Here is a 109,553-nt window from a genome sequence, read left to right on the forward strand (position 1 = left end):
TATGCATATATATATATAACACTGGTATCTCCTAACTTTTCATATGAATGAAATGAAAAAAAAATTAAATAATTTTTCTTCCTCTATATTATTTATGGTTTTATTACACCTGTGCGTGCGTAGTAACATTTTTTTCTTTTTTTATTAAATTATTTTACATAACAAAAACAAAAACAAAAATAAAAAATAAAAAATAAAAAATAATAAATAAATAAATAAATAAATAAATAAATAAATAAAATAAAATAAAATAAAATGAAATGAAATAAAATAAAAATAAATTTCTCTTTTTCGTAGGAATAAATTAATTCCAAGAGCATACATATTAAAAATTAAGAAGGTACAGTTTAGATAAAATGCCAGAAGAGAAAAAAAAATATTAACACTAGGTTTCCTCTTTCAAATATATGCTCTTCATTTATAGATATATAATAGTTTTACTAATAAAAGTGTCATAGGTATATATCTCCGGCATGTATATTACAAGCATGTATTTCAAGCATGTATATTACAAGCATGTATATTACAAGCATGTATATTACAAGCATGTATATTACAAGCATGTATATTACAAGCATGTATATTACAAGCATGTATTTCAAGCATGCATTACAAGCTTGTATTACACGTATTGCAACATGTGTTTACTCATAAGTAGGTATCTACTGATAGGCTATACGTACAATTAAAATATTTAATTAAAAGGAGATAGTATGACTTGTGAGCATTTAACGAGTTTATTATAAAATTAAAAAAAAAAAAAAATATGTTATGAAATTATTTATACAAAAAATTAGTTTTATATATTATTGCATACGTAAACGTATACACATACGTAACAAAACATATTTTCCGTTTCATGATATTTCATGATATTTCATGATAAATGCAAAAGTAAAAAAAAAAGAATAAATACGTTAAAAAAAGTTTAAAATAATTTGCAAATTCATAGTACAGCCGGTTGTTTACTCTTTGTTACGTTTACGTGTTGCATTGTCCGTGGCTTACGCATATATATACGTATACATGTATATATATGTATATGTGTTCACATACAACTAATAATAAGCACTTATTGGCGTGTACAATATTATCTTTCTATAAGCGATATTAAAGAAAAAATTTCGATTTAGAGGATCATGTCTTTAACTTTTTTGCCTTGTCTCTTCCCCCCCTACACATATTTACCCTGTTTTCAATAACATCTTTACATGTTTATATATAAACGCGCACACGTAAATATGTACGTACATACGTAATTCCATACGTAAATATGTACATATATTTGTATTTCCATTACGTAAATATGTGCGTACATATGTATTACCATACGTACATATTATACACACACACGCACGACATAGTCTTCTTCAGGTCCGCACCGTTAAGTAGTAAATAAGATTTCAACTAAGTTCATGTATTTTTCTAATTTTTGGAAAAATAGGAGCACATGTATAAATGTTCTACATATATATCTTTAAGAATGCTCTCCTTACATTTAGCACAAGTCAAACTGTATTGCCCTACTAACTTTATCCGTAAAATAGACCTTAAGTAATTATCATTTTTTGATAAACCTATACCTTTTGTACTTAGAAATTTCATTAATGATTCTTCAATATTCATTTTAGAGTAAGCTACAGGGGGGGGGTAAATTTTTTTTTTTTTTTTTTTTTTTATATATCTCAATATTGTGTTTTATCATATCGTGCACATACATGAACGAAATGAAGTGTGTATAACAAAAAAAAAAAAAAAAAAAAAGAATTGTTCTCTTGAAGTCTTTAATATATCATACGTTGTACTACTAAATATATAAAATTATTAACACGTGAACAACTTTTTAAAATTATTTATATATTGGGTAAACATATACCTATTAATTGTGGTTTAATACTTAAAAAGAAACATGTAGAGCATTTTTACGTATGAGCAGAACTTTTCAATTTGGAGCACATTTCCCTTAAGGGTACTTTTGCGCGTGCAGTTGTTCGTACATCATGGTGTATTTATGTATACATGTACATATATATGTATATATTTTTTTTTTTTTTTTTTTTTTTGTGCGTATGGACAAATGAAAATGCTAAAAATTGAACCTTTTATATGTGTACTTTTTTCTTACAAACATAAATAATTTTTATTTATTCGATGAAAAAACATGCTCAAAAAGGAAAAAAAGGGTCTTATTTCAACTGTTCAAAAATAAACCTTTTATTTTTGTGCATTTTCATGTGGCACAGGGTTAATATTTTTTTTATATGATCATCCGGGAAAAAAGAGAGCTAAAGAGTTCCCTACTGGCAAATAATTTATTTCACATACACACATATATGTTATTAAGCATATATAAATATATATGTACACAAACCTGCGTTTATTTTTGCCAATTGAAAGTAAGCAGGGATATCATGATTAAAGCATATTTATAAAAAGAAAAAAGAAAGAGAAGCAGTGTGGGAACATATCAACATAACAACATATTAATTTAACAAATTGCAGGTCTTTCCAATGGTTGAAGTACCATGTAATTTTTTCTTCAGTTTTGGTGAGTTATATTTTTTTTTTTTGCTCTCGCCTTTTTTAAAAGGAAACAAGGTGAATGAACAAAACATTGAGAAAAATTATAAGGAAAATATAACAAAAAAAAAAAAAAAAAATAATAAAATAAAAATAAATTAAAAATGTAAAAATAAATAAAATGAAATGAAACAGAGATAGGCAATTTAAAAAAAGTTACTCTGCAAAAAGGCAAGTCTTAAAAGAGTTTTATATTCACTTGTGTACATAAATATAAATATGTATATGTGTACATGTATATATGTATACAGATATACTTATTTGAGCTCGCACTTTCAGGATTAACTGAATATATCGTTTAACATAAAAAAATTTTCTTTCGATATTACATGATCGAACGATCGATAGTTAATTTGAGGTTTTCTTACTACGTCAAACTGTGCAACCATGTTCATTCCGTAATTCGTTCATATAAAATATTGAGAAAATGCTTAGAAAGTAGAATTATTTTTTGGTGCGCAAAAATGCTATCTTCTTATAATTCGATAAATATAAAGGAACAAGTGTAAAACTTTTTTTAGTGTTAAACAGTATTTCCCATCCTACTAGCTACTTCTGATATGTCAGCTATTTTGTGCTTGTGCCTATTTTTGTTTTTGCAGCATATTTTTTCACTTGTCAACCAGCTCACCTGCTAATCTCCCTATTTTCGCCTTTTTACAAAACATAAATATGTGCATATGCATTTAAGCATATTCGCAAATATCTTTGTATGTAACCTTTATTTTTTTATTAATGATTTTATGGGCAAAAAAGTCAAAATGGTAAATCAAAAAAGTGGGTATTAACCCATGGGATAAAAAAAGTAGTAGTTTTGTTGAGAAATAATAAATTTCCCATATCGTTGTTTTTATTCTATCACTTTATTTTTTTTTCTCTTTATCTTTTAAACCTTTTCATTTTTCAAATTAAATCACATAGTGTATTTCATGGCTTCGTTTTATCGCAATCATTAAATTGTGAAATGACTTTTACTATAATATATATATATATATATATATATATTTACAAAATTATAGTAATTTTCAAAATGGGACGAATTTTATGGAGTTTTACTCCTCAAGTGCAGTTCATTTTTTTCGGGACTCTTTTTATGATACATGTACATTAACACACATAAGCGCTTACATTCACACATTCCCATTGATGAGAAAAAAAAAAAAAAAATATATATATATGTATATATATGCATATATATACATACGTGTAACAGTTCATTTAAACAGCAGAACAGTTAAACATTTAAACGTCTTTCCGAAGACAGATTTAACTTGAAATTTAATATTAAAAGAAGAAATATTTTTCTCATCTAACCAATGCATTTCTCTCTTAGAACATATTTTGGGCATTAGTCCCCTTACATTGGTTAGTATATTACCTGTTATGCACATGCGTTTGTACACATTTACACATTAGAGAAAAAGGAAAGAAGAAAAAAAGGAAAGAAGAACAGAAGAAAAAACAAAAAAAAACACAAAAAAAATAGAAAATTTGTTAAGATTTTTCATTCGGCAAATTTGAAATTTCACCTTCCTGTTTTCTCCTTTTTATTATGATATTATAGACATTTTTTTGAACTAAATTTTGAGTTCCGCAAGCACATGCTTATTTTTTTATGCAGCGCTGATAATATGTCTTTAAGTTTTTTTTTCCATTTGATTTCTGCTCTTTATTCTTTTCTTTATTCTTTTTATTCTTCATTTTTTTTTTTCTTTTTCATCTCTTCTCTTCATCTTTTTTTTTTTTTTTTTTTTTTTCTGAACGGTTCATTTTGATATGTTTCTGTAAATACGAATATAAACGTTTAAATTTAGGGCTCGAAAAAAAAAAAAAAAAAAAAGGGCATGCATCGTTAATTTTTTTAATTAATTCTCAAAATGTACACAACTTTATAAATTAGGAATGTGCAGACTATTAGAAATAAGCAGTCCATAAGTTCCTTAATTTATTTCACATTTTGCGCTTGCTTTTCCATTGTGCATTTTTTGTATTCTTATTTATGTTCATATTTTATGTGCATATTGAATGTTTTCATCTTTTTCGTACGTTTTGTGCCTTTTTTTTTTTTTTTTTACTTCTTGTTTAGTGAAATATTTAATATATGATCGGGGAACTGATGACATGCCTTTCCTTTTCCACATTACATTTTATGAGTAAAGTTTGAGTCACATTTTTAGTCACCTTTCACGCCTCACGTACCATTACTTTCGTATTTTCGCCTGAACAGTTCATAATATTTAGTACTTCTCTTCAAAAAAGAAGAAACAAAACGTGCTTCAGGAATAAATTTTCTCCTTTTTGAATTTCCCCTATTAGGTCATCCGTATGTAGTGGAAGGAGCTTTATAATGAGTTATACATATATAAATATATATATCCCCCATAGTTATTTTGATATATTTTTTTAAGAAGTTATTAAGAAAAGCTTTATTGGGTGATGTTTGTGCGTAAATTTTTTTTTTTTTTTTTTAGTTTTTTTGGTTTTATTATATTTCTCCACATAGCTATATTACTTTATTTAACATTCTTTAATAATTTTCCTAGTGTACTTTAACATAAACTATAGTGCAAATATTTAGAAGTACACTATCATGAAATAAAATAAGGTGTGGTTTCGAAAGTATGCTCCATATTACATGTACATAAATGTGTAAACTCGTGTGCATATAAAAAGCATAAACGTAATACCTGTGTATATTTGTACATTCCCAAATATTCACTTTTAACAAATCACAATTAATTTCCTAATTTTTTGAGTAGTGTATAGTTGGAGACACTGAATGCATGCCAATATTCCTCTTTTTGAATAACACTTTTTTTTTTTTTTTTTTTTTTGCAGTACTTTTATCCATTTCATTTTTAACTACACGCATGTAAATACGTACACACATATGCGTACATATATATGTGTACACACATGTACGTATACTCATGTACGTATACATATGCGCATATACATATGAACGTACATATACGCGTGTGTGTATAGACAGTTTCCCCTCCCCCCACTTTACAGCTCACCAAATATATATTTTCGCCCAGCTTACCCCCCGCTTGCATCAAAATGGAGGGGCATGCTTCGAACGTTAAGTGCACAGGAAAGGAGTGGAAGAGGAGTAACGATGATGATGACTCGAAAAAGGACGACAAATTAAAGTTTTTAATTGAGGGGAAAATGGTAGAGACAAATGATGCAGTTGATTTTATAAAACCATTAAAAGATGATATAAAGGCATTAGACTTTTTATTATTTGATATGTTAAAAGATAATTTACCTAATAAATTATTTGAAATATTATGTACAATTCATGATTTATCAGAGAATTATAGTGTAAACCCAACAGATGAAAATTTCAATTTACTAAAAAACAGAATATATAGTTTAGAGGATGAATACTTAGGAACTATTGTAAATGCATTTGGTCATATGTGTATCTTGTCTAATTTTGCCGAGTGGGCTCATAGAGGTAGAAGAAGAAAAGCGTTTGAAAAATCTTTTACTCCAAATGATAAAATATATGGTTCAGTATATGAAACGTTAAAAGGAACATTTAATATTTTAATTAATAAAGGTTTTAATATTAATGATATATATGAACAGTTATGTAATCAGTGTATAGAATTTGTATTAACTACTCATCCCACACAAGCAATTAGGACTTCTCTTTTAAAAAATTATATACAGTTAGGAGAGTTATTATTAAAATTAGATAAAACAGATAAAGAACTATATAAAAAGAAACTACTGTATGATAATTTAAAAACCTATTTATTAGCATCATGGAAGACAGATGTGATAAGAAGAATAAAACCGACACCTATTGATGAAGCTATATCGTTAGTAGACATAGTAGAAAATTGTATTTTTTACCGTATACCAAATATTATAAGATATATTGACAATGTATTATTTGAATATAATATGCCACCACTTAAATTAACTGCAAAAATATGTTTATTTTCTTCATGGGCTGGTGGTGATAGGGATGGTAATCCATACGTATTACCAGAAACAACTAGATATGTATGTTATATGAACAAAATAAGGGGTTGTGAATTATTTATTCCTATGATTGAAAATTTGATTAGAGACTTAACATTACATCATTGTAGTCAGAAGTTTAGAAATTATGTAAAAAGTTTAGAACAAGATGTGTCTGATTACATATTTGATAAGGATAATAAATATTTGGCAAAAAAATTTCAATGGTTTTCTCCTTTTTCTAAATCCAATAAAAAAGAAATATATAGAAGAGCATTATTAGTAGTTTGGGCTAAATTAAAAAGTGTAATTCATGTATACAAAGCGTTAATAGCTCGACAAACAGTAGATGAGGATTTTGAAAAATTAATGTTTACCAATTCTGACGAATTTGAAGAAATATTACTGGAATGTTATAAAAGCTTAGTGGATTCTGGAAATACATTAATAGCAGAGGGGTACCTAAAGGATGTAATTAGAAATGTAAAAATTTTTGGTCTTCATTTAATGAAATTAGATATAAGACAGGAATCAGAAAAACATATAATCGCCATGAATTATATATGTGAAAAATTGAATATAAAGAAATATTCTCTCTTAGATGAAGAGGAAAGAATAAAATTTTTGACCGAAATATTGCAATCGAATAGGCCATTGATCCCGAGTAATATACAACAAGAAGAGGATGTACCAAACGACTTTCTTAACGTGATAAACACATTTGATGTGTGTTCACAAATAGAGGAGAGTGCATTAGGTGCATATATAGTATCTATGTGTAACCAAGCATCTGATATACTACTAGTAGAAACATTTCAAAAGGAAATGAAAAAAAGTAAACAGAGAAAAACACAGCGTGTTGTTCCATTATTAGAAACAATTCAGTCTTTACAAACTTCATCTATTATTTTAGAAAATTTGTTAAAAAACGATTGGTATCGGAATCATTTAAGTCTAAATTTTGAAAACAAACAAGAAATTATGATAGGCTATTCTGATTCTGGAAAAGATGGTGGTAGATTAACATCGGCATGGGAATTATTTAAAGCACAAGAGAAATTGGTGCATATAGGAAAAAAGTATTCAATAGAAATTCGTTTTTTCCACGGTCGAGGAGGAAGTGTAAGTAGAGGTGGAGGTCCACAACATCTAGCTATACTGTCACAACCAATTGATACGATAAAAAATTTTTTAAGAGTAACTATACAAGGTGAAGTCATCACTCAGGATTTCTGTTTAAAGGGGATGATGTTACGATCAATTGAAACATATATAAGTGCAATTTTAAAATGTTCTCTATTACAAAATACAGTGTTAATTAAAAATGAATGGAGAGAAATAATGGATGAAGTAAGTGAATTAACTAGAAAGGAATACAGAAAAGTAGTATATGAAAATAAAGATTTTGTAAAATATTTCAGATCAGCTACACCTCAAGTCGAAATAGGAAAATTAAATTTAGGTTCAAGGCCATCTAAAAGAAAAGAAGGAAATGTAGAATCGTTAAGAGCAATCCCTTGGGTCTTTTCATGGACACAAAATAGAATGCATTTATCTGTATGGTTAGGTATAGAAGAAGTATATGATTACCTTATGAAAAATAATAATAAATTAGGTATTATTCAAGATATGTATAAAAATTGGCCATTCTTTACTAGCTTTTTTAATTTAATTAGTATGGTTATGGCAAAGGCTAGTTTACAAATAGCAGAAGAATATGATATTCTTGTTCCAAAGGAGTTAAAATATATAGGAGTAATGTTAAGGGAGAAATTAAAAAAATCTATGGATCTAACTTTTCTTGTCACTAATGAAAAAACTTTTTGTGATAACGACCAGCTCACTAAGAGATCTATCGAAAGTAGAACCAAATGGGTGGCTGTTTGCAATTTGATACAAATACAAGCACTTAAAAGGTTGCGCGAGAGGGAACACAAAATGAATATTATGGTGGGCAGAAAACATGCGCAAAGCAGTGTATGCTGCAAAGATGGAAGTGGAAACACTGGAAGCGGTGGTAACACGGAGGAACACAACCCACACGTATCATTATCCCATTATGCATTGTTAAATAAAAAAAAAGAGGATGAACAGAATAGTGAACAGGAAAGCAAAAAAAAAGATAACCTAACAAGTAGCACTAAGGAAAATTCCAACTATAACCATAACTGTAACTGTAACTCCACGTGCCACTACAATTCGCTCGCGAATTCTAACTTTATCAGATTGTCCTCTATTAACACAATTGAAAAAATTAAATATCGTATGAGTCGACATAGCACTTCACGTATACATTCTTATTTAGTCAGAAAAAAAAGCAAGTTAATGAAAAATCCAAAATTCCACCCACTACTTGTATCCTACTCATCTACAAACCTACAGAGTGAACCAGAAAATGATATTCTTTATGATGAATTCAGAGGCATAGATTATAGGTATGAGAGAAATTCGTCTAAAGGCAATGATTATACTTACGATGAAGCGACAAAAAAGTTCATAGATTATACTTCTCTCAATGATGCTCTAATAGTTTCCATAAAGGCCATAGCTGCGGGCATGCAGAATACTGGCTGACCAAAGCGTGGTCCTCCCTTGGTTAGCGCGATACGCACTTACTCGGGAAAGCATACCGCTTCATCGAGTCGACTGCTTCTGTGTGAACTGCTATTACCAACACTGTTTACAGGAACACGGGCTTTTTATAATTAACATGTTAACAAGTCCCATATGCGTCTCTTCCCTTTTCTCCATAGACCCGTATTCACACCAAGCGCTTGTGCCTATATATATATATATATATATATATATATATATATATATATATATATATGCACATACATACATATGAACATATGCATGTGTGCTCGTATACTTACGCATGTACATATGATGTATCACTGTATCATTTGGGAGTTTCCGCAAGTATAAGTTATCATAAGCCAGTTTCGGTGAAAATAAAAAATGCCCATTTGGGAAAACCTCGAATTTAACGAACCAACAACTGCGACGGCTGCTTTAATGTTTTTACGCGGGCAGTAAATGGAAGGAAGAAATACGCAAATCTACGCAAAATTATGCAAAATTATTTCATATATTGACGTTTCGTTTTGTTATGCGCGCATGAGCACTCAAAAGTTAAAAAGAGAAGGAAACGTGCACTTGCATACATTTAATGCATAAATGTAAAGTGCACATGTAATACATATAGATGTATTACCTATCCTTACGTGCATTACACATAGTTACGTATGTTGCATATTCATACATGCATGCATATATGTAAAATGAAAATTTTGAAAAAATTGCCGTAACAGTAGGGGAAGAAAGCATACTAATCGTATTGTTATTCCTTGCACGATTGTTCATATTATTATTTCCTGATTCGCTTAATGAATGTATTTGTTTTATGTACTAATCGTTTATGCTTATCATATGTGCTAATCAGTTATGCTTCTCATATGTGCTAATCAGTTATGCTTATCATATGTTCTCATCGTTTATGCTAATCATATGTTCTCATCGTTTATGCTAATCATTTATGTTTATCGTATGTGCTAATCATTTGTTTTTGTCGTCCCACCTTCGCCGCCCCGCTGTGTGCTTTTTCCATACCTTTTAAAAATGATATACTTTAAATAATTGTACAAATTTCTTAGTGGTATAACGACAATGATTATATGATGACGCAAGTAATAACGTCAACAATGAATGTTGAGAAGGATAGAGCATTATTCATGAATAAGTTAAGAGAAGAGGTACAAAAGGTGAAGGGGTACTGTGTTATTGAAAATGTGTTATCATCATGGCTAATGAAAAGGCAAATTAAAATGAATATTAACATAAAAGAAAAAAAAAAAGAGGGAAGGATAAAGAGAAAGCAAGGGTATTTATTTTATTTAATTGAATCAAAATATTTAAACAAAATCCTGGGTAAAGTATTTTTTAATAAAAAATGTGTAAAAAATTTTTTAAATAGGAATAATAATAGTAATAATGATTCTTCGTATTGTTGTGTAAAGAAAATAATCCAAATAAAAAAAAAAAATAAGCATGTTGTTATTGCAAGTTTAAGCGATACATCTATTAAATCTTCGCTTCATTTTGTATATCGAGGAAAAAGTTTTTTTATTTTTGTTAATATTAGTCATTATGTAAATAAAGAGTTATTCAACCATACGAAGGAATGTTCAGATTCATCAATTGTAGTATTTGTTTATGAGTCCGATTGTACCCGCACACTGGGGGATGACAATGAAACGCGTAGTTATGACATAAGTGTAAGGAATATCCATCCTAAGAATTACAGAAGTATTTGTGATAATAACTACGCATGTGAAAAAGACTACTGGGAAGGGCGTAAGGCTGCTCTTTTTGGAGCCCATGAATATTTAAGGAAAAATGGCCTATGTGGTAGGGAAACGACCATAGAAGGGATTAGCGGTGGAATTAGAGTTGAAATTAGAGGCGAAACTAGAGGTAGAATTAGCGGTAGAGGTTGTATAAATATTGGTGGTCGTTCCCAGGGGGAAAAGGGCAGTTGCTCCTCGAACGAACACTGTAGCAGTTTTTCATCCCTCTACAAAAAGGAAAGAAAAAAGGAACAAATAGGCGAAAAAAAAGGAAAAAAAATAGATGAAAACATTGTGTGTACAAAAAAATATGTTGATCGTTATCTTCTACTAATTAACTACATAACACATGACACAATACTTCAGTTCTCGTTCATTAAATTATGCGATTATATTTTATATAAATACCTACAGCATGATGATGTTCATAAGAGTGCACTCGAGAGTGTAGCTAGTGCGCATAATGAAAAAGGTTTAGGTACTAGTTACATTTTTAGGGAAAATATACGGAGATGGTTCAACAGTGAAAGAGGTAGTATATATCGTGAAGCTACAAAAAGAGGAATGACAATAAACCGTTACATACTAAACCGAAGTTATACAAACATAAATTTGAAAAACGGTGTAACGTATCATTATGTAACTAACAAGGGAAATGATAAACTGGAGGGTGATAATGACGAAAAGCTTTTGGAGGAAACAAAACTTGAAATTACCGTTTATATTAAAAAAAAAAAAAAATTTAATAGTTGTAAGTCTTATTTTTCCCTTAACATGTTCAGAAAATCCAATGCGGATAAGAAAAAGACAAGTAGTTATGTTCAAATTAGTGGTATGGAAAATTTAAAAAAAATTTCTGACTTGTTAATACAAAAAAATAGTCATATATATATATATAGCAATAGACTGAAAAGGGAAAAAGAATTTTTTCTTTTTTTTAATAATATTAATAAATGTTTTTATATATTTATTTCTCCTTTATTAATTTATTTTAATAAGCAAAATTCGGAGTTGTTACATATAAATACAAATGAGCAGCAAAAAAAAGGGTCTACTAATTTCCATTTGATAATTGAATTTTTAATAGAGCTCCTTTACTTAATCCGTGAAATGTTTGTTAAAAAAAAAAAATTATCAAAGAAGCTTCAGAAGTATATTTCAAATAAAACATTGAAGGGGTATATAAATTATAGTTCTCTTAGTACTTATGTGGCAGTGAAAAAAAAGAGAAAAATGGGGAAAATAGAAGAAAATGGAATAAAGAAAAAGAAATATATGTGCACATACACATTTCATACGGTTACTGAAAATTATTTTTTAGCACAAGAGGAAGACTTTTCATTGAATAGGAAGTTATTTAAAAAAATAAAAAAAATTTTGCGGAAATGCTCCCACTTGAACAAAAATATTATTCTAAATTTTGTAGAAAAAAATTTAGAAAAAGTTTGCACACATGTCAAAGATTTGTTAACATGGTGCAGCCAATTCAGTGCAGCAAGTTTGTGCAGACGAGGATATAACATATATTTGTATTTCTGTAGAAAGGAATTGACGCCGCTTAGTAACGCAAAGGAACATTCAGAGATGAGTGATCATATTATAAGTAATAGAGGAAAATGCAGAGTTAAGTGCAGCGATAAGTACGTCGGAAAAAGTATCAATAAACCTAGCAGTAAATGCAGCAGTATACGCAGGGATAACTGGGGTGATGATACATCCTCGCACAGTGACAGTGGTAACAAAGACGAATTGAGAAATAGAGGCAAGGCAAGCACCCATTTAATATGTTCATTCAAAGTGGTATCAAGAATGGATAAAATAGTAAAAGTATTGAAACACATACTCATATGCTTATTATACATTTTTAGTAAACTCGAAAAAAACTTCTCTAATTTGGACACTATATATAAACTGAAATGTCTTCATTATCTCATTAACGCATTTCCATATCTCTACATTTGTTATCTAAAAAAAGAAAAATTGAAGAGCTTTTATTATAAAAAATATATTCGTCATAGTAGACTTCCCTTCTTTAAACACTCGATGAAGAATACATACAATAAGCATATGTTAAAGTGTGTAATGAGGGAAAAAAAAAAAAAAAAAAAAAGACTTCTGAAGTGTATTTTTTTTAAGCAGAAGGAATTTTTTTTCTTGTTAAAAGTGCAGAAATATATTTTATATTTTTACCTGTACTTGTTCAGAAAATTTTGCAAAAACAGGTTTGTATCAAACTGTAGCTTTAGCGACATTTCCTCCACAGAGCGAAAAAAAGGTATACGTTCAACAAAAAAAAAAAAAAAAAAAAAATATTGAGAGTAAACAACTATACAAGTGAATTATTACATAAGAGATTTTACACTTTTCTTAAAAAAATTAGAGAAGAAAAAAGAAAAAAGAAAATTTACTCCTACTTTCAAAAATGTATGAATGTTCTTCTTTTAAGTAATAGCAAAAATGGTTCATTTGAAAATGCAAAAGCGTGTAATTACGTGCACACAAGAGAAAAGAGAAAAAAGGAGGTGAAGGAACATAAAAAAAAAAATGGAAATAAACCAAAAAAAGAACAAAACAGTGGAAAAAAAAATGACATATATATATTGAGGCCCATAAGTATGGATAAACATTATTTAGAAAGAGAAAAAAAGAAAAAAGGGAAAAATAGCAAAAAGGGGAGTAGTAATTATTCCAGTAGTAGTCAGCTTACCACAAGTGATAATGTGGTATATGACTTCACACCTGATGATAAACAGACAGAGCAGACACTGGTGAAATATACATTTAATAAAAATAGGAGGAACGAAAACATATTTATAAAAGACAAAGAATATTGCAGATTTTTTATTTTGAAGAAAATGAAAAGGACTGTGTCTAAATGCGGCACTTTCTTAATCAATAAGGTGAAAGAACAAATTTATAAAAAAAAAAATTTATTTTTTCTAAATGTAAATATGCATAAAATAATTTTAATAAAGATGGTAAAGCATCTTCAATGTGAAGCTAAAAATGTTATAACTGATATTCTAAAAATGGGGGAAAGCAGTATGATGGGAATGAGGGGCTGTGGATATGCGGATGGTCAACATGGCGATGATCCGCACAGCGATAATGCCAAAAGAAATGACAAAGGGAAGGATACTAATACATCCTTTATTAACCACCATGAAGCAGAGAAACTACTATATCTTGTGTGTAAAAAAATTCGAATTAATAAAAACTTCTCTGTATTTAACATTATGAATGTACTTATAAAAAAAAAAAAAAATGTACATTATACAAAAATACCAAATATTGATGATCAAATAATTAGTAGCTTTTTTCATTATGAAAAATGTTCAATTAACCAAATCTTTGAAAAGAATAAATCTCGTCCGTACAAAATTACGCTGAACTATTTAGTCTTTTTTATAAATGGGCATATTACCTGTACTGTTCATAATTTTTTTACCAATAATTATGAAAAATTAACTAAATCACAGGACAAAATTTATTTTATAAATATACAAAAGAATGATTTTATTAAAAACATGTTTGTTGAAACAACCTTATATTTTTTGGAGTACCTCTTTTCATATATAAGTGGTACTATCAGCTTTATACGTAAAGGTGAAGGCACAACCCCAGCAAAAAAAATAGTAACAAATGCGGAAGCGGAAAAAGATGAAATAGAAAAAAAGGAGGAAGAAAAAAACAAAAGTCATTTTAATGTATGCAAAATATTTTGCTACGAAATAGAGCAAAACGTGTGTGAAATAAAAAAAATATATAAGGTAAAAAGGAAGGGAAAATTTTTTTTAAACGTTTTTATATTTTCAAAAAAAGATCTTCTCTTTGTTTATTCGTACAATAAAAAGAATAAAAGTGCCATATTCAACCCTTTTTTTGTCAAATTTTTAAATCAAAATGAATTATATGACGTTTATTTAGACAGATTAAACTTTAGGAACGCATGAGCCAGGGAGCATAATGAGAATAAGGAATAAGCTGGTCAAGCTACACATGAAGGGTGAGGTCTTGCTTATTCCAAAGTGCCGAAAGGATGGCATGATTTTTTTGAAAAAAAAAAAAAAAAGATACATGCACACATACATACACATACACATATATATATATATATATATATATATATATAAACGCTTCCCTTCCTTTTAGGGATATAATCCCCTTTTGCATAATTTGACCAGGTCAATAATTCCGCACGTCAAACTCTGTTGATGCAAAATCAAAATAGCTTACCATTCTGAACTATTAAGATATAGATCATAATTATGTAGGCAGGAAGAACGAAACATCCCAAAGAATAAAAAAAGAGAAGCGTTTATTATATAAATCTTTATGATTTTATTTTTGTTTTTATATTTTTTTACTTTTATATCTGCCGTAGCAGAACCTTAAGTACATGTTTTTTTCCCCCCTTTCTTTAAATGCCCTATATTATGACATATTAATTGAAATAACATATATTTTTTGTAATTTTTAAAAACAAATTTTGAAGTGGTCAATTTTTTTAGTAATGTATGTATAATATTAATTTGGTAAAAAAAAAAAAAAAAAAAAAAAAAAATTGAACTTGACCTTTTTTGTTTATTTCCTGACAATATGTTTGAGTATTCCCTTTACACATACATGATGGTCAATTTTTTTTTTTTTTATTACGTATTTTTTTCCTTCGTATTTTAATCCTTTGTATTTTATTCTTTAGTATTTTAATCCTTCGATTTTAAGCTTTCATATCTTATTCTTTCTGTTTTATCCTTTCGTATTTTTTCTTTTTTTTATATCTTTTATTTTGTTCATTTCTTTTCCTTTTTCTTTTCCTTTTCCTTTTCCTTTTCTTTTTCCTTTTCTTTTTCTTTTTTTTTTTTTTTTATTTGAGGTCCTAAAAAAAATAGAAAAATATTAATATAGAGAAAATTCCAAAAAAAGAAAAACATCTAGACAGAACGTTTAAAAAGAGGTACACAATATAAAAAAAAAAAAAAAATAAGAAAAAGGATATACAGTAGACTTGAGCGAACACAGTTTGTGCCTACACGGGTTATATCCAAACTCCTTTACAAACACATAATAATACAATACACCAAATGCACACCTGTGCAAAGAGGTAAGAAGCAATTTGGAATAAGAAAAAAGAATTTCAAGCTCTTGATAAATATATAGGCAAAATCATTGCGTAAAATAATGCACAACCGTAGAGCACGGGGTGGAAGTGAGGGTATGACAAATTTACTCTAGTCTGAAGCGGCACAGGAAAAGGTGGAAAATAGAAAATTAGAGAAGTAGAAATATAAAAAATTAAAAAAGTAGCAAAATAGAAATATAGCAAAACAGCAAAAAACTGCCATTTGTGCTGATCCTTTTTTTCCTTTTGTTTTTCACATTTCTATTTCGCCTATCTATATTTGCCCATCTTTCCCATCTACCTGTCCATTCTTTTTCACCAGGCATCTCCAGCAGCAAAAAAATGGACGATGCAAGTGGGGCGGCAAAGGGGGGCCAGGGCTTACAGCATGACAAAATAAAGTACGAATTTTCAAATGTAAAATACACAGTAGATCATGGAAAGCTAGAAATATTGCACGGAATTAAAGGTATGTTATTACCTAAAACGATAACAGTTATAATGGGTCCGAGTGGAAGTGGTAAAACAACCTTATTAAATATTTTATCATTGAAAGTAACAGATGGTGTTCAAGGGAAATTTCTAATTAATGGTATGAATAGAACAAAACATATAAAAAGCCATATGGGTTATGTGTTACAAGATGATTATTTTTTTTCAAGACTAACAGTATATGAAACCATCGAATTTACAGCTAAATTAAAATTAGATATAAGAGACAAAAATAAATTAACCCAGTTAGTTAACTCTGTTTTAGATATTATGAGTTTAAGTCATGTAAAGGATACTATTGTAGGAGATGCATTTATAAGAGGAATAAGTGGTGGTCAAAGAAAAAGGTTGTCTATTGCAAATGAAATATTATCAAATCCTCCTTTGCTACTAATGGATGAACCAACGAGTGGTTTAGATTCATCATCTGCTTTATCATTAGTAGAATGTATTCAAAGAATAGCTACCATGTCAAATACGACAATAATTTCTTCATTACATCAACCAAGTAGTCAAGTTTTTGCAAAGTTTGATAGACTAATTGCTATTACCAATGGATATATCATATATCATGGGAAAACAACAGAACTAAATAAATATTTAAAAAAAATTGGGTTTATTTGTCCTTATGGATGGAATGTAGCTGATTACTTAATGGATATATTATGTAATAACAAATTTGAAATCATATTATTAGAAAATTACAATAAATTCCTTCAGTTTGATAATGAAGAGGGGTATTTTATGAACATAAGTGCTATTAACAATACAGTGATTCATGATGATTACGATGCTTCTATGGAAAGGGAGTTAAGTGCAGCAGAGTTGAAGCAAAAGGCGGATAGTGGGTATTGCGGTAGTGGCAGTGCCGGTGGTAGCGCCAAGGTGCAGATCGTTTCAATGCAAGAAAGTAAGGCAAGGGAACAGGATCTAATGAAGCTCAAGTCAGTGGAGATATTAATTTCTTTGCAAACAAGAAAGACGCCATATTTAAGACAAAATTTTTTTTTATTAATAAGAGGATTAAAAAAAATTATAACGGATGAAATAACGATAGTTAAAGTAATCGATTTGGTAGTCATTTTAACTTTATTTGGTTTCTTATGGTTAAAAACATTTAAAGAAGATACAGAAGAAGGTATAATAGATACTATTGGTGCAATATTTTTTATCCTTTCTTATTGGACATTCTATCCAGCTTATTTGTCTTTATATTCTTTCCCATCAGAAAGAGAAGTAATAGCGAAAGAAAGAAATATGAAAACCTTTCAAGTTAGTAATTATTTTTTTTCAAAATTGTGTGCAGAATTTATTTATTTTTTTATTATAATAGCTTTTTGGATGCTTGTAACACATTTAGTTCTCTATGGCACTTTTAAGGTAGGTATATATATAAGTTATGCAATTGTTACTTTGTTAAATGCTCTTATTAGTTGTTCATTGGGATATTTTATATCAACATTATTTGATAATTTCAGTAAAGCTGTAAGCTTTTTATCGGTTGTTCTTTTAACTATGACTTTAACTAATGGATTTTATGTAGAAATTGCAAAATTACAAATCCCATTTAGATACTTACAATGGTTATCTTATCAAACATATTCTGCTTCTATACTAGCAAAGATCAAATATGACAATGCTCTTATTAAATGTTCTCCAGAAAATTTATCTCAACAATGTAAAAATCATGGCGTATTTCCTGGTAATGTAATTATAGATAAGCGATTTGCCAAATTACATATTTCCATTTCGGTCCTTATTTTAATTTCCTTCTATGTGATTATTAAAATATCCACTTACATTTCTTTGCGGTGGTCCCATGCCCTAAAAATGAAGTAAGTAGGGCACCCGCGACTCGCCTTGTGCGTATGTTTGACTCAGTACATATACCTGCATGCATGCATAAGTACATACATACATATATATATATATATATATATATATATACGTTTATACATGTGGTAATATATTATTTGAAAATAAGACCCTTTCTTAGCAAATGTATGTTATGCAGATTTGCACATACGAGAATTTGCCCATTTGTTCATATGAAATTTTTCCCGTTTGAACATACAAAATTTTACCCATTTGCGCATAAAAAGTTTTACCCATTTGCGCATAAAAAGTTTTACCCATTTGCGCATAAAAAGTTTTACCCATTTTCACGTTTGAGCATTTCCATACGAATGAGCCCAACATGCCAACTTGGAAAATCATTCAACACATGATTTTTATAAAAATATAAAAAACAGGATATTATTTTTTTCTGTTTTTTTAAAAAGAGCGAATTTTATTTACTTTTCTTTTTCTTTTTCTTTCTTTTTTTTTTTTTTTTTTTCTTTTCGTGCGTGCCTACAATCATATGATGTGTGCACACGTATGTATGCATAACTCTCTTTTAAAGAAGTAAAAGATTGTTTTTCTCCACTCAAACACCGAATTTAGAAAACTTGTAACTAAAGCAAAATTTCTCTTTAAAAAACAAAAGCTTTCATGTTTAGTCTTATTTCCAGTGATTATGCAAAAAGACTTGTGTCGTCCAGGTAGACACAAGAGATAAAATAGAATAAAAAAAAAAAAAAAAATTTTAATTACTTCGAAATGTACCTTCATTTTCCCTTCAAGTATTTTAAGAAGAAAATTTAAAGAGTGTTCAGAGAAACGCACTAATGTCTTTGCCTCTAATGATGCGTTAACGGATTGCATATAATGGTTCATGAAGAGGACCCTCAAGAAAAAAAAAAAAAAAATTCTACGTACATACGTACATACGTGCATACGTACATATATATGTATGCATATATTTATATATTATATGTATGTGTAAATATTCGGATGATACTAAAGGAATGTAAAAACTCCCCTGCAGATATGTCGACTGAATACATCCCTCCAAATTTTGATAAGACAATGTGAAATATCATAAAATAATTGTTAAATACTTCTCAAAACTGATGATTAATTTATTTTTACATTCATTTAATTTTCATTTATAACAATTTACTTTTCTATGTCACAAATAATTTATATGAACAAGGAAAAAACTAAGGGAAAGTACGTTTATCCAAATGGAAACGTATATATAGGAGATTTTAAAAATGAAAAGTTCCATGGGCAGGGTATAGACAAAGCCGAAGATGGGAAAAAAAGAGAAAAAAAAAAATTCGTGCTACTATTATTGCATGTTCATAAATATTAGGAAATTGTGCATAATATGCCTTACGTGTACATACATGTGTGCATATACATATACTTACACATATACAGACACATACACATACACTTACACATAGACATACACATACACTTACACATACACTTACACATAGATATACACATACACTTACACATAGACACACACATACACTTACACATATATATACATTTTTATTTTATTTATTTTTTTTTTGGTGCCAGGAACTTTAATTTTTAAGGAAAAAGGGAAATATAAGGGAACTTGGGAAAACGGGAAAGAGGTTACTGGTCAGTATTACTTTAGTGATGGGTTACAATATGCAGATAAATGGAAATATTTAATTGATAGTCCATATTTTCACAACGAACAAATTAACAGCAACGAAGTTATTTACATGGAGAAAAAAAGAAATGCCTACTTAGACAATATTTACGATATAGGTATGCATTTCACTTTTTTTTTTTTACTCTGCACCCATAATTAGATACATACTTGCATAATCCAAATATATGTAGTACCAATAACGGACTTATTTGTGAAGCGGTTTTTCCTTTTTTTTTTTTTTTTTTTTTTTCATGTTTACTTGTTTAAAGAATTTCTTAAATTTTTGGCTATTTGTTTATAAATTTTGTTTTTTTCGAATTTTGTACATACCCTTTTTTTTTTTTTTTGTCTATTTGTTCATATATTTTTTTTTATTTTTTCTGTTTGTTCATATATTTTTTTTTATTTTTTCTGTTTGTTCATATATTTTTTTTTATTTTTCTGTTTGTTCATATATTTTTTTTTATTTTTTCTGTTTGTTCATATATTTTTTTTTATTTTTGCTGTTTATTCATATATTTTTTTTTATTTTTGCTGTTTATTCATATATTTTTTTTTTATTTGCTGTTTATTCATATATTTTTTTTTTTTTTTACTTGTGCATAAATTTTTTTTTTTTTTTTTGGTGCATTTTCATTTTCTCTCCTTCCCCCGCTGTGCTAAAAATGTATGCCATGTTTATAACTTCTTTGAATGATGGTCTTTTTTTTTTGAAGGAGATGGTTACTGCAAAATGGATGACAATTTCGTCTACGCTTTCGTCGATAACAAAGAAATAAGAAAAGTAAATGAAAGAGAAAAAAACTGGATAAAGAACCACTGTGCCAAATATTAAAGAAAAAAACTTACATTAATATATATGTAGAGATATTTCCTTAAAAACCTTTTTTTTTTTTTCCCGCTGAAAAGTTTAGCTAATTAACGTGGGCATATTGCAAATGTAAGCGCATATATGCACACACACATGCAGCATAACGAACTGCACTTTCTCATAGCACATTTTGCATAGAATATGTTTTAGAGAGAATGCTGCAAAACTAAAAATGCATTTTTCGTAAAAATGGGAAATGGAACACATTTCTTTACTAGTTTCCCTATTTTTTTTTTAACGTTCCAAAGGTACATTATCTTCCAAGTTTTTTAAAACTTCCCTTCAGTCAAACTTATAGGACTACAGCCTTTTAATAAAAAAAAATTGTATTTCTCTTAATAAATTACAGTCATAATATGTTCATTCAGTTTGAAGGCTATTTAAAAAATTTCTTTTTTTTTCTTTTCTTCCATTTTGCAATTTTACCTTCATTGTTAAGGCGATGCACCTACACTCGTGCTACTGAGCCTATTTTCATTTAATTACTCGATTGAGAATTTATTTCCATTTTTGTACTCTGCGTTGGATTCTAAATTGCACCAAAGCTGCATGGGCTCATTTCGTTTAGTGTTCAAGGAATTCCTAAGGTAAAACTGGGCTTTGAGTAGTGGCAGTAGTAACAGCAGCAGCAGTATAGTACTGCACGCTCAGGAAAAATGATAGACTACTACTACTGCTACACGAAAAAGAAAAGCGATATTGGTAAAAAGTGCTGCTTCACCAAGTCTACAAGTCAAATAATAGGGCGAATAGAACCAAATGAAGAGTTAAAAAAAAAATATATGTATAAAGAGAATATATATTATAATGATGATAATATAAGAAAGTTTAGTGAGCAGTATGTTAATATAGAAAGTGTAAAATTAGAAAATAAGTTTTTTTATCATAATGAAGGTGGATGGACTAAAGACATAGATATCAGTGATAAACAAAATAAGATAAAATATATTAAAAGATTGGATAAAGATGTGAATCTAATAAATAGTTTAAAAATACTAATGAATGAAACAACGAAAATTTTACATAAAAATAATAGTATTAATATATATGAAGAATATTTTAAGGATGATTTGCAAAAGGAAGAAAATTTTAAAATTAAATCAATTATAATAATTAAGGATAAAATTCGAAAGTATAAAAGATTTATTACATCTATTAAATGGTCAACTGATAATACACACAAATTAGCTATCTCTTACTGTGTTAATGATTATCAAAAAATTTTAAACAGTTCCCCAAAAAACTGTTTATTATATAATTTGAATCAAGTTAATAGTCCATATCAAACATTATATTCAAAAACGTTTATTAGATGTCTACGTTTTAATCATAAAAATCCTGATTTGTTATTAGCGGGTTCTTATGACGGTACAGTTAATATATGGGATCTAAGAAAAAAAAATACCTTATGTGAATCATCTTCAATAAATGTTAGTCATAAAAACATTGTCCAAGATATCATATGGTTACAAACGAAAACAAATAATCATTGCTTATCTATTTCGAATGATGGTTTATGTTTAATATGGGATGTTCGCAATTTTTCGAACCATATAGAATCTTTTTATCTAAATAAAGATCCCAGAGAAGTGTGTGAATTGGTAGGAACCGCCAACTTAGATGCAGACAATTTGAAGCTTTCCGATGGGGGGGTGGTAAACACCGCAAATCTGGTTAGTACTTATACAGAACGTGTTTCAACACAGGGATTAACTAGCAGTACAGCACCAGGAGTAGCTACCAGTTCAGCTACAGGAACAACTACCAGTCTGACTCATCCAAATCAGGTAAGAGGAAACATTCCTATTGCGAATGATTTGAATAACGAGTTACCATCGGGGAGTTGCACAAACTTATGTTACAGTGCAAATTGTTTAGAGTGGAACCTCGAAGCAGGACCATCAAAAATACTAGTAGGATCAGATGAAGGGTATATTTTATCCTTATCAAAAAGACAAACTAAAAATCTTGAAATGCTACAAAAATATGGAGCATCAAATGAAAAACATTTATCTAGTATTACAAGTATAAAAAGAATACCTGTTAATCTCAAATATTTTTTATCAACAGATAAATGGGGTTTTAATATATGGTCAGAAGACATAAAATTTCCTATCATTTCGAATTATTATGATGAATGTGTAATTAATAAAGGATACTGGATTTATGATTCCTCTTTTTTCATGTTAATAAGAAAAGATGGTTACTTAGATTTTTGGAATTTACTTTACAATTTCAATGAACCCATTATCAAACATAAAATATGTAATTGCTCAATCACAGAAATAGATGCACATGTTAATAATAAATATATTTCTGTCGGAAATGAACAAGGCGATATTCATATATTAAAACTAGGGGATAGCTTTTGTAAAAATTCGAGTGAAGAAAAAAATGCCCTAGATGAACTATTTGAAAGAGAATCAAAAAGAGAAAAAAATTTAGAATATATTAGAAAACAGCTCAACTGTATTAAGAAAAAGAAAGAATATTTAAATGCTCAAGATGTTCAAATAATGGACGATGCTGTCAGGGAGACTGATAGGGAGTACGAGTCCGTAATTTGATGGTCAGTTTTCTTGCCATTGAGTGCGGGGGCAAAACATGGGAAAAAAAAAAACAAAATAAATAAATGCATATGTATATATATATATATATATATATATATATATATACTTAATAAGCGAAAATTTTCTACCACTGGGAACGTCTTCTTTTATCAAAATAAATCCCTCACTCTTTTTTTTTTTTTCTGTTAAGCTGTTACTATTATATACGTACATGTATCACATAGCCCGCATTTATATTATTATTATTTTATTTTTTTTTCTTTTTTATTATTTTTTTCTCCTACTCACCTATTACATATATATAATTTTTAAAAACCGTGTAACCTTACCATTTTAAAAGTAAGAGATCATGTAAAAACAATTTCTTTTTCTTGCTGTTCTTGTTCGAAATGTTCTTTTAACCATACCGAGAATTTTTAGTGCTCTACTTGATTTGGTTATACGTGCATGTATAAATAGGTATACAAACATACATACGTATATGTACATAGGTATATGAATATATGTATATATATTCATCCCTAGCATTGTCCTCTAGTCATTTATACGTGCTTTTTTTTTTTTTTATAAAAATGTATCCCTGTATCTATTTGGAAGAGTTTTTCCCCCTATAACGTCATGGGTATTGGCAGTATTTCTTCAATAAAAAATAAACGAACTTATGAACTAGCGAACAGACGAACAAAAAAAATAAAATGATGCGCAAAAATAAAAAGTTTTTCCCAGAATAACTGTTTTGTGTATAAAAAAAAAAAAAAAAAAAAAAAGAAAAAGCGCAGCGTGTATAATATATTTATGGCGTAACATTAATCAAGTTCAATATCTATGTAAATAAATAAAAAAAAAAAAATTATTGATGTAATTAATGGAGTGATTGATACAATTAAAGAAATAACCAACACAATCAGTGGAATGACTGAAACGATTAATGGAATGATTGATTCGATTAATGGAATGACTGATTCGATTAATGGAATGACTGATTCGATTAATGGAATGACTGATTCGATTAATGGAATGACTGATACAACTAATGGCATGAAATACCAACTGTTTTATGGAAAAAATAAAAAAATTTGTGTTTGTTTTATAAGTAGTTTTTTTGTTGTACAGTATTTCTTAAAAGAATAGCAAAAACAGATAAGCTTTTATTTTGCCCATGCAAAACGGCATATATTGTTACATATTTATGTAGGTTAAAAAAATTTTTGAAAAAGAAAAATTGTAATTCCAAATAAAAATACCTGCACATGTACAGGCAGTTTGTGGGAAGGAATAATTTTACGTGGAGCATACAGGTAAGAAGTTGAAATATATGTTTCATTGATAGAAAATAAAAATTGCATATTTCAGCAAAAGCTTAGCATAGCATTTACGTGTATCGCGTAATTTTGCCTGTAGAGGCCTTCTTTTTTTTCTTAATTTTTGTAAATTAATTAAATGAAAAATAAAGCGTAAATTCAGCGTAAATTCAGCGACAAATAAAGAGGCGTACAAAGCGATATATAAAGAGACGTATAAAGCGAAAAATTAAGAGGAGTATAAAACGGCATGCAGAGTGGAATACAGAGTTACATAGAAAACGGCTCGGAAGGGATGACGAACAAGTACAACAAAATCAATAAGAGCAACTACGAAACGAGAAAGGCTGTGTTTTACGACAAGGGAAATAATAAAAACAGCTTTGAAAAAGAGAATGGGGTTAAATATTTTAACGAACAGGACTTACAAAGTTTTTTCAATACATGGAAGCAGTGTTATAAAGAGAATATAATTGTTGAGGAAAGAGAAAATTTTATAGTGTGTGATAAAGAGAAGGATATGGAAAATGGTAATAATGAATATTTTAACTCTTATAATTATATACATATACATGAAGATATGATAAAAGATGAAATAAGAACAAGGTCATATTATGATGCTATTCGAAAGAACCAGCATTTAATTAAAGATAAAATAGTATTAGATGTTGGATGTGGAACAGGAATTCTTTCTTTTTTTGCTGCAAAGTATGGTGCAAAACATGTATATAGCATTGAAAAGAGTAATATAATATATACAGCATTGAAAATAAGGGATGAAAATAATTTAACAGATAGAATAACTCTTATTAAAGGACTAGCTGAAGAAATAGAGTTACCAGTTGATAATGTAGACATTATAATATCTGAATGGATGGGGTATTGTTTATTATATGAAAATATGCTTGACACAGTTTTATATTGTAGAGATAAATGGTTGAAAGAAGATGGACTTATTTTTCCTGATAAAGCTTACATGTATATAGCAGGAATTGAAGATAGCTTATATAGAGAAGAGAAATTTGATTTTTGGAAAAGTTGTTATGACTTAAATTTTTCATCAATTTTACCAATACTTAAAGAAGAAGTTGTTATAGATTATGTTGATAAAAATTTTATTGTTACTGATACTTGTTGCATATTAACATTAAATTTAAAAACATGTAGTAAAGACCATTTATCTTTTGTTTCTCCTTTTAAATTAAAAATGATTAAGAAAGATTATTTACATGCACTGGTTATATGGTTTGATGTTTCTTTTTCTGCTTGTCATACAGATATTAGTTTTACCACTGGACCATATGGTGGTCATACACATTGGAAGCAAATTGTCCTTTACACAGAGCATATTATTACAGCAGAAAAGAATGAAATATTGAACGGAATTTTTGCTCTCAAAAAAAATAATAAAAATAACAGACACATTGATATGAAATTGCATTACATATTTGATGGTGTGCACACAAAGGCGCAGTCAACGCAGTACTTTAATATCAGTTAAGTGTGGTTTGACTACGCGTTCGTTCACCGCGCAAGTACTAGAATATGGACATATTTGCTCACGTGAATGGAAGTACACACACGTATGCGCTTGCACACACAAGTGAAGTTGCACACCCGTATATGCTTGTTTGGACGTCCATGCTAATCCTGTGAAAAACTGCATCTAGTTTATTTAAATATTTACTCATACGTTTATTCATTCATTTATTTAATATATATATATATATATTTATTTATATATATTTATATATATATATATATTTTTTTTTTTTTTTTTTTTTTTTGATATTTATTTCATGGTAATACACTTGTACTTATTTACATGACTTGTTCATAATTTGCAGTTTAGGTTAAAAAAAATATTCTTACCAGTTCATAATATATATTCGGTGCATTATGACTAAGCAATAAATAAAGGTGAAAAAATATGCCTGTTTTTTTTTTTTTTTATTTCGATCTTTATTTCTGTTTTTATTTTTTTTTTTTTATGTTTCCCCTTTCTACATTTTTTAAATTAGACACCGATAAGTAACTCCGGTTGTTTTCTTTTTTTTAATTTCTTTCTGTTCGTTTCGATTTTGCAGTTTTTATCGCTCTTTCACCTTATCTGAAAACCCATTTCTACCCTTTATTTTAGCTTCTTTTTTCTTTACTCATTACTATTATTGTTATTACTAAAATTATCATCGTTATTATAGCTATCATCGTTATTATAGCTATTATCGTTATGCTAAATAACTTTTTTAACTTTTTTTTTTTTTTTTTTTTTTTTTCTTCCTAAATTGGCATCCATGTGGTGATGTGAATAAATTCCAGAAGGCAAACTTAACAAAATTTTACAATGTTTGAAGAGAAAAAACACTGATAAAATAAAAATACTTATATAAGTTTGTATATGTAAATACATGCACGTATACAAACGCGTACGTATACCCACATGCTCACCCCTCCCCAACATACACGAACACATCTTCTAACTCATTTAATAGATAGATATACGCTAAGACGATGTATATGCTGAACATATAGTATGTATGCAAAGAGGGGGTAATAACATACATATGTATTCATATGTAAAGATAGTTTAATTTTTTGTATAACATAAAATGAATTGGTATGCATATATATATTTTTTATTCCTTTCTTTACTTCTTTTGCCAAAGCAACAAATATAAAATATTTCATATTCCTTGCACATTCATATCTTTTTTGAAAACGTATGAACATTAAATTATGAGAAATTTTTTCCTAACATGAGAGCAAAACAAAATTAATTTAGTAGTGTACAACTTATGATATTACTAACGTACTTAAAAAGGAAAACATTTTCATTATTTTTTCATTATTTTCTCGCATATACCATTTTTGCATTATATTTTTATTTTACACATAATATCGAAGTCTTTACTTTTTAGTTTTTACTTTATAGTTTTTACTTTTTAGTTTTTACTTTATAGTTTTTACTTTATAGTTTTTACTTTTTAGTTTTTACTTTATAGTTTTTACTTTATAGTTTTTACTTTTTAGTTTTTACTTTTTAGTTTTTTTTTTTTTTTTTTTTTTCACTAAAAAAGGGGCTTATTAAGGAAAAAAAATAAAAATAAAAATATCATCTAGCATGATAGAATGTACTAAAGGGGTATGTGTTATTAATATTATATTTTTGTAACTTCAGCATAGCATAATTATATATTGTAATAATACAATACTGTTAACTATGAGTCATCCTTATTATATATATTTATACTCTTGTTCAAGGTACATAACGGAAATATTGTTCTACGTAATATCACCATGGTAGCTTCCAAAAAAAAAAAAAAAAATGCTATTTATTATACTTTATAAACGTATACAGTCGTGATCCTTATTATTATGTTTTGTTATAAATGAAAAAATAAAAGCATATAGTCTGCACATATGTATATATATATATTATGTAGTATTTATTCATAATTGCTTATAAGGTAATACTAATTTTGTTTCACACTCTATATTTTAATCAATTCATTGTTTACCTTACTGTATATGACGATACTGCGTAATATAAGTGCGAACGATTGCTTTTTGAAAAGAATCCTTTTTTTTTTTTTTTTGTTCATTATATTTTTCACATGTTTCTTCATTTTGTTCTTTTAAATCATTTTCATTATTTAAATCATTTTCATTATTTAAATCATTTTCATTATTTAAATCATTTTCATCATTTAAATCATTTTCATCATTTAAATCATTTTCATCATTTAAATCATTTTCATCATTTAAATCATTTTCATCATTTAAATCATTTTCATTATTTTCATTATTTTTATTTTTTTCATCATTTTCATGGTTTTCATGGTTTTCTTTTTTTTTTTTTTATCTCTCTTTTTTAAAATTTTAAAGGAACATCACTTACACTTCAAAAATTTTTTTTTTTTTTCATAATTTTCCTACTTAACTTGCAATAAATGTTTAGAACATGTACATTTAAATGTAGCAACGTATTAACGAACACTAATAAATTTTAGTAAAAGTTTTTTATCTTTTTTTTTAATTACACAGTAAAAGTGTCAAGTTAGTATATGAAATAAAAATTATACTGTATTGTGTTATATTAAATTATATATTGTTATTTTGAATTGTACATGTTATAATATATTATTGCATTTCATTTCGTTTCATTTCGTTTCCTTTTTTACGCCGCTTTTCGCGTTTTACCTGTATCGGTCCCTTCACTGCCCCCTTTTATTGTCCATAATTTAGTTCTTCTCAACCTTCTTGTGTGCAAAATGGAAAATGTATCACCTGAAATATTAGCAGCAAGAGCTAGGCTGAAGGAAAAGATGGGAGGTAATCTAAGACAAATAGGAGGAAAGGGGAGTGCTAGGAGAAAGATAAAAAAGGTTCATAAGACATCCATATCAAATGAGAAGAAAATTAATTTGATATTAAAAAAAATTGGTGCTTCCTATTTTGGGGATGTGGATGAAATATGTGTGTACAAAGCTGGTGATACGTACTTAGAATTTAAAAGGCCGAAATTGTCAGCTTCTTTGCAGTCAAATACATATGTTGTTACTGGAAAATATACTGAACAGAAAATTGATTTAAACAAAATATTCGAAGGACTAAAAGGAAATAAAAATGTGGATAAGAACTTACTGGAAAAATTAAAAAATGATCCAAATATAAAAAATTTATTAAATAAAGAAAATGAAGCGAAAAAGAGGGAAGAACAGGAGCAGGCTGCTGAAATACCCGATTTGGTTGAGAATTTTGAGGAGGTCTCAAAAGAGGAAGAGAAATGAATTTAAATGGTCTTTCAGATAACTCTTTTTTTTTTTTTTTTTTTTTTTTTTTTTTCCCATTGTAGCAAATGCATGTGTGCATTGTTTGTATATATTACGCGTATTTATTACGTGTGTACATTATGTGCATATAGGTATACCTATACATATATGTATTTTTATATTTTATATATATTTTTTTTTTATTACCCCATTTTACTAATCAAGCTGTATGTCTAACTGGCGAAACGTAGCGACCACAGTTGTACGTGTGTACTTAGCACGTCCATGTGCATATCTGTTGTGAACAAAATTCATTTTTAAATAATCTATATAATATATGTATCCTTATCATATGGGGTAATATTATTTTTAAAAATATAATTTAACTGAGTTTGATTAAATGAGTAAAAAGGGAGAAGAAAAAAAAAAAAAAAAAAAAATACAAACAAATTGGAAAAATGATAAATTACCAAATTGCCAAATCGAATATCATATTTTTACAAATATTTAATAAAATGGGTCTCCGTGTAACGCTTATGCTAGTAAAACGGTACTGCGTTACCTTATGTGCGAACACGTGGAAGAAGAATAATTTATTGAAATAAAAAAGAAAGAAGCAAAAATTATGTAATGCTATGATTAAACATATTTCTTTGTGTATTGTAAATATATGTAAGCATTACACGCATCATTATGTTACGTCTTTAATTGAGTGTTTTCCGTTTAACTCGTGCTTATATCGAGTATGGAATGGTATCACGTTTAACCTTTAGATGGTGCCAGGGAAAGGCGTGCAGGTTGTAATCCCCCATATATGCATACATATATATATATATATATGCATAAATACATATGTATATATGTATGATATGTACGAGTAAACCCATTTTGCACGTTTTGCTCTTAGTGTGCTATTTTTACAAAAATTAGGGATCCCACATATTTTCCATTTTAAAAGGCTCATGTTTTCTTTGATTTATTCGTTCAATAATTGCATTTAACGCGCAAGCATGTTACTACGCGTGTACATACACATTCGAATTCGTATATATATATATATATACATATGCGCATATGTGTATGGGTACACATACATAAGATTCCCCATTGTAGTAACACAAAAGGCCAAACGTACTCTTTATGTAAAGAAGCGAAAAGAATGCAAAAACGTTTTTCCTCTTCACATATTTGTGCGAAGGTAAAGGAAAACAAGTACATAATTTTTAATTTAAGCTAAAAATTATAACAACGCTCTTTTCACAAATGAGATAAAAAAAAGAAAAAAAAAAAAAAAAAGAGAAAATATTTTTCTATTACTTATGTAAGAACCATTTTTAAAATGAAAGTTAAACATAATTAATTCCGCCTAAAATTACTACAACTTATCACAAAATAAAACGAATTTATTTTTTAATACATTTGGATATTTTTGTAGGTAAGCGCAAATATAAATGTATGCGTGTATTTGTAGTACATGTACATGTACATGTATATATATATATATATATATAAGTGTATAAGTATTATGCACTGTGTATGCGACGAAACATTGTTCTGTGTAATGCATAAGTCCATTTCATTTATTTCCTTTTTCAGTTCTCTACATATACTTTCCACTAATATTGCAATTTTTTCAACGCGACAATAACTTATGCAGGTTATGCTGCTTACGTAGGGAGGGACAAAGGTAAATATTATTCATTCCATATAAATTTAAAACTAATACATTAATACATAAGTACATACATACACATGTTCACATATATTTTTATAAAGGCAGTTAAGGCAGTTTTTCCCTTATTTTTAAATATGTTTTATATTTATTTTAAAATTCTGGGTTAACATTTTGGCAGTTTTGGCATTATACGTTTGCCGTTACCATCCTACCATCCATTCATTCTTTTATGTTTTATTCGTTTAAAAATTTATGAACAGAAAAGAAATTTCTAATAATAAATTTTTTACAATGACTGCAATAACAGAAATTTTTTTATACATCCATGGTGCATTTGTAGTTTTTGAATGTATGTAAACGTAAATTTATGTGGTAGTATTATTGGTACGACATTTTGCAGTATTTAAGCGTACACAAGCCCAAACAGGGATGGATTTAAATGTATTCAAACGTGTATAAATGTATGTACGTATGTATGTATGTACGTATGTATGTATGTACATATAACATGTACGTGTTCAGCTAAATATGTACTGTATATAGCTAGCACGAAGGCGTCAAATGTGATAACCCCCTTTTATGCCCTTTTCAAGTTGATGCATTTTATATATAAAATACCCATATGAATAAGGAAAAATTTCTTAAAGTGTTTTAAGCGGGGGTTGACAGTATTTTCGTTCAAGTATGAACATATATGAATACACGTGAAAACACATGAACAAATGTGAAAACACATGAACAAATGTGAAAACAAATGTGAAAACAAATGTGAAAACACATGAACGAATGTGAAAACACATGAACGAATGTGAAAACACATGAACGAATGTGAAAACACATGAACGAATGTGAAAACACAAGAAAACATATGAACACATGAATTATTGTATATATTTAAAAAAAAAAAAAATAATTAATTTTCAAGTATAATAAAATTACGAATATTGTGCCTTACATATGATATATTGTATGTATACCATAATGTGAGCCCACAAAATAATATGCTTCACTTGTGCTTATATCATATGTGTACGTGTATGAATTTATACATATATTGACATACATTACATGTACATGTACATACAAAAGTATTTATTAACTACACGCGTGTATCAAGATACGTATAAATACGCATAATCATAATTGTTATCTTGTGAGGATATAATTAAATTTTAATTATTTATTTTTTTTTTTTTGAGAATATTTTAATTTGTTTTCCTTTTAATTTTTTTTAATTTAATTTTTATTTATTTTAATTTTTTTTAATTTAATTTTTACTTATTTTAATTTTTTTTAATTTAATTTTTATTTATTTTTTGCGCAAGTTAAAAGTACAATAATTAAACTGTTAAGTTACAAAGAATTCTTTTTATCACAGCAAATAAAGAAAAAAAGAAAACACTCCTTTTTTTTTGCCAAATTTATGTATGAATAATATCGAACGTGTACCGTATAATCGTTGACATTATATGTATACGTACGTACATGTACCTATATGTATGTATATAAACTTATATGTATGTATATAAACTTATATGTATGTGTACTTTTTCGCGCATAGGTGAATAATCCCCTTCTGGAATACGTGAAACTGTATGAGTGAAAAAGCAAAATGGGAGGCAAATCAAAAGGATTACGATCAGGTACAAGATACAAATTTTCGAAAAAATTTCGTAAACATGGAGAATGTACAGCAAACAAATATTTAGAAAAATTAAATTATGGAGATTATGTGGATATAGTATGTGATTCAACACAACAAAAAGGTATGCCATTTAATTATTATCATGGAAAAACTGGAAAAATATTTCATATTACGAAAAGAGGTGTAGGTGTTTTAGTAAATAAAAGAGTTAAGCATCGAATTATACAAAAGAAAGTTTGTGTGAGAATAGAACATGTGAGAAAGTCGAGATGTAATGAAGATTTCATATTGAGAAAAAAAAAAAAAGATGAAATAATTAAAGAAGCAAAATTAAAAAATGAAAAAGTGTCGATTAAAAGAAAACCAGAAGGACCTAAGCCGGCGGCCATGATAAAAGTACCCCCCTCGAAAGTCATAACTATTGAGCCCTTACCTTTTTATGAAGAATATTAAAAAGGAGTGCAAAAGAGGTGAAACATTAAAAAAGGAAAAGAAAAAATGAAATAAGTGAATGGATAAGTGGAAGGATAAATGGATGAATATATGAATAAATGGATGAATATATGAGTAAATGGATGAATATATGAGTAAATGGATGAATATATGAGTAAATGGATGAATATATGAGTAAATGTATGTATGTATGTATATATGTGTGTATGTATGTATGAACGAATGAACAGGGTAGCGAGCTAAATGGGGATAAAGGAATAAGGCGAAATGTGCAGCGAGAAGAGGAAAAACGAAGAATATAAAATTTTCAAATTGAATAAGTGAAGAGGCACGTTTAATTTTGAATATTTTTTTTAAAAAAAATCGACATTACATGTTTCATGTATACGCATATAAGGCGCACAGTGCACATACAAATATATATACATATACATATATACATATACATATATACATATACATATATACATATACATATATACATATATATATATATATATTAAAACACCGTTTATGCATATATACATATTTATTTTTCCTATGTGTTGTGATGAAATATGGAAGAATGAATACAGAGTAAAACATAGTGCAAGCACAAAGCAGTATTTAATTTATTGAGTAGGAAAACTTTTTTTTTATGGAAGCAGAATTTACTATATTTGTATGTTTGATGTAGCGTGAAGTGTAATATATAAAACTGTGGTACAGAGTGTCTGCAATTTTCGACATGAGGGTGATGGATGTTTTCATTGTTTATTTCATTTTTAAATAAACAGGAAAACATAGCACATTTTGTCTTTATTATTATTTTCATTCATAATTGTTTAAAAGGAATTTTGATGCATTGTTGTACTATTTTATGTTCTGTTTTTTTTATTTTCTAGTATGGGTTTTATTTATCTAAATATTTATATATATGTTTATTCTTATATTTATTTATTCGTGTGTTTATTTATTCGTATATACATATATTTATATATATATATATATATATATATATATATATTTTTTTTTTTTTTTTTTTTTACCTTACCATGCAAGGTAAATATTTCCAATTTTTTTTTTATTTTTATAATTATACAAACTTTTTAAAAATGGTGAAAGCAGTACGTGCGCGTAAAAAATTGTTAATTTCTTAAATTACGTATTCTATGAAATAGAAAAATAGAAGTTCCTCTTTTTTTTTTTTTTTTTTTTTTTACTTATGCTAGTAAAGGTGTGCTTAGTGCACGCAAATTTTTGTACTTCCGTTTGTCGAAGCTTAGATGTCCAAAAAAGTAAATATATACATGTGTGTATATTTTTATATATAGTCCCACCTACGTTTTGAGTACAACATATGTATATACATACATATATACATACATATATACATACATATATATATATATATATATTTATAAATGTACGTATATGTACGTATATGTACGTATAATAATGCATAATAGCAACTACCCCGTTTCAAGTTTCTATATAAGGGTAAAGAAAAAAAAAAAAAAAAAGATATAATAAAAGGGGGTATATTTTAACAAGCAATTTTAAAGGTGCATTTTTATTTTATGCTAGTGTTTGTCCTATAATTTTGTTATTCTTGTTTTTGTTTCTGCTACTATTACTGTTACTACCATTATTATAACTATAATTATTATTAGTAGTATAGTTTTTTTTTTTTTTTTTTTTTTTTTTTTTTTTTTTTTTTTTTTTTTTTTTTTTTTTTTTTTTTTTTTTTTTTTTGGTGTTATTTATATTTAAGGGCTTTTTCTCCTTGCCTAAACATATTTTTTTTTTTTTTTTTTTGTGAAATTTTTTTTTTTGTTTTATTTTCTTTAAATTAATTCTACATAAGAAGCACCTGTATATGATTCAACTTTGGAAAAAAAAGAAATGCTTTCACCTTTCTGAGGAGAGAGAGAAAAAAAATTTACAAATAAAATGTATAAAGTTTATTTTTACAGATACATGTGAACCTTTTTTTTTTTATCTTTCTTGTCGCGTTCTTTTGTTGCCTGTCAAAGCAGGATATTTATCGTGCAGCTATACATACATATATAAATGAACATATAAAACTATGTACATATAAATATAGAGTTATGCGCATATAAATTTACGTTTATATTCACATGTGCATCTATACAGTTTTTCGTTTCGGCAAAGTTTAGCGCATCCTAGGGTAAATTCTCTACCACTTTCTTTTTTTTCTTTTTACTTTTCCTTCTCTTTTCCTTCTCTTTTTCTTTTTCTTTTTCTATTTCTTTTTCTATTTCTTTTACAATTTCTTTTACTATTTCTTTTTCTATTTCTTTTTCTATTTCTATTTCTATTACTATTTCTATTACTATTTATATTTATATTTCTATTTCTATTACTATTTCTATTCCCTTTTTTTTCTCCTTTTTGTTGATGAAAAACGCGTAAGCACAATGCAAAATCAAAATGTTGATCAAAGATCAGGAGAAGAAGGAAATAATAATGAGATCAATGAGCAAGTTTTTGAGGAGTTATTTACTTTTGCCAGTAGCGATAACGAAGTTGTAAAAAAGGAAAGTTTAAAAATTATTTTAAGCTTGTTAGAGGAAAACGAAATAATAGATTACATTATAAAAAATAAGAAAAAATGTTTTAAGGTTTTTATTACATCCTTAAGCACGCGATGTAAGATGTTGGCTCTCGAGTGTTTGCTGAATTTGTCAGCCCACTCCCCGAAGGGTAAGATAAAAAAGAAAAAAGGAAAAAAGAAGATATTCCAGTGTACATCATTGCACGTATGTACCTCTTTGTTCATGTGTATCTCTTTGCACGTATGTACCTCTTTGTTCATGTGTACCTCTTTGCTCATGTGTACCTCTTTGCTCATGTGTACCTCTTTGCTCATGTGTACCTCTTTGCTCATGTGTACCTCTTTGCTCATGTGTATCTCTTTGCACGTATGTACCTCTTTGTTCATGTGTACCTCTTTGCTCATGTGTACCTCTTTGCATGTACTGATGACTAATCGTATTTCTCTCAACCTTTTGCAGAACTGATCGAGAAGAACGTAATTGAAATACTATTTGATATGACCAAAGAGGAGGAGAAGGATGAAGATAACTATGTAGACATGTACATAATGATTCTTTCGAACTTGAGCAGATGCAAAGAAGGTATTTACAAGATACTAGATATAAGAGAAGGTAATAATAATAATACTTTAAAGGAAGAGAACTTTTTGGCTAGCTATTATTTAAACAAATTATTTTATTTCTATTTCTTACCGATAAAGCCATCTATAAATAAACACATGAATGACAAATATATATATGTTTCACATATACTAATAAATATAAGTGCCTTAAAAGAGGGTATACCATATTTTAAAAATATTGCTCTTTTAAATAAAATTAGCGATCAGGTATTATACATAGACAGATTTAGAGCAATATTACCATGCATTATAAACTTATGTTTAAATGAATCTTTGCATGAGTATTTGTTTCACGAGAACTGCGTTTTGTTTCCGTACATGTTTTCGTACATTTACACAAAAGGTAATAAAGCCCCTGAGAAGACGAAAGAGAATGGTACGCATAAAGTGAATGGCGTAGACAAATCGAATGATATGGATAAAATGAATGGTACAGATAATGCAGATGGTACGGATAAGGTAGATGGTACGGATAAGGCGAATGGTATGGATAAGGCGGATGGTATGGATAAGGCGAATGGTACGGATATGGCGGATGATACGGATAAGGTAGATGGTACGGATAAGGCGAATGGTATGGATAAGGCAGATGGTACGGATAAGGTGGATGATACGGATAAGGTGGATGATACGGATAAGGCGGATGGTACGGATAAGGCAGATAATATGGAAAAAGCGAATGATGGCATAAGTGGAGAAGCTCGTGGTGATGGAAATATCGATGATAACGATGCTATAAATGGCAGTGAGAAAAACAATATATATGAAAGTGTAAACGGGCATGTAGATGGCAGTTCAAACGGTAATGTAGATGGAAGGGCGAATGATACCGTTAAGGGTAGTTCGAATGATAATGTTAAGGGTAATTCGAATAATGTTCTCACTAAAGGAAAGTTATATGAAAGTAAGAACGTGCACTACCTTGTTTTGGAAAAGGCATCACTGCTGGTGGAATGCTCAGCAATTAAAAGTAGAATCATTATAATTCTATTGTTTTTATGCAAAAAGGAGAGTTCAAGGTATTCCTTATTCTTACATCCCCACCTTCTTGAATGCACATACTTTTAGCGGTCTTCTTGGGTGTTCATATTGTGCCACCTATGTACCTTTTCTTTTAATTATACCCCATAAAACATTTATTTCGTTTCAGTTCGTTTCATATTATTTTATTTCACTTTATTTCGTTGTACAGGAATAGACTACGTAAATACGGCATTATTGATATTTTGAAAAACTGGAGGGAACGCGAGAAAAATATAGAGATAATGTAAGTTTATTAGGGGATAGTGAGTTTGAATAAGGCCACAAATGCGAACACATAAAACTCCTGAAGTTCGGTGTGCATATATATATGTGCACAGGGAAATACTTGTTGTTTTGCTCCCAATTGCTGTCTTAATTTGACATCTTCATTTGCCTTTTTTTTTTTTTTTTTTTTTTTTTTAGATCTGATATAAATGGCATGATCAATAAGTTTACGGAAGGAGCACCCGTCAAGCTTTTGGTTGAAGATTAGCTTGTATCTTTCATCATTTTGCAGAAAAAAAAAAAAAAAAAAGAATTTTATACTTTTTCCATAAATCGGGTCTTAAAAATATGGTATATTTTTATATATACACGTACACAGGTGCATACGCAGGTGAACATATTCATGTATTAATCTTTTCCATTGGTTGGAAGTTCAACCAAGCATACAAAATTTTATAATTTTTTTTAGCAGTTTTTAGCAGTTTTTAGCATTTCATTAGCAGTATTTTTTATATCGTATAATTTCTAATCATACAAATTTTAAAAGTATTATTTTTAATCATACAATATTTAAGCGCATATTTTTTAAGCGCATACTTTTTAAGCGTACATTTTTTAAGCGTACATTTTTTATGCTTATATTTTCATTTATTTTTTATTGCGGAAAACGCAAAGCGAAAAGAATTAATATATAAACGAAGTGTTAAAAAAAAAAAAAAAAAAAAGGGTATATAAAAGCAGAAAATTGGGCGAAAAATGAGATGTTAAGTGAGGTGGTGTGTTGACAAATGGGCAATTTTCATAATAATGCTTAAAAATAAAATCTGCAATACAAAAAAAAAAAAAAAAAAATTTTACTCAATACTAAATAAAAAGAGTATCACGAAAAAATATTTGCCACTAGACAGTTCAGGTGCTTAATTTGATTATCATAAATATATTGCATATAATTATCTATTTTGTGTGAGAAATTTTCTACGTTTATATCATCATCGTGTAGAACAACATTCTTATCAAGTGCTTCTAAATTATTGCTACATATAAAATCCGTCAGTTCGTTTAGGTAATCGTTGTACTCTAAATAATCCCAAATGTTTTTATTACTATCATCATCTTTTACCTTTTCAATTAAATTTTTCATTTTATATTTTTCAAGCTCTTTACAAATGCACATAATATTTTTTGGCGTTTCTTTTGCATCTCTCATTGTGTTATATACTTCCTTGATAACGCTAGCACTCGCAGCGGCACTGGTAGGATCACTCATTACATTTTCATCCGTACATGCGGCACTATCACTATGTATCATTCCTTTATCCACCTGCCCTTCCGTCAATTGTACAAATTTATCTTTTTCACTTACGCAATCTGAGACTTGTGCGGCTTGCTCATATGACGGTGCATTTTGGTTGTTTCGATTGTTTTGACTGTTTTGATTGTTCTCACTACTTTCGTCCTTTTGAGATTCCTTTATGCTTCTAAGGGGTTCCTTCACTTTGCATTTTTCGTCAATGCCTTCATTGAAGTCCATCTCAACGTGTCCTCCGTTTTCTACTCTGTTATCTACTCTGTTATCTACTCTGTTATCTACTCCGTTCTCTACTCCGTTATCTACTCTGTTATCTACTCCGTTTTCTACTCTGTTATCTACTCTGTTATCTACTCCGTTATCTACTCCGTTCTCTACTCCGTTTTCTACTCTGTTCTCTACTCTGTTCTCTACTCCGTTCTCTACTCCGTTTTCTACTTCATCTTGTTTAAGCCTTTTCTGTTCACTCCTTGAGGCATCGAGGAAGCTTTTTCGAAATCTGGATAATGAGGTGGACAGGGAAAAAAGGTTATTATCATTATCATTACAATCATCATCTTGTCCTCGGGAAGAATAGCCATCGTAATTATATGGGATGCCCTCTTCGTCCTTCTCTTCTAAATGGAGTGGGTCCAAGTGAGAATGTGTATCATCTCCAGATAACATAAATTCGTCAGACACAAAACTGTTGACGTTTATCAGGTTACTGCTGGTAACGGTAAGGATCGGATTGGCTGTGGGGGTATTCTTTTTTTTATATTTTTTTTTCGCATTTTTCTTTTCTCCCTTTTCGAATCCGTCAGCAGTACCACACAAAATACTCTTCTTATCTTTTAGCGTTTCGTCTCTCGAGTAATTTAAGCTATCTAGAAATAATGGTTCGTCTTCTCTTCTGTTTGTAGGTTCTGTGCCTGTTCGCTCTTCCTTAAAATGTGTAACCATCGAACTTTTCTTAATGTATTCGTGGTCACTCAGATGTTCAGTCTGTTTTTCCTTACGATGATTGCCATTATGTGTTCCCTTATCTGTATCCTCCTTCTCTTGCACCTCCTCTTTTGAGTAGAAACCTAGTCTCATCTTTATATTCTTAATAATTTCCTTGACATTGTTTTCAACCACCTTCTTCTGTAATATATTCGTCTCTACGAATGATTTATTATTTTTACCTTTATTTAAATTATTATTTACGTTCATATGTTCGTTTTTACCTTTATTTAAATTATTATTTACGTTCATATGTTCGTTTTTACCTTTATTTAAATTATTATTTACGTTCATATGTTCGTTTTTACCTTTATTTAAATTATTATTTATGCTCATATGATCATTTTTATCACTAATTTTGCTTTTACTTTCTCTTTCCTTTCCGTTTTTCCCCCTCCTCTTTGCATTGCTATTCCCTCTGTCAGTATCTGCATAAATATTATTATACAAACTTTTATTCAAAATTTTATTGTAGTCTATAAGTTTTATATTCTTATGATTCTTCATGTTATATAGATCCCTGAAATGGCTGAAATGGCTGAAATGGTTATCGTGGTTGTAATCGCTGCAATCCTTGAAGGAGTCAAATAGGCACGATTCTCTTTCACTACATGTTTGACTATTTTCTTTGTCCCCCCTCTTATATGTACATGTATAACGAATAGAACTCTCATCTTCACTCTGTTTACATCTTTTTAAAAGTCCATTTGTTTTCTTATACATCCTTTTTTCCTCTTTATTGTGCATAGTACTCGTGTTAGAAGTGCTTAACTCATCGCATATATTTGAAATAAAAGAAAGACTTAGTCCTTCTTTGCTTTCTTTTATGTTGTACTTAACGATACCACGTCCTTTTCCTCCTTTATTAGGAGATACACTGTTTCGTAAAGGGGCCCTGATGTTGTTTCCCCCTTGTCTTATCAACTCATTGGCTGTAGCGTTAGTTGTGCAGTATACTTGTTCGTCAATTAGACCATTCGCTAGTACGTTAATCGGATCGCCTTCTAATCCACTGAAAGTATTCTCTTCTTCTGCTTTGACCAGATGCTTCCAATCCTTATCATGGAGCTCGCTATAATTGAAGTTAAAGGACGAAAACAATGATTCTCCCAAAATGCTATTCTCCTCATCCCTTTCACTTGTATTCGAAAAATGTATGTTATCGGCATTGTAAGCATCAACCTTTTTAGTTAAAGAAGAAAAATACTTAAAATTTAGTGCTTCAGTGCAATAGTCCATTTGTTCATTCTTTAGTTTATCTATTCCTGGTACAGTAGTTTCTTTTCTTCTTATTCTTCCACTACCGAAACGGTGCTTTATATATTTGTAGTGAGTATTGTTTGTATGTTCTGCTTCCTTTATATCTTCTTCTGATCCCTTTACATTTACCTCCACCCACCACTCTCCTACTGATTCTCCCATTTGTTCGATTCCACCTATGCAATTCTCATCTTTTATACTTGTCTCCTTTTCATTGGGTTTTCTTTTTATACATGATGACAAGTCCTTCCTTCTGTTTAAGTTAAAGATATTATTGTTTCTTTTTTCTACCTCCAAACACTTTTCCTTAAACGATGTGCAGTTTCTGTTCGTACAATAACAAGGGATGCCACTCGAATTTTGCTTCATCTCGTTCTTCATCTCGTTCTTCATCTCGTTCTTCACCTCGTTCTTCATCTCGTTCTTCACCTCGTTCTTCACATAGTCTACTTTGCAGCTATCCAAATAAGCACTTAATTGTTCGCTAATTCGTTTGGAGTTCTTCACACCCCCATTATTGATCTCCTTTTCTTCCGTGCTCTTCATTTTGAAAATTTTGTTTACATCTTCTATCTCTTTATCACTGTCCTTATTTCTCTGAGTTCTTTTTTTCCGATAATTTCCATAATTAATAATTTCGATGTTACTAAATGAGAAGGGCAAATTGTTTATTAAGTCATTTTTAATATCGCTATTCGTATTCATGTTTTTACACAAAGGCATGAAGGAGGGAGAGAATAAAACAAAAAATAAAAAAAATAAAATAAAATAAAAATAAAAAAAATAAAATAAATAAAATAAAATAAAATAAATAAAATAAAAAAAATAAAATAAAAAAAATAAAAAATACTAATCTACGCTATGCGAAAGAGAAAAATAATAAATTCAAATAAACTAATTTGCTCTATGTAAAAGAAAAAAAAAAAAAAAAAAAAAAAAAAAATCTTTTTACTATTTTTGCACAAATGTATTAAGGAGTCTTCTTTCCCTAACGTGAGCGTCAACATGTGCACTTGATTATATGTACACATATGCTCACTTGTCAATCTTTTGTATGTTTTTCATTTTACGTAATTGTGTTATGAGGCGAAGGAAATAATACGCCCAAGGCAAACATAAAGCAAATCAAAGAGAACCATAAACGAAGCATAAACGAAGCATAAACGAAGCATAAACGAAGCATAAACGAAGCATAACCAAGCGGAACAATGCAAATCTTAACGAATTAGAGCAAAGTAAGAACATATGTATATCATAACATACCTTCTGACTGTACCTTATTTTTTCTTTTTCAAAAAAAAAAAAAAAAAAAAAATTAATCTTATGCTTGTATATTATAATTTCGAAAACGTGGGCAATGTGTAATTTCATTCCATATGCAGGAAACAAAAAAAAAAAAAAAAAAGAAAAAAAAAAAAAAAAAAAGCCTAGCGATATTAATAAAATAATTTCACCGATATGGAAAAATTATTTTTCTTTTGAAGTTAATTTAAAAAAATATATGTAATACATTATTATGTATGCTGTTCAATTTTAAGTAGCATATTCAGACAAGGTTTTGTTTTCTGTGAATACTGTTCATTTTTTAAAAAGCAAAAAAAAAAAAAGAATAATACTGTTATATGCACAAGTGTATTATATGTATATATGTTCATATACAACTTTGTATGTATATCTGTATGCAGATTTGAAATGGCAAAAAAATCCATATTTCTTTTACTGTTTAAAAATGAGCATTTTAAATTAAATATTTTACAATATTTAACTAAACAGTGAAACGCATAAAAAATATAAAAAAACATAAAACGCGGCAGAGAGGAAATGGGGATGGTAGAACGAAAATAATATAAGACGCTGAATGGAACAGAAGTACGGTTAGACAAAAAAAATAAAAAATCAAAAATCAAAAATGAAAATAATATAAAATAAAGTATAATGTATACATTTACCGAAACATCGGAAAACAACAAAGAAGGGGAAGGGGGAAAAAAAAATATAAAAAAATATAAAAAAAAATATAAAAAAATATAAAAAAAATATAATAAAAAAATATAATAAAAAAAATATAAAAAAAATATAAAAAAATATAAAAAAATATAAAAAAAATATAAAAAAATATAAAAAATATAAAAAAAATATAAAAAAATATAAAAAAATATAAAAAAATATAAAAAAATATAAAAAAAAAAAATATAAAAAAAATATAAAAAAAATATAAAAAAAATATAATAAAAAATATAATAAAAAAATATAATAAAAAAATATAATAAAAAAATATAAAAAAAAAATATAAAAAATATAATAATATATAATAAACGCAAAAACTATTGCACAATTCAAAGAAAAAATATATTAACAAAAGGTCAAGCAAATGGCGGGTCGAAAGGGAGGCACAACGGCTTAAAAAAGGATATGTAGAATTAAACTGTCCTTTCATGAGTGCCTCTGTATATACATATATACACATATCCATACAAGCATGTGAATATATATACACATGTAAACATATATCCATAAGTATAAAATAAAAAGTTACTTTTAAGTTTACGTTTCTGCTTTCTTCCTCTGTTTGAGTGTTGACTGTTTATTTGTTTCCTTCATTTCCTCTATCTTTCCTTGATCATATGTCTCTTTTTTAAAATACATAACCTTTTCATATAATCCATAATTGCTGTTCATACTTTTTTGGCTTCTGCTTTTATTTTCAACCTTCTCGTTTATTATTATAAAAATGATGACTTCAAGTATTAAGGTAATATAAGAAAAGATTATGCCACATATCAACCGCTGGAAGGCAAAAAAGAAAAAATATAAAAAAAATAAAACAATGCACACGCATGAGGAAATTACAAGGAAAAAAGAGCAGCCCATGTACAAACTCGAGTAAATAACATAGAAAAAGAAGCAGCCCATGTACAAGCACAGCAAAACAATGCAAAATGATGTTCATTATTTTTTTACCGTAGTAAATTTGGTAAAACCTAATATGAGGCTTCCATAATACCCGCTCAGAAACGTTAGGAAAATACCTATTATTAAATTTAAGCCATAGCTAAAAAAAAATAAAAAATAATAATAAATATGTAGAAAAGGGCAATAATAAATAAAAAAGGATAAATTAAAAGAAAAAAATAAGTACAAAATGGTAACAAAAAGGAAAAAAATAAGTACAAAATGGTAACAAAAAGGAAAAAAATAAGTACAAAATGGTAACAAAAAGGAAAAAAATAAGTACAAAATGGTAACAAAAAGGAAAAAAATAAGTACAAAATGGTAACAAAAAGGAAAAAAATAAGTACAAAATGGTAACAAAAAGGAAAAAAATAAGTACAAAATGGTAACAAAAAGGAAAAAAATAAGTACAAAATGATAAAAAAAAATAAAAAAAAGGCATAAAAAACTAAAATAAGGCATAAAAAACTAAAATACGGCATAAAAAACTAAAACATAGCACGAAACACAGAATGCATTATATTTGAAAAGTGCAAACATGCTTTGCTGCAGTAAATCTTAAGTATATTACGGATATGTTTTTTTGTAATTCGAGAAAAAATCATTTATGTTGTTTGTATTGCCCATCAATCTTTTATATGCTTTTTCTTCGTTTAGCAAATCCTTAAAAGATTTGCTATTTCTGTCGATATTTTCATATATGCCCCTGTCTAAAAAATAAAAAAAAAAAAAGCCGAAAAAGAACAAAAATACACATATATTATATGTAAATACTGTGCACGAAATTATTATTTTTTATTACAATCCCACTCGTTCATTTTGTTTTGCCATGTTTTACTTTGCTACATCGTATACTGCTACGTAATGTAGTGCTACGTTATTCTATTCTATTTTATTTTTTTTTATTACAAGTTATGCATGAACTGTTCATAATATTATGAGCATTAATTTTTTCCTTATTATTGTGGGTACAATATAAGTTATAAAAATACATGAGTACACTTAAGATATCGATATTGATACTTTTCTCATTCAAAAATCTGTCTATATTTTTTGATTCATTAAAGATAATGTTTGACGTTTTTTCGTTTATTTTGTTGGAATAAAGAGCATTATTTTTTGAACACCAGCTCAAAATATCTTCTCTATTTTTTACAAACATATCAATGAACTCTTTTATTTCTTTTGTTATTTCGACATTTATTATTCTTTTGACGAAGACGTCATCTTTTCGCTGCTCCGGTTGCTCCTTGCGTTGTTCCGACTGCTGTTCCGACTGTTGTTCCGACTGTTGTTCCGACTGTTGTTCCGACTGTTGTTCCGACTGTTGTTCCGACTGTTGTTCCGACTGTTGTTCCGACTGTTGTTCCGGCTGTTGTTCCGACTGCTGTTCCGACTGTTGTTCCGGCTGTTGTTCCGGCTGTTGTTCCGGCTGTTGTTCCGACTGCTGTTCCGGCTGATGTTTCTTCCATTTCCCTTTTGTGTGCACCTCCATGTGTTCCTTTGTTTCCCCCCCTGTATCATTTTCACTCTGGTCGCTATTTACCCCCACTGAGTTTTCCTCACTTAATATAGTACTTTTTTCAACACTTAATGAGTATAGCACTTTTTTATTTTTCTCTTCCTCTGTTGACTTAGTAAGTTTGTTAGAGTTATGTCCTTGTGTTATCGTATTTTTTTCTTCATCTTTTAGACGTTCATTAGTAGTATAAGAATTTTGCTTCTCATATTTACTCTTCATCATTTTGTATTCTTATTAAATGAAATTTAAAATGTTATTTAACAAAAAAAAAAAAAAAAAAAAAAAAAAAAAGATTTACATGATTATTTCATGTATTTTTTAATCTTTTTTTTTTTTTTTTTTTTTTTTTTTTTTTTTTCCTTTTAGCATTATACCATCATTTACTTAAAATTTTTGTTTATGTAACGTTTATTTTGAAAATCTTTATTCAGTATTTTTTCATTTATTGTTTAAAATTTTTCTGATTTTTTTTTTTTTTTTTTTTTTTTTTAAATGTGTAAACTAGTGTATATTATTATTATTGCTATAATGTGTACATTTTTGTAATTTATTTTTTCTTGTTCGTTTAGTTTTATTTGTTTTTGTTTTTGTTTATGTTTTTGTTTATGTTTTTGTTTATGTTTTTGTTTATGTTTTTGTTCTTTTTTTTTTTTTTTTTTTCATTAAATTTTTATAAGCTTTTTGTCAATTTTTCTTTTTTCCTAAAGGAGCTCCATTTCTTCTCCTTTTTTAGTAAATTTATATAAAGAAATGTTTTCAGCAAAAAAAATACGTTTTTATTAAAAAGGAAAAACTTAGTACGATGATGAAAAGGATGAAAAAGGTGAAGGAGGAAAATAGAACACCTCTTCTATGTTAAAATATTTGTATTTTGTCATTTTTTATTCTTGAATATTAAGAGGAACGAAAAGGTGTGGTGTGCTCGTTTTTCGTTTATCTTCAACTAGGAAATTATAAAAGAAACGGAAAAAATGTAAAGAAGTATACTGTGTTTATTAATTACCACAGTAATCTCCTTATTACTTTTTCCTTTTTTCTTTTTAATTTTTTCCTTTTTCTTTTTTTTATTTTTTTTTTTTTGTGTAAGTAAAAAAAAAAGGGAAAAATGTGAAGATCCTTTTTAGCTGTAGAAGAAAAACTTAAATTTGCACACCTTCATTTTTAATACTAAATGTAATTATTATCATTACTGCTGCTACTACTGCTGCTACTACTGCTGCTACTTCTGCAGCTACTTCTGCAGCTACTACTGCTGCTACTTCTGCTGCTACTTCTGCAGCTACTTCTGCTGCTACTACTGCAGCCACTACTGCTGCTACTACTGCAGATACTATTGCTGCTATTCTTGTTAATTTTTTAAAATGAAATATAAGTTGAAGTTTAAGATGAAGTCAAAATTGAAGTTAGAAGGTGACTGGTTAAAATAGTTCCATATAGCATATTTTTTTTTTTTTTTTTTTTCATTCATTACATTTTCTAGTTAACCCGCATTTCCCACTTTTGAATATAGTGTACATAAAATTCCATATACCATTTTTGCCCTTTATATGTGCTTATATATATATATATATATATATATATATATATATATATATATATATATATACATATATGTATATATTACCTTTGGGCTTCTCTCAAATAAATCGTTGTAACAAATATACATGCTCAGAGCGAAGTTTAGCCCGTCATTTAATATGCAAAAAATGGGGTGAAGAAAAAGGTTAAGCTATGTATATGTATAAATATAAATACGCACCGTAAAGCCATTTTCTTTAGGATACGCAAAAAGGCTGCATTATTGACTCAATTTTAAGAAATGTAAAATATTACTCACCATTTTATTTTACATAGAAAAAAAAATAATAAAAAAATTTTAATTACGTTTATTTAAAAAACAATAAAATATTTTCAAAAATTGAAAAAATAAAAGAAAAATATACATGTAATATTATATTAGTTTGGGACTTGTATGTAAGAACATTTAAATGCTTAAAAAGTAGGGTGCACATTTTTTTTTTTTTTATGAACAGTTCATGCAAAATTATGTAGTCGTACATATATGTTTACAACCACTTATACACACATATATATAAATTGATGTACAAATATAAAAATAACATCATATTATTCGGTAAGCCTAACTTTTGTAAAAAGAACAAGACACATATGAATCTGCAAGAAGAAAAAAAAAAAAAAAAAAAAAAACATCGATTTTTGAAAGGGAAAATGGTATAAAAATCAGTACAATTTTTAAATATATTAACATGCAATAAATTTTTTCTTAAGAATAAAACCTGTATATTGATATTTTCACCCTTTTTTTTTTTTTTTTTTTTTTAAATTATGAACAGCCAAAATTTTGGGGTGTGAACAAGTGAGCTCACAAGTTACTAAAATGAAATACAGGAAAAAAAATGAAAAAAAAAAAAATATATATATACATGTACATATATATATATATGTATATGTATATATACGTCTATATTCGTTGTATACCTTATTTACGCGCACACAGATATATACTCTACAATATTTATTATAATTTTGTATGTTTGACATCTTACAGTAAGAAGGTAACAAAACATTTTGTGAAAAAGAAAAAATTAAAATAGTTTCTAAACTGTGTAGAAGTTAAAGAAGTAATTATTCCGCTTGTCTGTGTAAAGTATTAGTTTTTTTTTTCGCATTTTAAGAGTTATTAAGTCTTACCAAAAAAGAAAAAAAATGTGCTAAGTTATATATTCTTATAATATTGCCTCATATTATTAACAGCAAATAAAAAAAAAAAAAAAAAAAAAAAAAAAAAGGCTACCGTGGTAATTACCTGCATAATAATACATATATACATTTATATTTTCGTAAGACATATTTAATTTACAGTGTGTAAGAAGGATAAGATGGCATACTATTCTTAAGGTGTGTGAAATATATAGGGATGATAATGTTTGTAATTCTTAGTAATCATATATATATATATATATATATATATATATATATATATACATATACATAAAAGCACGAAGAATAATGGGTATTGTTTTGTCCCATTTATGAAACATATATAGTGTATTTGTATTTCTTTCTATTTTGTAAACATGTATATATACTTATACATGTTTATTCGTTTTATCATGTTTGCCGTTCTTTTTTATTTAAGTACTTAAATGTATGTTAACTTACATATTGAGGTGTTTTCACTTAATATTTTTTTTTTTTTTTTTTTTTTATTCCGAGCATTTAGACATATCTTATATTGTAACGTATTTAACTAGCAAGTAAGATGGTGAATACGAAATGAAGGGACAAGATGAAGTATTTATTTTGTTTCATTTGTTTTATTTTATTTTACTTCATTTTGACGTTGATTTTTAAATAAATTTCTATAATATATATTTCTTAAACGTACATATGTATAACTAACATGTAATAATCTGCCGTGCCTGACTATTCACGTATATGTTGAACTATGTGTAAAACAAAGCATGTACTTTATTAGAGAACTTTCTTTTATCATATTTTCTGTAAATTTTTAAAGTAATTCCTTTTATATCAGTTTTTAATTCACGTGGGCGTACATATAAGCGTACATATAAGCGTACACACGTGCATACATATGTACCTACTTACGTACCTACTTACGTACACATGTATGTACGTGCGTGTTAACTTTTTAAGTTGAGCTAGATAGACACAGGAACATTTGAAAAATTATGAACAATATACTTTCCTTTTTGGAGCTGTATATATATATATGGAAATATGCTTTATTTTTGTTTTTTGAATTTCTTAAATAATTATTTTTTTTTTATGAATTTGTTAGCATTTATCAATTCGCTAATTTTACTCTACCAACAAATACATATATTTGAGACCATATTACATTTTTAATAATATGCATCGTCCTTATGTATTTGATTTTTTTTACGAGCGCTTAAAAAATTCATATGCATAACGTAATATTTTTAAGAAACGAAAAATTTGGAATATTTATCATAAACATATATTCGTTATTAAATTTTTTGCGTTTTCGCAGTGTCATATTTGCATATATGTATTTACATATACATGCATATATACATGCATATATATACATGCATATATATACATGCATATATACATGCACATACACATGCATACATATACATGCATATATATACATGCATATGCATACATATTTATACACATTTATACACGTTTATGCTTATATACACTTAAGTAGAATAAAATATGTTTTATTTAATAAAAGATACACACATAATTTTTGATGCCTAGTGCATTTGCCTGTACATATGCAGGTAGAGTTTTAAAATTATAATTTTTCAATCATTTTGACAAAAAATTTTTTGATGTTCTTTTATTTCGTTTTCCTTTATTTGGCGTTATTCTAACGCTACTATGTTACTGCTACATTGCTACTACATTTGATGTTTTTTTATGTAAGTTGTTTCATTTGGACTGCATATTTTCTATATTATTATTTTTCCTTTTAGAGGAAATAACATCGTTTGAGCATTTATTTATTAAATTTTTATTCTTTCACATATTATGTATCAATTTTTTTTTTTTTTTTTTTTTTTTACTATTTAATGTGTTAAATTTATATCTTTTAAATTTTATTAATTAGTGATCAATTAATTTGATATACTGGAATTGTGAATGTATATCCTTATTTTATTTGACTCAACACATTATTGAAATGTTGCATAATACGATGTTGTGGTATTTCGATGTTGCAATATTATGACATGGCAATAGTTTACATTTAACTTTGCAATAAAATAACATTGTAGTATTATAAAGTTATGACATGTTAATAAAAAAAAAAAAAAAAAAAAACACACAAAATATGAGTGCCACTGGAATATATATATATATATATATATATATATATTTACATATCTATATATACACCATTATGTTATATATGCACAAGGATGTTAAAAAGATTATATTATAAATTTTTATTATATTTTATAAAAACATGCAAAAATGATTATAAATTTTTGTTAATTTTATTGATTTTTAAATGGGTTTTATTAAGCATTTATGTTCATGTCTGTGCTTATTTTTACTACATAATTATCATAGGTACAATAAAATCAAAAAAAAAAAAAAAAAAAAAAAAAGAATTATGAACACATAACATGTGATACTATTTTCAATGTTATATGGAACAAGTTTTGGACTATTTCTTTTTTTTTTTTTTTAAATATATATATTATATATATGTATACGTATATGTACCTGTATATGTATATGTACCTGTATATGTATATGTACCTGTATACGTATATGTACCTGTATACGTATATGTACATGTATACATATATGCAAATGTAGAAATTAATTTTTTATTAATACTTTTTTATGAACATACTTATATTTTTTTAATTCTTTACTCAATTGGTACATAAATATGTATGTATACATATGCCCTGGTTTATATATATATATATATAAATATATGTGTACATATGCTCATACGTATATGTGTATTTTTATATGGGCATACAATAGCTTAAATCTTACAGGATGCACATAAATATATATACATAAACATCCATCTATACATCCACCCATGCATGAATACAATGTGTACATAATACATACTCACAAACATTTAGGTATTTTTTAAAAAATAAAAAAACTATAAAAGCCCATTTGCATATTTTATAAATTTTATTATTGATAATAAAACAGATCAGGAGAAGTAAAATTAATTTAAAAAAAAAAAATAAATAAAATAATAATAATAATAATAAGTAATGAATAATGAATAATGAATAATGAATAATGAATAATGAATAATGAATAATGAATAGTGAATAGTGAATAGTGAATAGTGAATAGTGAATAGTGAATAGTGAATAGTGAATAGTAAATAGTGCATAGTGAATGATAAAAAATTATAGGAAATACATTACAAGGAGAATGCGCATTTATGTATAAGCACTAATTTTTTTTTTTTAAAGGTTTTACGTAAAAGATAGAAAAAAGAACAAACAAATATAATTAATATTTAATGCAATATTCTATGTATATTTCCAAAAAAAAAAAAAAACATAAAAACTATGTACGTGATTTAATTTTATGAGATACATATTTTTATTTTATGCAATTGTATGTTAAACATGTTATGAATCAATTTGACACAGATTAATTTTTGCAACATCAATTTTAAATGTCGCATTTGTTAAGTGTACATATTATTTTTACACATATTGCATACATATCGTATTTATATAAATACAAACATACGTACATATTATGTACATATATGTATATATATGTACATGTTACACATAGTTATACAATGGGTAAATGTGCACACGTGAGAACACACACGTCTATATATATATATATATGTATACATATTTATTTATATTTATATATACTTACATATTTTATATACGGCTGCCCCTTTTGCATTATCTGAGTTTTTTTTTTTTTTCATTTTATATGAGAATATTCTTACTTTATTGTACATAATTACAAAAAGAAAAAAAAAATGGTCTAGCCAAAAAGCGACAGAAAAGTAGTCATATATATTCCAGTTTTTACTCCTTTTTAACGTTTATTATTGTTTTGATTGTATTTCAAAAGAAATTTATTAATTCGTAAATTTATTAATTTTTCTATCTTTTTTTTCTTTTTTTGCTTTTTTTTTTTTATTTAAACATTTTTTAATCAATAGTTTACATAATGTTTATTTATCCTAATTTTTTTTTCATGTTTTATTGACGCACATCCTTGTGTTCATAGAGTTAGGGGTACAATATACAACACTAAAATACGTACGTGTAATATGTTTGCATGCACTCATGTACGCGTACGCATCTATACAGTTACGCACAGCATTCCTTATTCCCCAGCATTATTAAGTAGATCTTCTTAATATAAAATTCGCATTTTTTTTTTTTTTATCTTTTTTTTTTTTTTTTTTTTTTTTTTATTCTTCACTGTATAGTACTACTTTTAAATAACGTTTTCGAGCTTTCTACATTTTTCTAATTTGTGATATTAGCTCAATTTGGTAGATTAATTCTGATTTTTCTTTTTTTTTTTTCTTTCATCCTTTATACTATCCCATTACTGCTGTTATATTTTCTTTTTTTTTTTGCCGTTAAAAAATTAGTTTTTTAATTTTTAAAGCTTCACCTTATTTTTACAAAAATATATCGCTTCAATTTGGTCCAATTTTGCTTTAACTTTTGACAGCCATCTGTGAATGTGAGTGTATGCATATGCTTGTCTGTACATATACATTTGCGCACACAAGCATGGGTATATAATAAAAAAAAAAAAATATATATATATATATATATATATTAATACACATATGCACACATGTAAATACATATGCATACATCCATATATACATACGTACACATATACATTACTACAAAACGAATTTTCAAAAAAAAGTATAAAATAGATGCTTTCACAAAATTTAGAAATACCACTAAATTATTGCACCAAGTTAAAAAATGAACGAAGAATATATAAACGCAATATTAAAATTTAGGAGGAGTTACGATGAGGAGGTGGTACATAGTAACAGTGTGAAAGGGAAAGACGCTATAAACATTAATATTTACAAAAATGGAGAAAATAATTTTATAAACGTAAACAACAAGGAGGCAAGTGAGGAAATAGATGGGAGGATAAACGAAGGAACGGACGGGGGGATAAATGAAGAAACGGATGGGGGGATAAATGAAGAAACGGATGGGGGGATAAATGAAGAAACGGATGGGGGGATAAACATAGGAACAGACGGGGAGATAAACATAGGAGCAGACGGGGAGATAAACATAGGAGTAGATAGGGGGATAAATAAGGGTGATATTAGGAAGTGGTATATACGCGAATTAACATGTTTAGAGGTGGAAAAGAGGGATGCCACCATTGAAATCAATAACAATGGTAAAAATTACGACAAATACAGTAGCAGCAATGCAAATGCAAATGGAAATGATACTAATAATAATGAAAACAGCAAAAATAATAGTAGTTCCAATACTGGTTATAACCCTAGTTATAACCCTAGTTATAACCCTAGTTATAATCCTAGTTATAATCCTAGTTATAATCCTAGTTATAATCCCAGTTATAATCCTAGTTATAATCCCAGTTATAATCCCAGTTATAATCCTAGTTATAATCCTGACTTCAATACTGGCTGCCGTGATGGCCGGAATAACGAGCTCAGTACATGCGAAGGGCAGAACACAAAAGAGATTGATCATTTCCTCAACGAAGGAGAATTAAAAAATTATTTTTTCCATAATAGTTTAAGGAAAAACACTAAAAGATTGGATAACGTCAATTTATATTCAACATTCTGTACGAATAGAAAAAATGAACTTAGAAAAACATCAATTTGTAAATATTGGTTAAAGGGTATATGTGCAAATATAGTATGTAATTTTGCTCATGGGGAACATGAACTAAAATATACATATGGTGTTTACAAGACTACTATATGCAAACATTGGAAGAGGAACGGAGTATGCTCGAGTGGAGTTCACTGTAGACATGCACATGGGGAAAATGAACTTCAACCCAAAAATTTACCTGTACATTTATTAAAAAAAAAAATTAATTTAAAAAATAAATATAATATGGAAAATGTGTTTCTTAACTACAACGATGTTCACAAAGTGGGGTTTGATATAAACAATTTGAGCAGTGATGGGGATGGGAGTAGTCTAATCAGAGGTGGAAGTGGGAGCAGCCTAGTCGGGGATGGTACTAGGGGAAGCCTAATCGGAGGTGGAAGTGGGAACAGCCTAGTCGGAGGTGGAAGTGGGAACAGCCTAATCGGAGGTGGAAGTGGGAACAGCCTAATCGGAGGTGGAAGTGGGAACAGCCTAATCGGAGGTGGAAGTGGGAACAGCCTAATCGGAGGTGGAAGTGGGAACAGCCTAGTCGAAGATGGCACGAGAAGTAACCTATGTTCCATTATCAGACATGATAATCCCGCTGATACTAACAGTACATGCAGTATAGAAAATAAAAGAGTAAGTATTCCCACAAATAAGGAAATTACAAAGGTGCCTTTAAATTTAAGTTTATATAAAAACGGGGAGGATCATACCATTAGTTCTAATTTATCAAAAAAAAAAATTTGGAATTCTAAAATTTTTAAAGAAAAACAAGACGATAACTACCAAGTTGAACACAAATTATCAAAATTGTTCTTAACCAATGCTAGCCAAAATATTAGTTATATCATAAATAAGATACAGAATATTCGTACCACAGAAAATGGCAATAGTACCAATGATAATAGTAGTGGTAATAATAGGAACGGGGTAATTGGCACCCTGGAGATAGGAGCACCGCCTGGTTACGGCGGTCCGATGGACAGCACAAATGAAATTAGCGGAATGAACGAAATTAGCGGAATGAACGAAATTAGCGAAATGAACGAAATTAGCGAAATGAACGAAATTAGCGGAATAAATAAAATTAACGCAATGGAAGCCAAGTTAACGAAGAAAGGATTTGAAATTAACAAGACTGATTTCCGTAATAGCAACGGGAACTGCCAAGTAACATGTACAGATAAATTTATAAATGCAGAACGAAGTAGTAGTACCGTTGACGATGGTAGCGCACCGGACGGTAGTGGGAACACCATCATGAATTCCAACGTGAATTGCAGTGCTAAGGTTCTTGTCAGTGTGAATGTCAATGATAATGTACTTTCCAGTTTGGATGCCAGCGTGAATACAAGTGCGAATGCTATTGCGAATGCTAATGCGAATGCTAATGCGAATGCTATTGCGAATGCTAATGCGAATGCTATTGCGAATGCTAATGCGAATGCTAATGCGAATGCTATTGTGAATGCTATTGCGAATGCTAATGCGAATGCTAATGCGAATGCTAATGCGAATGCTAGTACGAATGCCAGTGATAATAGCCCTGACGGAGGTGTGCTTAGTAGTAGAGACAGGCACTACCAGAACGAAAATAATTATAACAGACATATATTCAATAATAGCATTAATAGTATTAATATTGATAAAAGCAATAACATCAGCAAAAGCAGTAAAAGCAGTAGTAACATAATTGGAATTGCCCATAACAGCAGCTTTAGCGCAGTTGATGGGAAAAATAGAGGTAGAGCCATCCCTAGTGCAAGTAACCACAACACACACTATGTAAATTACAATGACGATATTGTATATGATCAGAATAAAAATCTTTTCATTAGCACTCTTGACAACTCAAAGGATTTAACTAAAAATGAAATATATAATAAGAAATTATATTCAATGTACATGCATACATTACATAAATTATCAGAAAATGTAAAATATACAAATAATGAAGAAAGCTTTTCTAACATGTCTAAAAATATTAACATGAACAGCATGAACAAATTAAAAGAAAGCATTATAAATGTGGACAATGAAAAGAATAAAATTATGGTTCTCAGTGATGACCACATAAGACTTAACACACATATGGGTATTGATACTACTCGTAATAATTATGATATATCTAAAAAATACGATGATAATATGAACACAGATGAATATATCTTGAAGCAGTATGAATTAGAACCAAAACAGATGGAGTTAAAGTTGATGTTAAAAAATATGGATTCCATGTTGTTTAGTGAAGAATGTAATAGCAGTGAAGCAAATGTATGCAACAGTAACACAACGGAAAAGGACTTCCCCAGTAACTATGCCGCGAGGGCTGGAGATGGTGGTGCTTCTACTACAAACACTGCTAACATCGCGTCTAACACCGCTTCTAATACCGCGTCTAACACCGCTTCTAATACCGCTTCTAATACCGCTTCTAATACCGCTTCTAATACCGCTTCTAATACCGCTTCTAATACCGCTTCTAATACCGCTTCTAATACCGCTTCTAATACCGCTTCTAATACCTATTCTAATACCTATTATAATACCCATTCTAATACCCATTCTAATACCCATTCTAATACCTATTCTAATACCTATTATAATACCCATTCTAATACCCATTCTAATACCCATTCTAATACCCATTCTAATACCCATTCTAATATCCATTCTAATATCCATTCTAACACCAATTCGAATATTGCTGCAAATTACACACATTTGAACGCCGACGATGCTGGGGGCACTGATGAACAAAATAGTGGTTTGCACAGCAGAGATAACACAAATGATGCTGAAAATAAAAGTAGAACGAAATACCTTAACGCGTTTATAAATTTTAACTGTAAGTCGAACCAGTGCAAATGTGAAAGCCTCAGTAATGAAAGAAACATTACATACATAAACAAAAATAATAGTAGCTGTAGTAGTGAGAGCAATAACGATAATCATAGGGATAGTAATAATAATAATATGGCTTATGAAACGTATAGCAATATTAAAAACATGCACATGGTCAGCACAACGAACAACAACGTGGGTAAAGATTATTCACTGGATTGTTTACGGAGTAGTATTGCGAACAGTTATGCAAAGAATGGTACACATATTTATAGAAATAGTTTAACGTCTCAAAAGTTCAAGAAAAATACAATTGAAGAAGAAGAAGAAGAACAAGAAGAACAAGAAGAGAACGTAGTTTATTATGACAATAGTGGCACATACAGTAAACAAGGAAGTAATTTAATATTTGGAAATGACGGCTCAAATAATTACATGAACAGTTCAGATTTCTTAAGAAGCCAAAGTAGTAGTCCATATTTAAGGGGATGTAATAATAGGCACAATAATATATACAATAATAGGTATCATAATAGATACAATAATAGATACACTAATATACATAATAATATATACAATAATATATACAATAATATATACAATAATATATATAATAACAGATATAATAATAGATATAATAATAGATATAATAATGTAAAATTGATGCATAACTTGACAGTGAATGATTGCATAGTACACCCTCTTCGAGTAAGGGAACATGTGTGGAATGGCATTGACGGGCGGGAGGAATCAAACTATAAGAACGAAGAAGGTGGTCAGGAAGCAAGATATAAATATGTAGGAGATGGTAATGAATCAAACTGTAATAACATATACGATGCTGACAAATCAAGCTATAAGAATGCAAACGATGCTGATATTCCAGAAGATGATAAGAATTATTTTTTCCCGAATTGTAGAAAAGTCTTTAAATGTTTACATGAGAAAGATGTAAATTATATGAACAATGGTAAGGAAACAGATATTATAAATACAAGCAAAGATGAGCACAACATTCCTTTTAACGAAATGAGGCTACAAAAGGATGTTTTAAAAAAAGAGGATAAGTTTTACCTGTACAAGTCAGAAGAAAACGAAGGGAATATTGTACCTAAAAAAGGAGAGAGAAATAATGTGTTGTATCACCCAAGTGACAAAGGTAACATAAATAAAATAAATGTCAGAAATGATAGTAGGAAGATATTGGATAACTACAATTGGGTCAAATTGGCAAGGGAAGAGGAGTTATGTAGTAGCAAGAATTGCATATCAGACGATAGTAATAAAACAGGAATGAATTGTTTCCATGATGGGATGGCTAGCTATGGTAGTTATAACAAGCATGACAACTGCAGTTATAGTTATATGTTGAACAGTATTACAAATATAAACAGCAAAAAGAAGAAGGACAATGAGAAAGAGAACGAGTTTCCAAGTAATATAGAACAAAGTAATTCTTTGGAAAATTTGCTAGGTGATAAAAGGGAGGTAATAAATTACCTGAACAAGAATTATAAAAACTTTGTTAACATAAAAAACAAAAGCTACGAATTGTATGAACAGAATAATTTAGATAAAGAAAAAGATTTAAGAAATTACGAAATAGGTGAAGAGTCCAAGACACATTTTATACATAACTGGAAACACACAGATAAAGAAAGAAAGGAAATATATAATATGAAAAGGAAAAAAGAAAATCAAAATGAGCATATGGTACACATGCAAATATTTCCAATTAGTAGTTTTTTCCCTGTTCGTAAAGGGAATGAGTCGCTTAACACAGGACAAATCAGTAATCACAGTACCCCCCCAACGAATAGCAGTAGTAATGGTAGTAATAATAGTTTCAGTGGTAGATTTAGTAATGATTATATTTTAAACGATATGCGGTTAGAAGGAAGTGGGGGAAAAGACAAATTGTTATCCCATGGTCATAATGATGTTTTTAAAATGAACAGCCAAAATTTTATTCCATCGTTAGAAAGAAATAAAAAAAATAATATATACGATGAACTGTTCATCCCTTATGAGAAGAAGGTAATTAATAAACTCATTAACAGTGCTATGGGACGTAGTGGAGATAACTGCACAGATATCTGTCATGGTAGAATGAACATCGCAAAAGATGCCAACAATGGCAGCAGTGCTAGTATTGCCTACGATACCAGTATTCCAAGTAATTCCATACACAGTAGTATAAGACTGCCTGAGCACAATGCAGTAACAAGTAATAATGACAATGACTGCACTACTTGTTACGGAGGATGCACTAGCTGCAGAAGTGACAACAGCTGTAGAGGCAATCATCTTAGTTGCCTTAACTGTACATGTAATAATGATGAAAATGATATCATAAAATATTTCCATTTTAAAAATTATAAAAATAATATATGCACAACATGTAATGTTAGTAATAAAGAGGATGCAGTAACATACACAGATGAAGTTATTGATATCACTAGTAAGAAAACAAATTTTCCTTTTGAAGAATCAATTAGAAGTAGTTTTTTCACTAACGACTACATATATGACTTACTTCAAAGCTCCACTAGTAATCTAGGGACTGATAAAAGTAAATGTTGTGTGTGTGGGGATAACAATGAGCAAGTTACCAGGGAAACCTTAAATGTAATAAGCCCTTACCTGAACAGTGCAGTGCCTCCGGGGGAAGAGGTGGATGAAATGGAAGATGTGGAAACAAAAGATGAGGAAACAAAAGATGAGGAAGCAAAAGATGAGGAAGCAAAAGATGAGGAAGCAAAAGATGAGGAAGCAAAAGATGAGGAAGCAAAAGATGAGGAAGCAAAAGATGAGGAAGCAGATTACTTAGCAGTATATAGCACAAAATGCGCGCATACGGGAGGTAAAGAGTCAAAAAAATCATCAACCAAGTTGATTAATCTAAATAATTTACTAGGTAAGAATACAAATGAGCAAAAATGGGAGCATCAGCAAAAACAAAATGAAGCAGAGGAGAAAAGAGGACAAAAAAATGAAAGAGTTGAGGACAAGGAAAATATAAAAAAAGATGATAAGGATAAAAATACAAATCGTATGCTTCTCCTCTTAAATTGTGTGGAGGTGCCACACAGAAGGGACAACATTAACAATGAGAACAGTGGAAACAGTGGAAACAGTGGAAACAGTGGAAACAGTGGAAACAGTGGAAACAGTGGAAACAGTGGAAACAGTGGAAACAGTGGAAACAGTGAGAACAATGAGAACAGTGGGAACAATGAGAACAGTGAGAATAGTGGGAACAATGAGAACAGTGAGAATAGTGGGAACAATGAGAACAATGAGAACGATAACGATGCTCGAGAAAAGGGGAGTTTTAATATGCTAGCTAATAACTCAACAAAACTAATTCAGCTCGAACAGGAAACGGAGGGGACTTATTATGACTGTAACAATACCGAGGAGGTAGAGATGGGTGAAGAGGGCAGTAAAGGTAGCACAAGTGGTAGGGGAAGTAGAAATGGTAATACCCGAAACGCTGGTGGCATAATGGAGAAAAATAAATTTCAAAAAATGGGCATGTATGAAACACAGAATAACCAAATAATTAATGATAATGATTATAGTAACATGTACATTTCAAGTGCTAAAAGTAAGATGCCCTTTTGAATTGTTCTCTATGTTTTTAACTATTATTATGTAAAACAAAGTTCGGCAGTTATTGAAATATATATGTATTTTAAATTATTTACCCACGTGCAGGTTTGCATGGGGGTATATGTGTATGTGTGGGTGTATATATGTGGGCATGCTTATACACATATATATATATATATATGTATATGTACAAGAGCCCACCCACGAAAAAAATTCCTATTTGATATAATTAGTGACGACTTATAAATTTTGTGAAATATATGATTCCGTAACTACAAGAAATTATGCATACATAATATATTGACTTAAATGTAGTAATAAGAAGGAAAGAAAAAAAAAAAAAAAAAAAAAAAAAAAAAGCGGAAGTTTGTATGATGTTTTATCTTGTGACATTCTGCGTGCAGCATTCTACGAGCAAAGTAAAAACTTTTTGTAGCTCAACGCTTTTTCGTTTGATGTTTTATATCTTATCGTTTTAAATACCTTTTAAGTGTGTAAATTTTTTTTTTTTTTTTTTTTTCTATCATTATTTATTTCATTATTCTTATATTTGCAAGTGTTTATTCAAAGAAAATTTTAATTTCTGTATTATGGAAAAACTTAATATAGTATTGATAAATTAAAAAAAAATATAAAGTAAATTGTGCATGTTACATGCTTGATACAGAATATATACAAATATTTATGTTCGAAATAAATCTTCAACTTTTTAGCATATAATTTGTATGAATTAACCTCTCCCCCACTTCCCTCAAAAAAAAAAAAAAAAAAAAAAAAAAAAGGACCTGATCAGGCAAGGGAGTAATCAAATGAATACACGTGGAAATGCGCAAAAATTAGTAGTTTAATTTCACTAGGAAAAAGGGGCACATATTATTACATTCATATATAGGTATATGGATATGCTTATACATATATACGTACGTAAACGAATACATACAATGACGTCCTACGTGCGCACATATACATATATACATATATATATATATATCGCGTCGTACGAAAAAAACTTAGGACTTGGTTAACATACTTTTTAATTTCTGCAAAATGCTTTGTTTCAAGTTAGGCTGCGTAAAATAGTTAGCGGCATATTCATAGACATCGTCTGGTTTCTCTTTCAATATATCACACAAGAAGATATGTATGATGTATTTTAAAACTTTATTTTTTTTTAAATACATTTCATTTTGCATTATTTTGCGTATTTTAAAATTTTCTACTTGCACTTTTTGCTCCTCGGACAAATCAAATAAAAAGACTTTTTTTTTTTCAAATTTATTCTTATCATGTTCTCTCTCAAATATGATATGTTCACCTTTATCTGTAACAGAATTTTTCATTTCCGTTATTATTATTTTCCAAGTAGATGCATGTTAGATACAAAAATGTTGTAACATGCGCAACGTGAAACAAAAGAATGGGACATGCTTAAGACGTCCGATGGATTTACACATATGCCAATGCATATATGTATATATACACACATATATATATATATATATATATATGTACACCCGTACACACTGATACTGCTACGTTTAACGTGCGTTTTACGAGCTAAAGCTTAAATTTTTTTTTTATCTTTTTTGTCACTTTCGCACGGTTTACTACTAAAGGAGCGCAATTCTTACCATCAGTTGACGAGTTATTCAGATTATTCGTCAAGAAATAGCTAGGTTCAATTTTTTGAAAATCGAGTGAAGAAAATGCTAGATTTCCATTTAAAGAAGTAGGTAAATTAAGAAACTTATCATCCGTCTCATTTTTTAATTTTTCTTCAAAATATATTATAGAATTATTTTCTGACGTATTAAAATTATTCATTTGAAATAAGTTTTTTTTTTTTTTTTTTAAATATTTTTCTTTTTTTTTAAATATTTTTCTTTTTTATGATATTATAAGGTGAAAATTTTAACATGTACATGTGTTCAGGAAAAAAAAAAAAAAAAAATGGTAAAAAGCTTGATGATAATATAAATTAAACAAGGACTTTTTATATATATACACATTTTTTTGTGCTTTCTAATTTGTACAGTTATGATGATCATATTTGTAGTTTTCTAAATGACAATGAAATATGATAAAAATTGGCAGGATCAAAAACACATAACCGTGCTAAAATAACGGCATATAAAAATTCGAGCGTAGATATTCCTGATTTGCACATTTATTTACCGACATACATACATGCGGTCTTGCATATCCCCCCACACATACATGCACGTCCTCATGAGAATCTATATTGTGAGCACGACAGAGATTCGCACTTGTGTGCGGTACAGCCAAATATGCAAAATGGATTAAAAAAAAAAAAAAAAAAAAAATATTATGAACGTTCATAAATAATTATTCGAACTTATTCTTGCATGTTCATAAAATTTTAATAAAATTATTCCACCATTGTATGCATCGATTTTATCATATCACTTCTTAATATTTTTACTCAATTGAAAATTAAGCTTGTCCACTTAGAAGTTATTCGGTGTTCTTAGGACTATATAAATTGATTTAAATACACATTTCGAAAGCTCTTTTTTCTTATGGTTACAAATGGTATAAGGAAATTTTTTAAACATTAATGCCGTTAAATTATTCGAATAAATTAATCTGATAAGTTACTCCCGACAGGTGTAAACTGTTTATTTATGGAATATTAATAAAAATTTAAAACGGAACAAAAGGGAAAAAGCTATAAGTAATCTGCGCGCACGCATACGAATAAATAAACATGTATATACGTACATACATACACACACACATATGTATGTACATGTATATATATAAAAGTATTCATGTTATTAGGAAACGGAAAGGATAAAAAAGGCGCCCATTCCGAGGGACAGGAACAAAAACTTAAATGGAGATGGCATAATTTAAAATATTTTTAAAACAAACAATCAATGCGGGTAATTCAAAATGTTCCCACAAAAGGGGGAAAAACGGGGAAAGTAGGTGAGACAAAAAAGATAAGAGACGAGATAAAAGACAAATGACAAAACAAAAAAGGAACAAAGGATAAGAGATAAAAGACAAAAGTGGGAAGTACAGTGTTGCACCATAATTAAGGTGCAGTACATCCTTTAACGAATTTAAGAAATATATAACATAATGAATAAATAGCAAAAGAAATAAATTAAGTGTAAATGCAGCCATTCGTAAATGAGGTCATGCGCGCATGGATATTTTTCAGTAGTGCCGCCTCCGCTATTACAGCCCGACCTGCTCACCCTTTTTCAATAAATAAAAATTGTGCAAACTTATGGCTACATTCGTATGTACCTCCTCTGATTGCTCGCTTCAGTGTTCCTGTTCCTCTTCCTCTTCCTCATTTTCATTTTCATTTTCATTTTCATGTTCATTTGCATGCTCTTTTATTTTTATTTTATTTTTTTTTTTTTTTCGTTGATTTTTCCCCAAATGATGATCGTAATTTAAATTGCTGCCTTGGAAAGAAAGACGATGTCTATTTGTTAAGGGCATTTCACCAGTTTTAAAATAGCAAATAAATTTTTTTAATAAACTTGCCAATATCCACTGATCGAGCTGATCAAAGAAAGAAATCAAAATGTGGATATAAATATAGGTATGGTGTAAAATAGTCTGTAATACTTCTTCAGTTATTTTAAATGTTGAACATATTAAGGATATATTGTTTCCTTTCAAATACAGAAATAACAATATAGACAAATATAATTTATTGTATTTTTTCTGAACAAGGTCATCAGTGAAAAATATATTTTTTTTTCTGTTAAAGGACATATTTTGATTTTTTAAATTTAACATATTTATTATATCGCTATCAAATTTTAAAATTTGAAAAATGATATGTTTGGTATAATTATCTACAAATATTATGGAAAGCAAATTTTTTAAAAATGGTAAATAATAAGTAAATGATGCAATATTCAAATTGTAAGATGAACAAATATAACATAAATGAAAACTATTATTATAAAGATAAATTTTGTCATAATATTTTATTTCATTTAATAATTCTACTCCAAAAGATATTGTGAAATTACTTATACATAAAGACTTACAAAAATTCGTAACTCGAATTTTCTTATTTTCTATTTCTATACACTTATATTTTATTAACTTGTTAACCACATAATGAATATCTTTTTTCTTTCGCTCATAAAATATTAATTCATTTTCTGTGAATTGTTCTAAATTGATATCCCCAAATTCGTCATTAAAAGTTCTTTCATCTTTCTCCTCTTTGAGTTGAACAGACGAACGAATACTACCCTTCGATGCACTCTTTTTATCCACCCCTACATAATTAGAGCAATTAGCTGCACTGTTAGCGGCACTAGTAATGGCAACATTGATCACTCCGTTTCTACCCGTGATACCCCCCTCTCCTTGTTCTGGCTCCCCACTTTTGACTATCTCGATAAAATATAAAGAAAACGAAAACACAGATACAATATCATGAAAAGACATTGGATCATTCAACAAGCAGATAAACTCAATTATGTACTTTTCCAACTGATCGAATGAACTACTACCATTCATGGTGCTTTTTATATGAATAAAATTTTTTTTAAACATATCTAATATATTTTTCTCTTGCTTCTTTTCAACAAAAAGAAAAGAATCTCCCTTATTTAATCTGGCTGCTCGACCTATCATTTGTTTATACTGAGTGACTGTTAAAAAGTTATCAGCAATAAAAGGAGAAGAAATTAAAACTCTGTCTACTCGTAAATTTAGTCCAACAGATAAAGTAGATGTACATGTTAATAAAAACAATGTTTTTTCTTTATATGCTAATTCGAGTAGCTTTTTTATAGAATTACTAATATCGCTATAGTAATAACATATACCATTATGTATATAATAGTTCATTTTATCATATGTGTACTTATCAATGTGATATATCTTATCGTTTAGTTCTCTTCTTTTTATTTTAATCTCTTCTGGGATATTAATGTCATGGTAGGGAAAGCAGCTTAAAAAAAAATTATTTATGATATTAATGTAATACTCGCAATTTTTTTTAGTTGAACAGAATATTAATGTGTTTAGCTTATCTATGCGGCTGTATAGGGCAAAGCAAAGCAGGGAACGAACCAAGTTGTTGTTTGTGGACAGACTTCTTCCTTTCAAAAAATTCGAAATGCTATTTTGTATGTTCGTACTACGTTCACAGCTGCTACCACTTCCAGAGATATCCCCATTCCTTCTGTTACCACCATCCTCGTCGTCTACTTTCCCAAAATCGTATACACTGCACGAGTAGGAAAAGGAACCAACCTCTTTTTCCTTTTTGTAAACATCCCCATTGCATATGTAATGCTCCTTTATTTCTTGTGGTCGATAAGACGAAACGTATATTCTGGCGTTCATCCATTCCCTTAATTTGGACAAATTATCTAATGTACCACTCATAGAAATAATTTTTATTGTGGGTCTTTTTTTATTTAAGTATAAAATTTTAGAAATAATGTTCTCTATATATATACCTCTCCCTCTTTCACTTATAAGATGAAATTCGTCAATTATTACAATGAAACTATGACAACAGTTCTTATCTTTGTGCACGTTTTTATTCACTGTACTAGAGTATTCTTCCCTTATGTTGTCATTACACCTTGTACATACTAATTTTTTCTTATTTAAATAACTATTTAATTTCTCATATGTACATAAAATTATATCTGTATTAGTGAATTCGGTACCTATCTTAATATCTGTACCAATACATATTTTTTTAAAATATGCTATTTTTTCATTTATTAAAGAATTTAAAGGAAACAAAAAAAAAATTTTTTCCGTTTTTTCAATTTGTTCAAAAGCGAAAATTTCTGCTACTAAAGTTTTTCCACCTGAGGTCGGCGCGACGAATAGAAAGTTTTCCCCTTTTTCCCATTGTACTTCTTTTAACTTAATTAAGCATTCATGCTGCCAGGGGTAGAGCTCATTTATGTTTTCCTTTTTGTAGTTGTCCAAAATTTGTTTTTTTAAATAATATTTGTTTAAACTGTAGTCTGCTGTGGGGTTTGTGTAATTTATGGGAGTATTAGCATGCCTTATGGGAGTGTTCGCTGCACTTGTTGGCGGCTTCAAGTCATCTTTTGAAGAATTTCTTTTTGGGTCCAATAAATGCTCAAGTTGTGTTATCCAGTTTACGTTCATTTAGGGTATCCCTGTAAATACGTTTATACCCCTACACACACGTGCTTACACTTGTGCCCATGCGCTCGTACATGTACTTGTACGCACGCGTGTAGCATACGTACGAATATAGCATACGTACGAATATATGCACACATACACATATACGCATAAATGATCGTGTACATATGGGCACATACTAGCTCTTTTTCTTATGCGCATGTGCATACTGCGATATATCCTTCCGCTCAATGCGTGTGTGACAAAACTCGGTTTAAGTTACACTGACAATGCAAAAACTCACATGAGGATAAAAAAGGAGTTCGTTTATGCACAATGGATGTGTATAATATTAATTAGCTGCTCGTAAAAGATTTTTCATTCTTCTATTTTTTTTTCATTAAAGTTATTTTTAAGTTCTCGAGGCGCGGACGAGAAGGGTCAATATATATATTTTTTTTATTACCTTATTACGTTATTGCATTATTGCATTATTCATTATTACAGTTTTGCATATTCATTATTACAGTTTTGCATATTCATTATTACAGTTTTGCATATTCATTATTACATTTTTGCATATTCATTATTACAGTTTTGCATATTCATTATTACATTTTTGCATATTCATTATTACAGTTTTGCATATTCATTATTACATTTTTGCATATTCATTATTACAGTTTTGCATATTCATTATTACAGTTTTCATTATTTTATTATTTCATCCCTTTTTTACTCTTTTTTATTGCTTTGTTATTTTATTTTTTTTTTTTTTGGTTTTTCCTTTTTCGGGTGTACTTCGTTATTGCTCCTTTTCCACTTCACATCAGTTGAATACTGCAAAAATATTGCAGGTATGTATGTGTGCATTTTATGCTTCGACAAATTAGAAACGGTAAGTACCAAGATGCAAACAAGAAGGAGCAAATCAATAAGTTTAAGTGCAAAACAAAAAAAAAAAAAAAAAAAAAATTTCACAACTTTCAAAATCAGTCATAATGTTCCTGAACAAGACATAATTTTTTTTCTTTTTTTGCCTGACAAGTAATAATTTTTTTTTTAGCTAACCATTTTATTATTATTTTTTTTAAATAGAAAAAAATAAAATGAAGTGTCATTATGTAACCATGGAAGGAGAACAAAACGAAAATGCGAGCGACAAAGGTTATACTTGAAAGAAAAAGAAAGAAAAAAAGAAATACACATCTTAAGTACTAATTGCAGTTTTTCTTCTTATTCGCCGCTATACACGTACATAAATGTATATAAATGTATACAAATGTACATAAAGATACATATATATACATATATATATACCCATATGTATATATGTGTATTTGGGTACGTTTTCTTCCGTTTTCTTTCCTTTTCCTCCGCATGTTGCTTCATCCGCTCTGTTTCTTATTAACGAAGCTTACCAGAGCTTGACCTAATAGTGGGAGCCTTCCTTTTGTTAAAAGCACCCCTTGCCGTTCAAAATGCAAAGCATAAGTTTTGAATTACAAAGGGGAGGGAGAAAGAATTAAGAAAATACCACGAAATAGTTATGAAAGTAGAACATAAAAAGGACGAAAAAACTACATAAAAATTATGAAAAAATTACTAAAAAAGAGCAAAGAACAGGAAATTAAAAAAAAATAATAATAAGCCTGGATGTGCACAGTACTACTGTGTTATATGTCAGGGTGCGGGCAGCATATGTACGTGTGTATCTGCATTTGCTTATGCACCTCCCTCTGCTCCCTGTATCCCCTACACCACTTAAACAGCATATATATATATATATATATATTTATATTAACAAATGCATGTTCGACAAGTAGTTATAAACAGTTTTCTTTTCCTTTTCATCCCCTGCGGCTTGTACAAACAAACATTTGTTACAGAAATGCAAAGCTTCTTTGATGAAATAGAAAATATAGCTAACGAAGATATTGTGAATGATGATTTTACAAATATAGAAACCAAGTTGAACAAAAAATGCGCTCAGATAATTGAAAAGAAGAAAAATAGTACGACCTTACCGATACAATCAAAAATTATTCTTTTCCTAGAAGAAATAGATTTCATTAATCATACATTAAATGTGTATGAAGAGGAGAAAGAAAGAGAAAAAGAAAGAGAACTTAGGAGAAGAGTAGAAAGAGAAGAAGATCATGAAGATGAAGACAAGGAAAAAATAAACAAAAAAAAGAGGAGGGGAAAAAACGAATCTAACGAACAGTTAGGGAAGGAGGTTTCCAAAGACTTGGATGATATTTTAAAAGACGTAATTTATTTGGAGTTGGGTCTTAAGGAGTCTGAAAATACGAACAATGTAATGGATGAAAAATAGAAGAGGCTTGAGAAGAGTACTAAATGTACTATGTAATACATGTTTGCTTATATGTATGTAATATAAGCATACCACTATGAATGCAACATTGTACTTGTGTGCTTATTCCCGTACTGAGTGTATTATGTTTGTTCTTCTGCACTGGCACGATCGTACGATGCTGATGGATACGACTTATCACTTTTTATACACCTTTTCAGACAAAAAAAATATTGCTCGAAATTAGTGAAATATTAGATAAAATAGAGAGCAAGGATTTTGTGCTAACAACCAAGAAGTCCTTAGACATAAGAATAGTAAATTTAAAAAAAAAAAAAAAAAAAAAAAATGAATGAACGAATGAGCCCAAGTGCATTATTTTAACTATTTCTATTCGTACATATGCGTTCACAACTTATTGATGCAGTGAAAATATTCTTTAATATTGTCAAAGTGGTATGTAGGCATCTAATATGCATTTTGCTTACATTTTCGCATACATTTGTGTTGCATTTTTTCCCATTCTTTTTACCCCTTTTTTCATAGTTTTTACCTTTTTTTTTTGTATTTTTTTTCTCATCTTTCCCCTGTATAGGATGATTTTCGGAAAAACGAAATAAGTGAAACCTACTTTTCAAAAAAAATAAACGAAATATACCAGGATACACTGGTAAGAAGTATGCACACGCCATTCTGTTCATTCGATGTTTGGAATGTGACGATTATAACGCGTACAATGTAGTACAAAACCAATGTAGGCTGTCTTCAAGCAATTTTTTTATTCACTATATATTTATTATTAATTTATTATTTGTTCGTTATTTGTTTATTATTTGTTCGTTATTTGTTCGTTATTTGTATATTATTTGTATATTATTTGTTTATTATTTGTTCGTTATTTGTATATTATTTGTTCGTTATTTGTTCGTTATTTGTTCGTTATTTGTTTATTATTTGTTTATTATTTGTTCGTTATTTGTTTATTATTTGTTTATTATTTTTTTTTTTTTCTAGGCGCAGTTAAATTCTGAGCAAGAGGACGGAGCAAAGAGGGCAAATGAGAGTATCAGCGAAGAAACAAAAAATAATTTTGTTGATGAAATTCCACATAGCAATTTAATTGTGTCTTCATCGGTAAATGATGATACTAATGAAGGCTCTAAGGGTAGTGGACCTTACCCCACATATGGATATAACGGAGCAGGAGAAGGGCGAGCAATAAGTACGCGCAGACGTTCCCATATATACATAACACGCATGTGTGTTACGCTCATACGTGCATACATACATATACAAACATATGCATACATATATTTACATATATACAAGTACCTACGTACTTACGTACTTACGAATTTATGGGTGCACCCTTGGTCGGGGTTCATCTGCATGGACACACGCAAAAAAGTTATAAATGAAAAAATGTACATTATATATTCTTGCTTTGTTCCTGTTATGTGCAGGCAATAAAAATACAGGAAAAAAAGCGAACACGAGAAAAAATAAGAATCAGCAAAAAATAGAATCGTCAAATTTTTTTCATAAAAAAAAGGTACATAAATGGAATTCGCATAAATGGATTGTGCAAAGTATTTAGTGTAGTTCGTGTGAAGTTATTGGACGTTCTGCATTTACATGTTCATGTGAATTTGTATATGTGCACGCGTATGTACGTGCGTATGTACGTGCGTATGTACGTGCGTGTATGTATAATACATATTCACAAATGTACGTGTGTGTGGTTCCCCTTCTTGTGTACAGCTGAAGTTAGTAGAGAGGTGGCAGAAAGTAGCGGAAGAAACGAAGCTAAGGAGTGATTACGATTCAAGTAGCTAAATTAATATATCAGTTAAAATAAAATATAATTTGGATGTTTTTATAATATGGTTTAGTTCCAAGTTTGTGATGCATGCGCATTGTTTTTTAAGCCCTCTGTGTTTTTATTTCTCATTCCACGCGAGTATGTTTGCATGGGTATACATGTGTACGTGTATATACGTGTGTGTGTGTACATGTAAGCCTTTTAAAAACAAGAGAGCCCTGTATATGCACATTTCACTCCAAGTGATAAGCATACATATATGTTTGCATGTTCCTTCACTACGAGGAAAAAAAGAACGAAAAAGTATGAGGTAATTGTTGCTGAAATATATGGTGTGCATTTTTACGAGTTCATTTTTTTTTTTTTTTTATAATATCTATTTGTTCTTATTTATGTAGACTTTTTCACCTTTTTGTTTTAAGTTATTTAAATTTTATTTTATATATATTTTATTTTATATATATTTTATATTATATATTATATATATTTTATTTTATTTAGATATTTTTATATTTATCATTATTCTTATTTTTTTTTTTCTCCCCCCCCGTTTTTCCCATGTGTTCCCTAAATTTTGCTATTTAAAAATATTTTAACTTATTGTGTAGCGTTGTGATTGATATTACATCGTCTATACTTTTCATTTTTCATAATATTTTATCTGATAGTAATACTCCTTATGATATTACTTATAACTGTATTTTATCCTTTAATGTACTTTTTATTATACGTCGTTTTATTATACGTCGTTTTATTATACGTCGTTTTATTATACGTCGTTTTATTATACGTCGTTTTATTACACTTCCTTTTATTGTACTTCCTTTTATTATACTTCCTTTTATTGTACTTCCTTTTATTATACTTCTTTTTTTTTTATTTCTCTTTATTATTCTTTCTTTTTTTCTTTTTTTTTTCTTTACTGTTGATTAATTACGAAGCATATACCTTTATCTTCGTTTACTGTACAACGAAGGATGCCGCGTTAATATTATTTTTTTTATTTTTTTTTTTTTTAAAGAATTTAAAAAAAAATTATATTGCCATTTTAAGCAATCAATTATTGTTGTAATTATTTCTCTTAAGAGGGAAATAATATATTTTCAATATTTGGGACTGGTTGAACAACGCCTTCTCTCTTTATGTGCATTTTACTTGCCTTCTAATTTTTTCATCATACATTTACATTTGTACTCACTAATTATATATGGATAAAAGAAGTTCTCTAAGATGATCTGGCGAAGAAACTTTTTTCTGAACATGTCAGGTAATAAAAGAATGCATAGTTGTGATATAGGGGGTAAACTGAGATATTTTTATAATAATTTGAAGAGATACAAAGGCATTTCGAGCGAAGCGGGGTTTCATAGTACTAGGATTGACGGGAAAGTTGAAGGGGGGAAGAACTCACAGCGTATGTACTTTAGAAATCATAATTTTATTGATTTCTTTCGAGATGAAACTAGAAATATAGGTATAATAACGTTTAAAGATATAAACGATAAGAAAAATATTTTTCACTCTTTTTTAGAGGAGCTGAAAAATGTTATTGAACATATTAATAATGTAATAACAAATGAAGAGAATAACACATTTTACATTAACACCTTTAAAAAGAAAGAAGATGGTCTTAATAATTATAACGACAATGATAATTGTAATGGTAGTGAGGATAACTATTTGATGAGAAATATAAGGAATAGAATTCCTTACTATGATAACAAGTTGAAGGTCTTAATTTTTAACAGCACTACCTGTGACGCATTTAGGGAAACAGAGAGAAGCCCCACTTTTTTAAGCTCGTTAGGATATAATTCCTACCTAAAGGGGGATGAAGAAAACAATATAAATATAGCAAACTCCTTTAGGTACCTATGTAATGCTATTCAACATTTACCATTAATAACTGTGAGTAATATTAATGGACAGTGCCATAATTGCGGAATGGATATCATCCTTTCTACAGATTTTCGTATATCTAATAATACCAGCAGTTTTGGATTTGATAAAACTTATGCCGGGTTATACCCATATGGGGGTAGCGTGCAAAAATTGCTCCGACATATTCCTTTGAATTATTCAAAATATTTATTATTAACAAGTCAGGTAATTAATGCATATGATGCATTAAAAATTAATTTAATTGATATATGTATAAATAAAAATGAAGATTTCTTCATAAACAATTCAAATATTTTTTTTGAAGAGAAATTAAATAATACACAAAAATTTGCCATCATCAAGGATAACATATTAAAACATTTCAACAATATATTTAATTATGATTTATTTCAAACGAAAAAAAATGATGATAGTTTTGTATTTACCCTTTTTTTTGCTTTCCAATTTTTATTTATACCAACGCATATTTTACAAAACATCAAGTTAAGTATTAATGAAGGGATTCAACTAAATGATATCAACTCTTATTTGGATTGTGATAAAAACATTTTTGAAAAAAACATAAATTCGTCACAGCGCCTGGACATTTTAAATTATATAAAGAGGAAAAGCAAATGAACTGTACATAAGTGTGTACAATGAACGAAGCATGGTACAATATGGTAAAAAAAAAGGAAAGAAAAAAAAAAAAAAAAATTGAAAAAAATAAAATTGTTACTCCTTATCCATACCACACATCTCAATGCATATATATACACCACTGCATCACTAAACGACAAGTAAACATTTAGCACTTCCCCTTTTTTTTTTTTTTTTTTATTTCTCATTTCGGTAAATGTATTAAAAAAAAAAAATATATATTGTAAAAAGTTAATTATATATAATTACAATTTTTTTTTTTTTTTTTAAATTTTTTTCACCTAGACTGATTATGATGTTTTTCATTTTTATTTTGAAAAAATCTTGCCCGCTAGGAGTTAACATACATCAATAAATTATAAAAAAATTTTATTTTATAATATATTTTTTTTTTTTTCTTTTTATAACTCTTCTTTGTATGTATAAAATATTGGGGAAGCACTTATGGTATATATGTGCTACGTTAATTTTTTAACTTGTCCAAAAACGTTTCTCCATTTCGACAAGCGAAATGAGTGGTCTCTCTCCCCTACCCTTGCACGTCGTTGCTACTGTTGTTATTACATTGCTTTATTCTTACTACTTCTTCATTTTTACTTTATTCTATTTACATATGTATAAAATATCATGGATGATTATATAAAGGTAAATAATTTTACGCTACGTTTGCATTTCATAACTCGCATATATAAACTCAACCACAGTCGTTCTCATGTATGCAGGTGTACAGAGTTAACGAAAAAAAAAAAAAAAAATCAATAAAAAAAAAAAAAAGAACCACAAAAACAGTAATGTATACTACTACTTGTGCTTAATTTGTTATTATTTTACTTCGTATATAATATACAAATACATTTCTCTCAGATACGTGTTTTATTTATATGTACTGTAGATCGAATATATATCATCAAACGAAATGCAGTACTTTTTTTTTCTTTTTTTTTTTCTTCTGTGTCTATATCGCATGAAACACATATATATTATTTCAAATTTTATTTACAAAAAACTTATAAATAAAAAAAAAAAATATATATACATGAGATTTAAAATATAATTTTTATTTACCCTCATTTATTAAAAAGCAGAATGGAAAAGACTTATTCTTACATACACGTGCAGGCAATATACCTGCACTTTCATGTGTTGTAACACCTCTCCTTTCTGTAGCTTTGCAAGGGATGAAATAGTGCGGCACAAGTTGATAATTACATGTACACGTTCATTTTTTTTTTTTTTTTTTTTTTTTTATGTGTGTGTGTAAATTTAAAAATTATTTTAAAAATGGGTAAAACAATCTCAAAGGAGAAGGATCAAATAGACGCGCATAAATATACATACATACGTATGGGCATCCATTCGTTCCGCTCGGTTTCACTACACGCATAAATGCACAATTCTCATATTCTTCGTTTTATTTTTTTTCAGCTAAAAATATTTTTTCATCTCAATGTTATTTCAGTAACACAGACCAAGTTTTTCATGTCATCATTAAAAAAATAAAAGGAGGAATTAAAACCGTTTGTGCTGTTTCTGTTGTTTGCGCACTTTTTGAACAGTTTTGTTTTATTTCCGTTCAAAATGAAATATGTTCATGTATGAATAAAACGAACGTACGTATGTACACGTATGCACATATATACGAATGCATGCGCATATAAACCTATGCATATCTGTTTGTCTGATACGAACACGAGAAGTTTGAGTTAAAAGTTATCAAAATTCCAGCTGGAAAATCAGGTAAAATTTTTTATTGCAAGAAATTATTTCCACAGTATATTTGATAAAAAAGGAATATTGTAGAACTCAAAAATCTTGCATAACGTTTTGTTTTTAAATATCTTGTTTTCATAATTTCGCAATATGTACACGTGAATTTAAGCATACACATATATATATATATATATGCTGCAAGTGAACTCTAAGAATCAAATACAACGGTACAAAAGCTCTTTTAAATAATATACTTTTCATGAGTATACTTCCTCAAAAATGCAGTTTTTCACAATTCGTATATGCGTACACAAAATATGAATATATATATATATATGTACATTCATTATATATATGCATATATCCACATGTACATGCTTTCTTTGCTCTTTTGCAAAAAAAAAAAAAAAAAATCAGATTTTTTCTTCATCATTTTCTTATCTTCAGACCCGAAAGGCTTTGATAAACGAAATATAGTTTCATCAGCTTTTTTTTTTTTTTTAGGAAAACATACAAATATAAAATAATATCAGTATATATATACATATATATATATATGTGTACATATATATGTATATGTGCATATTTCATTTTACTTTTTGTAAAAATAAATTATGAATAGTAAATATGTAACACTAATATTTCATATAAAATTTATTACCAATGCAGGTAAAAATGATTGCTCCCCTTTTTTTACTAAAAATTACACGAAATTAACTGAGTAATAATACAGGTAACTTTTCAAAAATGTAAATAAAATAACATGTAAAAAGAATTACGAACATATGGGGATAAAACAACTATTATGTTTTCTAAATTAAATAAAAAATTGACGAAAAACTGGTGAAAAATAAACGAACAGTGAATATAATTAACAATATATAACAAAATAAATTATGAACAAAACAAATTATAAACAAAATAAATTATAAACAAAATAAATTATAAACAAAATAAATTATAAACAAAATAAATTATAAACAAAATAAATTATAAACAAAATAAATTATAAACAAAATAAATTATAAACAAAATAAATTATGATCAAAATAAATTATGATCAAAATAAATTATGAACAAAATAAAATATGAACAAAATAAATTATTAACAAAACAAATTATGAACAAAACAAATTATGAACAAAATAAATTATGAACAAAATATATTATAAACAAAATAAATAATAAAAGAAAAAAATACAAAGCGTAAGTACATAAATTTAAAAAAATACATATGCCAATTGAACTGCATTTGCATTGGCAAGCCTTTTTAATGAAATGGCTGTTTTAAACGTTTGCGCATGCCAATAATAATATTCATATATATATAATATGTATGTACCTATCGTATACATATATCGGTTCTTTTAAAATAAAAAAGCATCAAATCATTGTGGGTGGCTAATTAGCACTCATATTGTATTCCTCTTGACTTACCAATTTTAATTCACTGCTTTATTTCGTAAATTTATCAAATACATACTACTTGAAGCGAATCGTTAAGGTAGCCAACGGAACGGGTACAGATTAACTTCTTTCGTACTATAATTATATATACATGTTATATTTATTTATACATGTACAGTATGGAATACTTACGAACTCGTGTTTATGAGCTATAAGTGCGTATTAAATTTTCAAACTTTTTTCATGCATATAAAAAAATTTATTAATTTGTATATATATATATTATAAAGACATCCACTGTATAAGGCTTATTTTAAAAAAGATTAAATAATATATTTATATTCATATATAAGGATCAAACATGGAAGTTCTTTTTTTCTAAAAAAAAAATATATTTTCTTTTTTGCTGAATGAGCATAAGAGCATAGTGCACATTGCACAGTTTCCAACAAAATAAGCAAAGTTTAAAAGGAATCGCTATAAATATATACGCATGTACGTGTATATATTTCCATACATATATATATATATATATATGTACATTTGAATACATACGTATATGCATGCGAAAAGCTAGCTTTCCCCCGTACAACTGACTTTAAAACACTCCTTTTACGATAAAGGGAAGGAGAACAAAGTAAAAAAAAAAAAAAAATGGCCAAACGAAAGAGATCAAATTAAGCGCTTTACTTCGCTTAAATGAACAACCTGAATATAGCTTGACTTTTTTTTTTTTTTTTTTCTTTTTAATGATAATATTAATATATCTGAAAATTAATAGCTCAGAAGGAATTATATACGACTTAGAAGATAACGTATTTTCGTCCTTTTGCACGAAATAATCATTTATAAATTTTTATTTTCTTTTTTTGAACGCAAAAATTTATTGTTGCTTTGTTTTAGTTGAAAAATAAAAAAGCATAATAAAAAGCTTAAACATAAATAAAAGGGTAAATGCTCGTCAATGCCTTTTCGTCGTATATACATGCACATGTACATTACATGTACTTCACAATACGTAGTAAAAAGAAAAAAGAAAAAAAGGATAAATATAGGGTACAAGTAAAAGTAAAAATTTATTTCAATAAAATAATCAGCTTTGTCTCCTTTTCTCATATTCATATATAACAAAATGTTTCGATCGATTGTTCGAGTGTGCGTTTTTTGTGCTGTGTCTTTCACCTAACATCAAAATTAAAGGCAAGAAAAAAGTAGTATATATATTATGTACATTTCCAAAGAATATCCTAAACGTGCACATTGTGTACATACATACAAGCACATACATATATATTTACAAACTCTCGAAAAAACTGGTCAAACGCATTCCACAAAAATGCATTGAAAATAATTATGTTCAGAAGGTTTCATTATCGTCAACATGAAAACTCGGACGGCACTTCCTGAATAGTTTCATCATTATAATTATTAACAATGTACATTCTTCTTTTTGCTTCATTAATATGTGCGAATATGAATTGATCATCCGGGCACATGCTCACGTAATATATGAACACGTTAGCATATGCATATTCACTCATATACGCTGCACGAATGGCACAAATATGCAAAATGACAAACAAAACGCCAAGTGTTTTCATAAATACGGCCCACTAAAAAAAATTGATAATTCTTTCAATGGTTCCTAAAATTATGAAATTGTTTTAGCTGATTTCTAGCAGTTAACAAAGAAGTAAAAAAGCCAAATGTTACTGTGGCTAAATCAGCAGTTCAGTATATAAACAAACAAGTTGGTACATGTTCATGTTCATATATATATATATATATGTACAAACACACAAATAGACATAGATATACACACGGATGAGACAGATATATACATAGCTCCCTCTCACATGCACGCAGACAAATATGCACTCATCTTGTACCTTACAATTTTGAGGATATTTCCTTCTTTTTGGCTTCTTCAATTTTCTTGGCCTTGTCCTTAAGCTTTTTCAACATCATTGACTTGGCACTCATTTTTTGTCCACCCCATTTCCTTCTTATATCAACATTATCATTGAAGTGTTCTCTACACAATTTCGAAAAGTAATCTAGTTTTTCCTGATCGTCTTTTAAAACATTCTGAACACATACAGCTGTTGCTGTCTTTTTATGCACAAGTGTTCCTAACAGAGCTTTATTCTTAACAATACAATAAGGAATATCTTTTAGTCTACACAATGTAGGTAAAAATAAAACTAACTCGATAGGGCATACATCATTCGCTATAACAACAAGACTTGCTTTTTTATTCTCAACTAATTTTGTTATATGGTTTATTCCGTATTTAAGAAAAATTGGCTTTTTCTCTTTTGTTACTATTTTCTTCAATGCATTCTTAGCCTTAGTTAATAATCTTTTTTTCTTTTCATCCTTTGATTCTGGTTTGTACCCTCTCAGGAAGTTAATCAAATCTTGCGCCTGCGAAGGGGTGGATCAGTTGTCAAGAAGTTATCACATAGTCGTTACGTAGCTGCTAAGTAGCTGATAAGCGATCATACAAATGTGTAAATACACACACACGTACACACAATCGTCCATACTATGTATATGCATTGTGTAAAGTTTGCGTACCCATCCGTTAAGGTTACAGAAGGTTTGTATGTATGCACGTATGTATGTATGCACGTTTGTATGTATGCACGTTTGTATGTATGCACGTTTGTATGTATGCACGTTTGTATGTATGCACGTTTGTATGTATGCACGTTTGTATGTATGCACGTTTGTATGTATGCACGTATGTATGTATGCATGTACATATTTATATACATGTACGCGCGGGGCTAACCTGATTCTTTGGAAGTGTGTGGTTGAACTGGTTAATCGATGGGGGAACTTTTAATCTTTGTAACAGTATTTTTTTTTTTCTTTGAATTCTTATATACTTTGGCCATTTGACATATTTTGATAAATCCTTTTTTGGTCGTACACCCACACCGATAACGTTACTTTTCTTTTTTTTTTCAAAAATTAAAGGGTTCTCTCTAATACCTTTTTTCTTTTCCTTTTTTATTTCTTTCTTTACTGTTTTTTTGTTACTCAAGGGGCATGGGGCTGGCGTCCTCTTCGACGGCTTCTTTTGTTGTTTCTTATCTTTCTTCTACAGAGAATAAAAATAAATAAATAAATAAATAAATAAAATAAAAAAAAAAAATAAATAAATAAATAAATAAAATAAATAAAATAAAAAAAATAAATAAATAAATAAAATAAAAAAAATAAAATATAACAAAGCATAATACAGTTCAGCTTAACATCGCGCAAATTAACACAGCACAGCAAAAAACAATTTAGTGCAGCATGCTATATAGTGTAATACAGTGTTGCATAATATAATACAACATAATATGATAAAGCACATGTTAAATCACTGTCAAGTAAAATCTTTTTATCATGTGATTTCAACATGTTCAAAGGTATAACATGTATGTACTATAATAACGCAGTTGTGCCATAAAAAGGAAATAATTAAAAATAAAAAAAAAAATAGAACAACACTATAATGTAAAATTGTAATTATATTTCGTACATTTTCTGTTAATATATTTTTTATTTTATTTTATTTTTATATAAAACTCTTACCATTCTGAAGGATTGAAAAAACTGTTATATGCTTAAAAACGTACTCTCTTAACAAAATTGTTTCTGTGTATAAAATATATGTAAATTACATACAATGTATATTTAAACGTATACATAATATATATATAAATTTATATATGTACATAAATACATACTATGTATTTGAATACATTGTATATGAGTTTATTTTATTATTTTTTTTTTTTTTTTTTTGAGGTGAGATTTTTGTATTAATACATTAGCGGCTCGCTCACTAATCAGTCCTTCCTTTCCCTTTTACAAAGATTACGAAAAGAAAAAATTGTAAACGTAAAAAAAAAAAAAAAAAAAAAAAAAGTCAGCTATAAAAAATTCAATAGAAAATTTTGACAAATGGAATAAAAAAAAAATATACTTTCAGAGGGTCGTAAAGCGAATACGTATAATACGTACAAGTCTGATAAGCATAAATATATATACATATATTATATATATATATATATATACACGATAAGTATATGTACATATATATATATATATTATATATATGCATGTTGATATATATATTGTGCGCATGCACAAATGATAACTCTATTTGAAAAAGCTTTGCACAAACATTCCTTCTTATGTAAGTGATTGAAGCGGTGCTAAGCAATACCCCCGTAGTCCACAATTCTTCAACACACTAACTATATAATAAGCTATATTATATCTCCTAGTCACTATGTATATAACCTTATACATATGTATAAATGTTTATATTGTAATATACTGCTCATATAAGTGCATATGTTCTAAGTGTATATGTATTTTTTATATTTTTGCTTGTATACTACATTTTTGTTAACATTCGTTAAGTTCATAAAAATTGACAATGGGTTATATAATTATATAAAGTAATAAAGAACTTGAGTACTTGGAAAAAAAGAGGAAAAGTTCAAATTGGGTATATAACAATACAATTTGTCCGCCCTATGACAAGTTGAATTTATTTTCAATCTCTATTAATTTTTAACTTCAATTTTTTCCTTGTTTTTTTACATGTACGTTTATATACATATATATATATATATGCAAATGCATCATTTCACTGCTCTTTAAAACTTTATCAAATTTATAAAAATATAAACACTCGAAGTTTACGGAAAGATATATTTAATGAAAGTTGTGAGCCTTCACAATTTTTTCCGTTCACGAGAGGAGCAGGAAGAAACCGTTCTACATATTAGCATATGCACATATATATATATATTTATATATATATATATATATGAACATATATATATATATTATTTATACGAAATACCTGTGTTCATAATTTTTTACCAATTTTTGTGGCCAAGGCGTGATAGACGAAAGTAATGAAAGTGCATACAGCAAAAACCTCAGTATAAATGACCCGAAAGAGGGGGTATATATACACATACATGTACATAAATATTTTATTAATACAGAATATAATTATGTATGTATAATATATATATATATATTCCGATACTGTTATACATTTATACAAATTCTCGTGGCAAAGAATACGTAACATGCGTATGCATATATGTACATATATATTATATGCATACGATTTATCCCTATTTGCTGAGTTTTTTTTTTTTTTTTTTTACCTATTAAGTTTAAAAATATATACATGCATATGTATATATATACATATATAATTATATATATACATATATAATTATATATATACATATATAATTATATATATATATATATATATATATATATATATATATTCGTACGTTCGCGTTTGTTTACGCTTACAGCTTACCACTTTACATAATTTATGCATCGCTTTAATGTGCCAAAATTTGAAACGGATGTTGACTTGAACGAAGCTATATATAAAAAAATAGATACGATATGTTTCAAATTAATTTTTAATTAGCTTGATTAGGTTAAAATTTGTTTGTTTTTTTTTTTTTTTACTTTTCATTATTTGCTAACGCTTTACTTCATTACGAGAAGGAATTTATTTTTTTAAAAAATAAAATCGCTTTTCTTGTACATATTGAAGAATAAATTTTTTTTTTTTTTTCTTTCTTTTTTTTCTTTTTTTTTTTTAAATATTATTAAAAAAATTAAGGCAAAGTTAAAAAAAACGAAATAGATTAAAAAAGAAAAGAAAAGAATGGCATATGTGAAGGTTGTTAAAAATAAGGCGTACTTCAAAAGATACCAGGTGAAATACAGAAGAAGAAGGGGTAAGAACATTTTTTGTTAATCATCTTCATAACTATGTTTTCACGCGCATGTTTGTATACAAGTATATACATACGTATTACATACATATGTAAAACATACATGCATAATGAGCACGTACGTACGTTTGTACATGATTTACCACATTGCTTGTGCGTGCCTGTGTAAATGAATTACTACGCGTTATATGTATGCCTTAAATAAATTTAACATGTTCATGATTTCGCATGTTATGAGAGATCTTTTATTCGAGGCTAAAAAAATGTTGATCAGTGATTAAACAAGTTAAGCATTTTTGCAAGTTGCCGACTTACCTGACACTGAGACAACGGAAACGCATAATTTTTTCTATTTGCTCATTTTGTTCATAATTTTTTCGATTTGCTCATTTTGTTCATAATTTTTTCGATTTGCTCATTTTGTTCATAATTTTTTCGATTTGCTCATTTTGTTCATAATTTTTTCGATTTGCTCATTTTGTTCATAATTTTTTCGATTTGCTCATTTTGTTCATAATTTTCCTGTTTTACCCATTTTGTTCATAATTTTCCCGATTTGCTCATTTTGTTCATAATTTTCCCGTTTTGCGCATCCTTTATATAGAGGGAAAAACGGACTATAGAGCTAGAAAAGCGCTAATTTTGCAAGACAAGAACAAATATAATGCGCAAAAGTTGAGATTCGTTGTTCGTAAAACAAACAATCAGATAATTTGCCAAATAGCTAGTGCTCATATTGAAGGGGATAAAATTTTAGCTGAAGCAAAATCAAAAGAGTTAATAAGATATGGAATACCAGTAGGACTAAAGAATTATGCTGCTGCATATGCAACTGGCTTATTATGTGCAAGAAGATTTTTAAAATCTTTAAATCTGGACACAGTATTTATAGGTGTTGAAAAAGTCACAGCAGATATGAATGAAAATGAAGATAAGGATGATGATGAAGAAAGAAAACCAATAAAAGCTTTTTTAGATGTTGGTATAACAAGAACAACAACAGGTAATCGTGTTTTTGCTGCTATGAAAGGAGCATGTGATGGAGGATTAAATATTCCTCATGGAAATAACAGATTTCCTGGATCAAAAAATGAATTTAATCCTGAACAGTTAAGGAAAAATATTTTAGGTTTACATGTAGCCGAATATATGAAATTATTACAAGAAGAAGATATGGATAAATATAAAGCACATTTTAATGATTATATTAAACATAAAATTAATGCAAATAATATTGAACAAATGTATATAACTGCACATGAACAAATTAGAAAAAACCCAGAAAAAGTAGTAAAGAAAAAGGACAAAGTTAAAAAGTTTATGGCCAAATATGAAAAGCCCAAAAAGCTTAATGCGAAAATTAGAAAGAGAAGAGTTAAAGAAAAGGTAAAGAGAAAAGAAAAAGAAATGGAAAAGTGTAGTATATCATGCTTATGCATATATACATACAGGATGTGTAAATATGCTTAAATGTGTACATACATATAAATATATATATATATATATATATATATATGTACTCACGCATATGCATACATTACTTTCATACGGTACATACGTGCATATGTTTGGGTCCAAAGCGAACACTCAACTGATTTGAGAACAAACTTATGCACTGTGCAAATTTGTATAAAAGGTTTTTCATGATGAGAAATACAGACCTGATTTGAAAAAAAATTTGAGAAAATTTTTTCTATTTCTGAAAAAATCTTTTATATATATTATGTATATATGTACATACGTACATACATACATATATACATACATACATATATACATACATACATACATATATACATACATATATACATACATATATACATACATATATACATACATATATACATACATATATACATACATATATACATACAGACATAAGATAACCAAATTAGCAAAACAAAATAGTTATGTCCACGTAAATATGAAGCAAGTGTACATTTACTGTTCGTTTTGCGTATTATATAAATATTTTACGTTCCTGTTTTATTATTTTATTAATTTATTATTTTATTATTTTTTTATTTTATTATTTTTTTATTTTATCAATTTACTGTTTTATTATTATTGTATTAATTTATTATTTTTTTATGTTTTTAATTTTTAGTTGGCTAAATATGTGGAAAAGTTGCAGTAAGTAAAAAGGAAGTAGTGAAACGAAGCGTGCAGGATTATATGTACAGGTCAGGTTTTTTTTTTTTTTTTTTTTTATTTTTACAATCCCTATATATATATATATATGTGTATGTATATATGTAGGCTTCCCATCTGATTTACCATTTTAGGAAAGGAAAAAAAACAGTTGCGTATATGTGTATATGTGTGTATGTTTGTATGTTTGTATATACGCAAGTATGCATTCCCACATATGTATCTGCATGTACACACATTTTATGATTAAAATATAAAGCCATGGATAATACAAATCCTCAGGCATATTATTATTAACAAAACTTCATACAATACGTACAAAAATAGCATATTAATATATATTTTTTTTTTTTAACACAAAAAGAAGAAAGTAAAGAAAGAAAAGTTGTTATGTGTGAAGGTAAAAGAAAAATGCATATTTTTGGTGCATATATAATGTGGTAAAGGCAATTCGCTTAATCTCTTTTTTTTTTTTTTTTTTTTTTTTTTTTTTTTTTTTTTTAATGATGATGTGTCAAAATTGGGTAATTTACGTCTGAAAATTACTGATGATAACTGCTATCTGAAAAAAAAAAAAAATAAAATAAAATAAAACGAAATAACTGAATAAAAAAAAAAATGCTTAATTTTTGAGGGGAAAAAAAGCAAGGGTGTTATAGGTGTGTATGCCAGAATTCTTTCCGGTGTTCATAAAATTTACATATGTGAGTGTAGTGTTGCATAAAAACGAAAAAATAGAATATAATAAGAGAAAATATAATACAATATAATTAGAATGCATTATAATGCAGTGGAAACTAACGGAATGCATGAACAATTGCTGTACCTCTTCTCTTTGTAAGTGATGAGGAAAACATATCATTAACTTTCGTTCTTCTGCATCGTACGAAATGAAGATGCTTTTTTGTAGCTGATACAAAGGAAAGAAGATATCGATAAATGGTAAAGGGAATACTAGTAAAAACTGCAAAAATAATACAATAGTTTTATAGTTAAATGTTGTAGTGTTCCATATAAATGTACATATAGAAATAAGTAACATTACATGTTCATGTGAGGTTACACAAACAATTAAACTTAGAAAAAAAGAAATGAATGAGATTTTTTTTTTTTTTTTTGTACATGATGAGCAAAACAAATTTATTAACTTTCGTTCTTCTGCATCTGAGGAAGTGAAGATAATTTAATGGCTGATGCAAAAAAAAAAAAAAAAAAGGGAAAAAATAAAAAAATGGAAAAAAAAAAGAACATAGTTTTAAATTGTAAAAACCGTCTGGTTAAACGAGATAAAAAAATTTTATTTTATATTTAAAAACATATTCGAAATATACATATACATATATATATATATATATATATATATATATATATATATATATATCACACCCTCATGAGTTATTCATCATAAAATTTTACAAATTTTTGAGATAACAAATGTCTTTTTTAAAAATATAAATAAAAAAGGTAAACATGAAATGAACAAGGGTTGACTGAAAAAAGAACTTAAGCATGACAAGTGAGATACGCGTGCGGTGTTAGAATAAATCTCTACAAAAAAGATACGTACGCGTAATGTTGTTTGTAGATATGTATTATACAAATGTTTACATACATGAATTAATCAGCGCTAAAATGAAAAGGTCTTAAAAGCGAAAAGCACAAATTAGGATGAGTCCCTTAAAGAAAAATGTTAAAAGTGAAGCGGCCAAAATAGGAGTGCGCCAAATTGTATCAACGACAATGTATAAATAAAAGAACAGTCCACTGTTAATGATTCCAAATTATGACTAGCATCGTTCACTTGTAAATTTCTTCGTCATACTTGTCTATGCAATGAACGTGCGTTATGACCTCCTCCGAAAAATAAGCAAAGCTTTTCTCGACCACCTGGCCGTTGCACACTTTGCAAATGCTGCAAATTTAAACAGGAAAAATGGTAATGAGGTAATGTGGAATTATATCGGTATATCGGTAAAGCAGTAATAATAGGCTAAAAAAAAAGAAGACCATTATACGCTGAATGGTAAAAATGTAAGAGAGTAATACCTTAGGAGATGGGAATAAACCTACTTTGATTTATTCTTTTTTCCCTATCCCCTCCTTCTGTACAACCATAAATATATATAAAAATACTCATGCACATACACGTCTACATATACACTTACAGCCTGTCCTGGACGAGAATGCTCCTCTCCTTTTGCTCGATCAAATCGTAGGAAACGTTCAAGTAATGGCTCTTAACTAAGTTGTGATATATCAGTAAATTCATATTCGTATTTAGCTTTTTTTGCAAACCCAAGTTAACGAAGCTTAATATTTCTGAAATTTTCCATTCCTCTGGTATGAGTTCATATATGTATATATTGTCAAAATCATTGTGATTAGCATATTTATTTAAAATGTACAGTATGTATTTTTTATATTTTTCTTTTTCCTTTTCATCTAAATTTGACTCAATATATTTGTTCATGCACACCTTAACAAGTAAGAAAAAAAGTCCGCATGATCTGTTCTTACAACTCTCATATACTTTGAAATAATCGAACAAATCTATGTCTCTGTTTCGGTGTTTATTTCCCAAGAAGGTATGGTAGGAATCTCGATTTTTTATATTTTTCTTCTTACCCTTTTTGACATATTTTTGTGCTTCGTTCTGTGCGGCTTTTTCCCTTTGCATCTTTTTCCTTTTTCCTTTTTTTTCCCCTGATCTTCGTTTTATTTTCCTTCTCCTTGCATCTTCACCGCTGCTCGACATGGTTCCTACACTTAAGCTAGATGATCCATCATCGTCGTCATCATCCTTGGACATGAGCGAGTTGCTACTACTAACGTCTGATAGTGAACAGGAAGAAACGCTAAATTCTGTTTCTTTTGAAGAACGATCAGAGTGCATTTCGTAAAAATTTGTAATATCATCATCACTCGAGTTGCTTTCATCTTGTTGCCCAACTAAATGAAGCATATAGTCGAATTCTTTTTTTTTCTTTTCTCTTTCCTTCTCTTCTTCATCTATTTTTTCATGATTCTTTTTATTTTGTTCTTTCTTTTTCATTTTTGATAACACATCCTTGCTCATAGTAATGTAACTGTATTTATGGTATTCCCTCATTATATCAGTAATAAATGCGTCATATATTTTTTTCCTTTTCTCTTTTTTTAAATGTGTATTTATTAATTCCATTCTCCCTTCGTCGTATTCTTTAAATAAATGCTCATGTATTGTTTTGTCGTCTTTATATATACCATTCAAAAGTCTTTCATGGTCCTCTTGGCTCATTCGTTTTGCTCTTCCTTTTAATATGAAGTTGTAATACAAGCAATACTTTTCACACATGCTGATGTTTTCGCTAGACAGAATTACTAGACTTTCACTGTTAAGGGTGATAAAAAAAAGAAAAAAGAAAAAAAAAGATAGAGTGAATGAGCATGTGGATGGAAGCATTAACACGTATATGGAAACATTAACACGTAAACGGCGATATTAACACGTAAACGGCGATATTAACACGTAAACGGCGATATTAACACGTAAATTGTTTTATTAGTATTCATGTAGACGAGTGGACATAACCAAATTGAATAAAAATGGGGAGGGGCATTGTAAAAAAAAAAAAAAGAAAAAAAATTAAACACATAAGCGATATGAGATACGACTAGAGAACACAATCATTTCAAGTAAATGAATGCTCCAACCTAAGGCGTATACTTACTAATGCTTGTGAATCTTGCCATAAAGCAAAGCCTTGACCAAGTTAAACTTCTCGTCTTTAATTATTCTAATTAAATAATCAATTTCAATGGGGTAATTTGTGTGCAAAAAGTGGAGTATTTTTTTTTGCCTAACTTGTACAGGTTTTTCCAAATCGTTCATATATAATTCAACCAAAGCAGTATTAATATTCGTATTATATTTATCATATTTTAAATAGTTGACAATATATTTTTGTACATAATGTTTTACTTTTATATTGTATTTTCTTTTCTGTAATTTTGTAAAAATCTGTAAAATTTCATCAGGGCGTAATAAAAAATTTTTATTTATTAAAAAGTCGAAAAACAAATTTTCATTATATTTTATAAAAAAGGGAAAGGAATATTCAAACAATAATTTTATTCGTTTTTGTTCTACATTAATTAAATGAACATTATCATTTAGGATTATTAAAATATTGTAAATTTCTTTTAAAATTAAATGAAAAGAATTCATTTTGTCGATGTTACTTTTGAAGTCTTGTTTTTCTAAAATTTCAAGCCAAAATGATTTTTTTTTTTTTTTTTTCCCCTTTTCTTTTTCCTCATGTGTAGAATTTGGTCCCTTATCGCTTATATTTTGCCCCCTCTTTTCTTGAAATAAACCATTTGTGCTATCATTTTGAAAAACATGGGCATTCTCTATGTCCTCCTCTACTTCATCAAGTATTTTTGCAGCTCCGTTCTTTCCCATATCCACTTTCTCTTTCACTTCTTCCTCTTCTTCTACTTCAACTTCTACATCTATGTCCACTTCTCCTTCTTCGCCCTCCACCTCCCCCCATTTCACGCTGTAGTAACGCAGAAAGAGTAAGCACATTTCAATGGCCTCACCAAACTGCTTATAACGTATGTATATTAAAATAATCTCCACAAATTTACAATTTTCCTTCAAAAACTCTACGCACTCGTTAACATTTAGACTTAAATTTTCTGTTTCCATAATGAATTTTGAATAGTTAACATACTTGTTCTTTATCATAAGCTTTACCAACACATTGTCCAGTATCTCATCAATTTGTAGAAGGCATCCTGTTACTGGAGGGGAGTCCACTGCCTGGTTATTATTATGCATAGGATTCGTTACACCATTAGCAGCACTCGCACTCACCTGCGCATAGTCCTCCCCCCCACCGAGAACCACCTTTATGCTATCCCGGTGGTGCATGAGGTAGTCCCTCTTTGACAGAAGATATTTAATCATACAATTATTTGCAATATATAGAATTTCTTTTTTTTTTTTTTTTTTTGCATCCTCTTCTTTAGATGCAGAGGAGGAATAATCTTCTTTTCTCTCTTCCCCCAGATGTTGTAAATACCTATCATCGTTGTGATAGTAGTTATAGTTTTTCCTTATCAATTCTTCTATACTACACAATGGGGGGAAACATCCCTTAAAATGCTTATTTATCATGCTCTCTTCTTCAGCTAGCTTTTTTAAAGTCTTTGCTTGTTCTTCCATTTCCTTCTCATTACTGTTTTTTTGTTTTATTTTTTTTTGTAATATAAGTTTATCCGTTTGAGGAAATAAATTGAACCAAAAGGATAAAAGAACAAATATGTTTATGTTTACCTTTTCAAAATGTAAAAATGCTAAAGGGAAATTCAAATTGCTAAAATAGTAGTATGCACATGCTTTATTATATTCTTTTAGAATATTTTCTTTATCTATATCATTTTCAAAGTTATAATTCTGAATTAACAAAAAACCTTTTTCTATTTTTTTCTGCTCTATACATTTGGGTAAGTATTCATATAATTCTAAACATCTAATAATCTTTAAACAATGATTATTTAAAAAATAAATATTATTCTTTGCATAGTTGTATGTCCCTGACTGGGTCGTACTCTTTAATATTTCCTCTATTTTTTTTTCTTCTGTGAATGGATCGTTATGTGGAATGTATCTCTCCACTTGCGTATTCCTCCTTGTTTCTGTTACCTCCTCGTCGAGGATTAGTGCCTGATGGTTGTCCTCCCCCGTTGTGTCCTTCTTATCGCACTGTCCTTCTTGCTGCTCTTCCTGAGCCTGATCATGAATTCTATTCTCCTTCCAATCCTGCTGATCATTTCGACTATTTCGACCATTTTGACCATTTTGCCTTTCTTCCTGCCCTTTTGCTCCCCCCATTTTCCCCTCATTATCCCTTTGAAAAAAATTGAATAGCGAAATTAAGGCAGTATTACTATTATTATTCACATTGCTGTAGTTTGTAACTACGTGGAGGTGGTCGTTCAGATAAATAGACTGCACGTGTTGCTGATTGTTTACATTGTAAAAGTTTAATACCCCATTTGAATTCATACAACACAAAAAGAAACGAAAGGATATTACATGTTTTACACTCTCCGACAAAGTAATAGTATTCTTTCTTGATGGCATGGATGTATCTACATCATAAAATACACCAATATTCAAATCACATACAATAAATATTTCGTTCATATTAATTAGTGTTATATATTTATAGGTTTGCTCATATTCATGACTATATAATAATATTTTATCATTATTCCTTAAACTTTGTAAGTAGTAATTTTTGCCTACTGTTAAAAATAAAGATTTGTTTACCCACAAGAGAGATGATACAATATCTGTATGTTGTATTTCTTTAAATATTTTATAATTTGAATGATCATATTTATAAAAACATAATTTTTTTTTTTTCGTATATATTAAGAGTTCTAATTTATTATTTTCATTAATAGTAAAATTTTCTACATTTTTACTTATTACCATTAAATTTTCAAATTTGTCATTTTTTACAAAATATAGTATATCATCGATTAAGATAATTATTATCAACTCAACTTCTACTATCACTACCTTACTTATCTCTTTATTCTTTTTAATAACATAACTACCCATATGCTTCAAATCTATATTTGCATCTTCTCTGTTTCGTTTAATATCGTATTTATGTATAACTCCATCTTTCCCACAAATGTATAAACAATCATTCAGTAAACACGTAACACTTATTTCTAAGTTTATCTTAACATCCACACTGTCGGCCTTAAACAGCTCCATTCGGTTCTAACCCCTGGAGCTTCTTCTGCCTTCGCCTGTTTGTAAGCGCGCAGTTATGCATATATCAAATGTGTACATGTAAACTTGTACATGCGCAAGCAAGTACATACATGAATCTATGTACGTATGTATGTATATCCAATTTGAGTATACACGATATTGCCTACTCGAAATGAAGCCCCTTGCAAGAGCAAAAATATATCAACTATCAATCATATCTACTCCTTAATTAAAATATAAATTAATTCGAACAAAAAATAAAATTAAAATGGTAACAAAAATGTAACAAAAAAAAAAAAAAAAAAAAAAAAAAAAAGATCTTTAAGGTAACAAGTAATGAAATAACAAAGGAATAAGCAAAACCATGTGTAAGCAGTTAATCTTTCAAAATATTATCAAAAAAAAAAAAAAAAAGATCGGTTAATAGATAGCTGAATTAACGTTACAATTTATATATAAATATTTTTTATAGAAAAGGAAACGTTTTAATACGTTCAAAAAATTGCAAAAAAATTTTTTTTTTTTTTTTTTATTGCTCTCGAAAAAACAGTTCAGTGGAAACGTTTAAGAATATATCATCCTACCTGTATATTATACCTACATATATGTACAACAATTATATATATGTTGAGGACGCGAGTCAAAAAGGTAATGACAAATTATTATTTTGCTCGGTGGAAAACAAGAATTTATAACAGCTACTCACGTGCCAATATGTATGTTTGTAGCAGACTTTTCATTTTTATTTTTTAAGCAAAATGGGGATCAAAATGGTATTTTCTTGTTTGCAGCAAAAAAAAAAAAAAAAAAAAAAAAATATATATATATATATATATACATATATATATATATATATATTCAATAAAACAGGTACTAAGGCGCATATTCATTTCATTTCCAATTAGTTACATATTACATGTTCATTTTTTTTTTCTATTCTATATTCTTATATTCCTACACCTGATGATATATATGTATACGTGTACATACATACATACATACATATAATTACTGTGCAAACAAATTGCGGAAACTAATGTTTGCATAAAATTTCGTGCAAGTTATACTTGAACGTAGTTCTGCGGTTGATGAGAAGGAGAGCATGAAGGGGAAATGGGTAAACAGAGGTGACAAAATATATGTATATGTTCTTATGCATACGTTCGTATATGCAACATGTTCAGAGAGCAATTCTTTATATGAGTGTTAATGATCGGTGGGAATGAGCTCATTATTAAGGCATATGAGGAGAGCAATAGATTGTGAAGTTTGGAAAGAGAGTTTGACCAACCTGTTGTATTTGTTGTATATATAATAAACATGTGCACAAATCTTCTTTTGTTTCTGCCCTTTTTTTAAAAAGGATGATCGTTTGCAACATACCTACACATATATTTTTCCCATTTTAAATAAAAAAAGCTCGAAAAAAAAAAAATAATAAAAAAAAAAAAAAAAAAAAAAGCTCGAAAAAAAAAAAAAAAAGAAGAAAATTCCTCATACGAATTTTATTTTATATTAGCAATCCTTTAATACCTTCGCGCGGGGGCTAACAAAATCGTAAGGCTTCCCTTTGCCCCCATAAACAAAAATAAATAATAACACAGTATTATATAATATTCTTTTATGTAATGTTTTACAGATTTATAAATAATTGTTTTATCGTCTTTTCATTAACGATGCCACTACTAGAAATTTTGTATTATACGTGAATTAGCATTTTCTTTTGTATCCCACCTTTTATTTCCCCCTTTATTTCCCCTTTTATTTCCCCCTTTATTTCCCCTTTTATTTCCCCTTTTATTTCCCCTTTTATTTCCCCTTTTATTTCCCCTTCTGTTACCCCTTCTGTTACCCCTTCTGTTACCCCTTCTGTTATCCCTTCTGTTATCCCTTCTGTTATCCCTAGTTTGTTTTTTCAGCAAAAATGAAATTGCCCTTTTTTTCGGGTACAGTGTAAGAAAAAGGATGTGCGACTCATTGTCACACGGATATAACATGCATGTGCGTGTATAAACGTATATACATACAAATATATGTACATACGTGTACATATAATAACGTACATGTATTATGTACGTATATTTGTGCGTCTATGTTATAACATTGCAACTTTTCGTCTGACCATTTTTCGCTGCCCTTTCAAGATGTGCCAATTATTATATGTAAAAATATGACATGTTCATATTTAAAAAAAAAAAGAAAAAAAAAAAAAAAAAAATAAGATCAGATAAGATAAAATAAGATAAGATAAGATCAGATAAGATCAGATAAAATAAGGCAAGGTAACATTTGTTAAGTTATAAATACGAAAGAAATGATATGAAAAGAACAGACAAGAAATAAAATAAAATAAAATTATGGAGAGGTAAATAAATCAGACTTGTCAATTCATAGTATTATTAATATTAATTATAAGGATGTACTCTACATGTGAACATATGAATGGACCCTTTTGTCATTGTCATTTTACGGAAACTTGTACGGACATGTCTTTCTATATCTTCTCAAAACCATGAACTGTTACTGTTATAATATACTATTATGCCGTTTTTTCATTACATGCAATTCTGTACATATATATATATATATATATATATATATGTACATACTTGACATTTTGCGTACTTATGTCGTAAAACGTAAAGGGAGGGGGTAAGACACGCTTGCGTGGACCTTTTCCGAACAATCGAAAAATTCAAGACTTGTCATATGTACATATATATATATGTACAGGTAGATATATGTACAGGTACATTAAGCAAATTTCTGGGGGAAGGAAAAATTTACATGTTCGTTTGGCGCAAAAAAAAAATAAAATAATAATAAATAAATAAATAAATAATTGAAAAAAAGAATGAGTAAATAAATACGTTCATAAATACGTACAGTTGTTAAAATCGGAAAAAAAAAAAAAATTAAAATGTTGAAAAGTTAGGAAGTTATAAATAATGTATAACTGTTAAACATTCCTTTCATTAGGATTTTTTTTTTTTTTTTTATTTCTTTTCCTTTCTTTTTTTCCTTTTTTCCCTTTTTAAATAAAAAAATGACTATTTAATTCTTTTCAAATATACAATCACGTTACATATTTTATTACATCATAACTTTTGAATAACTTTTCATGTTATATTAGAAAAAAATCAAAAAGGGGGGAACAATAGTATTCTGAGTGATCGTCCCTAATTATGAAAAATAAAGGTATATATAAAAAAACATGAACATAAACGTAAACATAATTGTATACGTAAATATGATCGTAATCGTAAACATAAATATATATACATATTTATAAGCTTTTGTATTCGTATTTGTATTTTTGTTTGTACATGTGTTTGTATTTGTGTTTATATTTATGTTTATATTTCTATTTATATATTTATACGTTATTGACATGTATTTACAAACATATACATGAATGTTACTAATATGTTTGTATATACTATTACGAAAAAGAATGGTTATACATTTAATATATATATATATATATATATATATACATATATTTTATTATATTTAGGTAAATTTCATTATTAGAGGTTTATAAAAAAGGTAAACATATAACCGCCATACCAAAAGCATAATTATATATGTTATTTGCGTACTACATTGAGTAATGTAATATCGGCATAAAGTAGTAAGATGGGGAAAATAAAATATAAAGAAATAAAACACAATAAAATAAAATAAATTGAGGTATTTACTGTACCGTACATTTATGTTTATATATATATATGTTTATATATTTATATGTATATGTTTGTATGTTTATAATATGTTTATATATTTATATGTTTATATGTTTATAATACGTTTATATATTTATAAGTTTATATGTTTATATGTTTATAATATGTTTATATGTTTTTATATGTATATGTTGTTTATATATGTATAAGTTTATATATGCATATGTTTATATATGCATATGTTTATATATGCATATGTTTATATATGCATCTGTTTATATATGTATATATTATTATTTATATATTATATATTTATATATTTGTACATGTAAAACACGTTATAAATATGAAAAAAAAATTATACGTGTATATAAAATACCCTTGTGCTTTATTCATTTTTAACTGTATATATAATAAATTCGCATTATTAAAAAAATAAAAATTAAATATAAAATAAAACAAATTTTACAATATTTTACAATAAAAAAAAAAAAAAGGCATTTTTTAAATTTCGAATTTTTTTATAATTTAAATAAATTGCAAAATCGTAAGATAATATTGTATATATATATAAATATATATAATATATAAATTTACATATAAATATGAATATATACGCATAAATATGAATATGTACATATAAATATGAATTATATACATATTATATGAATTATATACATATTATATGAATTATATACATATTATATGAATTATATACATATTATATGAATTATATACATATTATATGAATGTATGTATACTGTAATAAAATTTTTTTACTTTTAATTTCCTCAAATACAAGGAGCATTACTGTGAAATAAGTCATACAAGTACGCAAGTGTATCTAATTACACGTATTATATATATATATATATATATATAATTACATATATGCATACGTATTATATATTTTATATGTATATATGCTTTGAGTACGTACGTATTTGCACGTATGTATATACATATATATATGTATGTATGCATTTGTATATGTATAATAATACTTGCTTTTTTAAAAACCCTGCGTAGATAGTCAAATATACCGAGAGCAGTACGTATTTTATTTTTTTTTTTTTGAAAAAGAAAGAACGTAACGTTTGTGCTAAATCATAATTGTATGCACAAGCATATGTACATTCGCAGTATAAACAAGTATATATATTGAACATACGTACGTATGAGCATATATATATATATATATACATATATATATATATACATACGTTTGAATTGCGTAAAAGCACGTGCATATGTGCTCATGCGTATACAAAGTAAAAGGTATGTTTTTATGCCGTTTATTTTTTTTTACAATAAATTCATTTAAAGCGAAACGTAGTTATACATGTAGTAGGAAAGGAAAACTTTGAGCGTACATACATGTATATATATATATATATATATATATATATACATATACATATACATATACATATACATATACATATACATATACATATACATATACATATACATATACATATACATATACATATACATATACATATATATATACATATACATATACATATACATATATATATACATATACATATACATATATATATACATATACATATGCGTATGTAACTTGAGCACACTTGATATCAGCGACACTTATAAATTAATTCAAGTGGAAGTGATGCCAACATATGCTTATATGTATTTTACGTTGTAAATGTAGTATATAATTGCAAAATTGCTATATTATACGAGTTCTTCCCCTTTTATTTTACTATATTAAGTTACTTGGTCATTTCGATACTTGATCATATTGTTTTATTTTATTTTTTTTATTTTTTCCCATTATTTCCGTGCTTCTCTTTACTCTTGTATGACATCTTCCCCCCCCCCCCCAATCCTCTCTTCTTTCCAAAAAGTAATTTGTGCAAAAAAGCTGAATTTAAAATCGTGCATTCAATGTAATATATTTAACAATGTACAGGAGTTCAGACACGAAGCAGTACTACAAGAGCAAGAATAAACTTCCTTTAATTTTTTACAAAAATAAATATACAAACCTTAAGCAGAGTAATAGCAATTATAACAGTAATACCAACGGTAATAACATCAATAACAACAACAGTAACAACAACAGTAACAACAACAGTAACAACAACAGTAACAACAACAGTAACAACAACAGTAACAACAACAGTAACAACAGTAACAACAACAGTAATAACAACAGTAACAACAACAGTAACAACAACAGTAACAACAGTAACAACAACAACAACAATAACAACAAAAGTAATAACAACAGTAACAACAACAGTAACAACAAAAGTAATAACAACAGTAACAACAACAGTAACAACAACAGTAACAACAAAAGTAATAACAGTAATAATAGCTGCATTAGCCATCAGCAAAGGGGTGAGGGCCTTAGCTATATTGTCAACGGTACAGTAAACAAATCATTAGACAAGAACAACATTAACAAGAGTAGTAGTAGCAGCGGCAATCGCATCTGTGATAATAGCAACACAAACCTCCTTTACAAGAAGAAGGGTAGTCTTAACGTGCACGCAAATACGGGTACGGGTAAGTACAGTGTGAGTAGTAGTGGTAACTACCGCATAAATAATAACGACAGTGAAGAACATCCGAGTAGTTGTGGAAACATGTTAGCGTACAATGAAGACATGTATAACTGCGATAAGCAGAAGGTACTGAATGCGGGTGGATCCAGATATCATGCCTATAACATTGACGGTAATAACAGTGGTCATCATAGTAGTCATCATAATAGTCATCATAATAGTCATCATAATAATCATCATAATAATCATCATAATGGCAATAACAGTAACAGTCATAGTAGCCATGAGTACAACAGTAATAACCATGCTCCATTAGGAAAACTACAAAACAATAAAAATTCTTACAATTTTCATCAAAAAAAGGAAGGAAAGCACAGCTACGAAGAGTACTTGGGTAATATGCCGGAAGGGGAAAATAGTAGGGGAAATAACGTGGGTAACAACTTAAGTGGTAATCATTCAAGAGGTAACAATCATATTAACCACAGTAAAAATTGTAATAGTAATGGTAATAGTAACAACAATGGTAATAGTAACAACAGTGGTAATAGTAACAACAGTGGTAGTAGTAACAACAGTGGTAGTAGTAACAACAGTGGTAGTAGTAACAACAATGGTAATCATAGTAATAAGATTAATAACAGTACTAACAGTGCCAATAACAATAGTGCCAATAACAATAGTGCCAATAACAACAATGCCAATAACAACAATGCCAATAACAACAATGCCAATAACAACAATGCCAATAACAACAATGCCAATAACAACAATGCCAATAACAACAATAGTAACAGTAATAGTATAAGCATCAGTAGTAATAACAATAACAATAACAATAATAGTATCAGTAATAGTAGCAGTAACAATAACAATAATAGTAGCAGTAATAGTAGCAGTAACAGTAACAACAATGTTAACGGAAACGTTAACGGAAGTATCAATGGTAATGTACACGGTAATCATAGCAATCATTCGTTTAACTATGGACCAAGGAGTTATAAAAATTATAATGTAGAAGATAATGAAAATTACATGAACCTTACCAGTTCTAAGAACGCCAATAGGTGTTACGAAGTTAGTGATAATGTATCATGTATGAACATGTCAGTACAAAAAAAAATGAGTTATATTAACTTCGCTAGTAATAATAATAACAATAATGGACATCACCTTAACAGTCATAACAACATTCATCATAGCGGTCCAAGCAACGATCATCGCAAAGGAAGCGAACTGAATGGAGATGATTTGAATAATTATAGTTCAGTTAATGAAAAGATGATTGACGTAGCAAAAGAAAAGAGTGTACTAGAGAACAATATGCTATCAAGGGGTGATAACAAAAAGGCGTTGCTAAACATGATGAGTAACACAAGAAATAAAAATAATAGTACAAATAATGAAGTGAGAAAAATAGAAAAGAAAGAAGAAGAGGATAAGTACATAAAAGGAAACAATAATGATAGAAGCACAAGTACATGCAATCGAAGTAGTTACAGTGTACACAAGGAGGTGTTAACAAAAAACAGCATGAACAATTTTGGCGCGGCTAACATAATTAGCGGCGTTGATGGGGTTAACGGAGCTAGCGGTGTGAACAGTGTAAACAGTGTAGACGAAGTAAATGATATAAACCCCGTTGGCAGTTGTAGCAACATGAACAATCCGAACGACATGAGTGGAAAGAATGCAAACTCCGCGAGCGGAAATGCGTACAATATATCGTACATGTTCATTTATCAGTACTACTACGTGCTACACACAAAAAAAGAAATGATGCATAACTTTTACTCGGATAACGCTATTTTGCTAATAAGTTTCAATAATCAAAATAGACAGGATGAAAAGGGAAATTATAACTGTGTTCAGAATGATTTAAAGAATAGTATGAATGTTTCGGAGGGTGGTAAACAGTATGCTCATGGAAGAGGTGGAATAACAACAAATGGTGGTGGTATTGGTAGTGGTATTGGTAGCGGTATTGGTAGTGGTATTGGTAGCGGTATTGGTAGTGGTAGTGGTAGCGGTATTGGTAGCGGTATTGGTAGTGGTAGCGGTAGAAGTGCGAATCGTGCAGCTGGAAGTGGAAACGTATTATACGATGATAGGGAGCATTTCTTCAATTTGAGTGATATGGTTATTGAGGGAAGCCAGAAAAGCGAGTATATGATGAAATTGAAAAATCGAAAAATGATTAGTGAGTATTATAGAAAGCTTGATGTGAATGAATGTACTGTTCATATAAACTCAATTGAAGTAGTCAACTTGCATGATGAAATATATATATATATATATGGAAAAATGAAGAAATGTAAAGATACGAATGTGTATTACTACTTTGTGCAGAATATTCATTTACATAAATATAGTATGTACCAGTATTATGTAGATGTTGATTTTATTCATTACTATAATACTTCCATGGATAGTGATGAGTGTCAACAATATCAACATGCCGAACAGTTCAACTATAACAGTAGTAGTAGACTGTTAAGTAATATATGCGATGCTAAGAGTAAGGAGGACGAGAAAAAGAAAAAAAGCAAAATTAGTAAGCTCCACATGAGTGGTAATAATAATAACCTGGTCAGTAGCGACGTAGTTAGGACTAGCGCAATCAGTAGCAACCCTATGAGTAATAGTTCCAGTGCGTTGAAACACATAGGTGCAGTTAGAAGTGGCACGATGAGGGGAAAAGGTACCGAAAAAGGTGTAACATGTACCGATAGTGGAAATGTAAATAATAATGCATGTACCGTTAGTGGAAATGTAAATAATAATGCTTGTACCAATAACAGAAATAGTAATAAATGTGCGATGGGCCCTAGAAGGAATAATGAAAGGGATGAAAAGAATATGGCAATGGTAGATAACAAATATTGCAAGGCGAAGTTTACAGTAAAAGAAGAGGATAATGAACAAAACTACCATAGCGGCAGTGTTATGACACAACATCATCCCATGGTGAGGCTACAGCATAGTAGTAACATTCATGATCATAAAAGATATTATCATCAGTATGATGAATATGGTGGACATGATGAAGAGGAGCAAGGAGAACAACAGTACGCACAAGAGAACATGATGAGGATGTATATATCAGAAGAGGAAGAGGAGAAGGGATATAATGAAGAGGAATATGATGAAGAAGAATATGTCGAAGCAGAATACGGTGAAGCAGAGTACGATGAGGAAGAAGAGGAAGAGGAAGGAGAAGAAGAGGATATGGAGGATGAAGATGCGTTAGAAGATAATATGGGAAACATGGGCAACATGAGTAACATGGACAACATGGATGATGATTATGATGACGTAGGAGTAATAGAAGTGGGAGTAGAAGAGGAGGAAGGATTTGAAGAGGAAGATGATGAATTTGAAGGAGCATATGGACCATATGTGGATGAGGAGGAGCATGAACAAGAATTTGAACATGTACATATACGTGAACGTGGACAGGAATGTGCAGCGGATGTGCATATGCATATGGGTGTGGGTGTGCAAAATGAAGGAAGTTATGCGGATAATATAAACGATGGAAAGAGAAAAAAGAAAAGATGTAGTCTTTCGAAAAATAATGAATCTCTGGTTCTTACGAAAGGAGGAGGAGGAGGAGTAGTAGTTGAATCATGTAGTAGCAGCTATTACAATAATAGTAACAAACATGCAATTAAGAAGGGGGGAATATCATCCAATGCCATCGCCCCTTCAGCAGTGAGGGGTGGTGGTAGTGTTGTTGTTGGTGTTGGGCCACGTATTGACGATGCAAATAACTCATCTGCATTTATATCAATGGGTAAGATAAAAAATATGAAAAAGACAAACAACAACGATAAGAGAGGGAAACTTGGGGCCGCTTCTTTATGTACCGGTTATGCAAGTAAGGACCATACTGCGGAAAATAAAAAAGGGAAAGACAAGGAGAATGAAAAAAAAAGAAACACAGCAGAAGTGGTAGTAGTAGTGCCAAGTGCGAATAGGGATCTTTATAATAGTAGCAGGGAGGGGTGCAACCATAATAATAAAGAGAATAGCGAATATAATATTAGAGCAAACAGGGTTGGCGGCAAATATAATAGTAGTGGTGGTGGTAAAGCGGATGATCCGAGTAGCAGCAATGTCATTGGAAGTAATAGCGGTAGTAATAGCGGAAATAATAGCCGCAATAATATTAACAGTAATAACGGCAATAATAGCTGCAGTAGCAACGGCGGAGGGGTACACGTGAAGAAGACGAACATAGTGGAAGACACGAAAAAAATAAAAAAAAATAAAATTGAAAATGCATGGAATGTTGAGAGTGAACAATTGCCAAAAATGGAAAAAATCATGAAAGAACAAAAGAATGGATTTGAAAATAATAAGAAAAAGAAAAAAGAAAAAAACAGAGTAGACCCAGATAGTTGGGTGTTTAGAGTTATGAAAAATTATCAAAGTGTAAATCCAGGTGAGAAAAATGGGCAGGTAGTAGTAAATAACAAAAAAATGGAAAGAGAAAATAAAAATAATGAGCTAAATGATAATGAGAAAGAAAAGGAGCTTAACCAAAAGGGAAATAAAAAGGAGGATACGGAACAGGAAAAAAGAAAAAAGAAAAAAAAAAAAAAAAAGGAAAAAAGTAAAGTAAAAGAACAAAATGGATATAGAATTGGAGGAAAGGGGAAAGATGATGAAGATAGAGAAATAGAAGAAGAAGAGGAGGAAGAAGAAGATGATGAAGATGAACAAGAACAAGAACAACTAGAACAGCAACAGCAACAACAACAACAACAACAACAAAGAGAACAAATGAAAGGGGAAGAAATCAACGCCAATGATAAAAAAATTATTATTCATAATATACATAAAAATATGGATAAGAAAAAAATAAATGATTGTATTATTGACCGATTAAAAAAATATAATGATGGGCATGCTGTTCAAATTGATATATATCAAAGGAATATAAAAAAAGTATTTCCAAATTCGTATAATAATTATCAGAATAGTTATCCAAATAATTATGATAATAAAGTAAAAGGAACTGAATATTCTTACGCCATTGCTGAGTTAGATTGTCGTCAAAGTCAACAACTTTTACTTGACTTAGGTCTATATTGTAATGGTATTAAATTAAACATAGAAAATTTTAAGGAAAAAAAAAAAACAGATATCAAGAAATATAATAGAAAATATAATACATTTAGTACGTCATTTGATGGGTCCAAATTGAAAGAAGACAAATTTAAAAATTCGTTCTATAGAGGAGGAGGAGGAGGACCAGTAGTAGCAGGAGGGGGGGGACGTCAGTGGCAACTCCGATTTGAAGCAAAAGATGCAGCATATGCTTGAAATAGTTATTAGATTCAAGTGGGGAAGATAGATTTTTTTTTTTTTTTTTTTTTTCTTCTTATTTTTTTATAACAATAAATAGATATATAATATATATAAATATCCAAGCAAAGGGGGGGGCATATATTTTATGTGGGACCAAACTTCACGGGATATCTTTAGACGCATGCATGTACAGCATACGTACATTATGCGCGCGCATATATGTGTGTGTGTATATATATACAGACAGTGGAACGTATCTCCCACAAAAGAGTTCACATACTTTTGTATAAACAAATTTTTTATTGTAAATAAATTTTTTTTTGAGAAATTTTTGCCCCCATTTACAATTCATTTTATTATTACACATTATTATTCCATTACTTTATATTTTATTGATTTATATTTTATTGCTTTTTACGTTGTTGTATTTAATTTTCATTTTGCTCTTCTTTTCCATTCCTCCTTATATTTTGTAAAACGTTAATGAGTAAAATATATATAATAATCATTTTTTTATTATTCTTTTAATTTCAGTATTAAAAATTATACGATTAAGAAACGACTGAAGAAATTTATATTTTCTTCCTAAGGGGAAAAACCTTTTTCTTGTATAATTAAAAATAATATTAAAATAAAAAATAATAATAAAATAAAATAAAATAAGGTATATATATATTATTATTACTAGGCAAACAATTTTGTAAGGTTTTTAATTTATGGGTGAATGAATACATGAGGAACATAAATTGCACACAAATATACATATAAATATGTATTATATGCATATATATTATATATACGTATAAACATGTGCATTTGTTCATGTACATATATATATATACATATATTATATATATATATATATATGTACATATAAAGATAAACAGGCAAAATAGGAACAAGGGTAAAAAAAATTGAACAAATGGAAATGACATATAATAAATAGCACATATTATTAATATATAAATATAGTCATATCTACGTAAGTGAAACAACAACAAAAAAAAAGGGGAAAAAAAAAAAAAAAAAAAAAAAAATAAACAGGTATAAATACACACATGTGTGCATACGTAATTATGTACACATATTATATATGTATATATACGTAAAATATGTATACTTCTAAGAAACAAATTTGTATGAGCTAATTAAATCTTAATTGTGATTAGCAAACTGTATATACAAGTTAAATTCATTAAAATTTTAATTAAAAAAATAAGACAAAATAAAATTAATCAAAGTAAAACAACATAAGGAATTACATATATACATATAAATAAATGTTACCTTTTTTTTTATTTTTATTTTTTTTTTATCATCCGTGTGAAAAGCACAAGACGTAAAATTACTGCACTTGCGATTTAATCCAAGGGTGATTAAGAGCTAATGAAAGGGAAAAGCGTAATAATGAAGAAAAAACGTAAAGAGGACAAAAGCAAAAATGTATTTTATTAAAATACGACCGAGGTGTTTGTGTATGTGTACGTGTATGTGTATGTGCATTTGTATGTGTATGTATATGTATATGTATATGTGTATGTATATATATATATGTATGTAAGTATGTATATATATGTATGTATGTATATATTTCTTTTCTTCTCTTTTCGTTATTTTATTTTATTTATTTTATTTTTTATGCACTGTTCAGAATTTTACAACAATGCAAGCACATTCGCACACCACTCACCTTGATAAGCTGTAAGTCTTTTCTTTTCATTTCTTTCCAAGAGTTTTTTTAAAAAATCTACTGCCTATAGGGGGGGGAAAAAAGAAAAAAAAAGGAACGAAGGATACAATGTACGAATAATTGAATATACGAAAGAAAAAGTTGTATCATATTAAATAAAGGATTCGACATGCAATATAACTATCATCATATTTTAATGCTCCTTTTTCTAATAACCTCAACTGATAAAGAAGAAAATTCTTTGCCCTTCCAGTTTATATTCTTGTTCAATATTTCGTCCTAATGGTGTTAAAAAAATGCGTTAACTTGTGGATAACTATATATATGGGTGGGCTCTTACACAAAAACACGTGTGCAGCTACATATACATACATATATATATATATATATATATATATATATATATATGTAAGCGTATGCACGTACAAAAGTATGGCAACACCGCACACATGCAGTTTTACATGTACAGTTTTTACATGTGTTCGTTGTGCATGCCTCTTTTATTCTGTTTTTAAAATTCTTACTACAACATTTGGCGTGTTTTTTCCTTCAAATGGATATTTTCCAGTCAACATAAAAAAAACCATTACACCCAAGGCCCAAATGTCAGACGATATGGTATACTTTTTTCTAAAAAATAAATAACGATCGTTTATTTAGCATTAATTGGTCTTACTCACGCGTGCAGGAATAGATGCATGTATATGTAGATATATATATATGTAGATATATATATATGTAGATATATATATATGTAGATATACATATATATGTAGATATACATATATATAATAAATTCCATATGTGCGTTTTTTTTTTTTTTTTTTTTTTTTTTTTTTTTTTTTATTTTTTTCCGTTTTACCTTATCAGTTCAGGTGAAATATAATGCGGAGATCCACATAATTCCGTCAAATACTCACAGTTAACCTGTAAATATAAAAAATACATGAACAGTTAAGAATTTTTCCAACTGTGCGCCGTTATATCACACAAGTGTATACACATAAATGTGTGTATTATTTGTATGTGTACGTATATTACATGTAGGTAATATTATGTATTTACGCATACAAGAACGTGCCCCATTACTCACCTTCTTAGCCATTCCGAAATCTATTAACTTAATATTCTTTGTGTTTTTATTTAAAAATAAGAAATTTTCTGCCTTAAAAATGGGTTAAAAAACAAGGGAGTGAACAAAACATGCTTCAAAATTTTGATGTATTATTTAAAAATGGAAAATAAAAGAATGCAACGGGAAATGCAAGGGGAATGGGAACGGGTAAAAAAAATGGAAAAAAAAAAAAGAAGAAAAAATAAAGTAAAAATAATAAGGTAAAAATAATAAAGAAAAAATAATAAAGAAAAAATAATAAAGTAAAAATAATAAAGTAAAAATAATAAAGTAAAAATAATAAAGTAAAAATAATAAGTAAAAATAATAAAGTAAAAATAATAAAGTAAAATAATAAAGTAAAATAATAAAGTAAAATATAAAGTAAAATAATAAGGTAAAAATAATAAAGTAAAAATAATAAAGTAAAAATAATAAAGTAAAAATAATAAAGTAAAAATAATAAAGTAAAAATAATAAAGAAAAAACAATATCGTGTCATTTAATTCCCCTTTAAAAAATAATAAAAAAAATATTCCTCTGTTCATCTTTTTTCCTTTTTTACTTTTATGTCTCTGTGAATAATGTTTTTTGAATGTAAGTATTCCAAGGCGCAACAGATCTGGATCGATCAGGGGAGAAAAATTGTCAAAAAAAACGTTCATATGTGCGTATGTTTATTTAAATAAATGAATAAACTGGTACTATATACGTACATGCATTTACTCAGGAAGTAAAACGACAAGGGCGCAGTTTACACATAAATGCATACAAGTACATACACAAACATATATACATACATACATATATACATACATACATATATACATATATACATACATATATACATACATACATATATACATACATATATACATACATGCATATATACATACATGCATAACACACATATACAAACACACACACACACACACACACACACGTAGTAACAAATTTGTTAAGGTGCAAAATGTAACTTAAAAAAAATCTGATCGCAAGTAAATATTTCTGTCATTTGTAAGTAACGTGTATTTATTCGTGGTCATATAATAAAGGCAAAACTGCCCCCCCTTCCCCACATATATATATATATATATATACCTATGTATATAATATATACACGGTGTGTATGTGGGAACAGGCTAACTGCTCTATACATATACAACTCTACTGCTCATATTTAAAAGAGTTAGGGATAATTACCTGCCTGACAATAAGCACCGATTCGCTCTCCAATAAACATTTATTTTTTACTACTTTATAAAATAATTCACCCCCTTCACATTTTTCTAATACAATATAAAATTTATTTTTATCTTCAAAAAAATCTTTAAATTTTATAATATTTTCATGACTCATGACTGATAAATATTTTATTTCATTTTTGACCATCTTTTCAAAGTTGTAATTCTTTTTGTGCTTTTTCTTTTTCTTTATAATTTTCACAGCATATACTTCTTTTGTTTCTTTGTTAATGCATTCTCGTACTACTCTAAATTGAAGCAGAAATTGCAAAACGAAAAAGGCACAAATGTTCAGCAGTCATAACCACTATATAGTGCTAGATGTTCTACTAGATGTATTACTAGTAGTACTACTATATATACTACTGTACATAACTGTATATAACCAATACATGGGTATATAATATAAACATATGCCATCCATACGCAACAATACACACACAACACAAGTATTTTTTTGTACATGCACGTGCACAGTATACATCTGTACATACATATATATATAAATATATATATATATATATAAATATATCCATTAGCATGTGTGTTTGCATACTAACTAGTATATAATACTTCTTTACATGTACATTTTCATTTCTATACACAAGCAAGATATAGACAACATATCTGTGCATGCAAGTTCATATAAATTACCCGAAGGAGCCACAACCCAATACCTTTCCAAACTTATACTCATTTTTTTTTTTTTCTACATTGTTATAATGATGTAACAGTTTATTAATAGCATTTCCCATTGTTCGTCATAATCTTACCATTGACCTTTTTTTTATTATTCCAAAAAAAAAAAAAAAAAAAAAAAAAAAAAAAAAAAAAAAAAAAAAATAAAATATATGGTCCCTATGTCCAATTAAATAATTCCAACTATATTATATCAATTCAGACATTTTAAAATTTTTTCAAGTATCCAAAAATTTATAATTTATTACGGAAAGCACAATATTATTCTCATATTTATATGTAAATTAAAATTATTTTAATGCAACTCCGTTTATTAATTTTTTAAAAAAACAAAAATGAAAAAATTATAAAGACGAGTGAAGCGAAGAATAAAAAAAAAGTAAAACAAAGAGTAACACAACGAGTAAAACAAAAAGAATAATTTAAAAAGAGTAATACAAAATGAGTAATGCAAAGAGCTAAAATAAAAAGCACAAATAGAAATACAAACTGAAACAAAAAATTTATTCCTTAAGAATATATGTTACGATATCACGAAATATTGAATAAAAAGCTGCGTACAACATTTATTACCACATGCTTGCAATTTTTTTTTTTTTTTTTCAACTTAAAACTGTACACAAGTATGTAAATAAAGAAATATATACATATATATATATATATATATATATATATATATATATATATATACATGCATACATACATACATACATGCATACATACATACATACATACATACAACTATCTATTTATCTATATTTATAACATTCCATGTGAAACAACTCCACAATTTTCTAATTATATCTAACATTTAAGACATTGATTACAGCTACATAGAAATGTACGTAATGCTTCAATTATATATACTTGTACAATCTAAGCGTTCTTCTCGAACAGTTCATAACCGGAGTTAAGTATACATACATATATACGTACATATATACGTACATGTATATATATGCATATATGTATATGTATGTATATATGTATATGTATGTATATATGTATATGTATGTATATATGTATATGTATGTATATACGCGTATATGTATGTATATACGCGTATATGCATACATATATAATACTGTAACTGTAATGTAGATATTATTATACAAATATTTAAATACACAAATAAACAATGTTGGATAAGCTGGACTTTCTAAATACAAAAATCATGATAAAACACAAAGAACAACATGAAATTAAAACGTGTCAAAATAAATGAAATAAAGAAAAAACAAAAAAAATAAGAAAAACAAAGAAAATGAAAAGAAATAAAAAAAAAAAAAACAAAAAACAAATCATATAAAATTCAAAATCTAATAGAGCATTTTTTTTTTTTTTTTTTTTTTTAATAAATATTAAATATATTTGTTAAGGTAAAAAAAAAAAAAAAAAGAAAAAGATATAAACATATGTTGCATATATAAATATATATATTTTTTTATCTTTATATATGGTATGTTTTATTCGAAAACATTATTCAATTCATATGAAAAAGCTTAATATTAAAGAAGAAAAAAAAAAAAAAAAAAAAGAGCAAAGAAAAAAGCAAGCAGTTGTAAAATGAAAATGATTTTGCTTTTTACTCATTATACATTGAATTATCATTATTTTTTCCTAAAATACGAAATTAATAAAATGTTCATTCAAACATTAATGTACATATTCTTGATATAGAACGATAATATTTAATTAAACGATAAAAAACGAAGTTGTAGGTTAGGAGCGCATATAATATATATATATATATTAATGTATGTATATATATACATAATGTACAAACATACACGGAACGGGATGAATAAATTTTTTTTTTTCACATGAAATGCCAGAATTTAAGTATATATATAAAAGTGTAAGGTAAAAGAAAATAAGCATATATAAAGTATTATAAACATTTTAATAATAAATTACTTTTCATACTTATGTATACAGCATGTTGTTGTAAACAAATTTTTTTTTTTCGTATTTTAAAAAAAAAAAA

General features: G+C 28.3%; 21 protein-coding genes and 3 non-coding genes across 24 annotated transcripts; 14 read left to right on the forward strand and 10 right to left on the reverse strand.

Annotated features, from left to right (window-relative positions):
* Positions 1-5,643: 5,643 nt before the first annotated feature.
* Positions 5,644-9,135, forward strand: PEPC (phosphoenolpyruvate carboxylase, putative; the record flags this gene model as incomplete). The annotated part of the gene is made up of 1 exon (XM_029007317.1): positions 5,644-9,135. One exon carries the CDS (start codon positions 5,644-5,646, stop codon positions 9,133-9,135), a length of 3,492 nt encoding a protein of 1,163 aa, XP_028863719.1.
* Positions 9,136-10,238: 1,103 nt separating this feature from the next.
* On the forward strand, positions 10,239-14,863 carry PmUG01_13033500 (conserved Plasmodium protein, unknown function; the record flags this gene model as incomplete). Its single annotated transcript, XM_029007318.1, is given in 2 exon segments — positions 10,239-13,205; positions 13,220-14,863. The coding sequence occupies 2 exon segments, from the start codon at positions 10,239-10,241 to the stop codon at positions 14,861-14,863; spliced, it is 4,611 nt and encodes a 1,536-aa protein (XP_028863720.1).
* Positions 14,864-16,374: 1,511 nt separating this feature from the next.
* Positions 16,375-18,363, forward strand: ABCG2 (ABC transporter G family member 2, putative; the record flags this gene model as incomplete). The annotated part of the gene is made up of 1 exon (XM_029007319.1): positions 16,375-18,363. One exon carries the CDS (start codon positions 16,375-16,377, stop codon positions 18,361-18,363), a length of 1,989 nt encoding a protein of 662 aa, XP_028863721.1.
* A 1,171-nt stretch (positions 18,364-19,534) lies between these two features.
* PmUG01_13033700 (MORN repeat protein, putative) lies at positions 19,535-20,879 on the forward strand (the record flags this gene model as incomplete). Its single annotated transcript, XM_029007320.1, has 3 exons — positions 19,535-19,643; positions 19,942-20,160; positions 20,761-20,879. The coding sequence occupies 3 exons, from the start codon at positions 19,535-19,537 to the stop codon at positions 20,877-20,879; spliced, it is 447 nt and encodes a 148-aa protein (XP_028863722.1).
* A 692-nt stretch (positions 20,880-21,571) lies between these two features.
* Positions 21,572-23,482, forward strand: PmUG01_13033800 (dynein-associated protein, putative; the record flags this gene model as incomplete). Its single annotated transcript, XM_029007322.1, has 1 exon — positions 21,572-23,482. The coding sequence occupies one exon, from the start codon at positions 21,572-21,574 to the stop codon at positions 23,480-23,482; it is 1,911 nt and encodes a 636-aa protein (XP_028863723.1).
* A 1,554-nt stretch (positions 23,483-25,036) lies between these two features.
* Positions 25,037-26,287, forward strand: PRMT1 (protein arginine N-methyltransferase 1, putative; the record flags this gene model as incomplete). Its single annotated transcript, XM_029007323.1, has 1 exon — positions 25,037-26,287. One exon carries the CDS (start codon positions 25,037-25,039, stop codon positions 26,285-26,287), a length of 1,251 nt encoding a protein of 416 aa, XP_028863724.1.
* Positions 26,288-29,057: 2,770 nt separating this feature from the next.
* On the forward strand, positions 29,058-29,576 carry PmUG01_13034000 (basic transcription factor 3b, putative; the record flags this gene model as incomplete). Its single annotated transcript, XM_029007324.1, has 1 exon — positions 29,058-29,576. One exon carries the CDS (start codon positions 29,058-29,060, stop codon positions 29,574-29,576), a length of 519 nt encoding a protein of 172 aa, XP_028863725.1.
* Positions 29,577-32,845: 3,269 nt separating this feature from the next.
* Positions 32,846-33,331, forward strand: RPL21 (60S ribosomal protein L21, putative; the record flags this gene model as incomplete). The annotated part of the gene is made up of 1 exon (XM_029007325.1): positions 32,846-33,331. The coding sequence occupies one exon, from the start codon at positions 32,846-32,848 to the stop codon at positions 33,329-33,331; it is 486 nt and encodes a 161-aa protein (XP_028863726.1).
* A 2,420-nt stretch (positions 33,332-35,751) lies between these two features.
* On the forward strand, positions 35,752-38,028 carry PmUG01_13034200 (conserved Plasmodium protein, unknown function; the record flags this gene model as incomplete). Its single annotated transcript, XM_029007326.1, has 4 exons — positions 35,752-36,037; positions 36,349-37,531; positions 37,705-37,779; positions 37,959-38,028. The coding sequence occupies 4 exons, from the start codon at positions 35,752-35,754 to the stop codon at positions 38,026-38,028; spliced, it is 1,614 nt and encodes a 537-aa protein (XP_028863727.1).
* Positions 38,029-38,640: 612 nt separating this feature from the next.
* On the reverse strand, positions 38,641-42,018 carry PmUG01_13034300 (conserved Plasmodium protein, unknown function; the record flags this gene model as incomplete). Its single annotated transcript, XM_029007327.1, has 1 exon — positions 38,641-42,018. The coding sequence occupies one exon, from the start codon at positions 42,016-42,018 to the stop codon at positions 38,641-38,643; it is 3,378 nt and encodes a 1,125-aa protein (XP_028863728.1).
* A 1,839-nt stretch (positions 42,019-43,857) lies between these two features.
* Positions 43,858-46,009, reverse strand: PmUG01_13034400 (conserved Plasmodium protein, unknown function; the record flags this gene model as incomplete). The annotated part of the gene is made up of 4 exons (XM_029007328.1): positions 43,858-44,100; positions 44,275-44,365; positions 44,837-44,975; positions 45,175-46,009. The coding sequence occupies 4 exons, from the start codon at positions 46,007-46,009 to the stop codon at positions 43,858-43,860; spliced, it is 1,308 nt and encodes a 435-aa protein (XP_028863729.1).
* Positions 46,010-53,277: 7,268 nt separating this feature from the next.
* PmUG01_13034500 (zinc finger protein, putative) lies at positions 53,278-60,648 on the forward strand (the record flags this gene model as incomplete). The annotated part of the gene is made up of 1 exon (XM_029007329.1): positions 53,278-60,648. The coding sequence occupies one exon, from the start codon at positions 53,278-53,280 to the stop codon at positions 60,646-60,648; it is 7,371 nt and encodes a 2,456-aa protein (XP_028863730.1).
* A 998-nt stretch (positions 60,649-61,646) lies between these two features.
* On the reverse strand, positions 61,647-62,460 carry PmUG01_13034600 (conserved Plasmodium protein, unknown function; the record flags this gene model as incomplete). Its single annotated transcript, XM_029007330.1, has 2 exons — positions 61,647-61,957; positions 62,268-62,460. 2 exons carry the CDS (start codon positions 62,458-62,460, stop codon positions 61,647-61,649), a joined length of 504 nt encoding a protein of 167 aa, XP_028863731.1.
* Positions 62,461-63,933: 1,473 nt separating this feature from the next.
* Positions 63,934-66,780, reverse strand: PmUG01_13034700 (DEAD/DEAH box helicase, putative; the record flags this gene model as incomplete). The annotated part of the gene is made up of 1 exon (XM_029007331.1): positions 63,934-66,780. The coding sequence occupies one exon, from the start codon at positions 66,778-66,780 to the stop codon at positions 63,934-63,936; it is 2,847 nt and encodes a 948-aa protein (XP_028863732.1).
* A 1,786-nt stretch (positions 66,781-68,566) lies between these two features.
* PmUG01_13034800 (conserved Plasmodium protein, unknown function) lies at positions 68,567-70,893 on the forward strand (the record flags this gene model as incomplete). Its single annotated transcript, XM_029007333.1, has 6 exons — positions 68,567-69,079; positions 69,298-69,393; positions 69,672-69,746; positions 70,097-70,298; positions 70,540-70,665; positions 70,838-70,893. The coding sequence occupies 6 exons, from the start codon at positions 68,567-68,569 to the stop codon at positions 70,891-70,893; spliced, it is 1,068 nt and encodes a 355-aa protein (XP_028863733.1).
* A 1,235-nt stretch (positions 70,894-72,128) lies between these two features.
* On the forward strand, positions 72,129-73,418 carry PmUG01_13034900 (enoyl-CoA hydratase, putative; the record flags this gene model as incomplete). Its single annotated transcript, XM_029007334.1, has 1 exon — positions 72,129-73,418. The coding sequence occupies one exon, from the start codon at positions 72,129-72,131 to the stop codon at positions 73,416-73,418; it is 1,290 nt and encodes a 429-aa protein (XP_028863734.1).
* Positions 73,419-74,856: 1,438 nt separating this feature from the next.
* Positions 74,857-74,933, reverse strand: PmUG01_13034920. Its single transcript, XR_003751951.1, has one exon. It is a non-coding gene; the product is annotated as an uncharacterized ncRNA (small nucleolar RNA).
* A 2,971-nt stretch (positions 74,934-77,904) lies between these two features.
* PmUG01_13034980 lies at positions 77,905-77,982 on the reverse strand. Its single transcript, XR_003751952.1, has one exon. It is a non-coding gene; the product is annotated as an uncharacterized ncRNA (small nucleolar RNA).
* Positions 77,983-78,145: 163 nt separating this feature from the next.
* Positions 78,146-78,287, reverse strand: PmUG01_13034990. The gene has a single exon (XR_003751953.1). It is a non-coding gene; the product is annotated as an uncharacterized ncRNA (small nucleolar RNA).
* Positions 78,288-78,446: 159 nt separating this feature from the next.
* Positions 78,447-80,150, reverse strand: PmUG01_13035000 (60S ribosomal protein L7-3, putative; the record flags this gene model as incomplete). Its single annotated transcript, XM_029007335.1, has 3 exons — positions 78,447-78,983; positions 79,354-79,665; positions 80,148-80,150. 3 exons carry the CDS (start codon positions 80,148-80,150, stop codon positions 78,447-78,449), a joined length of 852 nt encoding a protein of 283 aa, XP_028863735.1.
* Positions 80,151-82,272: 2,122 nt separating this feature from the next.
* Positions 82,273-84,479, forward strand: PmUG01_13035100 (60S ribosomal protein L5, putative; the record flags this gene model as incomplete). The annotated part of the gene is made up of 3 exons (XM_029007336.1): positions 82,273-82,345; positions 82,947-83,728; positions 84,450-84,479. The coding sequence occupies 3 exons, from the start codon at positions 82,273-82,275 to the stop codon at positions 84,477-84,479; spliced, it is 885 nt and encodes a 294-aa protein (XP_028863736.1).
* A 1,811-nt stretch (positions 84,480-86,290) lies between these two features.
* VPS3 (vacuolar protein sorting-associated protein 3, putative) lies at positions 86,291-91,274 on the reverse strand (the record flags this gene model as incomplete). Its single annotated transcript, XM_029007337.1, has 3 exons — positions 86,291-86,405; positions 86,659-87,864; positions 88,204-91,274. The coding sequence occupies 3 exons, from the start codon at positions 91,272-91,274 to the stop codon at positions 86,291-86,293; spliced, it is 4,392 nt and encodes a 1,463-aa protein (XP_028863737.1).
* Positions 91,275-96,894: 5,620 nt separating this feature from the next.
* On the forward strand, positions 96,895-102,834 carry PmUG01_13035300 (conserved Plasmodium protein, unknown function; the record flags this gene model as incomplete). The annotated part of the gene is made up of 1 exon (XM_029007338.1): positions 96,895-102,834. The coding sequence occupies one exon, from the start codon at positions 96,895-96,897 to the stop codon at positions 102,832-102,834; it is 5,940 nt and encodes a 1,979-aa protein (XP_028863738.1).
* A 1,330-nt stretch (positions 102,835-104,164) lies between these two features.
* On the reverse strand, positions 104,165-107,622 carry PmUG01_13035400 (calcium-dependent protein kinase, putative; the record flags this gene model as incomplete). The annotated part of the gene is made up of 9 exons (XM_029007339.1): positions 104,165-104,202; positions 104,510-104,573; positions 104,726-104,788; positions 105,034-105,139; positions 105,372-105,436; positions 105,603-105,674; positions 106,189-106,245; positions 106,827-107,115; positions 107,522-107,622. 9 exons carry the CDS (start codon positions 107,620-107,622, stop codon positions 104,165-104,167), a joined length of 855 nt encoding a protein of 284 aa, XP_028863739.1.
* Positions 107,623-109,553: the final 1,931 nt, after the last annotated feature.

The sequence above is a fragment of the Plasmodium malariae genome (genome assembly GCF_900090045.1).
Source record: "Plasmodium malariae genome assembly, chromosome: 13".
Lineage (NCBI taxonomy): Eukaryota > Apicomplexa > Aconoidasida > Haemosporida > Plasmodiidae > Plasmodium > Plasmodium malariae.